The sequence below is a fragment of the Brassica napus genome, chromosome A4 (genome assembly GCF_020379485.1).
Source record: "Brassica napus cultivar Da-Ae chromosome A4, Da-Ae, whole genome shotgun sequence".
NCBI classification, from domain to species: domain Eukaryota; kingdom Viridiplantae; phylum Streptophyta; class Magnoliopsida; order Brassicales; family Brassicaceae; genus Brassica; species Brassica napus.
The window spans coordinates 16,146,165-16,270,680 of NC_063437.1; the positions used below are offsets into that span (position 1 = coordinate 16,146,165).

General features: G+C 34.0%; 19 protein-coding genes, 4 long non-coding RNA genes, 2 other non-coding genes and 1 pseudogene across 39 annotated transcripts; 7 read left to right on the plus strand and 19 right to left on the minus strand.

Annotated features, from left to right (window-relative positions):
• Positions 1–1,240: 1,240 nt before the first annotated feature.
• On the plus strand, positions 1,241–3,533 carry LOC106352045 (GDSL esterase/lipase At2g30310). Its single transcript, XM_048777866.1, has 3 exons — positions 1,241–2,892; positions 2,987–3,245; positions 3,340–3,533. Exons 1-3 carry the CDS (start codon positions 2,266–2,268, stop codon positions 3,531–3,533), a joined length of 1,080 nt encoding a protein of 359 aa, XP_048633823.1. The 5' UTR covers positions 1,241–2,265.
• A 6,464-nt stretch (positions 3,534–9,997) lies between these two features.
• On the minus strand, positions 9,998–19,632 carry LOC106348407 (LOB domain-containing protein 13-like). Of its 2 annotated transcripts, none has more exons than XM_048777867.1 (3): positions 18,953–19,632; positions 18,574–18,856; positions 9,998–10,985 (listed from the first exon to the last, which is right to left on the minus strand). In XM_048777867.1, the coding sequence occupies exons 1-3, from the start codon at positions 18,964–18,966 to the stop codon at positions 10,482–10,484; spliced, it is 801 nt and encodes a 266-aa protein (XP_048633824.1). In that variant the 5' UTR covers positions 18,967–19,632; the 3' UTR covers positions 9,998–10,481. The 2 variants fall into 2 exon arrangements, with proteins under 2 accessions (XP_048633824.1, XP_048633825.1); XM_048777868.1 differs by having other exon boundaries at positions 18,574–18,853; positions 18,953–19,631.
• An 833-nt stretch (positions 19,633–20,465) lies between these two features.
• On the minus strand, positions 20,466–22,193 carry LOC106348406. Its single transcript, XM_013788143.3, has 4 exons — positions 22,010–22,193; positions 21,567–21,705; positions 21,313–21,446; positions 20,466–21,213 (listed from the first exon to the last, which is right to left on the minus strand). Exons 1-4 carry the CDS (start codon positions 22,159–22,161, stop codon positions 20,583–20,585), a joined length of 1,056 nt encoding a protein of 351 aa, XP_013643597.2. The 5' UTR covers positions 22,162–22,193; the 3' UTR covers positions 20,466–20,582.
• A 1,107-nt stretch (positions 22,194–23,300) lies between these two features.
• LOC111215078 (CBL-interacting serine/threonine-protein kinase 11-like) lies at positions 23,301–25,094 on the minus strand. The gene has a single exon (XM_022718247.2). The coding sequence runs from the start codon at positions 24,880–24,882 to the stop codon at positions 23,566–23,568; it is 1,317 nt and encodes a 438-aa protein (XP_022573968.2). The 5' UTR covers positions 24,883–25,094; the 3' UTR covers positions 23,301–23,565.
• Positions 25,095–36,552: 11,458 nt separating this feature from the next.
• On the minus strand, positions 36,553–39,845 carry LOC106352041 (EPIDERMAL PATTERNING FACTOR-like protein 6). 2 transcript variants are annotated; one of them, XM_013791729.3, is made up of 4 exons: positions 39,727–39,845; positions 38,084–38,249; positions 37,876–37,922; positions 36,553–36,959 (listed from the first exon to the last, which is right to left on the minus strand). In XM_013791729.3, the coding sequence occupies exons 2-4, from the start codon at positions 38,220–38,222 to the stop codon at positions 36,714–36,716; spliced, it is 432 nt and encodes a 143-aa protein (XP_013647183.2). In that variant the 5' UTR covers positions 38,223–38,249; positions 39,727–39,845; the 3' UTR covers positions 36,553–36,713. The 2 variants fall into 2 exon arrangements, with proteins under 2 accessions (XP_013647183.2, XP_022543331.2); XM_022687610.2 differs by having other exon boundaries at positions 38,084–38,471; positions 39,727–39,803.
• Positions 39,846–48,496: 8,651 nt separating this feature from the next.
• LOC106366028 lies at positions 48,497–50,540 on the minus strand. Of its 6 annotated transcripts, none has more exons than XR_001273578.3 (9): positions 50,462–50,540; positions 50,273–50,375; positions 50,095–50,200; positions 49,854–49,987; positions 49,549–49,786; positions 49,393–49,424; positions 49,174–49,288; positions 48,907–49,087; positions 48,497–48,826 (listed from the first exon to the last, which is right to left on the minus strand). It is a non-coding gene; the product is annotated as an uncharacterized LOC106366028 (long non-coding RNA). The 6 variants fall into 6 exon arrangements; XR_001273584.3 differs by having other exon boundaries at positions 49,393–49,455; XR_007339118.1 differs by having other exon boundaries at positions 49,393–49,471.
• A 97-nt stretch (positions 50,541–50,637) lies between these two features.
• On the minus strand, positions 50,638–51,429 carry LOC125608064. The gene is made up of 2 exons (XR_007339120.1): positions 51,019–51,429; positions 50,638–50,922 (listed from the first exon to the last, which is right to left on the minus strand). It is a non-coding gene; the product is annotated as an uncharacterized LOC125608064 (long non-coding RNA).
• A 1,779-nt stretch (positions 51,430–53,208) lies between these two features.
• Positions 53,209–54,209, minus strand: LOC106352040 (transcription repressor OFP17-like). Its single transcript, XM_022688260.2, has 2 exons — positions 53,643–54,209; positions 53,209–53,549 (listed from the first exon to the last, which is right to left on the minus strand). Exons 1-2 carry the CDS (start codon positions 54,040–54,042, stop codon positions 53,209–53,211), a joined length of 741 nt encoding a protein of 246 aa, XP_022543981.2. The 5' UTR covers positions 54,043–54,209.
• A 1,279-nt stretch (positions 54,210–55,488) lies between these two features.
• On the minus strand, positions 55,489–56,663 carry LOC106437664. 2 transcript variants are annotated; one of them, XR_007339122.1, is made up of 4 exons: positions 56,157–56,663; positions 55,930–56,048; positions 55,790–55,841; positions 55,489–55,703 (listed from the first exon to the last, which is right to left on the minus strand). It is a non-coding gene; the product is annotated as an uncharacterized LOC106437664 (long non-coding RNA). The 2 variants fall into 2 exon arrangements; XR_007339121.1 differs by having other exon boundaries at positions 55,796–55,841; positions 56,157–56,660.
• An 867-nt stretch (positions 56,664–57,530) lies between these two features.
• On the plus strand, positions 57,531–58,808 carry LOC106352039 (transcription repressor OFP2). The gene has a single exon (XM_013791726.3). The coding sequence runs from the start codon at positions 57,722–57,724 to the stop codon at positions 58,676–58,678; it is 957 nt and encodes a 318-aa protein (XP_013647180.2). The 5' UTR covers positions 57,531–57,721; the 3' UTR covers positions 58,679–58,808.
• A 1,687-nt stretch (positions 58,809–60,495) lies between these two features.
• Positions 60,496–62,887, plus strand: LOC106348401 (thylakoidal processing peptidase 1, chloroplastic). Its single transcript, XM_048777869.1, has 6 exons — positions 60,496–61,277; positions 61,685–61,753; positions 61,830–61,898; positions 62,072–62,158; positions 62,241–62,308; positions 62,382–62,887. Exons 1-6 carry the CDS (start codon positions 60,744–60,746, stop codon positions 62,503–62,505), a joined length of 951 nt encoding a protein of 316 aa, XP_048633826.1. The 5' UTR covers positions 60,496–60,743; the 3' UTR covers positions 62,506–62,887.
• Positions 62,888–62,956: 69 nt separating this feature from the next.
• Positions 62,957–63,043, minus strand: LOC125608457. The gene has a single exon (XR_007339351.1). It is a non-coding gene; the product is annotated as a small nucleolar RNA snoR114 (small nucleolar RNA).
• Positions 63,044–63,055: 12 nt separating this feature from the next.
• Positions 63,056–63,126, minus strand: TRNAG-GCC. Its single transcript has one exon. It is a non-coding gene; the product is annotated as a tRNA-Gly (tRNA).
• A 646-nt stretch (positions 63,127–63,772) lies between these two features.
• Positions 63,773–67,915, minus strand: LOC106348400 (B3 domain-containing transcription repressor VAL1). The gene is made up of 12 exons (XM_013788139.3): positions 67,416–67,915; positions 67,111–67,192; positions 66,920–67,021; positions 66,290–66,834; positions 66,110–66,206; positions 65,857–66,031; positions 65,703–65,779; positions 65,259–65,621; positions 65,128–65,177; positions 64,936–65,049; positions 64,785–64,849; positions 63,773–64,546 (listed from the first exon to the last, which is right to left on the minus strand). Exons 1-12 carry the CDS (start codon positions 67,541–67,543, stop codon positions 63,990–63,992), a joined length of 2,355 nt encoding a protein of 784 aa, XP_013643593.2. The 5' UTR covers positions 67,544–67,915; the 3' UTR covers positions 63,773–63,989.
• Positions 67,916–72,610: 4,695 nt separating this feature from the next.
• On the minus strand, positions 72,611–75,197 carry LOC125608065 (trans-cinnamate 4-monooxygenase-like). Its single transcript, XM_048777870.1, has 3 exons — positions 74,319–75,197; positions 74,101–74,237; positions 72,611–73,385 (listed from the first exon to the last, which is right to left on the minus strand). The coding sequence occupies exons 1-3, from the start codon at positions 75,101–75,103 to the stop codon at positions 72,787–72,789; spliced, it is 1,521 nt and encodes a 506-aa protein (XP_048633827.1). The 5' UTR covers positions 75,104–75,197; the 3' UTR covers positions 72,611–72,786.
• A 1,028-nt stretch (positions 75,198–76,225) lies between these two features.
• Positions 76,226–78,244, minus strand: LOC106348398 (trans-cinnamate 4-monooxygenase-like; the record flags this gene model as incomplete). Its single annotated transcript, NM_001315950.1, is given in 3 exon segments — positions 76,226–76,929; positions 77,250–77,383; positions 77,456–78,244. Coding segments are annotated over 3 exon segments (1,518 nt in total). The 3' UTR covers positions 76,226–76,330.
• Positions 78,245–81,436: 3,192 nt separating this feature from the next.
• LOC106348397 (protein NETWORKED 4B) lies at positions 81,437–86,322 on the minus strand. Of its 4 annotated transcripts, none has more exons than XM_048777872.1 (4): positions 86,164–86,322; positions 83,227–83,273; positions 83,025–83,136; positions 81,437–82,928 (listed from the first exon to the last, which is right to left on the minus strand). In XM_048777872.1, the coding sequence occupies exons 2-4, from the start codon at positions 83,239–83,241 to the stop codon at positions 81,619–81,621; spliced, it is 1,437 nt and encodes a 478-aa protein (XP_048633829.1). In that variant the 5' UTR covers positions 83,242–83,273; positions 86,164–86,322; the 3' UTR covers positions 81,437–81,618. The 4 variants fall into 4 exon arrangements, with proteins under 4 accessions (XP_048633829.1, XP_048633831.1, XP_048633830.1 ...); XM_048777874.1 differs by lacking the exon at positions 86,164–86,322 and adding an exon at positions 85,984–86,152; XM_048777873.1 differs by lacking the exon at positions 86,164–86,322 and adding an exon at positions 85,989–86,016.
• Positions 83,311–85,347, plus strand: LOC106372886 (uncharacterized protein At4g04775-like). Of its 3 annotated transcripts, XM_048777876.1 has the most exons (4): positions 83,321–83,635; positions 84,153–84,643; positions 84,736–84,792; positions 84,986–85,347. In XM_048777876.1, the coding sequence occupies exons 2-3, from the start codon at positions 84,163–84,165 to the stop codon at positions 84,786–84,788; spliced, it is 534 nt and encodes a 177-aa protein (XP_048633833.1). In that variant the 5' UTR covers positions 83,321–83,635; positions 84,153–84,162; the 3' UTR covers positions 84,789–84,792; positions 84,986–85,347. The 3 variants fall into 3 exon arrangements, 2 of the variants coding, with proteins under 2 accessions (XP_048633832.1, XP_048633833.1); XM_048777875.1 differs by lacking the exon at positions 84,986–85,347 and having other exon boundaries at positions 83,311–83,635; positions 84,153–84,967; XR_007339123.1 differs by lacking the exon at positions 83,321–83,635 and having other exon boundaries at positions 83,904–84,792.
• A 1,990-nt stretch (positions 86,323–88,312) lies between the features above and the next one.
• On the minus strand, positions 88,313–89,536 carry LOC106352038. Its single transcript, XM_013791725.3, has one exon. It carries the CDS (start codon positions 89,441–89,443, stop codon positions 88,478–88,480), a length of 966 nt encoding a protein of 321 aa, XP_013647179.2. The 5' UTR covers positions 89,444–89,536; the 3' UTR covers positions 88,313–88,477.
• An 870-nt stretch (positions 89,537–90,406) lies between these two features.
• Positions 90,407–96,473, plus strand: LOC125608220 (annotated as a pseudogene).
• A 3,201-nt stretch (positions 96,474–99,674) lies between these two features.
• Positions 99,675–100,352, minus strand: LOC106352037 (monothiol glutaredoxin-S9). The gene has a single exon (XM_013791724.3). It carries the CDS (start codon positions 100,126–100,128, stop codon positions 99,820–99,822), a length of 309 nt encoding a protein of 102 aa, XP_013647178.1. The 5' UTR covers positions 100,129–100,352; the 3' UTR covers positions 99,675–99,819.
• A 4,140-nt stretch (positions 100,353–104,492) lies between these two features.
• Positions 104,493–105,149, minus strand: LOC125608067. Of its 2 annotated transcripts, none has more exons than XR_007339125.1 (2): positions 105,018–105,149; positions 104,493–104,877 (listed from the first exon to the last, which is right to left on the minus strand). It is a non-coding gene; the product is annotated as an uncharacterized LOC125608067 (long non-coding RNA). The 2 variants fall into 2 exon arrangements; XR_007339124.1 differs by having other exon boundaries at positions 104,493–104,865; positions 105,018–105,148.
• LOC106348395 (phospholipase A1-Igamma2, chloroplastic) lies at positions 104,937–107,964 on the plus strand. Its single transcript, XM_048777877.1, has 2 exons — positions 104,937–106,424; positions 107,548–107,964. The coding sequence occupies exons 1-2, from the start codon at positions 105,097–105,099 to the stop codon at positions 107,789–107,791; spliced, it is 1,572 nt and encodes a 523-aa protein (XP_048633834.1). The 5' UTR covers positions 104,937–105,096; the 3' UTR covers positions 107,792–107,964.
• A 220-nt stretch (positions 107,965–108,184) lies between these two features.
• LOC125608066 (glycine-rich protein DOT1-like) lies at positions 108,185–108,816 on the plus strand. Its single transcript, XM_048777879.1, has one exon. The coding sequence runs from the start codon at positions 108,450–108,452 to the stop codon at positions 108,714–108,716; it is 267 nt and encodes an 88-aa protein (XP_048633836.1). The 5' UTR covers positions 108,185–108,449; the 3' UTR covers positions 108,717–108,816.
• A 1,924-nt stretch (positions 108,817–110,740) lies between these two features.
• Positions 110,741–112,312, minus strand: LOC106348392 (nucleolin 1). Its single transcript, XM_013788129.3, has 6 exons — positions 112,217–112,312; positions 112,066–112,121; positions 111,850–111,981; positions 111,587–111,769; positions 111,208–111,500; positions 110,741–111,122 (listed from the first exon to the last, which is right to left on the minus strand). The coding sequence occupies exons 1-6, from the start codon at positions 112,250–112,252 to the stop codon at positions 110,995–110,997; spliced, it is 828 nt and encodes a 275-aa protein (XP_013643583.2). The 5' UTR covers positions 112,253–112,312; the 3' UTR covers positions 110,741–110,994.
• An 868-nt stretch (positions 112,313–113,180) lies between these two features.
• LOC106391356 (nucleolin 1-like) lies at positions 113,181–114,697 on the minus strand. The gene is made up of 6 exons (XM_013831979.3): positions 114,631–114,697; positions 114,496–114,545; positions 114,274–114,408; positions 114,008–114,190; positions 113,632–113,924; positions 113,181–113,550 (listed from the first exon to the last, which is right to left on the minus strand). Exons 1-6 carry the CDS (start codon positions 114,667–114,669, stop codon positions 113,330–113,332), a joined length of 921 nt encoding a protein of 306 aa, XP_013687433.2. The 5' UTR covers positions 114,670–114,697; the 3' UTR covers positions 113,181–113,329.
• Between the last annotated feature and the right edge of the window lie 9,819 nt (positions 114,698–124,516).

A 124,516-nucleotide genomic window follows, 5' to 3' on the forward strand; every position in this document is an offset into this window, starting at 1 on the left:
ACCACATCCCGGAGCGACTCATCCAGAGCGACTGCACAAGGTCGCTCGCGTTTTCACGTCTGGAGACACACATTTACACCTCGGAGCGACCTTCCAGAGCGACGTGCTGAAGTCGCTCCCGAAGCTCAGAGCGACCATACCAGAGCGACAGGGAGAAGTCGCTCGCGTTTTCATCACCCGGAGACGCGAGAACGAGCCCGGAGCGACCTCTCGCAGCGACACAGCGAGGTCGCTCCCGAAGCCTGGAGCGACTTGTCGGAGCGACGGGCTGAGGTCGCTCCGTGTTTTGTTTCTGCTCGAACTTGTGATTTCTCAAGGGCATTTTGGTCATTTCATTATGCACGTTTTTATTTTCTAAACCTATGTTTTATTACTCTGTAAGCCACCAGGAGGCAGATCATCTTTGTTCTTAGAAAAACCACCAAAAACCTTTGGAAAGGGATCTTTTTGAATGAATTGATCAGTTTATTATTGAGAATTCTGTGTTCTTATCTATTTCCTGTGTTTCTCTACATGATTAATCTGAAATCCAATATGGGTTTAAGAGGAATCATGGAGATTAGTGAGTAATCACCTTTTGAATTCATGGGTTAGGGAGATTAAGGGTGATTAGGTTAGAGCTAGGATGTTTTAGTGTAGATCATTCATATTTCTTTGCTAGTAGAGTAATCATAATGCATCTTCTGAGTTGGCCACTCAGTTGTTGATCCTTAGGCATTTCTCACCCGAAAGGTGTTCGATGAAATGCCCGAGACAACTCTCCTAGGCTTTTAGTATACTTTGCCAAAGACATTTGTTGTTAAAGGTACTAAGATAGCTAATAGACTTGTTAGTAATGATTGCTTTCATATTATTCAACCAAAGACATTTGATGTTTGAGATATGTTAGCAAATGAGCATTCATCTAGACATAGAGCTTGCTTAGAATTGTGTCTAGGCTTAAGGTTGATAGTTTGATTGATCATTTGCCATCCTTAGTTCGATACTTGATCACCCAAGGTCTAATCCCTATGCCCATGAGTTCTCTTTTCCCTTAGTCAAGAAAGTTTCATTCTGTTATTGCTTTCTAGTTTAGTAGTAGTTTAAAACCCATCTAAATCATTGATTGCACTTAGATTAAGTGAGTACTTGCATTCTCAGTGCTTTGATATCCCTCAGAACTGGTTCGACAATCTTCTATACTACAACATTTGTCTTAGGAGCCTTGAAAACTCCTAACATCAACGCCCGGAAAGCCGAAGCCGATGAGAAGGGAAGATGACGGAGATGAAAAGTTGATTGCAGTGAGAGGCGAGCCGTAGGAGCAGAGAAGCGGCAGGGTCGTTTGGAATTTCAGAGAGAACCAACGAAGAAAGCGAGAAGAAGAAGATGTGTGGAATAAGAGAATACACGATTTACTTTGGACAATAAAAGTTATAATTTTTTTTTAATTGTAGCAGGTTAGCCGGTGAAAGAGAAAGGATAAGATAGTATTATTATGTATTATTGACGCTGTCTATACATTTGTTAGGTAAAAGTGCTATAAGGTGAATTACTTTTTTTTTCATGTCTATATCTCCTAATTTCCCATATCTCATTCTCTTGATTTTGTTTTCATGATCGATGGTTAATTACCTTCACGCTACAACTTGCAAAAATGATACTATACGTTGTTACTGAAGAGGCCCGGCCAATTTTAGACTTTATACAATTGTGAACAATATCTAATGTATTTTAATTACAATGTTGGTCAATTGTAGTCTAAAATTGAGAGAAGATTCTAAGAATGAATCAATTGTCATACATATGGTCTTTAACATACTTACATGGACCATTGTAGTAGGTATTATATAAACATTTTACGTCATCACTCATCCTTACAAGAACATATTTTATCGAACCAAATTATTAATTGTTATATCATGGACTCGATAATGTTGGTAAGTGTATTTCCCTTTGAAATTTTCACTCAACCAACAAATTTCTTTTATTTATATTTTAACATTTTAGTTCCGTTCTTCTGCTTTTGACCATACTAGTTCTATCTTTAATTAGACTCCAATATTCAAATATCATGTTTCCTTTCTATCTATTTGTTTTCAGTTTCAAGAAAACAAACTTAACTCCTTTCTCACACACAAAAATCGAAAAACAAACTTACAAATAAGAGAGGGAACAAACCGCACATGTCCTACAGAAAAGTCAAAGGTCCCTTATAAATAAGTAACCAAATAAATTTCAAATTTTACATAAGTGAAGACAGCAAATCAAATAACGTATTTCACAATGTGCATGTCTAAAACCATAGTTCTAGCTCTCTTTGTTGCAACGCTCAGAGCGTCTTGCAACGCGGTCACAAACGCCAGACCACAGCCACCTTTCCCGGCAATTCTAATCTTTGGGGACTCAACCGCAGACACAGGCAACAACAACTACCATTCACAGGCTGTCTTCAAGGCTAAGCATCTCCCTTACGGCGTTGATCTCCCCGGTCATGAAGCTAACGGAAGGTTCTCTAATGGAAAGCTAATCTCTGATGTTATAGCCTCCAAACTTAACATCAAAGAGTTTGTTCCTCCGTTTCTACAACCTAACATCTCCGACCAAGACATTGTTACTGGAGTCTGTTTCGCATCTGCTGGTGCGGGTTATGATGATCGTACCTCGCTCTCGAGCAAGGCGATTCCAGTCTCAAAACAACCAAGCATGTTCAAGGATTACATTGCTCGTCTCAAAGGTATCGTAGGAGACAAGAAAGCGATGGAAATAATTAATAATGCTTTAGTGGTCATAAGCGCAGGATCTAACGATTTCATCTGGAACTTTTACGATATTCCCACTAGGCGTCTTGAGTATCCTGATATCTATGGTTACCAAGAGTTTGTTCTCAAGAGGCTTGACGGTTTTGTAAGGGTACTGTTTTCTATAAATCATTAATATTTATTCAAACTATTTTTTATATTTATCACGTTGATTTTCTCAATTTTTTTCCTCTTATTTTGTGCAGGAACTTTATAGTTTAGGTTGCCGGAATATAGTTGTCGGAGGGTTGCCGCCAATGGGATGTTTACCGGTCCAAATGACCACGAAAATGAGAAATGTTATGAGATTTTGTGTGGAACAAGAGAACACGGACTCAGTTTTGTACAATCAAAAACTTGTGAAGAAACTGCCTGAGATTGAAGCGTCTCTACCAGGAAGCAAGTTCCTTTACGCCAACGTATATGACCCTGTGATGGATATGATCCAAAAACCTAGCAAATATGGTATGTATCATTTCTTCTTTGTCTCGCAAGTCATTAAAATATTCTCTTATTAAGTTATATGCAATTCATTTCATGGTTGTAAAAATGAAAACAGGGTTCAAGGTGACGAAAAAAGGATGTTGTGGGACAGGGTACTTAGAAACGGGCTTCATGTGTAATGTCATTTCAAAGACATGTTCGAACCATTCGGATCACTTGTTTTGGGACTCAATTCATCCCTCGGAAGCTGCTTACAAATACCTAGGAAACTTTGTTGATGCTCAGATTCGAGGGTGGCTTAAGACTTAAGTCACTACAATTTTCAAAATGTATTTTAGTCTTGGATATGACCAAGGCACACATATATGCCCCTATGGAGGAGATATACGTATCGAATGGGTGATGTATTTCGAATTATGATGATGTATTTCGAATTATGATTGGAGTTTCTTATATATAATTGATACCCTCGTAAATAAATTACATACCGTAAAAAAATATTCTCACGTTGCTTTTTTGCATAGGTTACAAAGATTTTAATACGTAATCATGAAGTGAACTAGGTTGACTTTGTAAATCACCGGATTACTTGGATCGTATTGGCTCGACCATATCATATCTATACTATTATTTACAAAAAATAAAAATTTGCATTTGAACTCTCACGTTAAAAGTTAAAGCGATTAAAATTAATGATATCTTTAATAAATTTTTACATATAATTCATTTTATAGTGAAAATGAATTTTATATTAACTATTTTAGATTTATATGTTATGTTTGATAATTGATAAAAAATAGATTTTTAAAATCAGATAATTCTTATATATTGTGCTGTTATCTATAAATAATATATTGTATTATAAAAGTTAAAAATTAACCTATAAATCATTTATAATTAAATATTAATCAAATAAAAACATTTGTATAGATATATTTTCTAAAATATTTTTAATGTGTGAGTTTTTAAAATTTAAACACAAGAATAAACATATATATATATATATATATAATTGATGAAAAACTTTGTCATATAAAAATAATTTGATGTTTGATTTAAAATTTTCAGAGATACAAATAATAACTTATCAAGCTGATTTTTGACATAATAAAACATAAAAAAAATAATAAATATTCATAAAAAGATTAATATGCCCACATATGCGGGCAAACCATCTAGTCTTTATAAAATAATATGAGATTTTATATGGGATATCGACAAATCACTTGTTAACTGAACTAAGCTAAAAATTCATGACACTCAACATGCTATCCAAGTCCCAACCTCCCGTATAGATATGTTACCAAACAGAAAAAGAAATTGAAGAGCTATTTTTTAATTACATGAAGAGTTCTCAATTATTTATGAGTGAACAGTTTTGTAAAGGATTATCTGGTGCATAAAAAAAGAAGTAAAGGATTAATCTATGATGAATAGTTCATCTCAGAACAGATTAACCCACGACCACTAATTTTATCTACACTACATCTATGATAAACATCTTTACTACTCCACTGTTCATCTTTCAAAAAAATGGAACAGTATTCGATATTAGTGTTGATATATATATCTATAAGATAACATTTTAACAATTTGAAACGGGGAGAGAATTATTCAAAGCTATTGTGTGTGTTACACTGTTACTAGGCAAAACATGAGCTTTAAGCCTTTAGGTAATGCCCGAAATTAAGAAGACATTAATGTATAACTATTACTACATTCTCCGTTTCATTTTAATATTCATTTTAGATTTGGACACACCGATTAAAATATATTTATTTTTTATATTTATTAAATAAAAACATCATTACCAATACATATAACCATATTTCAAACAATAACAAAATAGATTATAATATAAAATTAATAAATTTTACATTAAAATTATAAAAGAAATATTTATTTTGCAACGAAATTTAACTGTACAACGAAAATTTAACTCTATAAACGAAAGTTTGTGGGGCTCTACGTAATCAAACATCAGATAGTAGTAGTACTATAGTACTAGTAGTTTATGTAACTGCGTCATGTGATGACTCTGGAACTCTGTTAGAGATATAAATAGATTCTCCTACGGCTGTCATTAATTTAATTGATCAATTAATTCCTTTAACTAATAGACTAAACCACATTAAAGTTGTTGATTAATTTAAAATTTTGAATCAGTACCTGGGAAAGCTCGTTGCTTAATTTATATATTAGTCAACGCCTTCATTTAATGTTAATCTAACAAAATAGTACTTTTTTAATATTGCATATTCTATATTTTTCATACATTTTAATAAAACACATTAAATTTAAATAATTTTTTATGTTTATCTTTGTTCTATAATTTTAAGCCAATAAAAATTTAGTAAAAACAATTAAGTTTTTTGAAATTTGCAATTAGTTAATAAAACATATCTTGAAAATGTAAAAAATAGATATTTTTAAAACAATTTTTTTTTCTAAAATATGTAATATTAAGGAACAGAAGGAGTAGTATAAGTGATTTAATAAGCTCATAACTTATTTAGTCGAATCTCATATAAATTAATACTTCAATTTACCAAGACTTTATCTCTGGTTCTTTATTCCCTGTAAATTGTGTCTGGGTTGATGTGGATTTATATTAATTTAAAGGATGTAGATTTATTATTTGTTCTCTTCTCGATCTATGTTTTGAAACTAGTTAAGCATGGGATAAAAAAAAAGGAATCCACGAAGCAAACCTTACATTTAACGCGAAAGCAAATGTCACCTCCTACCAAAAATGTAATCTAATAGACAACTTTATAATTCTATTTTTAATACAAAAATTCATATTTGATTGTATCATTTTGAACCGTTCTGTGAAAATTCACATATAAACGATTTTTTTACCATGTTAAAAATCTCTTATAGATTTCATATCAACTAATTTGCATAGTTGTTGACAAATCGATTCTATTGTAACTAGAAGTTCGAAATTTTTGGTTTAAAAAAAATTAATAAACATTAAATTAGACAACTTGAACAAGGTTTAATAAATACCTATTAAATCTATTTGAAATTTTAAGTCACATGTATAAATATGTTTAAAATTTAATAAAGTCACACACACTACAAGAAAACAAAGAGATTCTGATGGCCAAAATCGTCGGAAGTTCGTCGGAAAAGGCCTATTCCGACGCATTTCTGACGAAGGCGTTCGTCGGTATCATTTCGTCGGAAAAAAAGAATTCGTCGGAATTTCGTCAGAATTTCCGACGACTTTCTGACGAATACCGAGAAATAACATTCTGACGAAGTTCCGACAATATTCCGATGCGGACACACGAGACTAGAGTTCATCGGAAAAACTATATACCGACGGAGACGGATCCTCCGAAGATTCCGACGAACTAAGTTCTCGGTAAATACCGACGGAGTCTGATTCGTCGGTAAATACCGACGGAATATGACTCGTCGGTAAATACCGACGGATTACGATTCGTCGGTAAATTCCGACGACTCACCATTCGTCGGTATGTTCCGACGAATCATAGTCCGTCGGTATTTACCGACGAGTCATACTCCGTCGGTATTTACCGAGAACTTAGTTCGTCGGAAAATGTCAATTTTAATAATACGAATTAATTTTGCATTTTTATATATATTTTTTATATGAAAAATTAATTAATAAATAAATAAAATCTGAAATTTAAAACTAATAATATTATAGAATTTAAATTCATACAAACCGAAATAGAAAAAAAACATTCAGAAAATTTAAAATTCATGCAAAACGAAAGAAAAAAACATTCAGACAGTTTTAAAAAGCTGAAAAAAACTAAGAACTCGAAGACATCAAACGATCTAGCTTCTGCATTATCTCGGCGTTGAACTTCTTCTGGGATGCCAGCTCAGCAAGGATAGTGGCATTCTCCGAACGGATAGTGGCATTCTCCGAAAGGATAGTGGTGTTCTGCTCCTCCAATGCCCCAATCCGTTCATCTTTGTCATGTAGCTCCTCGAGAATCATGGGATCGGCATACGGAGCTTGCGAAGAAGACGCCGGATACGAAGAAGCACGGCGGGCCAACCCAACTAAACGGCCTCCTTTCCTTTTAGGAACCGCCTACAAAAATATTTAAAGTTAGTAAATATAGACAAATTAGTAATCGACATTATAAAAAAATATATTAATAAAAAAAATTACCTTTTCAACCATCTCATTTATTTGCAATAGGGACAAGTTGGTTGAAGCTCCCGTAGAATCGCCGTCATCAGAGAGAGGCTGAGATTGAGTTGCTATTTCAGCTTCCACCAAATCAACGACACCTTTGATCACGGGATCCTGAATTTGACCTGTCTTCTTGTTAGTGTGAGCCACCTTAATGAGTTGGAGACGATCAACGGGATTACCGTCATTTTCTTCGATCTAAAAAACCGCCATTATTAGCCAAGGAATATATAAAATATTTATTTAAAAAATATAAAGATAAATAATTAAAAAAAACTTACAAGTTCATCTTCCTTAGTAGACATAGAGCAAGCGCCGAGGTTGTGCACATACATACCTTTCCCGCCACGATCGCTCTTCCGGTTCTTGGAGTTCCTAGAAGACGTCTCTGCAGTTTCTTCCTTCTCCCAATGAGCTATCAACTGCTCCCACACCGTCCCGTTGATGAACCGTGGCCTCTTGTTCTTCTGCCAAACTGTCTTCCACGCGTTTATCTGCTTCGTATAAGAGTCCATGGCTTTTTCGTTGAATTTCTTACGGACTGTTTCCGTGAGATCGGAGTGCCAGTTGAACTCTTGCTACAAAACAAACATAATTTAATAAGTAAATATATTTTAAAAAATGTAAATACTTTAAAAAAATGAAGAGTTTACCGCAAACTGACGAAACCACAACTCTCGTTCTTCGAAAGGAATCACACTCCACTTTGAATATCCAAAACGAAGCATGGAGTACATCATCTGGTTGATGCTCCTGCTAATGCCATTTTTCGACTTGGTGAACCTTTAAAAAAAATACAAGTTAGTTAACAAGTTAATTAATGGAAAAAAACATAATACTACAAATTAAAAAAAATACTAACCAAGTGCTATGTCCTCGTCGTGGGTTGGGATGGAGAACCGGGAATACTGTCTTCCATGCTTTCCAAACGGGCTGAAACCATCAGTAGATAATCCAAGATAAACATTTCTTCTCTCTTCCGCAAATTCTGGATATGTTGACTGGAAATGTTTCCAAGCCTTCGCATCTGAAGGATGTCTAATCTCACCATTTGTGGAATGCTCTGCATGCCATCTCATTGCTTTTGCTGTGCGCTCACACTGATACAACCTCTTCAATCTTTCCGTCAAAGGCAAATACCACATTCTTTTGAACGGGATCGGAACTCTTCCCCTCGTCTCCTGATAACGAGGTTTCCCACAAAATTTGCATACATTTCGTGTCTCATCCGCTCTCCAGTAGATCATGCAGTTGTCAATACATACATCTATCACTTCGTACGGTAGTTGAAGACCGGCTACAAGTTTCTGAACCTCGTAGTATGAACCCGGTGCAAGGTTATCCTCAGGTAGAATACCTTTGACAAAATCAGTAATCGCATCCATGCATTCTTCAGCCAAATTATAGTCTGTCTTAATACCCATTAATCTAGTTGCAGATGATAAGACTGAATGACCATCTCTACAATTTTGATACAAAGGTTGTTTTCCTGCATCTAACATATCAAAAAATCTCCTAGATTCGGGATTTGGTTCTTCCCCTCTATAATGATCATGTACCATCTGCTCAGTACCTACACCATAATCTATATCCGTTCTAGGTTCTTCTAACCTAATATCAGGCTGAAGTTCACTAACAGGCTGAGGTTCGCTAGTACTACCATATTCATAACCAGTTTCCCCATGAAGGTACCAAACTTTATAATTACGTGAAAACCCTTTCATATACAAATGAGTCCAAACATCAAATTCTTTTATAACCTTATTATTATTGCAAGTAGAGCAGGGACATCTTAACATACCACTTTTTGCATCCGGTTGCTGTTGAACAAGCCTCATGAATTCTCCAATTCCTTGAACGTATTCTTCCGTAAGCAAATTAGTGTTGGGATCCAAATGAGGTTTATCCATCCACGAACGATAATAAGCTCCTGAAGACATGATTTTCACGGAATTGTTATGACTAAAGAGAAAGAAGAGAGAATGAGGTGTGAATGAGATGAATGAGGAGGGGTTGCATTTATAGGAAATTGCTTACGGATATCCGACGACTTTCCGACGGAATACCGACAGATATTAAGCATTCCGTCGGAATTCCGTCAGTATTTTCCAATCTCGAACGGCTATAAAACGGTCATATTTATTTGTCGGCAACGGTCACTTGGTTCGTCGGAAATTCGTCGGAAAATACCGACGGAATACCGACGACCGTAACGGTTATATCTTTTCATCGGCATATCGTCGGAAATTTGACGGAATATTCCGACGACTTTTCGACGACTACAACGGTTATATTGTTTATCGGAATATCGTCGAAAAGTCGTCGGAATATTCCGACGACCCATGTTTTCTCGGAAATTCGTCGGAATTAGCCGACGGAATTCCGACGACTTCAGATTTTTTGTTTTCGTCGGAAATCGGTCAGAATTCCGTCCAAAGTGTCCGACGACTGTGTCGTCCGTCGGAATCTCCGTCGGAATTCGGCGTGTTTTCTTGTAGTGACATAATGTAGTTACCGTATGCATGAGGGTTGAATTTTTCTCGTGGATGAATATTGTTTATGAAAAGACTATTATAATAACATCAATAATTGAGCTCCATATGCCACCCTTGGATTCCATACAACCTATGACAGTAAGAAATGTGAAGTTATGCTTCAAAATGCATATATATTTCATTGTAAGTTTTTACAGATGAACTTAGAGTACAAAGTCTTGTACGTACGTGTCTTGCTTGCATCACACTCATTTATGGTAACGTTTCAAAGAATTTGCAAATTGATGTATCGATTGTATATCTAACGGTGCAAAATCGGGCTATGAGTAATTTGTAGAAAATAAAACCGTGAGATATTGACAGAAACAAAATGACTGAGCACGAAATAAATAAAGATATTATTTAATCGTCTGATAAGTTAATAAATTACGGGCCGTCAAAGCAAATGTGAATGTACGAGTAATGCAACTTTTAATCTACATGAAATAAAAACAAAACACTCAAGCCGTATTCTCAATATGGAACAACATTCAAACTTTTACTTTAAAAGGACCGGGGTAAGTAAGAACATAATTCTGATTAATCGAAGTAATGAACATTGTTGTCACTGGACAGAGAATTACTGCATCCAGCGGCCGAAGACGGAGGAGGATTATACATAGAATTGCCAGCAGATGAATTAGAAGACGAAGAAGACGGTACCACCATCGAAGGAGAGGGCAAGGAAACAGGTGGAGCAGGCTGAGACGACAACAACCTTGGTGGTCGTGGCGGATGAGGCGGTGGCAGTGGTGGTGGGAGCAAAATGGTCGCAGCTAGAGCAGCATGATCGGACACTGATGTGGTTGTAGTATTGTTGAAGTTGTTGTTGTTGTTTTGAAGGGAAGTGATTGTGGCGGCCTCTCGGTATTTGTGGCGAAGGATGTCTGTGCGGACAGCCGTGAGTTCGGACTGGAGAGATTGGATGTGGTGTTGAAGAGCGGAGATTGCTCCCATGCAACCGTAGATAGGATCTCTCAGTCTCAAGTTTGCTTCGTAGACTAAACTGTTTGCGGCGTCCCCTCTCTGACTTTCACCCACTTCCTGAAACATTTTAGTCAATATTTTATGGGTGTGTTTTTCAAAACCAACCCATATTTTCAAGTCAAATCCAAAACCAACCCTTCATCAATAAAATTTCCATACTATCCTTATGTTTTTGAATTATTCACAAAATTGCCATTTTTATTTATTTTTTTATTAATTTCGAAATTAACAAAAAATCAAATACACCCTAACCATTTCTTCTTATTTACAAAAATGCCATCATCATCAATTTTTCCAACCACCATGAACCACCATTTTTGAGCTCTAAAGCTCTAGAATTCAATTTTCAACCACTTTTTTTCTCATTATAACCCAAAAAACTTCATTTTCTCTCATCTCCTCTACATTTCCATCTAAAAAACTCTCATAACTATCATTTTCATAATCACAAACTTCATATTTTCGAGTTTCTTCATTAGTGAATCGTTAAAGATGCTTCTTTTTGCTCATATTTGGAGTTTGGACGGTTGAAAAGGTTGGAAACAAGCTTTACACATGAAAAATGTAACTATTTACATGGTTTTCGTTCTTTTTCAGATCTGTGTCGCGACGGTAGACTGTTTTGTATGTCTACGCCTCCGTGGAGACTTACGATGCAGTCTATTTGTCAACGCACGGGTTAGTTTTGCAATTGAGCAGACAAATTTTTTTTCTAACGCAGACTTCCCCAGTAGTCTCCGTCTTTACCTTTGACAACAAAAATAAAACTTTCGGTAGACTTACTAAGACGTCTACCTAAAAGAGGTTAGTTTTTCATTTGACCGAACTTTTGACTTTTCAAAATAGACTTCAACGGAAGTCTACAAAATGTAGACTGCCAACAAAGTCTATAAAAGGTCAGTTTTGCATTTGACCAAAACTTTGACTTCGTGGAATAGGTTAGTTTTGTGTTTGACCAAAAAGTTTAAAAAGCAATCAAAAATTTATTAAATTGTAGACTTCATATGCAGTCTTCTTATCTTAAAAAAAAAATGTAGACTGCGTATAAAGTCTACTTTTTTATTTTGGTCAAATGCAAAACCAACCCGTCGGATTTGAGAGTAGACTTCACAAGAAGTCTACACACCCGTAGACGTTCATTTTAATCTACTGATTTGAAGTCAAACTTGGTCAATTGCAAAACTAACCTCTTTCAAAAAAATTCAAACATGTAGACTGCATATGAAGTCTAGTTCTGAAAGTCAAATCTTGGATGAATTCTGGTCAATTGCAAAAAGTAACCTTTTTAAATTGTAGACTGAAATGAAAGTCTACATGTACAAAATTACAACTTTTATTCAACTATAGAAAGCAACCCGTAAAATGGTCAATTGCAAAAACCAACCCAAAGAGTAGACCTATTTGACAGTCTACGTCTGTAAACTGAAAAGAACGTCAACATCTTCAGAGACTAAATATTAAGTCTTCATAGAAAAATCTATAAAAATGTGAATTTGTGTATTATTCATTAAATTTTTTCTAGTTTTTTTGTTTGACAGTGTGTGTTAGTTAATCCTAATGGGTTTGAGTGATTTTGAAAATAATTTTTTTTTTATAATTATGAAGGTATAATTCATTTGATTTGACAATGTTGTTAGCTAATAATTGTAGACGTATTTCTAAGTCTTCGTTTATAGTTTTGCTAGTAAGGCTGAGCTTGTTTCAAAGCTGAAGTCGGTGACTGTGGAATATAATTTTACATTTTCAGCATATAAGACAACAAAAACTCTGTATGTGGCTAAGTGTCGTGTTCAAGGATGTGGTTGGAAACTTAGAGCGAGTGTGAAGTATGGGCCAAAGACATTTTGGGTGACAAAATATTCGAAAAAGATGAAGAATCGGAAAGGTTGAAGAATGTTCCTTGTGCATGATGGCTGTACACATGGTAAACTTCTTGAAATGACACAAGAAGATTATGATCTGGACAACAAAATTGAGAAGATGGTGCTAACCTATTCCTTACCAAACATCATTTAAAACAAATGACTCCGAATAGGAATATACTCCTCTTATGCCTGTCACGAATAATCGACAAGTACGGAACTTGATCGAGTTATCTAAGACACACTTTGTACGCCTTTGTGTATCAAGCCTGCGCCAATACACTAAAAAAATTTGGATTGACTATATGTTAAATAATAAGTGTAGACGTTTTTGTAAATCTACAAATGTAGACTGCAGTTGAAGTCTACGTCGTAAATTCTATTAAAAGTGTATTTGTGTATTATTCATCATATTTTTTCATGATTTAATTATTTTACAGTGTATGTTAGTAAAATTTTAATGGTCTTGGATGAATTTCACAATTTAATGTGTTATAATTATACACTTGATACTTATTGCAAATTGTTTTGATTAGTATTATTCTTGAAAATTTTTGGGAAAATTTTGTATAGATTTTCTTCTTCTCACATGTGTGTTAGTTATTATTTTAGCTTATGGTGGTTTTACTTGTTTGGTTGGTTAGATCTTGTGAAAAAATTGATATCTAACAAAAAATTAATAATATCATACAAGTGAAAACAACTAAAAATGAATACAATGTTTATAGATTATGCATTAAAAAATTATTTAAAAATTAATATTTTATTATGAAAGTTATTACAGAGCAATATATTAAAAAGTATTCTTGAGTATGTTTGATTTTTCATAATCTTGATGCTTCAAATAAAGTCTTGGAAAAAGTACCTGCCAAATAAGATAGAGTTATGAGAAAAACATAAGATAAAAAATAAAATCATATTTTAGTAGACTTTTTATTAAGTCTACGTAAAGTTATTGTTTAGTAGACTTTAGTTGAAGTCTACACTAATGGAAAATTTTCATATTTAAAAGTGTGCATTTAGAAAATTTGAAAATACTTTGTTCTGGAAAATATTTCAAAAATGGTTTTTTGTCATCCTTGTAACAAAGCAAAAAGATAATGTATGAATCTATAAATTTAGTTCATTATAAACACAAAATATCTTATAATGAATATATGGAAAGCTTACATTTTTGGGAAGATGATTTGAAAATATTGGAAGAGAATACCTGCAAAATAAAATAAAATTTTAAAAAATAAGATAAAAATTAAAATCATATTTGAGTAAACTTCTAATGAAATTTGCTTAAAATTCAAGGCTAGTAGACTTCATTTGAAGTCTACCAGCCGTAAGTTTTAAGTAGATTTCAAATGAAGTCTACTCTATCAAAAAAAATAGATCTGAAAAATAATACATTAAAAATATGAAATAAGTTTAAATCTAAAAAACTTTTAAAAATATGATTTAATAGACAAAATAGTTATAAATTAAAGACATATTAATATGAATTTTAATATGTAACTTTATTTGAATATAAATACTAGAACACATATTTTAAATCTATAGATGTAAACCTTACATTTCTAGGAGGAGAAGAGAACAACTATGGAAGAAAATACCTGCAAAATAAGATAAAATTATTAAAAAACATAGAAAAAAAATTAAAGTCATATTTTTGTAGACTTCCAATGAAGTCTGCTTAAACTTTATGGTTTAGTAAACTTCATATGAAGTCTGCAAGCTTTAGTAAACTTCTTTAGAAGTCTACACTGTCTGATAATTTTCAGATCTGAAAAAATCTATATATTTTGAAATGTGAAAATAATTTTAAATCTGAAAATACTTTACATAATATAATTTATAAGGTAAACTAGTAGCAAATTAATGTAGAGAGCTTGATCTATAAATTTATTTGAATATAAACATGTAAATACATATTTAAAATCTATTAATCTAAAACTTACATTTTTAGAGGAGATGATGAAATCCATGAGTGATAATACCTACCAAAAAAAGATAATATTGTGAGAAATAAACATAAAATACACATTTAAAATCTATAGATCTAAAACTTACATTTTTTAAAGGAGAAGATGAAAACCATGAATCATAATATCTAAAATGACAAGAAATATTGTGAGAAAGACTTGAGAAAATTTTAGAGAGAAAGAAGATAATGAGAGAGATTTAGAAACAATTGAGAGAATTTTAGAGAGAAGAGAGAAAGTTTTAGAGAGAAGGGAGAGAGTTTTAAGAACTTGTGCAGCCACTTTAGAGAGAGATTGAATAAATTTTGTTTATATAGGGAGACAAAAATGTAACTAGGTTAAAATTTACGATACTGTAGACTTCGTTTGAAGTCTACTAAAATTAAAATTTTGGAGTAGATCTTACTATAACATAGTAGACCTTTTTGGAAGTCTACTATAATAATTTAATTATTGTTGTTTATTCTTTATTATTTTAATAATTTTAATATATGATTTATTAAATTTATTTCTTTATTTTTTAATAGTTATAGTATATGATTTCACTTTTTTATTCTTAAGGAACTTAACTTAGTTTAAATATAATGATTTTTTGTAAAACAAATTGAAAAATATAGACTGAAAAAGACGTCTTCAGATAAATAGACTTTATTGTAGGTCTACGAAACCCTAAACCACAAATATCAAACCCTAAATGTTTTGCTTGATAATCAAAAAGTCTCATTTATACAAAATATAAACTACTAAACATTAATATGCAGATTTAAGTTAATAAAACAAAAAAAAAAACAAAATCTAAAATCTAACCCTATGAAATCAACTACTAAAAGACATAACATGTTAGAACCTTTTGTTTCTAAACTATGAACATAGTCTAGCACATGATAACCAAATTAGTATATATTCTTCAAAATTGTTCGATTATATGAAATTTTAATTTATTTACTTCATATTATCCATTATATTGATGATTAATTAAAAATATCACAATAATTATTTTTATACATTTTCAAAATTAAATTAGTAGACCAAATTAGAGTGTAGACTACAAAACAAGTCTATAAAGTAGACTTCGTAGGAAGTCTATATATATGTAGACTTCTTTTATTACGTGTAGACTTCCAAAGGATAGAAACGTAAAATACATTTATGTTTTTTGTTTGGTCATAAGGGTGAAATAGTACTTTCACTACTCCTTTAGGTTGGTTTTGCATTTGACTGAAAGTGGGGTACACTTTTACATTTGACTTGAATATTTGGGTTGGTTTTAGCAAATGTCCCATATTTTATACCCACATTCACAATATAACCAGTAAATTTTATTTTTACGCAAAACGGCAATTTTTCGTGTGTTAGATGTTTATTTCATTAGTTAGTATATACATAACACAATAGTTAGCTTCCTATACTACAAATGTTTGACTTGCTATATTTACAAATTGCAACGGTTGCAACCACCTATCCCTTATATATTAAAAGAGAAGCATTGTAATAAATGCATTCACACTATAATAGACACGTGGCAGCCTCACAACGATTTGATAATAAATATGCTAACGCGTTCACACTATATTCATAAATGTGTTCACACAATGTATTTTGCGTTTTTAATATAAAACTCACATACATGGTTCCAATAAAACTCTGGCTTTTTCGGTTCGAATAAAAATAGATAACAAATCAAAAGCCAAACTATATATATATATATATTACTTTTATTATTTACGGATAAAGTTGAGCAAAATATTCATAAATTTTGATTCTATTCATTATCCATTTTGATTTGAACCAAATAATTTGGATATCCGCAACTCTACGAAACAAATCAAATACTAAAATACAATGTCCAAACAAAAAGCAAATCATAAATACCAATAATTTTAGGAACATATATCTAATTTGATATGCTATATGAATATATATACATATATGTAAAGAATTATATATATATATATATGTTATGAATTAAATTTAATATATTAGGTACTAAAATTTAGAAAGTTAAATAATGTTTTATTTTTGTAATAAAATGTTATTATTAAAATTTTCAATTATTTTAAAATTTTATTTTATTTACGGATCAAATCGGATATTCTTTAAAATTCTAAAACATTTCGGATATCCGAGTCACCAAATATCTAGGTGGCTAAAGATCGAATCGACACGAATGCTTCCAAGTACTCATATATTCGATCTGGCCCCATCCCTATTTACGGATACAACTTTATTTTCTTTATATGAAAAATGACTAATGTCAAAGCCTCTTTTATTTCAAATTAATTTAAATTTTATCTTTCATGTATTATTTTGAACAAAAATGTCATTTCATATTAATTAACAATATCTTTATATATATTTGTCAACTATTTTTATATACTTTTTACATACTCATACAACAACTGAAATATCTATTTTTTTTTAAGTTGAAATATTTTTTCGTATTGCTTCTTTCACTACCGACCAAATTGTAGTAAAATGATTTGTCTATAATAATTTTCTTTTCTTTTTCTTTAAATATTATATGTTTGAAACTATAATATTAACTTTTGGTTCGACATGACAACTATCTAAAATTCATAACATGAAAATAAACAAATAATATTAATTTTTGGTTTTTACCGGAAAAAAACCAAAAAATCAAACATTTTAACCGAATAAACTAAAATGAATACTCCCTCCGTTTCTGAATAAGTGTCGTTGGAGAGAAATTTTTTCGTTACAAAATAAGTGTCGTTTTCGATTTTCAGTTCAAAATTTATTAGTTTTATTGAGTAATTTATTTTTCTATTGGTTGAAATATGGTTAGATATAGTGGTAATTATGTTTTTATATAGGAAATATACAAAATTAATTGTTTCTTTAATCCGTGTGTATAGACCCAAAACGACACTTAGTATGAAAAGGAGGGAGTATAAATTTAAAATAATAGTTATATTTTAGAAGATTAAAAATCAAAAAAAAAAACTTAAAACCGACTAATATCCAGATTAAACAGATTTAGTGTCTATTTATTAAAAATAACGAAATTAATAATCACATCCCGCGCAAGGCGCGGGTTATTACCTAGTTGATATTAGAAAACCAAATAAATGCTCACTAGATTCGGTAGAGAGGAACTTGACTAATAATAAATTTCGTTTAACTATTCAAAATGGCAAGTTGATTCGAAAAAATAGAGTTTGTTAGTGAAGTTGCGATAATATTCTAAGGAAAAATACAAAATATGTAATTGATACTGGTTTATACTTTATACTAATGTTGTTGCTATACCATAATCCAGTTTTAACATGTAGTGATATGCACTGGCGGAGCTAGGTGAGGAGTGGGTGGGGCAGCTGCCCCCCATGATTATTATTTTTTTCCTAATTTTGTATTTAATTTTTACTAATGTCCCTGATGAAAATTTAAATTTCTAACTATATTACTAATGTTTTAAAGTTTTACCCCATGTGAAAACTATTCCTAGATCCGCCACTGGTGATATGCATGCATGAGTTGTAGGAAAAAGAGATACTAACAAATACCTAATTCTCATTTTATCTAAATATGTTCATATAATGATAGAGTTTCTACTTCAGTTAATTAGATAAACCACCTGGGGATTAAGAAAATTATCTGAATGGGAAATATTATTTCGATGCAATAGATTTGCAAAGTCAAACAATAAAATGGTAGATCCCTTCAACTATATCCCCAATAATCATCTATAATACGTTTTTGTTTAAATGATATGAATCCAAAGAATAATTGTAGAAAGAAAATATTAAGAAGATATTAAATCATTAGTGTAGACATATACGGTAGGTAGAGTACCAGAAGCATCTTGGAGACGTTACTGGCACCGAAGACTTTATGAACGGCGGCGAACTTGTGGGGTTCGTGAGGCGAGAAGTAGGGCGAGAAAGGGCACTCCTCCGCGCAACGACGACGGAGTAGCTTACAAGCGGCGCACGGAGTCACGGTGTTCAACGTTGTCCCCGGAGGCACCGCCACGTGTCTCCTGATTCCCATCACGGCATGATCCATAGTCTTTTCGAAGGTTGGATCTTTCTTTACCTTCTTCACGATCTTGTAGTAATCTCCAAATCCTTCCCTGCTGTTTACAATCAATTCAAGATCATCAAGAGATTAATAACTTTACCAAGATATATAAAAATTAAAAATCGATATGATACATGGTGATTAAATTTACCTGTCTCTGGACATGCAAGCATGCTAATTATGAGTGTGTTCTTGAGAGCGTCAATGGAGGAGGAGGAGAAACGAAGAAGAAGAGGAGAAATGGAGGAAATAGACCTTCTTAATAAAAGAAGTCATTAGGGTGAATTTAATGGTCATTCTTTAACTAATTCAAATTTATTATAATAAAAACACTATAGAATTATAGACTTATATCATCTCGGTGATTAAAAAACTCTTATTAGTGTCTTACTCTTGTACGATAAGATATTGATTATCAAATTCTGAGTATGCTCGAGATTTGCAAGAGGCTATTATTATTTACCTAACATATGTATAAGGAATGAACACATATTTCCGAAGACCATAATCATTACAGTAAATTAATTTTTGGGTTTAAAATTTACTAAATATGTTCACTAAGTTTTTTTCAAATCTGACCATAAGATATTAACCACATTTCAATTCCAATAAGATCGACCCAACGATCAATACAATTCATAGATATTAAAGTTTGTGGTTTGTTAATAATAACTTGAAAAGAAAGTTGGTTTGCATCGATCGTTGTACACGGGGTGCAACTCAATATTGAGCCGTACTGATTCGATTAGATTCAAACCAACCGAACATAAGGGGTATCAAGCAACTCTTTAACCCGTTTAAAAGCATTTCCACCCACACTCTATTTTCACCTAAAATAAAATAAAAAATGGTTTATTCTTTAAATAAAGTAATTATTTTATTTTTATTCATCACTATATTTTTCATTATAAAATAGAATATCATTAGAGTATTACTAAACTCTATTATAAAATGGCGCTTATACGTGTTCATATAGAGCGTGGGTTACACACTAGAAACTAGATCCAGCAATCATTTTGGACTTCTTCATTGGATATAACCATTTAAGCCAGTGATTAACTTTTAACCCTCAGTAATTAATATTTCGATTGACTTCTTTTTTTTTACAAAATAAGTTAGACATAGGTATACAAGTACCCGCTCGGATACTTATCGGTTTTTTGGATATTTTATTTTTGGGTTTAAATTAAACTTTGTTTGTATATTATAAATAGGTCTGTAGGAATCTAAAAGTATATATAAATAACTTATGTGTTTAGAAATATCATTAAATAATATATAAAAAAAAGTAAAAATTAAGACTATGTATGTTTGTGCGGATCAAACTCTAGTTTTGTGTGTTATAATAGGAGAAACCAAACTTTTTCATACATATTTTCTCTGGTCAAAGGTCTTCACGTGTTATTTGCTACTTTATGTGCAAAATGTCAAACTGTAGAAAGAAAATCTACTACGTAAGGGTTACAAAAGAAGAAAGAGTTGCTGAATGTATATTGAACATGTGGCTGCACGTGAGTGATGTTTCCGCTTAATCAAGAACTCAAATTAAATGCCTTAACCAGTTCACAATTTTACACGTTGACCGGAACTACAAAACATTTGTTCGTGTGTTTCGTTTTTTTCTAGTCTCCCCACGTCTTAACATGCATGACTGCACACAAATCTAAGTCAAGATCGAGAACATGTGGGCACGCACGCACACCAGATCTCATCAATTTCACACTTGAAAATTACAACAAAGTTTATTTCGTTTTACACACAACTCGTGTATTATTATTACTTTACAACTCTATGAAATTAGGAGACCTTGTCAGATCTATAAACTCAGAAACTCTTGGCCTCTTCATAGACGATCCAACTCTGCATGTCGGTGATGGAGTCATCAGATCTATCACTTCAACTTCAGTGGTCGATGTGACAAAGTTGCTTCTTCTCCAACAGTCTTTCTCCATAGTACTACAATGTGATACTTTATCTTCAGCTATCTTTCCTAAGCCAAAACCAGTGAAGTTTGCTAGCCTGTCATTAAAAACAGTCTCCGGTTCTTTCTCCATAGCGTCAATGGATACTTCATCTTCATCACTCTCATCTAATAACCCAAAGCCAGTGAAGTTTGCTAATCTGTCATCAAGTACAGTTCCAGGTCCTTTTGGTTTCTCACAATGTCGGTCAAGCAAGTAGCTTGAAGTTGGATTCCCAGGCTGGCTTTGGTTGCCACTATCATCATCATCCTCTTCTTCATTACTATCAGGACTATCTTCATCTTCTTGTTGAGAATTGTTGTCTTCTTTAGTGAAACAGGGAAGATCATCCATAGGACAAACACGGACCTCCATGTGCGGAGGCAAACTTGGAGAAAGACCGCCATGGTGAGCATACTTTGATGAGAAATAGTTGACAGTCAGGTTTAAACTAATCACCAAGACACAAAAGAGAGATATACAAGTTATGGTCTCGGTAAGAAGAATGAGAAGTACATAAGAAACAGCAATGAAGCTTTTTTTGCATTACCTGTTCCAAGCAGGAAGAGATAGCATAGTGTAAGCAAGCTTGATATTGCTAGCAAGTCCAGAGATGGATTTGAAAGCAGCAGCAGCTTCTCTCACTGCAAGTGATTCCCTTGGATGCTGCCAAGCCCACTCAAACTGCAACAAGGTTCCAAACACATAAGCATGACTTTACCCATTTCAAAGAGGTAACAGAAGGAGAGGCCACACCACTTTGATAACCTAAAGGGTGAAGCTTTGGAGGAAAGTAAAGGGGACCTGAAGGGCAGAGACTTTAGTGGGGAAACCATAGATACAGAGGACCATTTCCCAAGGACGTTTCTTCTTTGTTCTATATGCACCACTTGTGATCTCTCCATTGTGCTGCCTTATCCTGCGCCTTGGGTTCACCGTGAACCTGCAACACCAGATTATGCAATCCCTTCACTGAACTAACTTTCAACAGTTTATTTGAATTTAATAAAAACCAATCAAGAACACATTTTTATCTACAAAGAATACAAATTGAATCGAACCCAAAGAATTGGATGCACTTTCACAATAGTTTGATCAAGAAAAGCATAATCCTCTGTTTCGAGGGCATAGATGATCAAATCAACAGAAAAAATTCGAATCGAATTGGAGAAATGAAACGAACCCAGAAGAAGAAAAGGAACCTAAAGATTAGGGAGAGATCGGTGGAAGAGAGAGAGTGGGAGTACCCGATATAAGTGTGACCCTTGTGACGAGGGCTGAGGGAGGTCAGTATGTAGCACGCGAAGAACCCTTTTCCATCTTTTCCGGTGACGGCACCATCCTCGCCGACGGGATCTAGGGTTTTCGGATTTTCCCTTCTTCCCCCTTTCTCTCTCATCTCTCTCTCTCTCTCCTCTCAGCGTCGATTCGACCGTTGGAGGAGACGATACAGTCTAAAAATCCGTTTTTCGCAAGGACGTTAATGGGCCGATCGGTAGGCCACTTTAACTAAGGCCCAGTTTGGAAAGTGTAGAGTCTCTTCATCAGACTTGGTTCGTTATCTGTAATTTATATGTTTGTGACACTCCGAGTTCACATAGTAATTTATATTTCCTTCCATCTCTTCCTTAAAATTACATATTCTAGAAAAAAAAATTATTTCAAAAAAATTCATCTTTTATATTTTCAATGTATATTTTATTAATTAATTTCAAAATTCAAAAAAATTAATTACAATAGTTAAATTTTTATTTATTTAAAATTATGGAAAAAAGATAAACACAAAAAACTATGCAAATTTAATGTTTTTTATAAAAATGTGTGAAAATCTAGAATATATAACTTTAAAGAACGGAAGAAGTAATAGCTTTTAAAAATTCTGAGAGCTAGTATGGATTTTGATCGATCTAATTGTTTGATATAAGAAGATAACTTCACCAACCACATTACCGCATTCATCCCCTTTCCTAATTTTATACATTTTCTCCCTTTGCTTATTAAAACCAAAAGGTGGGCAGGAACTGTACTTTAAGATTGAGACATGATCATATATGAATTTAAATAAGATAGATGAGATGAATGAGAAAAGACTGGTGCTTATGATGATGCTTTAATAATGACATTGGTTCCTTAACCTCCACTCCTTTTGAGTTGTAAACTGTTTATCAAGTGGACACTAATAGCTTTTTCTCAATAATAAGCTGCATTGTTTTATTTTTTTAAACCCTTTAATCCTTTTGCATCACTGGATGTGGAACTCCCATTCAATCATTTCTTATGTTCATTAATAGAAAAATATAATATTAAATTGCAGAAGCTAAATAAGAAAAAGCTCAAAATCCAAGATCAACAGGTCAAAAGTTGAATAAACCAATTATGGGTAAGTATCTGAGTAAAATTGGAATGAATCCAAACTATAATTAGAAGAACATTTTCTATATTCACAAAATAGTAAAGTGTCTACAAATGCAATTAAGACTTGTTGAATAAACCAATTATGGTTAAGTATCTGAGTACAATTGTTATGAATCCAAACTATAATTAGAAGAAAATTTTATATATTATACAAAAGAGTAAAGTATCTACAAGTCAATATAGACTTGTTATACATAGTGAGTAATACATTTGAATTTACCAAGATGCAAAATAGATACCTACAATTTAGTATAGAATTATAAATATATATGTTAATTTTTTTTATTATTTTTTCTTTTTTTGGGTAATAAATCTAAGATACGTAGCAGAACGCAAATCAATCAATCCCATCCAACCGCAGCGATTTGGCGTTTGACTTGAAATCACATCATGAAAAATCCACAGTTGCGGCTGGCGTTTGATCGCAAACGCGTTCAAGTTGAACCCTGAGTTTGTTACTCCACATCTCCTTGTAACAATCTCCCTCGCCACCTCTCCTCCTCGCCTCCACCACCACGAGCAAATCATTCAGCCGCGAAATATATATCCCAATAGCAAATTTACCATTTTGCCCCTCCATTTCAAACCCATACTCTTCCACCTTCTTCACCCTCAGCTTCTCCTCCTCCGCGAACGCCTCCACCTCCTCCGCCAACTTCTCCGGCGACTTCTCCAAAACAAACCTCTCCGTCTCGCCAATCGAACTCCCCCCACCGGCGAACAAACCGGAGAGATCCAACCCGGAGGAAAACGAAATCAAATCAAACGCGTTTAGACTCTTCACCACCGGTTCACCTTTCTCCTTCACCTTATCAAAATCTTGATCGTGATGAAACTTAATCTGCTTAACACCTCCCTTAACGAACCAAGGATCTTTCAGAATCTCATCAATGGTGATCCTCGTCTCCGGATTGATATCAAGAAGACGAGAAACAAACCGTTTCAGATCCGGAGACATCCACCTAGGGCAACGATACTCTCCTCTATAAATCTTCCTATACATATTCATCACGTTCGGATCGTTAAACGGTAAAAAACCAGCTGCGAGGACGAACAAGATGATGCCACATGACCACACGTCCACCTTCGCGCCTTCGTACCCCTTCTTGGAGAGAATCTCTGGCGCCACGTAAGCAGGCGTGCCGCACAAGGTATGCAACAACCCGTCGGGTCGGATCTGATCCGTCAACGCGCTTAAACCGAAGTCGGTTACCTTCAAATTCCCGTTCTCGTCGACCAAGAGATTCTCCGGTTTGAGATCGCGATGGTACACCCCGTGCGCGTGGCAGTAACCGACGGCTGAGATTAACTGCTGGAAATAACGGCGGGCTAGATCTTCGCTTAAACGACCGTGTTTTGAGATTTTGTTGAAGAGCTCTCCTCCTTTAACGAACTCCATCGTGAAGAAGATTTTTCCCTTTGTGGCCATCACCTCGTGGAGCCTGACGATGTAAGGGTGAGACAGACGCCGCATGATCGAGATCTCGCGCTTGACGTTGTTGACGAGGGTCGGGTTCGCGAGGAGTTTCTTCTTGTTGAGGATTTTGACGGCTACGCTTTGGCCCGTGCGGCGGTCACGCGCGTGGTAGACTTTGGCGAATGCGCCGCATCCGAGGAGCTTCCCGAGCTCGTATTTCCCGAACAAGGCGTTGCTGTTGTTGTTGTTGTTGCCGAGGTTGTCGGCGACAACCTCGATCTCCGACATGGTTTTAGAAGGCGGAGACTGGTTGAGAGATGAGTTATGTATAGAAGAGGGAGGAAGACGAGTTTTCGTCGGTGGATTTGGAACCTTGCGCGTAATTTTCAAATGGGAACAAGCGTATGAACACGTATGCTAATTCGATGTTGTCTTTTTTTTTGTTAGGGACGTTTCTTTGTTGTTGTGTGTGTTTACTTTTTATGGATTTAGGAATAAGAATTTTAGACGGGAGTGGTTGGGTATTTAAGGAGTGGAGGTTTACGCGATGACTATTTGTTATTTGATTTTTAAGTATTTTTAAGAAGTTTAGTTCTATAGAATAATAAAGGGGAAAAGGATCTAGATGGTGATAACTGAAACAAGAGTTTAGAGCTTAAGCTAATATTAATCGTATTTGTTTTTAATCTTGATGCACAGAAAATTGGGGGATCTGACCGTGCAAAAAGGCTAATTAAGTTTAAAAATAGTAGTATAAATATGAAAAGTTTGGTAATGTACTTTACCATAAAACACATATCTCATCAAATTTATGTTCAGTGGAAAAATGAAAACTTGAATTTTAGTGAAATTATAGATCTAATTATCAAAACGTAAGTACATTACCAATTATTATTTTCTCTATTTCAATATATGAGATGTTTTATGAGATTTTTGATATTCAAAATATAAAATGGTTTTTCATATCTAAATAATTTAATTTTTTTCAGAAATGTGTATTTAAGTATTTATATTATTTTATTGATAATTAAATTAATTTTTTTTAAATTATAATTTTAGTGATAGATGACAAAAAAACTAGTGATATATTTTCTAAAAAGTAAAATTTTCATATATGCACATTAAGACAAAATAGTTTTTAGTTTGTTATTTTAATATTATTATATGCTAAAATAGTAAATATTTATTTTAAAACAAATATTTTAGTGTGATTTATTTTATATAATATAATTACATAATAATTTATTGCATATATTAAGTGATAATAAATTTTTAACAATAATATTAAAATAAAACAATACAATTTTGTTATGAGATCTGATGTTGTGGTTGAAAAATAAAGAAAATGTAATGTTGAAACTATATTAAATGGTGTAGATTTCACACTGAAATGATGTTATGGATTGTAAGGTTATCTCTTAGAGACATCAAAACACTAATTTTAGTTTAGTTTCACACTGAAATGATGTTATGGATTGTAAGGTTATTTGAAAAGTGATTTACCACATGTATTTTTATGATCATTTTCACTAAAAAGGTAACTTGTCTACTAAAATTGAATACGTGACTTATACATACCTAAATATGACATAGACAATTACATTTAATGTTGATATATATTTTTGGGAAACTTTTTATAATACAGTAATAACTCATATATTATATTTAATGTTGATTTTATATTTTTGGTCAACTTTTTAGAATATGGATAATAACTCATACTTCATCATTAAAATAAATATATATTCAAATATGACATTACAAAATTTGAAATCATATTTAATTCTATTTTTATAATTATACAATTTTTCAAAATTAAGACAATTATAAAATTTTAATCGTAACATCATTAGCTTTTTTTATATATTTACAAATTTTATAAATACTATTTAGTTTTCATTTTGAGAATTATAAATGCTTATATCAAAATTGTTTTATTAATTTTATGGGAGTTCATATAATATATTTAACCAAAATAAATATATAAAATAATCTATCTAAGATGATAATTTTAAATATATACATATATTCATAAATATAATTAAGATAAACAGAATTAATTATATCTTAATTTTATGTTTTATTAAATCAATTTATATTATAATATTGATTAAAATAAGAAAATATACAATATTAATAAAATTTTAGTTTTAATCTAATTTAAATTTAAAATTTATTACTGCACATGGTGCAGGAAAACACCTAGTAAAACATTAAAAATAATATAATTTTACTGAATCTGGTATTATAATATTCATAACAACAAATATTTCAAATATATTTTTATTATATTTCATTTAATAATATAGCTAAATTTATCCTAATAATAAATTTAAATTATATTAAAAAACTTAATTATTTTATATTTAGAATTTTATTTTCACAAAACTAAAAGTTTAATATATATTTTCCGGCTAGTAATATCATCAAATGAACATTGCCATTTATATCATATCGTAACAAAGTAATGATATCCTTCATATTTTATATTTTTGTTTTAATATAAATTTTATTGTAGCTAATATTTTTATAAAACATAAAATGACAAAACTTAAATTTAATAAAATAATTAGTTTGTCAAAAAATGTAATAAAATAATTATTTATTAATTAAAATATTAAATATACAGAATTAAATATGTGTAATATTATCTTTTGTGTGTAATATTATGTTAAGGTTGAAAACAAAATGATACCGAAGTATTAAGGCTTTGATTGCTAACATGTATTACACTTGATTTAGATTGAATTAAGTATATAAATAAACAATGTTACCAATCATGAATTAGTTTTAAAATTTTGAAGTTGTGTTTGAGTTATAATTGATTATTGTTGAGTTATAATTTTGAGTTATAGCCTTTATAAAAATGGTAACTCAAATCAACCTCAACAAAAATCTCCTGTATTAGGATTTGAGTTCAGAAAAATTGGGTTTGACTATTAACTATCCCACGTCTACTTTTTGCATTTTAACAAATTTAAAAAAAAATTACAATACATAATCATGTAGTTATGTACGTTTATTTTGTATTAATTAATACAATATATTTAAAAATTTAATATGGCTATTTACTTGTTAGCCAAAGTTTTTCTGAAAATAATGCAAAAAGCTTTTCTAAAAAAAAAATTTCCATTTAATTAGTTAAAATATTCTGTAATTTTAATTTTAAATTTTCTTTGGTGATTAAAATTTATGTTAATAAATTATTTGTATAAGTTCCACTTAAATAGTCAATTATTTTAATATTGTTTGCTAATTAAAAATTTCCTTAAAAATATATATGTACATAAATTATTCATTTATTTGTACATATATGGGAGTTTTATATATCAATATCCTTAATTAATTTTAATTTATGTATTTTAGTTTTAAAATTTTTAATTAAATTTATATTAAATATTATTTGTATTCTTGTAAAATAATATGTACCTATTATTCATATTCTTTTAAAATAATATGTACCGCAACCTATACATCAAAAATGTTATCAATCAATAATATTAATAAAATTCATTTTTTTACAGCAAACTCACGATAGAAATTTACAGCTTTTACCATATAATTTTTTACTGCAAGTTACATCAAATCGTAATTTTTATTGTAACTCAACTCTAATACTATGTTCAGAGTCGCCGTTACTCCCAACACTCCTTAATTACGTTCATTCGTTTGATTAAGAAACAGTCTATGTCGACAACATTCCAAAGTAGAAATGAGCATATCAAACGTAAACGTCATCATGACTTTTTGGGTGACAGGACAAATCGAGGGAACTCGTTAGTATTAATAAATAGTTTCTGAAAATTCATCTAAAAGTGTATAAATCAAGCGTTTAAAAATAAATCAACTACAATTAAAATAAGTAGGCTGTATGAATAAGTCTAACATGAGAAAATAAAATCATCCAATGAACAAAGAAGTCAATGATTTCTCATTTAATAAAACTGGGAGACAATGAAATCTCAAGTTAAATACTCAATAAGCGGATATACGGTCGTGCCGTGTTACGGTAGTATCCATAGTGTGAACAATATTAAATAATGGGAAGATGATTATGACTGTGGTTCCGTCTTCCACAATGTTCCTCGTCCCACGTTATATTCCACAATTTGATATAACAAAACGCATTAAAACAATTCGAAAACATGAAATCTGTGGGAATTCTGACATGCTAAATAGTGCCATACGAGGCCAGGATGATGTGCTCGCCAAGAAACATTTCACATCACTCATATACCAAAACTTTAATGTATAACTTGAAACCCGAATGTAGAATATGTCTCATCTAATATGGTACTCCATCTGAGGATACGAGTTCCCATTGGGACATGATTTTTGTAACGTCGATGTACATATTTAATTGTACAAATATGTTATATATATGTTTTTAACATTATATATAATTATCTTAAGATTAATGACTTTATTTCTATTATTTTTGTATTCTCGAATAATCGATATACACTTTCAATAACTAGACCAATTTTTCACAAATCATTACATAATCACTCAATTATTATGTTGTTGATGGTTTCTACTGCTTTTCATTGGCGCGAACGAGTGACCTTGGACCTACGACCTACCCCATAACTTCTCCAGTAATTTTTTTATTTCTAGAACTATTCAGAAGCTTGTATATGTACATATTGTAAAAACATTATTCCAATAAGATAGGTCTTTTTTTGTCAAAAAAATAAAAAAAATAAGATAGGTCTTTCGTATAATATTAGTGTCTCCTCTCATGTAGTTTTAATTTTTTTAGGTGGTAAAGATAGCGACTTGGTTAGTAAATTAATTTTTAAACATTAGCATGCCCCATGGAGTGGTGTCAGATGACTGTTACGTTAGGACATGGTGGCACGTGGCAATATCCCAACGGTGGAGCAAGTCGACGCCGGCTTCCAACTGGACGGTTAAGGATGTGGGCCGGCTGGTTCCACCTATTTCGTTAATTATGAAAAGTGTTGATGAGATACGCTATTATCTAAATCTAATTAGAGACATGATTTTCCTACTATTTAATCATAGGCCTAGTACTTATTATCCGAGATCCGGATTCAATCCGAGATCCGATTCGGATCCGCTCCGAAAATCCAGATATCCGGAGAAGCCGAATCCTGAATCGGATAGTAATATGTTGGATCCGTCAAGACCAAATCCGGATATCTTGATTTTTTAATTCGCATATCCGGATCCGTAATTTTTATTAATAATTATTTTAAAAATATTATATTTATAATATAAAAACTAATTTTATTCATTAGATTTTTATTTTTATAATAGTATATATAGATTTAATATAAATTTTGTAATATGAGACATAGAAATAATTAAAAAATTATATTCATTTTTTTATTTTTAAATCATTGTTAATATTTTATATATATTAATATTATTTTTTATTTATTTTAAAAATCCAAATGCAGATCTGAATATCCGCCGGATATTACAATTTTTAGAAGAATATCTGACACCTGGATTTCTGAGAACCCCAAATCCGGATAAGGATAATAAAATCATGGATCCGCCGGATAAAGATCCGGATCCGGATATCTTAAAATACCCTGGATATCTGATCCGTCCCATGCCTATTATGACTAAAGACTAATTATTGTATTTTATTTGTCACCGAAAGACTAATTATTTACCATATATGTATAATTAATATAATTTGTATTACATATATCTATTATTTATCTATGTCATCTTACATTATACGGTTCTAAATATTTACAAAATCAAAATTAATACAAAAACTTTAGTCAACCATATATAAAAAGAAAAATTATATTTTACATTAAATTTTTTTTATAAAAGTATTTAAAAGAAAATATGTTATTTAGTATAAGCTTAAAAACTACTCCCTCCGTTTCAATATAGATGATGTTTTAGAAGGTTTGTTTTGTTTCAATTTACATGAAGTTTTGAGATTTTAAGGAAGTTTTGAAATTTTAAGGTTAACTTTAACTTTATTGGAAACTGTTCAACCAATTGGATTTTACAGTCTTTTTTATAATTGGTTAACTGAATTTAAAATTATATCTTTAAAATATTTTTCTAGGGAAATGTAATTTTCTTAATCTTTGTGCACTATTACAAAACATCAAGTATTATGAAACAGAGGGAGTATTAAAACACTTTACAAATCTATACTATTAAATCAGCCTAAATCTACCAAGTAAATCTTAAATCTCACGAGCTCAACAAATGTAACCCTTATAAAATGCAAATAAAATATAATGTGAGAGAGTAGGTCTGGGCATCAGATCTTCTGTCGGGTACAAATAGGTTCTTTTTCAGATCTATATTTTTTGGATCCTAAACATTTGGACACAACTAGGTATTTATAATTTTCTCGTTCGGATTCAGGTCGATCCCTTTAGAATTCGGATCCATAATTCAAATACCTATAAAAGATCAATAATTTTGGGTACATAACGGGTCTGAATTAGTTTGAGATTTGTAGGAGTCGAAAAAATTAGAAGTATCCGAAAACCCAAAAATAGTGAAACACAAAAATACCCGAAATCACAACAAATACTTGTAAAATATTTAAAAATTCCCAAAACACCCCAAATTTTTTACCATAAACCTGACCTACGGAACAACAAAATACCTACAAAACATTTCCTAGTACCCAAAATATTTTTTTTAAAATTAAAATTTTACCTGAAACTCGAAACTATAATCGAAAACCTGGATCTGAAACTTGAAAAAGTATTCGAAATACCAAATACATATCTGAAATATCCAAATAGACCTAATATACACAAAACATTTCAGGTAATTTGGATACCTGATTAGGTCTCTTGCAGGACCTGAAATCGAACAGAGACCCTGGGTCGAAGAAATAATCAAATATGTACTTTACCCCAGACCCAAACCCAAACTACAACTATATCTCAGGTCGATTTTGGTTTGGGTTTTCAAAATGTCCTGACCTAAAAAGAGTTATATAAGAGTGTACATACAAAATCTTATATAAGCTAATTCATAAATTATATAATTTTAAACAAGTGCCCTTCTTTGATATAATGACTTTGTAACATAATAATGTACACCAATTCCAAAACTAATTCACAAACTTTGTTTACAATCCAAAGAAAAACTCGCGCTTTCGAAGCGCGGATCAAAATCTAGTAAAACACTTAAACTTGTTGGTCAAAATGGTTTAGCTGATGATTTAATGGGGTCTGGTCATAAAATATTCCTGGTTTCCATTTATTTAACGTTTTTGGGTTTCAATTTGGTTAATTATCGGTTAAAAATAGATTATGGTATGCTTTAAAATAGTAAACCAATTTAAATCATGTTTTATGGAATTTTTGTTTTCGAACTTTATATACGTGGGGATATGTCTGTAACTTTAATATTGTAGGGAGTTAGGACTGAAATTTTATATTCGAGGATAAATAGAACAATGTCATAGTTTAGGAGACATCTGGTGCTATACGATAGTTTTTCGTAGAAAATAGCTCGTCTACCCTATATTATGAGCATATGCGCAATTAAGAAATCCATACGTTGAAAAAACAATATTTTCTGCAAATGCTATTGAAGGCATACCATACTTCAACTCTGTTTTGAAAAGTGTTACAAAGTATTATACATTTGGAATATTTCTTTACTTTAAGCAAAATTCCGATTATAGGGACAGCTCTTTCAATATATACATTGGCTAACATTTAAGAGCATAAAGATCTCAGTTTCTCTTCATGTCATTGCTAAAAGCTTGAATTTGAAAATCTTTGTGGTACATGTCACCATGAAACTTCGGTAAACTTCTTTTTTTTCCTACTTCCTAAAATTAATTCATATAACAGGTTCCAACTTTTTTGGTAATCTGATGGATGTTGGAGTGTGTTTTGTCTGTGGAGAAGAAAGTTTTGGAACTAGTTAGTTTCTATTTTCACATTCACACATTTATTGATAACTTAAAAACCATATTTACGGTTCTGAAAAAAAGATCTTTCACATGCGATTATATCCGTGAGAAAGATGGAATATGCATAGTTTTTGTGTGGATGTCCTTATTGCTCACAAGAGTAAGGAAAATACTGACTAAACTGGTGACAGTTGAATACATTGCCCACCAACACTGGGTTACCTATGGCCTTCACTATCACACCCTTTATAAACCAGAAACAGCTACAAATCAAGGAAAAACATCAAAAAACAGAAACAGACGCAAATGCAAATGCAGCATCACAAGCATGAACATAACATATGCAACATCAGCAAAACGTTGTCACTGATAATCAGAAAAAGCATCAGAATTAGCAACATAACCATCAGATACAACATCCTCAAAATGTTGTTGCTTCCTCAAATGATTTCCATCGGTAACATAGTAAAAGCAGAGCAACAATCTGCGTTCGAATCAAAATAGCTCTGAAACGCTCCTATCAGTCTGATGTCAATATGTGGCATTAGGGTTTCATCAAGGATACACTTGTACTTAAGTATAATTAGGAAATTCCTTGTAACCCAAAAAATTAAGGAAATTGCATCTTATCGATATGAGAAAATCATATCACTCAACTTCACACTTTATCGTTAAGATCTCAAAACACTTTCAACAATGAGGTAAAAATGCTAAGTTTAGTGATTATTATTATTATTATTATTATTATTATTATTATTATTTTATTTTTATTATTATTATTATTATTATTTTTATTATTATTATGCCTCTTAATATTTTATCTCCAAAAGATTGTAGATGCATGTAAAAGCTTAGGAACTGAGGGAGCATTTGGTGAAATTGCATTCTTCTATTCCTAAAGTCCGTAAGTACACATTTCCACTTCGCTCAAATCCCTTTACTCATCAGTACTTACAACGTTTGAGTCTAACATAGACCGCAACTCAAAAGCCTAAGAAACACTTTGCAGGATGTTTCTAAAAAACAAAGCAAAAAGAAGGCAACAAATATCATGTTAACCATGATTCTCCCACATGTCTAAGCTCTTTTATCTTAGATATGTTTATATCTGAAATACAAGCAAGATCCAAAATAATCAAAACTATCTACAATATGCAAATCTTTAAAGGTAAAAAAACTTATATCATCATACCTTGTATCCAAACAGTGTTAATGCCTCTTAATAGACTCTGATCAGTATCACTTCTTTCTTGCCAAGAAATTACTTCTTCTTGGTCTTTCAAATGTTGTTTCTTCATGCACATGTTCAATTTCCCAAATGTTTGTAGTTGCATCTTGTATGTTTGTTCCCAATTAAACTAAAGTTTTTCTAAAACACCACATTTCACGATAAACATATTCTAGTCACACACCTCTCTCAGCTGATTTTTGACAATTCTAAACTTCATCACTTTCATACCCACATGCTAGTTGGATCATTTTTTTCTCCCTCAATCCTTCTTTGGCACATCAAACCACGAGAGTGAGCATTTGAGAAATAGTCAAACTTCAGAGTATGATCAGATGAAGCACTGTTGCTAAATGGTTTTCTCAAAATTTTGGATAATTCTTCAACAGATAAAGCTCCACTACCGATCTTGCTCAGTCGCTCTCCCATAGAAGGAATTAAGAGCAAACTAATGTTGAACAAATCTGGAATGCTTCTAGGAGCCCTTCTGATCTCTACTGTTAATCCATCCTCTGTCATTACAAAGACAAGAGAATCTCCAGCGGACAACTTCTTGTTGTTCACAAATGCTTGCTACCCATTTGTAAGGGTGTGAGACTCAATAATGTGGTTGTAGTTATCCATATGTATGGTATCAGGAAGGTATTCAATTGACACAACAAATAAAGTTTGTTACTGTCCACAAATTGTTGTTATCCATTTGTAAGGCTGAGACTCTCGAAGATTTGGTTGTATGTTGGAATGACCATAAATGTTTGTGTATGTTTTTGACTAGAGTATGATATAAAAACAATATGCTACATAAATTATATGCTCTCGTTAATGTATTTATTATAAGAGTAATTAGCCAAATAATAAATAATTTATAAATAAAATAACTTTTAATATACCCTACTATAAAATTCATATAAAAGCATAGAATAAATAAAATTTTGAAAACATTTGCAACTTCTAAATGTTTTTCTATACGCTTTAGTAAAATTTATAATGCTAGTTGCATTTATTGTGCATTCATGACTAATGAAAACATAATGCTAGTTGGAGTTATTGTACATTCATGACTAATAAGATTGTTGTTATTGACATCTTTGATGAATCTAAGTGGGAGTTGGTCTTGGAGAAGTAGAAGCTGGAGAGTTTGATGTGTTTGGAGTTACTGGTTTACGAGCATTAGAATCTTGAGAGTGATACGTTTAGATTTGTTGGTTTATGAACAACATAAGCCGAAATGTTTGATTCAAGATATTCAACTATTAAAACATGGCAGTGAACTCATATCAATTTGGGGTTCATAAATAGTGGACATACGACCAAGAGCAGCCACTTTGAGACACTTACACATGTAAAGGAATCACCATACCTGAGTACACACAATACTTGGTGATTTTGCTAATCAGATTTCTTGGGTAATCGCTTGGCCTAAAGCATGTTTGTCATGATCTTTGTTGTAAAGCATGTGGTGAATGTACTTGATTTTGATCCTCCCCTGAAACATCAAACCGGTGAGCTACATTTTCTAAAGTAATACCCATTGAAAGAGGGCTTTTCTAAAAGAGTGCTAAAAATTGTTTGATATAACTGTTATTTTCAGTTTGAGTGTGGTATTGATATTGCGATTTTCAGAATGTTTGCTATGGATTTTTGACTTTTTTCATTTTAGTCTCTTTTTTTTTTGTCTTGTTCCTCGCTAGTCTTCTACAATCTTGTTGTGATATGCTTTATTCAAGATTCCATGTTCGTCTGATTTCTCGTTCTTGTTCCTCGCTAGTCTTCTACACTCATTTCATATTGGTTCATTCAAGAATCCATGTTAGCTCCTTGTTTGCTATACAATCTCCATTCATTTCTATAGGTATAAAATTCATGTTTGTTTGTGCTCTTTGGCAAACATGTATGTATAAAATTTCTTCTTCTTTTTTGACTAAATGTATGTGTAAAACTTAGCTCAAATATTTCGTAATGCCACTTCCTTTCGTATAACGAAGTTTCCCCTGATGAAGATGATAAGCTCTGTTCTTTTTTTTTTTGAACACATAGAAGCTTTGTTCTTATCAACATGGTATTGGTGTAACCCATTGCATCCAGGTTTTCAGTTACGAATCAACATTAACTAATTCTGTGACCATTTGCTTTGATAGTTCTTGCAATTTGAGTAGTATCTTCGTTTTTTTTTTCCACATTTGATCTCCTAAATAAATCTCATCTCCTCAACCTGTTTTGTCTCCCCATTTCCTTATTCTGCTTTCTAGCCTCTAGCACTGAAGCCTGAACACATTTATGACAATCTTTAGTCCCAGATCCTTATAAGACTACCGATAAACAATAAATGGTTCTCACCTCTCTCTCCCAGTTGATTAATCTTATAGATTACCAAGAGCAGAACAGAGGTTTGCACAACCGTTCCAGTTAGCATTCATGTCCATATCCCCTGTAATCTTGCGTATTCATCATAAGTGCTCAAAACTTATTGTGTTTCTGTCGGGGTAAAAAATTCAAGATTATGCTTATTTTTAGTCCAAGTTCCACCTTGTAACCTAGGACGAGACCGATAGGTATGCCACATAGATAGTAACACCCAACGTTCACATATGCTATCGGTCATATGTGTGCCAAAGGATATATTATGTTATTGGGCTTATCATGAGCCTAAACCTATATGCCATTAGGAAGGCCGTACGTTGAAGAAAGCATGTTTATTTTTGGTCATCTGATGAAGACAATAATTCATAGCAACCATACTCATGAACTTCTGACCATATAAGTTATATCATACATGTATGTACTAATGTACATATTATAACACGAGTTATGCTAACAAAATATAGTATATATACGAGCTCCATCATCATCAATCAGTCATCAAAGATTTTACGCAGGGATTTGTCCTAGAAGCATGTTTAATATGTAATAAGTGTTTGAGCAGAGACATAAGGCAGACCATGAGCCTTCATATGAATCATATATATAACGTATATATGTGAGTATATATATATTATATATAAAACATCATGGCATGTACAACTTGTTGCCGCACTTGCACCTCCAAGCTTCAGGGTAGTATTCGGCGGTGACAGGGGTGCCCGGAGGTACCGGGACGTGCACAGGCTTGCACGGCGTGCATCTTCCACACTTGGACAAGCACCGTGGCGGAGATGACCCCAGTCCCCTCAAAATCCTTCGCTCCCCCGCTGCGTTGCTCCGGTCACCAATCTTCATCTTCTTTATCATCACCAGTGTCCTCTTGCCCTCCTCCTGAATGATACGGTTGTTTAATCAATAATAAATTTTTTTTTTTTTCTGCCAACTAAACTTTTAAGTTGATATATCTTTAAAACAATTCATCATGCTGCAATCATTATAAGACAGCGAGTGAATGGTGTCTTTAATTGCATTGTGTAACTTTAGTAACAACAAAAAGACCTAGTGAACTGTGTTAGTCAAGTATGAATTTTAGCAAAAAAATATGAACGATTGTGCTAAAATGCGCACTTTAGGTAAGAGAGTTTTTAAGACAGGGCTAGGGGGTGTGAGACAAGAACCGGAAATACCGCTCCGCAGAAAGCGCTACGCACATTACCAAAAAGGGCAGAGCGATTGGGAAGTTCCAAGAGGCTTGTCATACGTTAACGTGCGCCGTGGGGCGAGAAAACTGATAATATTACCAGTTTACCACTGGATTGAGATCGAAACACAGAAAAAGCCAAGGCATGGACCCACAAGTGGCGAACGGACCAAAGTCGAGTACTGTCCTTGTCTTCGTGTGCTGAAGCGAATCGGACGGCCCAGTCAGTCTCGACATGCCGTCACAGTCCCCGACTGTTCATGCGTATTTTAGCCACATCCCCTTTTGTTTGTGTTTGTGTAGTCCTTTTAGAGATCCCACAGTATAAGCTTATTTACAATGTTTTAATGATGAATCAACATCAATCTTGTCCTCCAAAGATACTTGAATCAGGAGAATTGATGGGCACTACTAAGCTTTTTTGGGCTTTGTGTGGTTATGCTTATTAGGTATATAAAACACTGGGTAGTCCAGCCTAATTCCTAGTTAATTATTGACTCAAAAATAAAAGTTAGTTTTTACTTACAAAAAGAAAATATGATAGATTTTACTGCTTAGAATATGGACCACGCTAGGTAAGAAGAAGAGGATAAAAAGATTACGAACCTGAGCATAGAATTGCCCTAGTTTTCCAGATTTTGAGTTCCTAATATCTGCATTTTTACAACAATTTAACTTTTATAAATGGTACGGTAATGATTTATTCTGACGTACAAACCAAATATTGAAAGATATTTATGTTTGAGAAAGATAATAACGAAAGATTTTGTAAAAATAAAGTGATCAGTGTTAACGGAAAAGGGAGAGGGCTTACATGGAGAGGAAAGTGAAGAGGGAGTAATGAATGTAGTAAGCGCACAGAGGACAACGCAGAGTAGGAATATATAAAAGACACTGAACTTGGCTCTCGAATTTTCTGATGATGGTAATGATGACGGTCTCTCTAATCCCATGATTACGAAAATTTATGAAAACCCCACCTGAGAAGCAGATATATTACTTATGACTCTTCCAGGATAGTTTCATGCAAAAACTTGGTGAGTTTATAAAATGGAAATCAATAAACGATTATACAAAAAGATCTATTAATGTATTTTGGTTTCTTGTGATTTGAGTTTTCTGAAAAACGAGAGGGAGTAGTGGAGTGGTTGAGAAGGAGAAGAACAAAATGAGTCGATTATGAGCGAACAAGGAGGGTTTTACTTCTTTTTTTTTTTTCCGTCTGAAAATATTCATTCAACGAAGAGATACACGATTGATACACAAACTGGCGGAAAACAAAGATATCCCCAGAAACATAAGCCCAAAGAAAGGCACCTAAAACCCACACCGGGAGTGACTTACAAAAACAAGAACACAAACACATACACTCCGACAAAAGGAAATTACATAACCCACCATGATAATAGTACACTAAGCTTGCACCAGTCTCTGAACGAGATATATCGTTGTCCGGCTGACCAAACGATAACTTCAACCTCTACCAACACCTACCAACACCGAGAGCACTCCTCTCCACCTCAAAGAAACCAGACTTTATAACCCGGTAAGATAGAACCATACTTAGAACATACTTTCTTCCGGATACGGCTGCGACACAACTTCATTGCATCCAAGCAACACCTCCATAAAAGTCCTATAAAGAACACTCCAATCTCAACAGATCTGGAGATAAACGAGGTCAGACCCGGTAACGACCACACCGAAGCAGTAGTTACAAACAGGAAAGCGTTCACACCTTCATTACACACTCGAAAACACTACAAGCTTAGGACCAAAAATCAAAAGAGAGCATAATAATTTCCTAATATAGAGGTCAAGAACCACATGATATCCAGACTTCACTAAAAACACATAAATAAAAAACCCCCGATTCACTTGCAGGAAACAAAGCCAGAACAGAGCCCACAACCAACAGAGACAAGAGCCATAAGATTCTCTTAACCACCGCAACAAAAACGGACCGATTCGGTCCGAGAACCAAGAACGGCCGTCTTCACGCGCTTCACTCGCCTACACAATGGATGAAAGGCGGATAGATCTGAGCCATCAGAGAAGGAAGCCACTGGATGGATAAAAAGAGTCACTTCTGCATCATCATATCTTCAGATCTGGGCCACACACGCCTAAATCGAACCGTAGCTCAACCGGCGAACCGTTGCTTCATCTCACAAACAAGGAGACCGAGGACCATACAAAGAAACAAAACACTAGAACAGGCTCAACGCCGTGGCTCGAGAGCCAACAGACGCTGGCCGAGCCAGAAATCCGGTGAAGTCTTCTTCTTCTTCGAAAGGATAAGAGAGAGTGTTTCAGTTTTTTTGTCTCGTCCAGCCAGGAGGGTTTTACTTCAAAATGTGCAATTAAATTTGGAAAATTAAATATAATAGGATAGTAAAATAATAGAGAAAAAGAAGAGAAAGAGTGTAGAAAGAGAGAAGTAATTAAGAAAGGTACCTAAGCATTGCTAAGTTTGGGAGTTAGATTCTCCTGCACCCTATTTTTTCTGTCATTGTACCCTTTCCTTTCTCCAGAATTTGCTTTTAGCAATCTTCCAAGCTATTTGTTTATCTATTATACATATATATATATATATATATGTATATATTATGTTTTTAAAGTTCTTTATATTATATTCATGTGTCTGTAGACATTTGTGCTGTGTGTCACATCACATTAATAAGATATGATTTCACGTGACCAGTGGTAATACTATATAATCTTTCATTATATTGTTCTGAGGGTTTAATAGAACATTAGAGATACGATCTGGGTTAGGGTTTTAGATAGTTTGTTGTAAAGTTATAGTAAAATGATTGTTTATTAGTAATCGTTGATCATAAGTTCATAATTGAGGCAGAGAGAGGAAACTGATCTGAAGAGGAGAAGGAAAAGGCAGGGCCGCAGAATGAAAGATGAGAGAGATTCGAAAGGCAAGGAGGTATGGACAAAACATCCCAGCAAATGTGTAAGAAGGGTTCCATGTTCATTCCTCATTTACAGATTTATATCTATAGTTTTATCAATATTATTTACTCTTATCAATTCACACAAAAAATATGTACTAAGGATTCTTAAAATATATAGCAGAAACGGAAAAATAATATTCACCTAAACGGCAAACCAAATTGTAGTATATAGAACTTTAAGATTGAAGATTAGACATATACGCTACAGTTCAAATTCTAATGCTACTCCATTCGTATACAAATGATGTTTTAGATTTTTTAACTTGTATACAAAAAACTGATGTTCTAGTTTTAATTAATGCATTTTATTAATATGAATAGTAGAATTTTATTGGGAAACAAATATATAAAACTAACAAAACTTATAAATTAAAAAATATATATTTAATTTTTATTAGTGTAAATCCTAAAACATCAATGTTTTAAATCTAGAGAGTATTAAAATTGTGCACTAACGGGTTAGCGATAAGAACTATTTTTCTTAGTGAGATAATTAATATTAGTTGACAAAAGATATAGTAATCAAAAAGATGAATATTTAACAATGAACATGAGTGAAACAACTTTCTAAAAATTTAATAGGTTTGAATCAAATATATTTATGACTTGTCTTTTGACTTTTATGGTATAATACGCTTGACGATACTTGTTACCTGCAATATAGTGAATACATTCATGCAATCATCGCAATACAAAAAAAAAAACAAAATCCCTTTATCAAAAAAAAAAAAACAAAGCATAAATATTCATGGAGAGCTTAGAACGGTATATATATAACCTCTTGTGTCAGAAAAAGAACGGTATGACCTCTACGATGTTTTTTATTTATTTTTTGTTACCTAACTAATGAGAATAAAGGAGCATTAGTATGATCCCATGATACAATCTCACCGACAACTCCTAGTTTCCTACCATGCATTGACAACCTATAGTTGTATCCTTTAACGTACTGTAGTTCATGCAGTTTTGTAACTCAACACCAACTTTTATGAAGGTCAATCGTTAAATTTAATTGGTAATATTAATTTTAGGATTAGTCAAAAATAATAATATTAATTTTAGGGTTTGTAGAATAATCCTCAGTACAAGCGAATGGCCGTTAGAAGTTTCCAATATATAAAACCACAATCACGGAGTACTGTGAAATGATTTATCTGCCTTTTGTTTCTATATTTTATATTATTTAACTCTTGTTTGTTTGTTTGTTTTTTGAGAAATATTTGTTTGTTAAAATTGTTAATTTAAAAGATGAATTACTGAGACAGCTACTGCGAGAGATAAAATTCACAATATCTGCACATGGATGTGATAATTTATCACACAGAAAGACATATATATTTCTAGCGTGAGTCAAACGCTTTATATGAAATAATTTTATATTTTGTGATGTGAACAAAAATTTTAAACACAGAATATAATTGTAATCAAAAGAGAGAACCTGAAGATCATCAATACTTTTCATTGCAGACCTCAATGCAGTTGTAGGAGACGTCCCATACGAAAGGATGGTAACTCGTACGATGCATGTTCAAGGCTAAGAGATATTGTAAAATAAAGATCACAGTTTATGAAGTTAATCAAAAATTCCATTTTGGGGCATTATAATCAGCCCTTAATAAAATTTTAGGAACAAAGACGTATAATTTAGTATTCAATTTTTGATAACCATTTAGTATGTTGTATGTGAAACATTTCGATGCGACTGCATATTTTGACAATTGATCCATGCATATTTTGTAAGGCTACATTACGATATTATGGATTCAAATATAATAAAGTATTGGAACACAATTTTCAAAAGATCCCGTTGAATTTCCTGTAATTACATGTTTGATTATGGTGTACAGTTTGAAGATGAAGTATAGCTGACTTTTTTTTACTAAATAAATATAGCTAAATAATGAAGAATTGAATGTTCTTGCTAGCGCAAATTCCCTCGCTAGAATCTGCTATTTGAGCTGTCTAAACGTTAAACTCCGTTTTTGAAAATGGAATTGGTATCAAAAGTTATTATCTGATAATAAATTATCCGTTGACAAAAAAATAGAATACAAAATTATCCGTAGTCTCGAGAAAATATTGAAACGAGATCAAATGTTGTTCTGCTTGTGGCATAGTTTTTTGTTTATAGAGAAAACTTATATATAATTAATTTAGTTTGAATGATTTTATATTCAAAGAATTGGTTGAATAGTTTGAATATGAATAACTTTTTTGACATATAATATGAATCACTTTACTTGCTATAATAGTAAATTTATCATTTTGTAAACTAATTTAGGTCATCTTTCAATATTATAACTCCACTAATTTTTAGATTATGATTATATCTAAATTATATTCTAAGATGTATATTAGTACTGTCCCGCATGCCGTGTGACAAATTTGAGTTTAAATACGAAAAATATATATTTTCAAGCCAATATTTTTTTCCAAATGGAAACTCATAAATCCTCACACAGAAACAGAAAAAAGAACATCTAAAAACTAAATTCCTGTTCAAAAATTTTCAAAAAAGGAAACAAAAGAGAATGGACGAAAATTTGCCACCCGTATTTCGAACATCAGAAAACAACACATGGAAAGCCAGTTTACAAAAAAAAAAACAACACATGAGCTGATACTGTGGCGAGAGACTATTGCTTACCATCATTTTTATGGCTCCGAATGGTGACTGCGATTTGAGCGGTGCGTGATAAGCGATTCAACTGCGGAGCGGTTTTAATAATTATAAAAATATATAAATATATAGTATATGTATAGATTTTTGTTACTGCTAACTGAAGGGCGAGACGGGACGATGGTCACCATTACTTACCATCATATCTATTATGGTTGAATTTTCCTAACAATCAATCGACCGCAACAGTCGACGAGGAGAGAATACAAAAATATATTCGTGTATAGGAAAATATCGATATGGTCACATGCCAAGGTAATCTCTATCCCTGAGACCCTGACACACCACTTATCAGTTATTTTTATAATGAGGGTTAATACAAACATGATCTGACACACTATACTTTTCTCAATTTACCATGTTATTGTTATTGAAATTTCATTTGGTTTCTTGATTGAGACAGATGGGACTTGCATTGTTTCCTATCTATTATGCATGACTCAAAGATGTCAAGAATCATGCATAAAATTTAACTATTTTCTTAGGATCTCCATTCACTCCAATCAAATGATGTACGCGTCAGCATTCGTTCAATAACATATGAAAATTTTGTACATTGGTAAATGGTAGGTGGTGTCTTCGATCTCAAATCGTAGGCATTTGCAAGGTTGCATGCATAGCATACATTAAGAACACCATCAATGCAGACGCTTGATAGAGTTCTTCTTGGTGGAACCCACCATAAAAGAAGAAAACGGAGTGTTTAAAACTCCTGATTAGGCGTCGCTATTTGAGTTGTTTCGCGGACCCTACTGACATGTATCGGTCCACGATTGATTTGTTTTTTTCTAAACAGGAAAATACTAAAAAGAAAAAGAAAATTAAGTATTTTACTTGGAGTGCTAGGATTAATGGTGGTCTAACAACTTTATTTCCCCGATCTTCTTCACAAAATACGATAAAATTTTGTCATAGTAAATGAGGTTATATCATCGTCAACCTTTTTTTTGTCCCCATGTTCTCTTAATAATTGATGTTCAATGTAATATTATATCATCGTATAATAAATTTACTTTAATAGAATCTAATTTTAGGATGAATTATACTCCCATATAAGTTTTTATTTATTTATTTTGCCATATATTCTTTTATTTATCCAAAGTAAACCAAAAATTCTCCAAAAATAACGATCCTTTACCAAGCATAATAAAATAAATTTGCTAGATTTCACCATAACTCTATTTATATTTCAGCACCAACACAATTAATGTAAGTTATGAACATCTTGATAGTAGATAACCTTTTTGCTAAAGTATATCGTAGGAATCCTTGAGAAGATCTCGTATGAGAGCTCTCTTCTCACGCCATACATATATAATTACAAAAATGTAAAAAAGAAAGAAAGAGTACTGGTACAACAGGTCCGAGGAGAGAAAAAGTGAAGATGGAGTATGGCAGATGGAGGAAAGCCAAAAGTTGAAAAGAGAAAGAGACAAGAGATGCACGAGTGTGTTGAATTCATGCCTTGTGTGTTTTCAGATTTGGACCACCTAGCTCATCTTTTTTTTAAGCTCCTCTGCTTCTTCTTCGTTATCAAGATACAATTCAAAGTAAATACTAACTACTATCAGATAAGTAGAGTCTAGTATTGACACATACAAAAAAAGAAGAAGCATATATAAAGAGCTAGTACGATTTACAAATCTCCTTTACTTGAATGTACTCCCTTTGTTTCAAATTATAATTAATTTTGGCTACAAACACAATTTTTAAAGTAACCATTCTTTAATATTTAATTAAAAAGAGAATGACCAATAATAAATTATACTTAAGAGCTTTTACGTTTTTAGTTAAATACTGCTTAGCCTGTTAACTTTTTGCATTGAAATTTGGAACAATTTACATTGTGAAACAAGAAAAAAACTCTAAAACTATTTATATATACTAGATTCTTTCTCCGCGCTACGCGCGGAAAATATATTTAAATTTGTTACATTTATCATTTTTATTTGTATTTTAAATTTGATTTTCTTAATATTTTTATTTTGAAGTAAGTATTTCTATTATATATTTATATTATATGTAACACAATTAACTAATAAAATATGAAAAATCAAGTCCGAGATTTTAGAGTTATGTAAAAAATATATAATTATGTATAGAACATAAATTATCTTAGTTTAAAAGATCGGAATCTCATCTCGAATAAATTCACGAAAATAAAAAGTACTCCAATAACCTACTTAAAATATAAAACCCCCTTTTTAAAAAAGCGTACTTAATAAAAATATTTCGTGTAATAGTTGAAAACTAATAATTGAATATCAATCTAGAATATTATTTTAATATATCTAATGCTAAAATATTAATTGTAATAAACAAATTTTGAATTTTGTAATATTACATGAATTAGATGTCTTTAACATCTAAAATCTATTTTATTAACTTAATATATTTTTATTCATTTTTTATTTTAACGTTACAAAATATTGCTTTAGTTTTCTTTGTAAATTAATTTTTTAATAATTTAGTTTCTTTTTAAGTAATTTTAAAATTATCAAGAATATAATATATTTAAAATTATTTATTTAAATATATCCAAATATGATATTTCTTTTTTTATGTGTGTTTGCGTTGAACATATTTAATTTGTAGTTTGTTATTTAATAACACCTTGTTGCGTGCCGTTCTATAGTTTTAATGAATGTGTTGTCATTTCATTTTTATTACTACTAACATGATTTTTTAGTGATCAGTAATAATGTATTTTTAACGTTATGTATTATATTTTATCATATATTTTCTAACTCTTCATGCTGATACTTTTTTAGAATCATTTTAATTAGATAATAGGTTTAAAGATGTAAATAAAACTGTGTATGTTGTAAATTTAGACTTTTTAATGTAACTGAGCACTATCAAATATGGAATTATATTATGATTTTGTTTTACTAAATCTTTCTTTCTCGGAATATTTTTTGTTTTATTTTGTATTTTAACAATTTTATTGCCTTATTCTTTAATTGCAGAGAATTGCTATTTCTAATTTTTGTTTCATATACTTTAAAAGTCTTCGGTTGATTTTTGTTTGTTTTCTTTCTCCAATTACAATGTACAGTTCGACCGTCTTTTTTTTGGGATCAAAGTACTAATATCATCAGATAGAAAAGCTTAAACTCTAAGAATTGACTGAGTATTTGTGCTAGAGAAAACTGATTTAGCTATTAATATAGTGAGATGTTATAATATTAGAAGGTACAAAAACTCTTCTCTGTTGTCCTACGCTGGACATAATTAAGTTGTTGCAAATTGATTGTATATTTGTGATAACTGGAAATACATTTTTATGTCTTCCTTACATCATCCTTGATTGGTTTACGGTTCGACCATTTCTAATATTGTGAGAGTAACATAATATTAGATGTTGATTATCTCATTCCACAGAATGAGAGCAATTCAAGGTGATACCACTTTACAATTGTATCCTCATATCTATATAGAGTTGGATTACTCTATCTATTGCAATCTCAAAATGTAATCAGTTTTAATTAAAATATGTAATATTTAAAAGTTATTACTTTAGAAACTGCTATTTAATATATAAATTTAATCAGTTAAACAGTAATTTACATAATTTAATTGGCCACACAATATCCAATAAATACAAATTTACATTAAAATATAAAAACAATTTATATAGTGAAACAAAAAAATGCTTTTAAACCATTTTATTATAAAATAAAGGAAATATTCAAATTATATTGAAACATTAGAATAGTAAAAATCAGAAAACCTCAAATCTCAATGTCGATCATTTACGTCGGCCATGCCTTAGACCATCTCTAATTTATTCCTTTATTTTTTCTCTAGAATAAAAGAATTTCATAATAGAGATGGATTTTTCTCCGATGTATTTTTCTATTTTCTCTCCTAAAAAAGAATATTCTTGATATATTCTTTTCAAAGTTTACAAATAATATTTCTTATTTGTGAAAGTTGAAAACCAGCCCAATTTATTTTAGTATTTTATAAAATAATTATGTTATTTACACTAAATATTTCTTTACAAACTATTATGTAAATAAAAAAAATATAATTATATTTATGTAAATAATATATTTCACAAAAAATATTTTTGGTTATAATTGTTTAAGTAAAAAGTTACAGGATCATTTTGTAAAAATAAATAGAGCAAGTGACAAGGCAAAAATATAGTTTTTCTGGCCGATTATTTTTGCCTACGTGGACACTCTATCTGAGGCTTATATCCTCTAGTTTTAATTAAAATCTGTAATATTTAAAAGTTATTACTTTATAAAACTATCATTAATATATAAATTTAATCAATTACACAATAATTTCCATAATTTAATTGGCCACACAATATCCAATAAGTATAAAGTTATATTGAAATATAAAAACAATTTATATAGTGAAACAAAATATACATTTAAACAATTATAGTATCTCAACGTCGATCATTTACGTCGGCCATATACATCCAATGTATTTCTCTATTTTTTTTCTATAAAATAGAAGAATTTCATAATAGAGATGGATTTGTCTCTGATGTATTTTTCTATTTTCTCTCCTGAAAATAATATTCTTGATATATTCTTTTCTAAGTTTACAAATAATACTTTTTATTTGTGAAAGTTGAAAACCAACCCAATTTAGTTTAGTATTTTATAAAATTATGAGAATTATGATATTATTTACACTAAATTTTTCTTTACAAACTATTATGTAAATAAAAAATATAATTATATTTATATAAATAATGTATTTCACTAAAAAAATATTTTCGGTCATAATTGTTTAAGTAAAAAGTTAAAGAATCATTTTTTAAAAATAAATAGAGGAGGTGACATGGAAAAAATATAGTTTTTCATTGGTCGATTATTTTTGCCTACGTGGACACTCTGTCTAAGGCTTATCAACTTAGGACACTCTATGTGGACCCCAATAATTATACAGATTTATTTTTTTAATGTTTAATTTACTTTTAACTAAAAATAGGATCATCACTCTTAATTATTTTACAATAATTTTAACTATTTATTTTTATATTCATTTTAAAAATTATATTACTTTTCCAATTATAATAAAATATTATATAGTTACTTACTTTCTCTCGATGTTTTTTTAGTTTGCTATATCAATAAGTCACAATTTTTTAAAAAAAAATTACATACGGTAGGTAAAATTAAATTACTTTCTCTCTTAGTTATATGTTTGTTTCACGAATTAAATTGGTTTTTCATTATAAATTTTCTTTTAAAAATAATGATTTACACGATGTGAAAAATAAATTATTCATAATAACTAAAAATATTTGAAGACAAATAAGTAGACAATATGAAACTTACTATTTACACATATACATGTTTGTTAGAAGCTTAAATGTATTATTATATATGAAACCGAAGTTAACCATGTTACCAAAATAATTGATTTAAATTTGTGAAATGACTATTACTAACTAACTTACAAATTATAACCATTACAGTACTAAAATTGAAGTAAAGCTTGGCAAATAAGAAGCCACGGAAAACGAAAAAGTGTCAGCCTGCAATGGTCGGGGTGTTGGTAATCGTTAACGAAATTAGTTTGTTGTAATGTAAAAATGCAAGAATAATACGCAAATAGAATAGTTCACCGACTTGTAGACAAAGATAATGAATTTCCAAACATGATTGGGTTTATAGTCAGTTGTAAACTGTTTACGCCAGATGATGTAATAAAAGCAACATGCCAACAACTATGCACAAGTATTATTCTAGGAGCCGACGCCGTGGCTGACGACTATCCTCTTCAATCTATGTAAGGCGTGCCTTCTTAGTTGCTTTAAACTCGTCGGGATCAGCAAGTTCGTGACCGATGCACCACCTGCAGTTGTTTCACCAGCTGGTTCATTCTCATTATCAGGAGGACCGGCACAGACATTGATGGTAAGTGAGCTCACTCCCTGGGTTCAGAGGCATAATACTGTTAGCTCCATAGGTGGTTGAAAAAAAAAAGTCTATGTCCATGTGGGCATCAGCTTACATCAACAACGAAATCTGGGACTGGTGGACAGTTACGCTTATTAAAAATGGATGAAATCGTGAAGGTCTGATGATTAGAAGTCAAACTGAAATGTGTCAGCCTAGCTGAAAACTGTATGTTTCTCCCATCAAGTTATGGACAGAGGGAGCTGGCTGTCTTTACGATTCTCAACACTTGCGGCCTAGCAAACCAAACGGAAAATGTCAAGCCATAACATGTAAATAAGCAAACTGTTAATTTAGATGGGTCCTGAGGTTTTAGACTCACGTGAAGGTGCCCAGCTTTAGCGGCTCTAATATTAGTTAGTTTTGTTATCTCCCCACCAGAACCGACGTAAACAGCTTCATCACTCTTATCTGCAACAGCAAGCTCCACACCGTATCTGCAAGACATACATACGGATCCATAAAAGATGTTGGTGGACAGGGGGTAGGAAGAAATTTGTTGATGTATAATAATATGAACAAATTCGAAAATATCGTGTACCTAAGGACACTGACGGCTGGTATCCAACACAACTGATAAGAATTAACATATTAAAACCTCAAACTGATATGAGATTCAACTAAATAAGAATTAACATATTAAAACCTCAAAGGTTACAGTGGTGTGTATGTGAGAAACAGAAAATAAATGAATCACCTGGAAGCCACTGCATCTCGATCTAGTGTAAGGAGGATCACATAAAAAATAAGCACCTACGTCCCTCAGTCTGCTTCCATAGCCATTCTGAGACAGCGGAATCATAAGCAGCAATGTGCTGAAAGGCCTTCCACGCAGATTTCCTGCGGAATTTTTGGTCGTTCTGAGCTCCTTTGAGATACTCCAAAACAGCTTGATAATCCTCTGAATCGACAACGATGAGGACATCTTTGTGGTTCTGTCCAACAACATTTGTCATCAAGATATGAATATAAGGAATAAGTTTCATATGCACATATATATACCTTAGCAACTGCTTTAATCATAGCAGCACCACCAATGTCGATGTTCTCAATCCCATCCTCAAAACTGATCCCACCTGGAGCAGTAACTTTGTCGTAGAACGGATACAAATTGATAACCACCACATCAAATGTACCTGTCATTCAATACAAAACAGAATGATGCTATTTAACACGAAGGAATACTACAGATAACTTGTCTCAGCCTTATAAAATAAAAGGCTAATCAAATGTTCAAACTCACCAACGCCATGCTCATTAAAAGCTTCCATATGATGCTCCACATCTCTTCTAGCGAGGATACCACCGTGTATGTTTGGGTGCAAAGTCTTCGCACGGTCATTAAGCTTCTTTTCGAGAAGAAAAAAAAAACAAAATGAGAGCTAAGCTTAATATACCAAACTCAACTTCTAAATCATTACCACCAGCTAAAGAATGAGGGAAGAGAAAGTCTCCACTTTGGTGACAGAGACTCCAGCATTCTCCAAGGTAGAGGCAGTTCCTCGAGTACAAACGATAGTGTATCTAGAAATAAAAAAATGAATCATTTTTCAATCCATAAACACTTATTAGGACAGAAACATAACTAAAAATTATGAAATAAGATATACCCTAACTCTTGAAGACCGTTGCCAAGAGTAGCTTAATCCTACTTGTCAGATAAAGATATCAAAGCTTGCTTCTTTCTTGATGTACACATGCCCATGTTACATTAAAAACCTTATTGTAAACATAATATAATTGAAATCAATCTCTGAATATGAACTTGCAGGTTAACAAAAAAAAACCAGAGGAGGCCGAGGACTGTGGCTGATTCTTTAGAGCTGTCTGAGACTCTGACATGGTTTGGACCGTAATGAAACTCGGACGCAGCAACTTAGAATAGACCTGCTGCTTCTAGACAAAATCAACAATAGCAGATATGAGAAACAGAGACACCAAGAAGAGGAACACGTTAACACAGGAAGAGGAGAGAACTCAAAGGCTGAGCAAAACGGAAAGGCGCGATTTCCTACGCAAATAGCTCCAGAGCGACCACTCACGGAGGTGGCGGTAGATAAATAACCGTTCCCTGTAGATAAATTCAACTCATCGGTTAACATAAATACTATCTCAATCGAGCAATATTAAATCAAGAGGAAAAAGTTAGAAAAATCAGTAGACAAACCTCTTCGTCGATAAGGAGAATCTCTTGTCCAATAAGGATCTTCGACTTTGGATTTCGAGCCTCCCCGATGTGAATCAGACGAAACTTCAACTTGGCTTCGCGTGGACGGAGTGAAGCATCTCTGAAGAACATCACTTGGTCGCCATGCGCAGAGGTGAGATGGAATGTCGAAGAGATTCGTCGGCTGGCCGTTTTAGGGTTATCCAAGAGCGAAGTGATGAGATGTCGTCATTCTCCGTTCTCTTTGATCTGGACTCTTGATCCATATGTTTCTTATATTTTGACAGATTGAAAAATATCAGCCCAATACCAGCCCAAGCAATGTCCGACGTGGAGAAAAGAACATGTCTTATTGGACGATTATTTTATCTGACGTGGAGGGTCTCAGCGATGAGATTATTTGCCTTTTAGTATTGTATTGATATATTAAAACAGATGGAGTATTATAGATAGTCGTATTCAACCATATGGATGAGTTACTGCTTGTGTTCCAATGAATTCGTAGAAAAGGTATAAATGCGTTTTTTATTATAACGAAAATGGTATAAATGCGTTTAACACAAGTATCATCCTATATATATGGTTTAAGATGTTATAAATGCTTTGTATCATAAAGAAGAGATATAGTTAGATGTTACACCGTAGAATTTTGTTCATAAAAATGTTCAAATGATTTGGTTAATTTCGGCTCCTACATGATTTTGGAAACAAACGTGGAGATTATTACACGACAAGTGAAGTCATGATGGTAAAGCAGGAACTCTCGCTTTGCTTTGACAAGGATAGTTCGATATGTCGCTCCCTCAGACCGAACCAACCATTTATGTCACGTGGCGTATCATTTTTTAGCTTCTAAAGGGCCGAATATGGCCCAAAATAATATAAGTGGGCCTTAAAACGAGATTCGTTAAGTTGTATTTACACGTTCGAAGAAAGGAACAAAGAAGAGAGGGAAGATTCCTGAGGGGGGTGGGGGGGGTGGGGGGGGGGGGGGGGGGGGGGGGGTTTCTCTTGGATTCCTAGGACTTTTTCAAAAGATTAAAGTTTCTTAGTTCTAAACACGAAGAGAACAGAAGGCCAACTATAATCACAATGCTACTGTTTAAGATCGGAGATTCAATGGGTAACAAAAACATTTCTGGAGATTCAGTTATTTAAAAAGTTTTGTAGCCTTGTAGGTATAGTATTTTAATAAATGATAATATGCTTTGTAACTCGTTTCACATTCAAGATTAAGCCTATAGTTAATACAATCTTGATAGTCTTCACACATTTTAGTTCCACTTTGCATTTAGAATCCCTTAAACGATGCGTTCAATGCAGGGCCGGCCCGGAGGGCAAGCCACCCAAGCCGTGGATTAGGGCATCCAAAATAATAGGGCATATTTTTTAAAAAAATATTCGTATTATTACATATAAACAAATAATTTTTTTTCAAATTTTTTTGTTAAAATATTATTTATAAGACATTTTTATATAAAATTTGTTGAACTTTTCAACAATATTTATAAATTTGTTATATATTAAATATATTAGTAAATTTCTATTTTAGAAGATAATTCAAACTCTAATTAAAATTAACAACAAAACATATTTTCTTTTGGTTTCAATTTATTCTTTTGCATCATTTTACATAATTTTATTTTATTCTAATTTTTCTGTTTGTCTTCTCTCTTAACTCTTAATATATAGTTTAGTTTTAATGTTTCAGTTTTTTCAACTAATCTTTTACGTAGTAAGAAGATATGTTTGTTAGTTCATAGTTTTATGTGATAAAAGCTTGATAGCTTTACTTTATTACGATAATATTTTTGGATTGTGTTTACTGATTTTTATGATAGACATATAATGAATAGTTGAAAAAATGACTGTAGAAATCTAGTGGATAATTTTGCATAAAAAATGAAAAACAAAATTCATTTTACCAATAAATATTTTTATCACAGTTTTATTTCCTAAACAAACTATAGACTTCCATTTCTATTTAATAAAAATTAAAGTTTTTTTATACTGTTTTATGATTTTGATAAAATATGTACAAAGACATAATTTTAAATTTTGATTGGGGCAGTGGAAAATATTAGTCCGGCACTGGTTCAATGATTACCAAAACCGAAAATAAACGTTGTTTTCTTTTGGTTGAGAAATAAGGATAAAAGGCTTTTGGCTTTGATCATTATTGGATTATGTTCATTCACCTGAAAACAAGTCTCTGCAGAGCTCTCCATAGAATCTGGAGACAAGTTCAATGAAGACAGGGCTCTTAAGATTATTCCAACAGAAGAGAAGCTCCTCTATGTCCATTAAGTCATCCATTTTCCCTTCTTCAGTCAGATGAGTAAGATAGTTTTCAAAGCTTCTGCAAGCATCTTCCACAGCATTGTCTTCGAATGTATCTCTTGAGTTCAGTGATTTCTTGGTCCATGACGCAGAAACAGGTGTCGTGATGGGTGAAGTGAACAGCTTCTTGGCTGCTGCTGGCGTAAGAGGCGAATGTGTAAACTTCGAAAAATCATCATCCTTCACCCTAACTGCAATTCCAATTGGAGAATAAACAAAAACAGATAAATTAAAAAAGCTTGTAAGACATTTTTGTTTCGAACATTGTAGAGAAGTTTTCTTACAAGGTTTGGTCTGGCTTATCTTCTGGTCTTTGTTTTTGCTGAGAAAAAAGAGACAAGACAGCAAAGAGGAAGGACGGATTGGCTTCTTGGGATGATGTTGATGTCTAGGTTTGACATTGCCATGACGAGCACGACGAAGAGGTCTAATGAAGATAGGTCTCTTAACTCTGAAGCGGAAGAGAGAGACGAATCTGTTGCATGATTCTGAAAGCTTTGATTTGAAATTAACCAAAGTTGCTTTTGCTCTCATTGTGTTGAAGCTTTTCGTTGTTGTTTTGGTGTGGTGATCCTCTTTGGACTTTCTGTTTTGTTTTGGTGTGTATAAGGTTAGTGAGAGGAAGGCTTGTGTTGCATGGGGTTCACGTCTTTGGGTGTCAAAGTCATGATGGTGGAGTCCCATGAAGTTTAAAACGGTGGAGAATAAATGTTTTTTATATTGCAAGTGTTTGGTGGCTCTTGCTTATGACTAAAATCCAAGATGATGAAATTGGTTTTGGGCCTTTTGGCTTTGTATAATTGATAAGGTCCTTGGTTGATTGGTGGGTCAATGCAACCGGATATATTGAACATAAACCGGTCTCATCATATCTAGTGATAATGAATTTGATGTAAAGATTACTTGCCTTTTAGATGTTTCTTTTTTTTAGGTCTGTTCACTTCTTATGTAAGCTTATTTCCAAATTTTTAACTTGAAAGTCATTGCTTCTGATGTAAATAATCTTTTTTTTTTTGTTGATCTATACATGTGATATTTTGACAAAGAAAGCAAAGAGAATTGCTATTAAAGATAGATATAAAACTCCTAAATCTTTCTTAGTAGCATACATGATACATCTTAATTCTATAAGTATAAAAAATAAGGACTTCAAATAAAATGCAAAACGGTTATGTAAGTTTGCCAGATTTATCAATGAGTCTATAAAACTGATATTTTAGGTGCCAAAAGATATTTATATATTTAGAGGACATCAATTTCAGTAAACTAAAGATGATGTAGTGGTAAATACTATTACATCTGATTTAGAGATCCAGAGTTTGAACTTGAAAATAGCTTAATTTTTTCTTCTTTTGGAACAATTCATAGATCTTGGTTTGTTAACAACAATCACCACCATGATATCAAGGCTGATTTAGTTCCCGTTTCATATCAATAGCTCTCACTGGTCACATGTGCATGTTAAAAGTAAGGACTAAGGATTATGGATACTGTTTTGATTTGGATAATCATCTTTCTTTGTTGAAGAAATACTTAACAAAAAATTGTTGATTTGGAAAGGGAATGTAAGGAGAAAACGGGTGTAAGAGCATGATTATCCCATGATCCTTAAGTAGGTTTCTTAATGATTATTTAATATTTTAAATGTACTTAAGTGGAATTAAGAACTCTAGTTAAGAAACTCTTATTTTGAGCGGTCCAATGGGAGTTTCTTAATTACAGGTTCTTAAAAAAAAAATTATTTTTAATAAAAAAATTATTTATTAAATAAAACATATAAAAAGATAACATTTAAAACATTGATTTTAAAAATACATAATAACAAAGATTAGTATAATAATCGAAAATAATTCGAAAAAAAAAATCTGAGCTTGAATGGAAAAATTCTCAAAGGTAAATGAATGGAAAAATTCTCAAAGGTTTGATCAAAATGTTAATCAAAATTTTCATTAAGTGATCACTCAAAATTGTTTTGAGAAAAAAAAACCATGAGATAATTTTTTTTTATAAAACTTGTTTACAAGTCGAAGGAAACTTGTTTATGAAACTTGTTTTCAAAAAAGAACTTGAGAAGGAACTTGAGAGAAGATGTGTGATGAATGAAGAAGAGTGTTGTGTTGTGAATAAAAGTTTGGTATACAAAGTTTATATAGACAAGACTACAAGAGTTCACATGACTACAAGAGTTCACAAGTTTATATAGACACAAAGCTTTACAAGTCCTGACTGATGACTACAAGAGTTTGCAAGAATACAAGATTACAAGAGTTGGTACGTAAGCATTGCACAAGTGATTACTACACAAGTCCGTGACTGATGACTGATGACTTTACACTCTTCTTGACCTGAAAAAAATGAGAACATGACACCCTCTTCTCTCTCTCAAAGTGACAAGCCATGTGACCACAAAGAGCTTTAGAAGAAGTGAAACCTTTACCACATTCTCTGCGAACTTCCTCTCTTTGAACTGCTCCATCTTCTACCTTAAAGACAAAAGATCAAACCACTATATAAGCACAGATCAGAAGAAGAAGAATGGGAAACTAGTGAGAACCCACTTATTTAAATTACCTCAAATCTTGGAAGAACACAATGAACTAGAGAATCATCAAGCTCAAAGCTTGATACTTTCTGACAGAGATCAGTTTTTGGGGAATGTAACAGTCCTCTCTTGTTAACAGGCAACAGAACTAGACCACATTCAAGGACGTATCAGTGTGTCAAAGATAATGAATCAGATTTCCAACTAAACAATCATAACCCACGATGACAAATACAAATTGCACAATTGAAATTACCTCTCCTATTATTGCAGGTCCTGGTAGCTTAATCCGATAAATGACCTGCAGGAACAAAAATATAAACTCAATTCTCCAAAACTAAGAGCAATACAAGAGCTTGTGGTGGGTTTCGGTCCTTCTCTAACGGGTTTGAGAAGAGATGATGGAGGAGACGCGAACAGGACCGAGACACTCGTCTGACGGAGGAGACAAGAGAAGACGGAGAAGTCGCCGTTAGGACCGACGGAGGAGACGCAAATCGTGGATTTCGATCCTTCTTCGGACGATCGCGACGAGAGAAGACGCGGTGAGGAACGAGAGAGTCTTCGTCTGTGGTGTTTTCTTCGATTCACTCGTGACGGAGAGGACGAGAGAACACGACGGTGAGGATCGAGACGGACCTATGTAGTCGCATCTGTCGTCTCTTTGGATCGTTCTCCTCTGACGGAGAAAACAAAAATATACGAAACTGTGAGAAAACGAAAGAAAGAAAGAAAAGAAAAAGGAAAAAAAAATAGAAAAAATGTGGGCCGGACACGTGGTCTAAAAACCACCATAATAATCGGTCACAAAAACTACCTATTAAGGATCGACTTTCCCCCTTTAATTTTGTTTTCATTTAAATAAATCACCAAATTAGCTTAAGGATCCCATTAAGGATCACCGTTAAAGATGGTCTAAAAGTGTTTGGTGTTAGTGGACACTTTGGACCAATATTTTCTTAGTTTTCATCATTATGATTCAAAAGCTGTCCCATTTACTTATTTACAAATTTTAAATAAAATGCAAATTATTGATTAACACTGGTATCATCATTTTGCATATCTGTATCAGCTTAATATATTTATACAAAGTTTAATAAATAAATACTAAATTAAGAAAAGAAACAAATATCATCTTTTAGGATCTGGAAGATATTGTTGCCGATGAAGAATATCTCCAAAGAGAAGGAGACCATATAATGGTGAACCCAAAAACCAAATGATTAAAAATTCCCGATTTTGCTAGCTTTCTACCCCTTTGTTGCCGATGAAGAATATCTTCAGAGAGAAGGAAACCATTTATACATTGTTAATCAATAAATATATAAAATTATCATAAAGTTATCAGACTTCATTTGAACTACATCAAAATCCATTAATTGTTTTTTTTTATTTGAGCAAAAAAAAAAAACAACCGCTTGATGAACGTTTCTCATTCTATTATATAATAAAAGTTTCATTTTTTTAATAAAAACATAAGTTTCCATTTTTCAGTAAAAATTATAGTCATCCAATTTAAAAAATCCTCCCAGAATCAAATTTTCGCATTAGTTTATTGAAAATTTTAAATAATCCTAAATGAACTAAAGCGTGTGTAAATGTGACGACTAAAAAAAAAAGTAATGTCTCAAGTAGTTCATGCTGATGGTGATAATGATGATACAAACAAAAGTCATTCTTTAAGCTTTTTCTGAAATGGGGTCCTAATTTTCCAGTCTTATCTACCTATTATCTGTCACATAGAGCTGCTTCTTCTGCTTCTCTTCATAGTTTCTCTATATAAGAGTACATCAGAAAATCTGGTGAATAGTGAGAAATAAGATGGGAAAATACAAGTTCAAAATTTCAGATATGATCTCAAATCCATGGTTTCACAAGCTCAAAGACATGACTAAGCAGTCTAAACCCAAAAGCAAACCTATTTCTTCTCCATCTTCCTCACACACTCATAACAAGAAGAGCCCCTCTTATGCTCCTCCTCAGCAGTCTTCAACCTCTCATTTTTCCATCAGCTTAGTAGCTAAAAGTCCCCACCATAACTCACCAAGAAACTCTCTTCACAGAAAAAGGATGAGTGAAAGAAAGACACTTTACAAGCCATCTCTTAAACCAATCACTCCTTTAGGTTTTAACAATAGCAAGATCAACGGTCAAGATTCATCTCACTGTGCGTTTCCAGCTCTTGAAAAGTCCCCAGAGTCTTTTGAGTATAGTTTCTACAAAGAGGAGGATGATGGATTCGTTGATCCTTCCAACTTCAAGGTGGACACAAAGAACAAAGCTTTCACCAAGTACAAGACCAAAGAGTCTAGCTCCATGGAGAAAGCTTGTCCTGCAAGTAACCTAACCAAGACACCACTAAAAAGCCATCTTTCTGTGAAGATTAATAAAGGGAAACAAGAAGAAGATGATGAAGCATGCAGAGCAGAGAAGAAATACAAAAAGCAAGTTTCTAGTGGAAGAAACTCTTCTGCAGGGATAAACCTAAGAAGAGTAAACTCACCCAGGATTCAACTCTCAGGCACGCGTAGAAGCACGTCGAGATCAGAGAGCAGACAACTTGTTCTTGAAAGTTATGCGGTGATGAAGCGTTCCGTTGATCCAAAGAAAGATTTCAGAGAATCAATGGTGGAGATGATAGAAGAGAACAACATCAGAGCTTCAAAAGACTTGGAGGATCTTCTTGCTTGTTATCTTTCCTTGAATGCAAAGGAGTATCATGATCTTATCATTCAGGTTTTCGAGCAAATATGGCGTCAACTTACAAAACACATGTGAAAAAACCCACTTAATGTAATGTTAACATTAGTATTAGTACCATTCTGTCTTGTGAACCAGTTTTATGTTTTTGTTTTCTTTATTTGTTTTTAATTAAAGTAGATATCATATTGTCGTTTCAATTCGAAAATGATCCCTAAGTGAGTGGAAGCACTGATAAGACTTAAAAAAAATTGATTACTAAGCATATTCTTGTTTTTGCTGTGATTACTTGACATATAAACAAGGTTAAACTAGTCAAGAAAATTACTTCAAGATTTGTTATAGTGTTATTACTTAGAATATGGAGATGGATTGCGCCATGAACCTTTGAATATTTTGAAATTACAAAGTTGAAAATGGCGGTGAAACAGCTTCAACAAAAGCCAGTGCAGAAGCAGGAATAATTTGAAACTTAACAAGTACGGAATAAACATATGAAGTGCTGGAGATTGAGAGGACCACTGACAGATAAACTGAGATTGAACAAAAGAAGAAAGAAACAGAGATGTGATTTAAATCTTTTAAGGTTCATTCTCTGTCAAGAAGAAGGAATAAGAAAAAGAGGACCACTGTACAGATTCCATCTCCTACCTCTGCTTTGCTTATGAAAGTTCAGCAAAAGACATGTGAACACGTTAGGGTTTCTGAGTGAATTTTCTTGATTGGTGAGCATCAAGTATTCAAATGTATTTATTTTTTTGGACAAAGGGCTTTCAAGCATTCAAATGTTATCATCTTCACATTTTCACATTTTTGTATATGAAATCGACCAGTGTTAAGAATCTCGTATATGATGTAAGATTGAGAACTGAAATAATATATAAGATATTATATGTAATAATTTATTTATTTCCAATTGGTTCTAATTAAATTACAATCTTTTACAAAGAAAAATATGGAACTCGTCGCAATGTTCCTCTTCTTACTTTGTCATTGTGTGAGTTTAAATTTCATAGACTATCAATTCTTTATTAAGGAGACAAAAATATCTTTCTCAAAGCATGTTTTTTTAAGAATTTGTGTGTTTATAAAAAAAGACAAAGGTTATTTTAAGTTACTTTATTAAATAATTTATAATCTTTACAAATAATTCAAAAACTTTTATTAGTTTTTATGCAGAGTTAGGATTTTGATTTTCTATGTTTTTGTGATGGCAGCGTGGTTGACATGTTGACTTGCATGTTGTTAGTCACGTTAGTGAGTCTTTGGCTCTGGCGTGACCCCGTCTCTTCAGTTCTGGTGGTATGGTGCTTGACGTTTGTATACTCTAATCCAGAATAATAATTGTGTCTTTAGTCAAAGGGTGAAGAGGCCAAATCTGATTTTTGGTACTCGTTTCGCTGGGAAAAAAATGGCTCCAAGCTGGTCCGGTTTTTTTACGTTGCAATCCCATTTTTATATGTTGGGCAATATTTTTCTCTTGTCATTGGTGTCGATTGCCCGGAAGATTATTCTTTGTAACTTATATTAATTTTTTATCAAAAAAAATATCTAATTCTAAATTATTTATTAATATTAGTTTTATAGAATAACAAATAATTATTTTATGATTTTATTAAAATATTAAAAACATAAAACACTACCAAACACATAAAACAAAGATTTATTTTATCAACTACCTAACTATTATTCAGTCTGAAATGTATTATAGCTAACTGATTTCTTATAGAAACTATAACAGTTAACAGATTTTTAATACAAACGACAGCACATCAGCACTAACGACGACATCGTGTGGCTCACAAAGCCCCGCAGCCGAAGTTGACTCAACAACTTCTCTTTTCTAACAGTTTGACTTTTCCACTTGAATATTAAAATTAAAATATAAATAGTTTTTTTCAGATATTAGTTTCCATTTCATCTTCCTCTCTTTCTGAGAAGCAACAAAGAAACTTCTCTGATCACAACCACCTCAAGATCTCCCCTTCAGGGATTCCCAGATCTTCCTCCTCGCTCTCCCCTCCGGCGCAAACCATCTCCTCCTCCTCCTCCTCCTCGTGCTAACACCTTCTCTCAATCTTGGCATCTCTTCGACGCCTCGATTTACCCTCACCTCTACAAGCTCTTCTTCAAACTCGTACTCATGGCGATTCGAATCACCTTCACCTACTCCTCCTATGTCGCTCGCAACCTCTCCTCCTCCTCCGCCGGAGCCATCCGTCTCGGCTCCGGCGGGTTCCCCCGCCCCAGATTCTTCGACAAGACCCGACCCGGGTCGATGTGCACCAGCATCGCCAGGGAAGGGAGGCAGAGCCCGCTCGTGATGGGCCTTATCTCGGTTCTCAAGTCAACGTCCTCGGGTCCTGAGTCAACGCTCCTCTTGAAGTCTTCTTCCTCTTTGATTCCGTTTAAATGGATGAACCGGGTGGAGATTGATGACGTGGACAGGGGAGGAACGGCGTTTGATGAGGATGATGATGGGAAGGAGGAGTCTAGTGGTGGAAGAAGCGGATGGGTTAATAGGCTTTTGAGTATGTGCTCGGAGGATGCTAAGGCTGCTTTCACGGCGGTTACGGTGTCTCTCCTTTTCAGGTCTGCTCTTGCTGAGCCCAAGTCTATACCTTCCGCGTCTATGTACCCTACACTCGACGTCGGTGACCGTGTTATGGCCGAGAAGGTACCGATAGTTAGTTAGTGAATGAGTACACTAGCCCTGTTCGTTTGGTTGCCGCAGGTTTCGGCGTCGGCGGCAGCGTCTGCGGCAGCGTCTGCGGCAGCGTCTGCATTGGCGGCAGCGTCAATGAGGACAGTTACAGTTGTTGTTCGTTTCGCAGACGCTGACGCTGGCGCAGATTATTGTTCGAAGACGCAGGAAGTTGAGGTCGATTCCGACGTTGCCGTAGGAAGCAGATTTTTGTAAATAATGAATTAGGTTAAGGGTAAAATAGTAAATTACGTTATTGGACGCTGCCGCCGGTACCTGGGGCAACCAAACGAATAGCCCTTTAGCTAAGCTTGATGGCATTGTGTTGAATGAGACTCTCAAGCTTGTTTCTTTGTTGTGTTTGTCTTGGTTTTGGTCAGGTGTCGTACATTTTCAGGAAGCCGGAGGTTTCGGATATAGTAATCTTCAAGACTCCTCCGATCTTGGTGGTATGTCAAAAGATGGAAACTCTTGCTTTACTTCTATTGTGAGTAAGTATTGATGATGTCCTTTTGAATTTTGCAGGAACATGGTTACAATTCCAATGATGTTTACATTAAGAGGATAGTGGCAAGTGAAGGTGACTGGGTTGAAGTAAGCCCTTTAACCCAATCCACTTGTTGATTGATCCCTTGTTCACATCGGTCGGTATTACTCTCATAGATGGCTTTTTATCGGACAACAAGTTTTCTCAGAAATGGACTCGGCCTTTTATTTTATTTTTTTGTCAAATTGTTGTTTTAACCTATGGGTGATGTATTATGCAGGTTCGTGGTGGGAAGCTCCTTGTGAATGACAATGTCCAGGAAGAAGATTTTGTCCTGGAGCCAATGTCCTATGAAATGAAAACAATGGTGAGCAATTTTTACTTACCATTTTTTCTTCATCCTTGTCTAAGTACCAGAGGTGTTGATAAGGTTTTCTTGTCGTTTGCAGTTTGTTCCCAAAGGTTATGTCTTTGTCCTGGGAGACAACCGCAACAAAAGCTTTGATTCTCATAACTGGTAACTCTCAGTTTGGAATCAGTCTTTAATCGTGATGATACATGGTTTAATGTTTACCGATTGTAAATGGCAGGGGTCCACTCCCGATAGAGAACATTGTTGGAAGATCTGTGTTCAGGTACTGGCCACCGAGCAAAGTATCAGACACCATATACCACGACCAGGCTGTGGCAAAGGGATCTGTTGCTGTTTCATGACAAAATAAAAGCTGGATGTTGTCTTAAGATAAAAGCACATGATTGTGCAAACCAGTCTGGTCAGGAATTGAAAACTCAAAAACATTATGATACCTACGGCTACATAATGTTCGGTATGGATCGTATCATCTGGTTCCCGCCTTGGAAGCTAGAGGATTTGTGTAGAAAAAGGAATGGAAGATGCAAACTGTAGAATGAAATTTTCCTAATAATTGATGTGTGTTTTAAAGTTTTAATATTGAGGCAATTTATTGTCACAAGTAAGGTTTTGTTGTTGTATGTATAACAATCCTGTAGACCTGTGTTGTTGTCAAAAGTAAGGTTTTGTTGTTGTTGTCTTTCTGTGTGTTAAGGAATAAAACCCAATTTGGCTTTAATTTAATGTTTAAAATGTCCTCTTCTTTCGAACTTATATATAATCACAAAAAGCTTTTAAACAAAAAAGAATAAAGAGCTCAGCAATTTGGCATTGACATCCGAGTTATCAGAAGAATGCGATGGACCCAACCATCGTTTAAGCCAATAATCATCACAGCTCTTCAACAACTAATGCACCAGCCGGGAATCGAACCCGGGTCTGTACCGTGGCAGGGTACTATTCTACCACTAGACCACTGGTGCTTTGATGATCAAACAATTAACCATATATTATTTATCTATAAACAACTAAATTTCAACAAGTAAGGCCTTAGATAGTAGAAACCACATTTCAACAACAAAGGAGTCTTAAAAAAGTTCACATATTTTTGGTTTCTTAATGTTGGCCATAGAAAAAGGCATTTGAATATAAATTTCCCAGAACGTTTGAATACAAAAACGTGACCAGAAGATGATGCTAAGCTTGTCAGAGTGGTTGCTGTGAGTACAAATAAATCAAAGAGATCAAATGCAGAAGTGTTGTCATGAGTGATTACTGGAGTCTCCCATGGAAATGAAGAAGTAATGTAAAAGGTCCATCAAAAGGTTTCCTCACTCATTAACGAGAAGTGTCACTCAAAGCCACATGTGAAGCCAAGGGTACAGGTCTTGTTACAGACGACACAACGGCCAAAACTCAAAGCGTGGGCTGTTCCCAACTAAGTTGATGAAGCTATTTTTGCTGAACATTCATGGATTCTGATCTTCAAAAAAGGATCTTAATTGAACATAATGCCTATGAGGTTTAAAACTCCAACACAAACAAAAATATTCCACAACTGTTTGATCACCAAACACGGAAGCACCATTTCTGCCTTCTGCAATATTAACGGAGACAACACTAAAACCCTAAACCCCAAACTCACCAGACCATTAAAAAGGTAAAAAAATGCAAAAGCAGAAGATGGTCATTGTTGTTCTTCTGAACCAGAAGCTTATGTTTGCTTAAAACTATGAAAAAACCAAACACAAAACTGTACCTCTCACTCTTCTTCTCTTGGTTTCTTAAAGTACATATATATTTATATAAAATAGCTATGACTTTAGCTTCTTTGTCTTCTTCTATATCAGCTTGAACCTTTCGACTCTTCACCAACTTTCTCACCCTCTCCTTCTAACTCCGTTACTCCTACAACATCATCATCCGCTTGTGCCACCCCCAAACACTCCCCTGCTTCTCTTTTTTCACTCTCAACTTTCTCCTCCACACCCACAGCTTCAACGTTTCCTTTGTTATAAGGATCACTGTTCAGATCGATCCTCCCTGTTTTCTCATCCTCCTTGTTCTCCTGATCCACCACCGCCGCCGCTGCTGCTTCTATTTCCTCCCGCTCTAACTGCTTCTTCTTCCTCCTCATCATCAGCGTCTTGAACCTCCTCTTCACAGTGCTGCACACCGTGCACAGGCAGCTCGAGTTGTGCCTGCCTTTCCCACTCGGCGGCTGAATGCACACAATGCAAGAGCATCCAACCCTGTGCCTTGGATGTCTGGTCGTTGTCGCAGGCTCCTCTTCTTCCCCTAAAGTGTCTCCTAAGGCTGCTGCACTCGCTAGTGCATCCAGACCCGTCAGTTCTTCCTCAGTTCTTACTGTCTGGCTCGCCCCAGTTCTTCTCTTCTTGTACTCTATATAGAAACACAAGACAGTTAGTGTCCTGAGACTTGAAATCTCAAAAAAACTGAGTATAAGTATGGGCACATTTATCCAGAACCGAATCGAAATAACGAAAACCAAACCGAATTTCATAAATAACCGGATGGTTCTTATATTTCTACAACCGAACCAGAACTGAATGGGTACCCGAATTTTTAAAATAGAGATTATATACCTAAAAAATATCAATTAGTATAACATAATCCATACCTTTGCTAATTCTAAGAACATTCTCAAGCTCCTTCAGACTCTCCTCAGGTGCAGAACACGAACACCTATCAAATGGTTTTATCAAATTACAGCAAACATATCTTCGATTCAAGTGACCACAAGGATAAAAAAATCTTTTGAACAGTCTTACCTGCTCTCGTCCCATACATTGTCTGAGCATGTCCACTTTGCAGGGAGAAGAGCCTCTACAGGTAACCTTCTCCATTTAGAGCAGTCGTCACAAGATCCCCATCGTTCTTGTTCACTAAGATCACAAACATATTCATCAGTAAATTTCTTGAAAGCAAACTAAGAGGAGAAGATATGTTGCTCTTTAACTTACCCTGAAGGTCTTGAAGTAACTATCGTCCTCTTTCCAAACACAGGAGGTTCCTGTTCATACGATAAACAACAAACTTAACCACATGACACTCAATTGTTCGTATAAAAGCATCAACAAGTTCCACCACTTACGTTAAACTCTTCAAACTCATGCTCCTCAATGACTACAACGGTAGGCTTTTCACCAGGAGAAGGACGAATCAAGTCCTGAGTTTCTTCCCATGTGATTCTCACCTCCATAGCTTCTTCACTACGCCAAAGCATTCTCTTATGTTTTGCTCCCACAGTTCGAGTCCTCTTCTTGTCTTTAACTCCATTCACCTCACTCTTCTTCAAGCTGCTACCACCATGATTTGAGTTTAAATGCTCAGGCAAACCTTTCAGTTCTTCAGGGGTTTGTGCGGGACATGAGGAAGCGTTTATGGAGGTTGGAGTCTCTGTAACACCAGACGATGATGTGTCCTCGTTTGAAGTACCATTGGTGAGACCACACCCCTGTTTATAAAGATTGGATCAAGATAAGAATGAAGCTAAGCAGAAAAAAAAGGAAAAAAACAGTTCATAAGAGACAAGAACCTGTATGACTCCAGTATGAGCTGCCTTCCTGAAACCCATGATTAGTTTGCCACCAGGATCAACCCTACTGAAAGTTACTGTTACAAAAAATAAAACATCAGTATATTCAGAGAATCTGTGTTTAAGACAAAAAAAAAACATGAACAAAGGGTACCTGTATCACCAGCCTGTAGCATCATGGACTGTATGCAGGGAGTGACACCTTCTAAGACATACATTCTACTGTTGTTATTAGGCCAGAATCTGAACTGGAACGTCCACTCTTTACCCCTCACGTCTTGGATCTTCAATGGAATGCCTTCTGATTGGCTAATGGGAGGAAAGTATGCCTACACAAAAGAGTCTTAGCTCACTAAAGAGATCTCAAGAACAAGGGGGTAAAAAGTACAATAGAGATGAGAACTTACCTCTGCACATGCTTTTGGAAGAACTAGACGACCAATGCGGCCGGCATCACTTGCACTCAGAGTTTTCTCAAATAGAGGCACAATGTTTAAATTTAAACTAAAAAACAAACTGTTAAAGAAAAACATGAAGTCTCTAAAAATAAAATGTTAGGCAAAGAAAATAAACAATAAAAAGGATACTTTCCGGAGATTTGCTGAAGCTCTTTATCAGTATACTTTGGCCAATACCGAGGAAGTAGATGGCTTCTCCCACGCCCTTCATTAGGAGGCCTACCGATCCGGGCCTGAGCAGATTTGCTAGTCCCAGGACCAGGAGGAGTTCCAAGAACTGATTTTGAAGGTGTTTGCAGTATACCAGAGGCAGATGATTGGACAGTGTGGGATTGAGAAGCAGCATCCATGAGTTTCTTTGTTGCAGTTGCAAAATTAAGGCTATAAGGAAGTGCTGCCATAGGCATATTCAAAGACGGTGGCTGTGAAGGTGTCGATGATGATTCATGCGTTCCGTTAGCGTCGTGCCTATACCCAGTGGTGGTGGCATTATCTGGTTTCATGAGATTACTAAACCCACGGTGAGGCATGAACTCTTCTCTTTTGTCATCTCCCTGGACTAGTGGCTGAGAAAAGAGATCAGCTTTGCCAACATTCATTCCACTTTCTCCATTAGTATGTTGCCTGTTCATTGGCAATCTGCTAAACAGACCTGGATTCTCACCTCTATTATTCTGCAAAGTAAAAAAGAAACGTTAAGACAGCCCAACACAGACTCACTAGAACAACATCAAACAAAAAAAACAGAGTCAAGCTCACCAAGTTGGGTTGATGGCAGTTAGTACAGGTAGTACAACCAACACCACCGAAGTCCATAAACTCGACAACGAGCTTAGAGGCAATGCATCCACAGTGAAGTCTCTGTCATTACAGAAAATCTCAATCAAACCAAAGAAAACAAAAACAAAAACAAAAACTAGAAAGAGAATGAGTTTTTTCAAAAACCAAACCTTGTTGCATAAATAGCATTCCCTCCAACCAGATTGGTCTAAATGGAATGTCTCACAGAAAAGAGAAGTCTCATAAGCCGATCTATAAAAGACAACAAAATCAAACATTAATCATCATCGTATCCCCTTTTTCTCCAATTAAATTTATTTATTAAATTCCGTGCTATTTATAGATCAAAATATAGTCAAAAGGATTGGTGAACGAATCAATAAACCATCTACGTAGTCAAACACAAACACACCATAACGAAGACAAGAACGAAAAGATTGAGACTTTGAGGCTAATGAGAGAGATTAAGACATACCCGCAACGAAAGCAGAGGTCAGCGAGAGCACCGGATCGAAGAGGCCAACCTTTCTTCCATTCAACAGTAGAAGTCGAGCCGCACGATGCGTTCATGCACATCTTTGACCCCGTTTTGACTTGGAACATCGTAAAGTCTGAACCTTTCCACGAACCCACCACCAGATTTTCTCCAAATCCCAATCGAAAATCTTAGAACCCTAAGGGAAGAGATGGAGAGACAAATCTGAGATGAAATCGACGTGAATTGGAGAAGGGACTAGGCATGAGCATGCATCGACGTGGGTCAAATCAAAGTCGCGTTAGAGATCAGAGGAGGTTCAATCAATGAGAGTCGCGGCGGAGAGTATAAGAGGGGGGGGACTGTAACGGCGAGGAGAAGGAGGCTAAGAGGTTTATTGGGTGATTTTTTTTTTAATGTTTGGATGTAAAATTAAAATTATGGGTAAGATAAATAGAGAGGAGAGGATAAAGAGAAGGAGCATGCAAGGGGGGGGGGGGGGGGGGGATAGAGAGGAAAGAAACGCATGAAATGCATGCACGACACTTGAGTCCATACAAACACACACGCCGCTTAAGACCAAACTAAACAGAGAGATTAGAAGATACACAAAGTGAACGACTTTTGTTTTTTTCTTCCCTTTTTGACTTTTTTTTTTTTTTTTTTTTAGTTTGGGGTTTTTTTTTTGCATTTATTTTATAGGCATGGATTAGGATTGGTAGGAATCATATTTTGGGGGAAATATATGTGTTTTTCCCTATTATATATTCAAAATTAATGGGTATGGTGACGTGAATTTTGATATTTGATTATATGTATTCAATTCTAATATGTTCGGTATTTTTTGGTGTAAAATTAGAATATTTATTTAGAATGCATGCATGACACTTGAAGAATACATACATCAGAAACAGAAGGCTTTGAGCTTTTTCTTGGTTATTTGTATTCAACTCTACTGGAATATTAATCTCTTTGGAAAATATTATTCTTATGCTTTATAAGTTTTTTTTGGCTAATCATAAATGTAGAATGCATGCTTGACACTCAAGAATAATACACACATACATCACAAACGGAATGCTCAGTGCTTTTTTTTTTCATTTTCCTATTGACCTTCTTGTATAGGCGTATACAATAAAAATCAAGAATTTTAGTTATGAACGATTATGTATTTTAACATATTCATTGACTCATGATATTTTGAGTCACGCACTAAGTCGAATATTTCTTGTCTTTCACAAAAAAATGTCATTCTACCATTATTTTTTGTTTCAAAAATGTCATTTTTTTGTCACTGCAAGAAAAAATATCAATAGATTTTATTTAAATCTTTTTCATTTAAATAATTATTCATTTTTAAATGTACATTAAATATTTTATCATTTTCTTAATCCGTAACGTTCTTTGCGAAGCGGAAAGAGTATACAAATTATGACTAAACCGATATTTCTTCTTTTCTTTATTGTATAATTAAATTGTTTTCGTCCACAATTAATTGATGAACCTGGATAGTCAAAACTCCAAAATGTACATTTGGCAGCTAACTCATCAGAAATTAAACATGTAATATTTGACTAAGCAGGAATTAAACATGTAATATTGATTCAGCAGATATTATATGATATTTGACTCTTAATTTCAGCTTAAATTTAATAATTCAAATATGTTATTTGAAAGAAATATTTTTTTTTAGGATAAAATAGGCACAATAACAAAATTCGTATAAGAAAAAGCAGGACGGAAATTGTTGAAGTTGGGACTAGCTTTGTTTTCCTTCAATGAGGATTTTCCATGTTCACAGTAAATATTTCAAATGCCTTCGGAAACACATGGATAAGAAGGTTATCATGATCAAAATATGGCTTTGGAAAAGCTACAAATGGATAAGCATGTAATTTGTTCTATCATGATCTAGCCATGCTCTGTCTAACGATCTGATGCTTGTTAAATGGTGCATTTATATATAAGCAACTGAATTTACTTATGTGATGTGTGTTTCATCTTTTGTTTTAGAACTTGATTTTAGGTGCTTTACATGAACACCTAAATGGTGCATTTATATATAAGCAACTGAATTTACTTATGTGATGTGTGTTTCATCTTTTGTTTTAGAACTTGATTTTAGGTGCTTTACATGAACACCTTGCTGATTCGCCAAATGGTCATGGGCAGCTTAGTGTCAATAACATCTTACATAGTGAAACATTCAAACAACAACCTAAAGATTACATTTCTGGATGGTCTTGGGAATTTACTTGGACTGATAATTGCAATGATGTTGAACAACATTGTAACTCACAATTTCATTGTAAGTACTTTTGTGTATAACAATTATTGTTCCGAAACGTAATAGAAACATTAAATTTGATATGAAATTTTTTGCTTTATAATAACAACTAAATTATTTTTCCAAGATGAAATGCGATTATTGTTCCAAAATAAAGTAAACATTAAATTAGAAAGAAAAAAGAAGTGAGGTTTCTCTCTCTTATCTTTCCATGTATCTTTTCGAGAGAAGACCTCCGCTGCTCCTTTCTGGCGATGTCAGCCCTTGGCTGGGCCCCCTCTCTGGCATCGGTGGCTCCCTTAGCACTGCATGGCCAGTTTTTGGCTCTGGTGTCCCATCTTTCTCTCTGGTAGGACACCGACTCTCGGCTTCGTCGTCTTCACATTTTTCTCCGGCAAAGACGGTGGCTTTCTCTCCGGATTTATGTGGATTGTCCTCTTCTCTACTTTGGTTAGCCTATGTTTCAGCTGAGCTTCGACGTAAGTCTTATGGTTCTCTCCTCCCCCCTTGGTTACGGTTTTTGCATCTTCATTATCATCTCTTTTAAGATGTACTAGATCTCGACCCGCGCAACCGCGCGGGTTTTTATTTTTATTTATTTTTATATAAACATTTTGTTTTCAATTTTACATTGGTATATATTAATATAATTTTATCGTATATTTTTAAAACATAATAATTTTATCGTATATTTTTTTATTGAATTGGTTGTTTCCAAATAGGGGTGTTCAATCCGGATATCGGTTCGGTTTCGGTTCGGTTTTTTTCGGTTTTCGGTATTTCGGTTAGTAAAATATGACTACCATTCTAAATCCATATTTACTTCGGTTCGGTTCGGTATATATACCGTCGGTTTTCGGTTTATTCGGTTTTATACCAAAAAACATAATTATTTTGTTTGAAATCATATTATATGAATTTTAGAGTCATAGTCTCAACACAATCATTTATTAAAAATATATTACATGTTCAAATAAATGAACAAAAAAAGTAAAAATGCTTCTACCATCAAATAAAATAATCAAATCTATAACTAAAATCAAAATTTGAAATTTTGAAAATAAAAATATGAAACAAAACAGAAACATGTAAGAAAAGTTTTTTCACTCTTCTATATTTAGTGTTCATTAAATTCATGCTTTTTCAATTGAAAATTTTCCATTATTTATTGTCCCTCAAATTTATAATCTTCGTATTAATTTAGTAAACACTAAAATAAAACAAAAATATCAAAAAAAAGACTTAGAAAATAACATGTCTGAATTGTAATGTATTGTTATTTAGTTATATTTCAAGTATTTTACAAATTAAGGTTTTTTATTACTATAAAATTATAATAGTTATTAACACAAATTTAACTTATGTAACAAATAGATTTTAATGTATTGTTATAAAATAGATACATATTTACATGTTTCTACTTTTAATCGGTTTTGTTCGGTTTATTCGGTTTAATCGGTTATATACCAAACCATATCCAAATCCTACGGTTTTTATAAAATTATATCCATTCGGTTTATATGGTATATACCAAAACCAAACCATATTGTCTATTTCGGTTCGGTTCGGTTCGGTACGGTTCGGTTTTACCATATTGGACAGCCCTATTTCCAAATCACTTTTTTTTTAAAAAAAAGATTGATAATTATTTAATTCCTATAATATAGCAGACATATTATTTAGTTCCTATAATTTAGAAAGTGAGTTATTTAGATCAATAATAATGATAATATTAGAAATTAAATGTAATATGACTTTCTAGTAATAGGTCCATTAAATCTATTTTTAAAAAAATCACACATGAGTCAAAGTTGTGACTTCTCTTTTAATATATAAGATGAGGTGATCTCTAGGAGAATCAGTTCTTTCTAGTCGCTTTCTTTCAGTTGAAGCTTTGATTATAAGGGGAGATCTTTTGGCTTGAGCTTAGGCATTTTCATGGCTCTGATGGAAGGATCTTCTTTTGACTTTAGTCGATTTGATGTTCTCCGGATTTTGGTGCTCCACCGTTTTGGCTTCGACATCTTGCTCGTTGTATTGCTAAAGTCGTTCAACGGTCTCTTTTTCTTCGACGACTTGTTTCCGTTGTGTCCGGTGGATCGTCGAGAAGTCGGTCCGGTGACGATTTTTTCTGTGAAGACGGTGACCGATCTGAACACACGTGTTCCTCCTTTGCTGAGTGTCTTCACAAGTGTCCTTAACGTGTATTTGTTGGCAGTTGTCTTCTTTTGTGCTATTTTGGTATGGGTTCTTTTTCGGCCTCTTTGTTTTTAGTTTGTTCTAATTTTTAGCTGGGCCGGTCAGACTTCATCTTTGTAATTTTGGACTTTGTACATAATAAAGATGGCAAATGTATAAAAACTCAATAGGCCTTAAAAAAACCCATTAGAAATTCTAAATTAGACTAATCTTGTGTAACCCATCCGATCTATGATGCTATTGGAGTACCAACCATACTTCCATGACCTTCCTAAGAAAGGATGAAATGCTACAAACTGCTCGATATTAGAGATATATTGGGAAGCAAGATATGTATTTTACGGATCAACTATTAAAGGACGTTAAAACCCAGTCCAGTTATGGTGAAGCCTGTGAAGTCTATAAATCACAAACAGAAGAATATTATGAAAATCCTATTGTGATAAGGATTCACTAATTTAGATATATATCATAAGATTCAGATAACCTATACTCGTCGTTGGATACAAATCTCTCGCAAGTCATTAAAACACAACACAATAATATATTGTCATATATTTACTTTACACGAACCACTGATTTTTTATAATGTTAATGTTTTTTTATTTAGTTTTAACACAAGTTCTGTATCGAGGATTAGAAGGTTCAGAAAGGATTCCGTTAACGTTGTCTGGAAGAGACATCTCCTACTAACTATGGTTCAACAATCTTAAGAATTTAAAATGATATAACAACAATGTTTATTCAAAACAATGTACACCACTTATTCTTGCAACCATGGAACGAACCCTTCAACATTTTACACAATATTCAACAGGTTATACAAAAAACATAGTTATAATGCCATTCACATAACAAGAAGTCATTTGGCAGAAATTACTTTTCTCAGAAGGCCCTTGGTTTCATTACTATTGTGGATTGGTTAAGGATCTGCAAGCTGAACTGTCCACTTTTCTCAGAGGTATCGATTTTAGACTGTCCGGGAGGAGGAAGGAGCTCGAAGTTCTGAACCAACCTACCAATGGTGATTCCTAAAATGGGCAAGGCCAATATAATCCCAGGACAGCTTCTACGTCCAACACCAAACGGTACATACCTGAAGTCATTACCGTTTGCTTCCACATGCGCCTCTTCTTCGAGGAACCTCTCGGGTCTAAACTCTTCAGGCGAATTCCAGCTGTCAGGGTTGTTTGCTAGCCACCAGGCATTGATCAAGATTCTGCTTTCTGCTGGAATGTCGTAGCCAGCGAGTTTAGCGTCTTTGAGGTTCATGTGAGGCACGAGGAGAGGAACAGCCATTCTTCTACGGATGGTCTCTTTTATCACAGCTTGGAGGTACGGAAGCTTGTGAAGCGCAGGCTCCGTGACATGCACGCCTGGTCCAAGAACCGTGTCGATTTCGTTCCTTAGCTTGCTCTGGATTTCAGGATGGTTCACTAGCTCTGCTATTCCCCACTCCATAGACGTTAGTGTTGTCTCAATCGCTGTTTCAGCACAAATGACGTAAGAAATAACTATCACATAAACTGGATATGTATCCATTACAATTCAGCCTTTATCAGAGAGACAAATGGCTAAGTTGGCCTAGTTTGCTGTTTCATCCAAAATAGTAGTGTTCAATTTCGTATGCAAGCAAAAAAGCCTAGAGGTTTTGATTACGTATCCTACATGGAAGAAATCGGCAAAGAAAAAAAGGATGAAAAAGAATGATGCTATGCTTTGGCGTTTGGTGGGTACCCATTCGAATACGGACTAGTTTATAATATTATGGGATCAGATATTCTTAGATACAATATAAAAATAAGTATGATTTTTGGTATTTGAAAAATTTATTTAGGGTTGAAGATACTACTTTGGATCTCTGGGTATGGTTTTCCAGGTTATTTGGATTTTAGTTTTGAATTATCTGTTATGGTTCAGCTATTAATAACACTTCAGGTATAACTGTATTTTATATGGTATAAATTATACCACTCTAGAAAATCTATTCATTATTTTTTATAGCTCAGATAAGATATGGATTCAGTTTTTTCTTTTTGTTTGAGTTCGGTTTGGATATCTCGGGTTTCACATTTTTTTTTGCCTAGGCCTAGATGATGCAATGCAAACTAATCGGTTTGTTCAAGAAAACCGAATCTCAAATATAATAAACTGGATACTGAACCAGAGAACCAAATATAATAAGGCTAAGGAAGTTACCAGCGACATTGATGTTCTCAACGATGTAAAGAACGTTATCATCGTTGATTTCTCCCTTGTTTTGAGCTTCAAGGATGTGATCAATGGCGCATTTCAATCCTCCAGTACTTCCTGTAGGCTTAGCGCTCGGAACTTGCCTGTTTGCTTTCTCAAATATCAGTTTCAAAAATCCATAAATAAAAAAAAAACAAAAGTTAACACAAAGAAACCAAACTCACTTCCTGTCGTCAACAAAGTACTTCTTGAAGAGCGCAAATCTTCGATCCTTCACATCCTGGCAGATCTTCAAATACCCTCTCAAGAACGGTCTGAGGATAGGGATGAAATCGCCATAGTTGTACTCAAAGCTCTGAGTCAACCTGCCTCTCTCTCCGTTCAAGAACTTGAGCCTAAGGAAGAGAGGATCATCTTCACTCTCAAACCTCTTACCGAACATGATACCGAACATGTTGTTATACACCATCAACTGCAAACGCTTCCTCACCACGATCCCTTTCGTAGCTGCGTCAGGATTCTTCTTCACATCCTCCACAACGCTCGCGGCTTCGAACTCCCACCCTTCATGATTCTGCTGAACCACTTTGTTGGTGAAGAAGGGAACCGTCATGATACGTCGCATCTTCCTCCAGTGCTCACCATACACGGTGAACACCATGTCTTGTCCCTTCCCGGTGAAGATATCGTACACCATGTTTCTGTGTCGGGAACCAAACTCTACGCCTTGTGTGTGGAGTACTTCCTTGGTTAGATCGGGGGAAGAGACGACCACTATGTTTCGCTGACCCATCTTGAAAAGGAAGAGGTCTCCGAACTTTTTAGCGTAGTCCACGAGTTTACGGTGGTTGAGATCATCTCCGACCTGGAGCCAGTTTCCGAAGATAGGAATAGGTATAGGACCAGGAGGTAGCTTCAGTTTCTTGCCGCGGAGCTTGGAAACCACTGTGGCTAGAACCACCGCCACGAAGACGGCGATGAGAGACTTCTCCACTAAGAGAAGGTCCATTACAACATCACTCGAGGTTATTAATTTGTTTATTAGAATCACAGTGATTATTTACTTTCCTGGCAAAAAGAGATATGGATGTGTGAGGTGAAAGCAGGATGGTGTTTATATTTAAAACATAATTTTCCTCGATGTCACCTTTTACACGTTTGTCGTACTTTTCAAACTCAAATTCGCTTTGTCCTCCTATTTTAAAAGAAACAACTAATATAATAATTTCTTATCCATTTTCTCACTTTTAGACTTTTAGGTCGATGTAATCCAGCCCTTTTCTATGATTTTGGTCGACATCAAAATATCGAGCTTCATATGTTGTTATATATTTCACATGAGCTTTGATCATCTTAAGTGGTGAAACTAGGCATGTCTATTCAAGAATTGTAGGCTGGGCCGGCCCTAGGTTAAATCTCATTGGTGTTTAGACATCAAAATATATCAAATATTTAGAAGGCATAAGAAATTAGTGATTGTGTTCTATTATTTAAGTCTTATTACATGCGCTATTTTCAAACCTGGATTAAGACATTATCAATTATTCTTGCGACTGGGTTCGAAATTTCCTACCTAAATTTTCTTCCTAAACTTTGAATAATTTTAGCAGGAGTTATCTTCAAAATATATATGTATATATATATATGCCTTCTGGTCATTTCAAGAAAGCTCAGGAAATTATATGTTATTGCAGATAATTTTTACATAATATAACCCATTCGTGTACCCTTACTGTACATGTTTGAATGATATAAACAGGTCTAAACGGATATTTATTTGGACACGATCAAGAATGGGACAAAATTTTCAGACATACATGGTCAGGATGGGAAATCCAACGAAATGGACAGGGCTAGTTACAAGGAAGGAAATGACTCCACACGGACCACACCTATTTCTGAATTTTTGTTTTAAAAGAATTTGTGTAATGAGGTTTAGTAGGTAATGAAAGCGATCTCACGAACGTTAGTTAAAGTTAGAAGAAAGCACCAAATTGATAACACTATGGTACAACAATCATACAACACTAAGGATCCTGAAAATTTATAACAAATGACGTACATTCAAAACAATGGGAACCACTAGTTATTGCAATCATGGAAACAACCCTTTACCGACACTCACAACCCCTTCCGAAGAAACAACACATTGAATATTCAACATATCTCACAACCATCCATTACAAAAGTCATTTTTGCAGAATTTATATTTTCTTGTCTTTATTATTTAGAAAATTCAAATGGTCCTTGGCTTCATTACGATTGTTGAGTGGTTTAGGATGTGCAAGCTGAACTGTCCACCTTTCTCAGAAGTATCCACTTTAGACTGTCCGGGAGGAGGAAGTAGCTCGAAGTTTTGAACCAACCTACCAATAGTGATTCCCAAAATGGGCAACGCCAATATAATCCCAGGACAGCTTCTACGTCCAACACCAAACGGCACATACCTAAAGTCATTACCGTTGGCTTCCACGTGCGCCTCTTCTTCAAAGAACCTCTCTGGTCTAAACTCTTCAGGCTTCTTCCAGCTGTTAGGGTTGTTTGCTAGCCACCAGGCATTGACAAGGATCTTGCTTTCCGCTGGGATATCGTAGCCGGCGAGCTTAGCGTCGTTGAGGTTCATGTGAGGGACTAGGAGAGGAATAGCCATTCTTAGTCGAAGGGTCTCCTTGATCACGGCTTGGAGGTATGGAAGCTTGTGAAGCTCAGGCTCCGTGACTTGCACGCCTGGTCCAAGAACCGTGTCGATTTCGTTCCTTAGCTTGGTTTGGATCTCCAGATGGTTCACTAGCTCCGCAACTCCCCATTCGATGGACCACAATGTTGTCTCAATCGCTGTTTTAGAACAAAATGACGATATAAGCATCAGACAAAAAACATAAAAGACATTAGTATTAGCCACACTCGGACATTGGAAGAGATCTTAATTAATATATAAAGAAAATGCGTTAGATCCATTTATCACTATTAACTTGTAAGTTGGAAGTTCATCTAACTTAATAATCACCACCTCCTTTTAAGCGAGACACATAACTATCTCAAAACTTTCAGACCGGGATTCACCCAAAAGAGCAGTGTCCATTTCTTACGCAAGCAAGCAAGAGACGTCTAAAGGATGGTTACGTATCCTACAAGTAACCGAAAATGATGCTTACCAGCGACATTAATGTTCTCAACAATGTAAAGAACGTTGTCCTCATTGATCTCCCCCTTCTGTTGAGCATCAAGGATATGATCAATGGCGCATTTCAACCCTTCGCTACCCGTAGCCTTAGAGCTCGCAATCTGCCTGCAGTGATCTCACAATGTCAGTTTAACAAAAACCCTAAAATCAAGAACAAAGATGACATAAACTACTCACTTCCTCTCCTCAACGAAGTACTTCTTGAAAAGCGACAGCCTCCGATCCTTCACATCTTGACAGATCTTCAAGTAGCCTCTCAAGAACGGCCTAAGGATAGGGATGAAGTCACCATAGTTGTACTCAAAGCTCTGAGCCAACCTACTTCTCTCTCCGTTCAAGGCTTTGAGCCTGAGGAACAGAGGATCATCCTCACTCTCGAACCTTCTATCGAACATGATACGGAACATGTTGTTGTACATCATCAACTGCAAGCGTTTCCTCAACACAATCCCTTTCGTGGCCGAATCAAGATTCTTCTTCACGTCCTCCACAACGCTCGCGGCTTCGAACTCCCACCCTTCCCTGTTCCGTTGCACAACCTTGTTGGTGAAAAACGGAACCGTCATGATCCGACGCATCTTACGCCAGTGTTCGCCGTACACTGTGAACACCATGTCCTGTCCTTTGCCTGTGAAGATGTCGAAGACGACGTTTCTTGTCCGAGATCCGAACTCTACGCCTTGCGTGTGGAGCACTTCTTTGGTTAGGTTTGGTGAAGAGACGACGACTAGGTTTCGTTGGCCCATACGGAGGAGGAAGAGGTCTCCGAACTTCTTGGCGTAGTCGACGAGGTTACGGTGGTTGAGATCATCTCCGACTTGGAGCCAGTTTCCGAAGATGGGAATGGGGATAGGACCAGGAGGTAGGTTTAGTTTCTTGCCGCGGAGCTTGGAGATCACGGTGGCGAGAACCACCGCCGCGAAGACGGCGATGAGAGACTTTTCCAACAAGAGAAGATCCATTGCTGCTTAGGAAGAAATGGTGGTTAGGGAAAGATGATTTTATATAAGAGGGAAGTGGATGTTGGTTTGGTTTTGAGAAGTGAGGCTAACGGCAGAAAGAGGACGGCGTTAGGTGCGTGGGGGTTGGTGAACCTTTCAAATATCGAACGGCGTTAGATTTAACGGGATGGATGTGTGTGGGTGGTGGGCTTGGTGTTGTTGATGGGGGTAGGTAAGAGAACCGTAAAGTGAGAAGGGTTGGTGAAAGAAGATCAACTTTATATTCATACTGTCCTTCTAGTATTTGACTGCAATTAAGAAACCACTAGTAATCTTTTTGACAAAAGTTTTTATGGAAGTCTGATAAAAAAAAATCTAGATAGAAATAAATTTAATGGTTTCAAACATCCTACCATACAATTAGGAGTCACTTGGGTGACTTTTGTTTACATGTCAATCATATGTGAATTTTAAGAAAAAATATTAAAAGTTGATTGGTTGATAATTTTTAACTTTTATTTATTTTAGACAAGTATAAAAAGGCAATGCAAGAGTTAATCCTACTATATGTTAAATTAGAAGTCATTTAAGTAAATAATTTACTTAAGTATCAATCATAGGTGAATTTTAATAAGATTTATTAGAATTTGATTTGTTGATGATTTTTAATTTTTATTTTAATCAAGTCTGAAAAAAATCAATTCTAAGTTGCATAGAATGTATTTGTTTATAATAGAATGATGTGGAATGATTGATTTCATTAATTCCACATATTCTTTATCATTCATTATAAATAGAATGAAATATTCATCCCATCAATTCCATAAATAAGTAGATAAAATACAAAAAGAATTATTACATAACAAATTTGTTCATAAATGAATGGAATGAATCTATTCCATTTTTGTTGTATTATATTACTATCATTTCATTTATTTAATGGAATTTTTGTTGTATTATATTACTATCATTTCATTTATTTTTATTCTATTAATTCCATATTAATTTACCAGTTACATCCCTAGAGTTATTCTTACTGTATATAAAATAAGAATTCATTTAAGAATTTTTTTATAACTTAATTGGTTGATGATTTTTAATTATTATTTATTTTAGTCAAGTATAAAAATGCAATCTTAGAGCCAATCCTACATATATATTAAACAAGAAGTCATTTAAATAATAAATGTTTTGGTGTCAATCATAGGAAAATTGTTATAATTTGACTGGTTGATGATTATTAATTTTTATTTATTTTAGTTAAATCTTAAAAAAGGCAAACCTAGAGCTAGTTCTACTATATATTAAATGAGAAGTCATTCAAATTAGATTTTTCTTAAGTGTCATTCATATGTAAAGTTTAAAAAATTATTATAATTTGACCGGTCGATAATTTTAAAATTTTATTATTTTCGTCAAGTATAAATAGATCGTAGAATCAATCCAACTATATTTCCTATTATATGTTAAATGAGAAGTGATTTGATTAACTTTTTCTTAAGTGTCAATTATTTGTAAAATCTAATTAAAAATTATTATTTGATTCTTTAATGATTTTAAAAAAAAAATTATTTGTTTTAGCCAAATCTAAAAATGCAATCCAAAATTATTTGTTTTAGCCAAATCTAATTTACGTCAGTTTTAATGTAATTTGTTTGTGGAGTATTTAGGTTTAGGATAACGAAATACTATATTATAATTTTAAGATATAATAAAATGATAATAGAGGGTGGTACACACATACCACTACCACGAAAGACAGCGACATGGAGAAATGGTGTCACCTATCTCTCTCCAAATCCACCACTGCCCAAAATTTTCACCATACTTCTCCTCAAGTCGAGTTGACCAAATTATTCCACATCAGCCTATCTCGTTTGCAACCACAATCTCACATGGGCATTTTTATTTGGTCCCATCGACACATTGCAGACCGGGCCTATATCATCCATAACCAAAAAAAATCATTGTATCCTTCTATCGCTCGTTATGAAAAATGTTATATTGTCATGTACATAAATAAACCTTTATTTGAACAAAAAAAAATTGAACAAAAAAAAATAAACCTTTGTTATAATATTAATTAATGAAACATGTTCATCATATCACATACATTTATCATATGAAATAACACTTGATAAGGAAATCATATTATTTGCCATGTTAATCAAATAGAATTTCGGTGAAACACAACACCTTGTTTACTGTATCAATGAAAACAATATCTCTGACATCAAGATGAAAATTATTGTCAGCATCAGAATTCATATTTGTGTCGTATTAATTGTGTCACAGCGTGGCCATAATTTTAGAAACTAGCTCATAGTAGGTATAGCGGTCCTGACTATTTCAAGACCACAAGCTAACTAAAAAAAAGGCTGAGATTGGCATATACAAGGTTCAAACTCAGGCTGCTAAGTGTAAAGATAGATGATTTACACCACTAGACTAAGAAGACTTTTGGAAAAAATGGCCGCATTTTGTTTATATTATTTGAGGGCCGGAAGCCCATGCTTCCTTAGCTTTCCCTCAGGGCCGGGCCTGTGTGATTCTGAACCAGACTAAAACCGAACTAAAAATTTTGGTTTTCAGTTCATGTTTAATTATGGATTCCAATAACTATTTATATTATCGCTGTTACCTAGTTGGCTAGTTTGGTTTTCTAATTTTCTAATTCTTAAAGCAAATCAGTTTATACAAATATTTTGACTTGAACTATTTTTTTTCAAAAATAACTAAAATCGAAATATTTATCAGTTTATGAGTCACCCAAATAAAAACCTACACAACTTGAATAAATCAGACTAACCGAGTCTGTATGCTAGCATGTAGAGAAAAAGCAACCACCATGAAGGTTTCTTAGCTTAATTTACTATGAATGTCTCAAAAATAATAGAATTTTACATCACTTTGCGATTTTGAGATACAATATAATTTATAATGTTCTGAGAAGTCTCCACACTAGAGATGTTTTAACTAATCTAAATCACTTTGTAAAAATATGATTGTTGTTTTCCTAAGTTTGAAGTCAACATTGTTAGAAACTCAACTAACTGATCAATCAATCATTCACGTTAGACTCAGTTAAATAAAAAAATGATTGATGGAGATACATCTACATAATTATAACTGTACGATCACAACGCAACTGTTGAACAATAGACACGATAAAACATGTATGATTTGTAGATAAATAAAGTTTTTGTGATCAATCTCATGACTTTTAAAATGTGAGATAATATTACCATTGATATATACTGATATAGTGATATCAACATACATTATTCATTTTCATCCTTATTTCAACAAGTACCTTAAAACAACACTTAGGTTCAAAAGAACACACGACAGTCACTGGATCAAAGACAAAAACACATAATCATTGTCCTTGCACTACTCTTAATTAGCTAAGACCACTCTTCTCTTAGGTCCTGCAACAACCTTCCAAAGCCTCTCATACCCATCTTTGTAATAGTCAAGAGACACACACAATTGCCTTATAGCTTCTCTTTTCTGCTCAGCCACTTCTGATGCAGCCACTCTTGTCCTCTCCACTTCTTCTGAAAGCTCACTCGATCGTTTTCTCAGCCTCACATGCTCCATGTGAAGCTCCTTCATATGTTTTTCCATTTCCTTTATCTTCTCCCCTCTCTTCCCAATATCTTCTCTTAGCACATTACTCTCATCTCTCATCACACTTATCTTCTCGGACTCTCCTCTAAGCATCTCCTCCATTTCAGCTTTCTCTTCTGTGATCAGTCTAAGTTGCTCTTCAAGTTGGCTTCGTTCTTCAAGTAGCTTTGACATTTCTTCCTTCATATGTTCTTTCTCTGTACTAACCTTCTCTTCAGCGTCAGAGACTGCAGCTTTCAGTTCCCTTATCTCTTTATCTTTGTGCTGTAAACTGGATTCCACCATTATCATCCTCTCTTGCAACCTCAACACTTCTTTCTTCTCAGCATCAGCATCATTTTGAGTCAACTTGAGCTCATGCTGTAAGCTCTGAAGCTTCTCCTCTGCAGCTTTACTGATCTCAAGCTCGCTTTTCAGACAAGCAATCTCTTTCTCAAAGTGCTTAAGCTTCTCTTTCGCCATACTCAGCTCTTCCTCCAGGTCCTGCACTTTTGTAGCTGCTGATGCATCTTCAGTTCCAGAGGACATGCAGCTCTGAAGCTCAATCTTCAGATTAGAGATCTCTTCTTCATGCATGCGAATCTTTTCATTAGCTTCTCTGAGCTCTCCTTCATATACAGTAATCTTGTGAAGGAAATCAGCGTTGTTGTTGACATTTTCTTGCTGGAGAAGGAGCTTCTGTTTAGTTTCTTGAAGCTCAAGCTCTAGATCAGCCATCCTGCGGATCAATGCCTCATCGCCATCTTCATCATCAGGAACAGACTTAGAATCAGAATCAGAGCCAGAATCATCAGTCAAAGATGATGAGTCTTCCTCTTCCTTTGACTTCTCTTGGGAGGAAGGAGATGATTGCTCAAGAAGAGCGCCCTGTGACTGGATCCCAGAGGAAACGTTTTTCTGAAGTTCACCACTAGCTTGATCATAACGCTCAGCCAGTGCACGGTACATGCGGTAAAATTCTTCAACAAGGTGGATCAACTCGGGACGTTTCTGGTAATACATCTGAGCTTTCTTGGCAAAAGAGTCTGCGTCTTCTTCAATTAGTTTTAACATGTGATTCACGCGGTCATCCATCTCTGACAAAGACAAGAACAAGAACAAGTTCATGTTTTAATTCTTTTGTAATTTACATCAAGTGTAGATAGATCTTAATGGTAAGTAAGGCAACATACTCTCTAGATTCTCTGCAAGCCACTTTGAGTTCTTGGGACAATTGTGACTGTCCCACCACCATGAGTGTGATTTCTTGGTCATTGATCTCTTAAACTGCTTCTTGCTAAGAGCCTAAAAATGATGACAAAGTGCGTAAAATCTTAAGTGTTAGGACCAAGAGACCAAACACAAGGATCTCATATTCATGACGGTTATTCTTACCGCGGACGAGGCCATGACTTTGATGGTGCAGAGAAACTCAGAAACCCCTACAAGAATGTTCAAAAGATGGTAAAGGAGGATGGATTGGTTCATACACTAAAAACTCATGGAACTAAGACCATGTCCAACGGTGGATTTCACCCGGTCCATAAGAGAAATCCTTAAGCATAATTGTAATTAAATACTATTATTAGCGTTAAATCGACGAAGGATTGGTCCGTCGCAGCGGACTTAAGGATTCAATCCTTAGCCACGCGTCACGTGGTGAGTGGATCGAATTTGTGTTTGGTTTGTGTAGGGTCGAAAAAAAAAATCATTCTCGAGCCAAACCGAAAAAAAAAAACTCCTCTTCGACATAAGGCGATTTCGAGACGATTCTGCTCGATCTCTCATCCTCGGCTCGTGTAAGGTAAATCAAAGCTTTAACTCGTAGATTTATCGATTATAGATCACTCTCCATCTTGTTTGTTCTGTATTAAGGGTTTGGTTCTCGGATTCCGACAGATTTGAGAAAATTTTCAAATTAGGGTTTCATAAATATTTGGGGCAAAATCGATTTACGGATTCTTTGGGGGTTTAGATAGGGTTTCCAAACGTTTATGGTTTGTATCGGTCTCGGATCTCCTCTCTTGTTGATTACAGAGAGCTGCTCTTTAACGATTTTGGGGACCGTGTTGCTCAGCTCTTTACATGTCAAATCTATTGTTCCTTTTCCGCTTAATGAGAATCAAGATTTTTAGCAAGAGGTCCTTATTGTCAACACTCATCTCTTGTTCCCACATGATTCTCGTTCATGTGCTTTTGATTATTTAACATTGATTGCTGTTGTTCTTTAACATACGTAATTGATTAACGTTGTTCTTACTCGTTATTTGCTGTTGATTTTATTGGTCCTTAACATAAGTGTTTACTTGTTTTGGTTGCAGATAAACGATAATGGGACGATACAGTTACAGCCAGCCTTCTTCCTCCTCACACTCTCCAGACTTAACCTCCCTCCTTGAAGCCGAATGTGAGATGTACGCGGCTGAAGCTGAGATTACTCGGTGGAATGCAGAAGCCAGTGACTGGGAACCATCAGCAGAGGGTGATGATGGCATCCCAAGGACATGCTACTGTGGTTCAGAGCCAGTTCACGGATACTCCCAAACGCCAAAAGATCCATACCGACGTTACATAACGTGCTCCAATGCCGATGATAGAGACTGCCACGTCTGGAAATGGTGGGACGTGGCGGTGGAGGAGGAGCTGAGAGAGTTTCAGAGGGAGCTTAATGCGGTTAAGGGTGAAGCGAATCAACGTGAGCAGAAGTTACTCCGTCTTGAGAAGCAAGTTTCCGAGTTCACAAAGAAGAAATCAGGAGCTAAGCTAATGGTCTTCAGCTTAGTGTTAGGGTTGGTGTTGCTTATTGTGCTAGGTGAGTTACTTCCTTTTATTTTTTCATCTCTCATATGTATTATAAATATTGAAAGTGTGTGAAAGTTGATTGTTTACTCATTTATTTTTCAGGAATACTTGGAAAGGATTCAGAGGATTGGGGCGTACGTGCTTTGTTTCTTTAACGAGGTAATTATATTATTAGTAGTTGTAGTAATTTAGTTTCGAAACCGGAAGGAAAATTAAATGTGCTTTTAGGTTTTGATTTGCTTGGAAAGAAAGTAGTTGTAGTTATTTAGATTCGAAACCGGAAGGAAAGAAAGTGGTTGTAGTAATTTAGGTTTGATTTGATGTGCTTTTAATTAGTCGAGTAGTTTGACAGGTTCGCATGTGGGAAGGAGTCACGGGTCTTTATCTGATGGAGTAGGAATCACGGGTGATGGAGTAGGATTCACGGGTGATGGAGTAGGAATCACGGGTGTAGTTGTATGAGTCACGGGTCACTCTCTCTAGCATATGTATTATAAGTAGTAGTTGTAGTCTTTGCAGTGTAGTCTCATTGTTTTCCTCTTGAGAGTCAAGTTCATGTTTTCAGAGAGTTTCTAAAGTACTCTCATTGTTTTCCTCGGATCATATGTAACATTTCACGGATCATATGTAAGCTTCACTTTGTATCAAAACTTATGTAACATTATATTCTTCTTTGTATCAAAACTTATGTAACATTATCTTCTTCTTTGCTTACATAATCTTGTTTACATAATCTTCTCTTTGTATCAAAACCGCTGCACATAATCTTGTTTACATAATCTTGTTTACATAATCGGCTGATAGAATATAACTGTTAATAATCATGCTAACATAATTTTGTAAACAATCTTGTTAGTAATCTTGTTATTAATCTTGTTTACATATCTCTTTGATCCATCTTTGTTAATAATCTTGTTATTAATCTTGTTTTAGATATGCACATTTGATTCCTAAGGACTCATTTTTCAGGATCACCATTGGACGAGTATTTTAGATCCGAATCCTTAACTAATGAAAAAAAAAAAAAAAAAAATTTATGCTTAAAATATTGTTAAGGACTCAAGTGGGAGTATCACCATTGGATATGGTCTAACTGATTGGGCACAAGTAACGAAACAAACAAGATGAGATAAGAGGAAGAAGAGAGGATTCCGCATGTGGAAAAGGAGACACGTGAAGCTCTAACAACCCATTTGGCATTTACCACAAATATCAAGATAATCCAAAGATAAAGTTTCAGCTTATACTATTTTTATGTATAGCAGAGAAATCGATGAAACTAGATAATATAATCATATATTATTACAGAAAGAAGAAGAGACAAAAAGAGTAGGAGAGAACAAGGCTTACTTTACCCAGATGCAGAAAGAACAAAGAGCTTACTATAAAAAATGGTCTTCTCCAGCCTTTATTATATCTTCTCTGCTTTGAAGATTATTAGGTGACTAATCTAATAAAAAAAATCATTTTTGTTTCACGTTGTCTAAAGAAAAAATATTTTGAAAAATAATCAAGAGTTTAGTTTCTCACATGAATCTTGAAAATTGGAAACACGGCACTGGAAATGTGAATACGCTTTCTTTACACGTCTTTACTCGTTACTCCACAACTACTCATCACGACTCACCTGCTTATTTTAATGTTCCTCAAGTCTTTCTTTTTCCAGAGAAAAAAATACTATTCAATAATTGTGAGTCATTGTGTTATGATATGGGAGAGCATTAATGGCGGATCTGCAACCCAAAGATTTTGCATGTGGCTTCATCGTGATTGGAGTTTTAAATCCATCTCTCTAGAGTCTAGAGATAGAATACCCATTTTTTCTGGCATAAAACCAAACCTTCAACAAACTTAGAAACACAATCATTAACTTACAAACTAAATAACTAAACAGTGGTAATGACTGGTTTGGGGTAAAGCTTATACTTGTCAATTTTGAATTTTATTCGCGTTAAAAGTAACTTGAAGTTTAAACGGACGAAAATAAAATATGTTCGAAATTCGTTAGAAAACTTAATTAGGTAACATGCATGTTTTTAGCATGGGGCATATAACCATTTCCTTGTAACTAATGTTTAGTTTAGGTGTCTTTAAATAAAGGGCTAAATTTAGCACTAATTATAATGGGAAAAACATAAATCATTGTGGGGCATATGTCACACCCTGACTTGCCCTCTGCCCCTGGTAACACTAGTTGTTGTTACAATGTTACTGGTCCTGGACCTTTTACCCACATCCAAAATTTCAAACCGAAACCGACCAAAAAATCGGTTCAGATCAGTACAGATATAACCTTTTACCTTATTGGATAATACATGAAAATCTGGTAACCTGTTACTTAACCAATTATATTCAGTATGATTTTATTGTAGTCGTTTATTAACTAGATGAGCTTGTTTTCCCTTTTTAATTTAGGTTATTTTCAATGATTTTAGGTACAAATATGCAATTTTGGATATAAATTTAACAGTTTGGAGTATGAAATGTAATGGAAATCAAAAACCGAATGGCAACTGAAAAATTCCAGCTCTTAAAAGGTATTAAACTTAAAGAACTAAATCGATCCAAAATCAGGAGTCGAACCAAAATTTTATATGTATATCTATATGGGTCTAAATTTACTATAAGACTATCTACAATGGACCAGTTGGAATCTTATTTCAACTGTTGAACCGGTTTAATGAGGGTGTTGAAATTTTTTACAAAAGAACGTGGCTTAACATTCTATTGAATAAATTCAACTGAAAGAAGAAAAAAATGAGAGTCCACGCATGAGATGTGTTGCAAGATAAACCAATTAGATAAATATGTTGCTTTTCACCCGATGGAAAAATGAGAAAAGTTGGGCTATTAACTTCTTAAAAAAGAAAAAAAAAAGATGATTGGTACAAATGTCAGTATCTAATTGTTTGGTAGAATTGTTAAGATTTTGTTTTGATCCAAATTATTTCAAACCAGTCATCTTATACGTAATTAAAATTTTCAAAAAATAAATTATACCAAAATTCATAATCTATAAATAGAATCTTAGTTCATTTGATTTGGACTCGTGAAAAATAACATTTTCCACAATTTATTATTTTTTCTAAAAATACTTATTTAATCTTTTTACCATCTTTTTTTTAATTTTCTATTTGACTATTTAAAATCTAACAATTATCAGTTTAAAAAACAAACTTTAGTATTATGTGTTTATATTTTGTGTATTTCAAATTTGATAAGTTTATTTGTTTTAATAATATTAATTTCAGTATATTTTTTAGTAAGTATATAAAAAATTATTAAAAAGTATCTCATTTTATTTAGTTACATTAAAAATTATTATTATTATATTATATAAAATAAAAATATATATTAAAATGTTGGAGTAGAATGTTGAATTTTATTAAACAAAACTATTGTACATGTTCAAATTGAAATGAATGTTAAAAATGGTATAGAGAGTGTTGAATTAAATGGTATAGAGGGTGTTGAATTTGTAGAACCATTGCGGATGGTCTAACATAAGAGAATCTAAAACAAAAAGAACCAACCGTCCACTCCACTTGAGCAGTTGGACTTCAACCCAAACACATTAATTAACAAAAAAAAATTTGCAAGCTAATCGATAGTAAAATAAACACTCATAATCTAGAGAATAAAATATTCATAAACTACTAAGGTGTTGCAAAGTTAAAAGAAAATAATAACTTTGTGGATTCTTGATGTTAAATTTTATAGAAACAAAAGTTAATCACTTCTCTTTTTTCTATATTATTCCATCTACAACAAGAAAAAAGAAGAAAAAAACACAAATTTGAGAAAACAAAACAAAGATGAAATGGTCTTTGTGTATTAGTCGGTTTCATTGGGAGAAGATTCGAACATCACACATAGGCTTGAGTCCATTTATCACATCACTCTGCTTCACATCTTCGCACGCAATAACAACAGGTAAACGAACCCTAAATCCCAACCAATCAAACCCCAGTTTCCCACTCACCAACACTTTAACCACAGCTTCATGATTCTTCTCTTTGTTCCTCAGCAACGTAACATCAACATCATACACCTTTGATTTTCTGATTCTTGTGGCAATATTCAAGTATGTAACGTTTCCAGGGCTTTGCGTGAATCCAAGAAGCTTCTTCTGTCCGAGGTTTATGTTCTCGGAAGAGACAGAAGCCTTCATGGGGCTGTAATATAGCGTTGGTTGGTCGTTCTTGTTAGACAGCTCAAGAACCGTCTTCACGTTCGCATTCAACAGAAGATCCGTCGTCGTATTGGCTAAATCCAACCTCGAGAACTTGAGGTTTGTGACATAAACCTGAGGCAGTTTTGAATGGAGTGAAGAGTTCACAGACAAACCCGTCAACAAGACGATTATAAGTACGATGGAAAGGAACATGCACGTGCATGCACAACATTTTCTGAAACAGCCAGACCAATCTCTCTTCTCATCCTCTTCACCAATACGTTCCACAAAGGAACCTGAGTTTAAACTGCGGTCTGTCTCTTGTTCATGTCTGAAACCAGACGACGACGAGGCCCTCAAACCTGAAGGAGGCCGCTTGAAGGATGGAGCCTTTGTAGGGGTATCAACGTAATCATAATCGTTTCGAGAGACGGAAGGGCTTGAGAATCTAGAGCTTAGGTCGAAAGAACCTTTCCCGTAGCTGCTGTCTTCCCCCTCTCCTTCTTCCTCTTGAACTTTCTCGAGCACGCATTTTGCTGCAAACTCGGGGAAGGCTAATGCGGGATCAGCGAATCCTGAAGAAGAAGAAGCCCTCTTCGGTGGGGGAGGAGGAGGAGGAGGAAGAAGCTCCGACATTGGAGCTTTGTTTTGGATTTCATCTAAATTAGATTATGGTCTCTCTACTCAAATCCAAGGATGGCTTGCTTGGAAGATAACTTCAAGGGTTGTAAATCTCTTAACGGTAGATCAAGGCTGGCTCTGCCCAACAAATCTGTTGTTGGCTTATTATTAGAAAAAGAAAACTAAACCAATGACCTAAAATTAGAAATCCACTGTTGCATGCATGAAAAATGAAAACTAAAACTAAATGGTTTTAGTTTTCTTTTTCGTAGTTCGAATTTCCAAAAGTCATTATTAAACAATAATAAAGTTATAATATTAAACATCAGGAAGTTACATAAAAAGGACACTACTAAGTACTAACTTTTTGACCCATGTCTAAACAGATTCAGCTTCCCAAGCTTCTTTGAAACAGATGAGAAGAAGTTCTTTTTGTTGCTCTTTTTAGTGTTCACCAAGGTGACAAATTCGAAGATATATAGTCAGTCGCATGTAAACTGTTTTTAATGGCCAGCCATATGTATTAATTAGCAGCATCCATCATCAGGGATTTTGTGTTGGCGATATAGTTTGATCAAAAGACTGTCATGGGCATAGACAATGTCTCCCCAAGTTTTAAGAAATTATTTAATAAATATAGGATCTCAATTTTGTAATATATATATATATATATATTTATACATTTATTAAATTGTATATAATCTCCAAAAATTTCCTTTGAGTTTGATTCAACTCATTAAAGTGTTGATTATTCATGGCAGAAATATAGTTTATATATATGGACTTGTAAAAAAATTGCAAACTGTATATATTATATAATCAAATTACACTTGGCATGGAAAAGAAATCACTAAACTGAATGAATAGATGAACATTTCGTTCAATTTGTACTGATCTATTTCAGTTAGTGTAGTTCTCAGAAAAAAGCTTTAGTTTGTGCATCTGAGGAGATTTTGATCTATTGGGTTATAAGATTATATGTGCAACAATATCAGTGGAACACTGACCTTGCCTTCATCAGGTAACTACTATAAGTACATTTCTTAGCTTTCTCTTATTCACGTTTCTTTGGTTTTTGATTTTGGAGCATTTAGACAAAGAATGTCAACAAGTTTTGGAGGACCACAACGTTCCTTCTTCAGGAACTAAGGTTTGAAGTCCAAGTTTCGTCTCTGCAGTTTGCATTTTAAAGTTTGAGATTCATTTTTCATGTTTTCAGGAAGCTGGTCATACCGGTTGGAGGAAAACAGAGAACCCTTCGTTACAGAGAAGCTTAGATGCCATCACTTCTTCCCTAAACTACATTGGCACTGCTGTTGAGGTTAGTTGCATACATTCTTGTGTGTTTTAGTTTTAGTCTAAACGAGAGATTGTTTATGTGTCTGTGAATTTGCATAGGAGGGCATTACAAGTGTGGAGAATCGTACTGCTGGCATCATTCAAGAAACACGTAAAAAGATTAAGAAAAAGCCTAGTCTTCAGTGTTGAGTTAAGCTTAAAGAAAAAGGAAACTTAGGAAACAAGCAATTAACCTAATCCTATCATGTTGAGGAATTGGAAGTTAACATATATGTTAACTTATAGGATTAGGAAAATATAAGCTCTCTATATATTTATGTTGATGTCGATTATTAGAATTTGCGAGTTGTGAAAGCTAGAGAGCTTGATTGAATTGTTGTTAAGCTTTGCTTGATTGATTGAATAAGAGAAGGACTTCTTATTATTGTCTTGAGTTTCTTTTAAGCTTTGTGATTCTATATTTGGTATCAGAGCATCAGGGAAATCTCATACAACAATGGCGGAAGTTAAGGAAGAACCTACGGGAAACAAAGAGGCTGGACGAACCTCAATAAAGTTTCCAATGTTAACTACATCAAATTATACTGTTTGGTGTATGAGGATGAAGATAGCACTCAAGGTTAGCGAGGTCTGGGAAACGATCGACCCTGGAGTAAAGGATGAGAAGAAAAATAACATGGCGATCGCATTCTTGTTTCAATCTATACCTGAAGCATTGATTCTCCAAGTTGGCGACTTGGACACGGCGAAAGGCGTGTGGGATGCAATAAAAGCACGAAATCTTGGAGCAGAAAGAGTTAGAGAAGCTAGACTGCAAACGTTAATGGCGGAGTTTGATAGACTCAAGATGAAAGATGGAGATATGATTGATACTTTTGTAGGAAAACTATCTGAGATCTCTTCTAAAGCCACAGCTTTGGGAGAAGTTATAGAAGAGTCTAAGATAGTTAAGAAGTTTCTCAAAAGCTTGCCTAGGAAGAAATACATTCAGATTGTTGCTTCGATCGAACAACTTCTTGACCTAAATACTACAAGCTTTGAGGACATTGTTGGAAGGCTGAAAGCCTATGAAGAAAGGATCGCTGAAGACGAGGAAGAAGAACATGAGGATCAAAACAAACTTATGTACACAGATTCTGGACAAGAAAGTATTGGAGGCTATGGAAGAGGTCGAGGAAGGAGCGGTCGCGGTGCCTGGAGAGGAAGAGGCCGAGGACGTCAAGGAACGTTTGCAAGCCAGAAAGAGGCTTATAAGCGACGTCTGGCCGGAGATATCTCACATATCACCTGCTTCTGCTGCGATAAACTTGGCCACTACGCTTCGGACTGTCCTGACAAGCAACTCAAACTCCAAGAAGCAGTTGAGAAGAAGGAGGAAGACACTCATGAAGCAGATGAACTAATGATGAACGAGGTCGTCTATCTCAATGAAAACAAAGTGAATCCAAATGTATTCGAAGCTGACTTGGATACAATGAACGTATGGTATCTCGACAATGGCGCGAGTAACCACATGAGTGGAAACCGGTTATTCTTCTATGAACTTGATGAAACCATCTTAGGAAAGGTGAGATTTGGAGATGACTCCCGAATTGATATAAAGGGCAAAGGTTCTGTTCGTTTTATCTTCAATAATGGCGAGAAGAAGGTGTTGAAGAATGTATACTACATTCCTGGACTGAGAAGCAATATAGTTAGTCTAGGGCAAGCCACCGAGGTTGGCTGTGAAGTACGAATGAAGGATGAGACATTAACATTGCTTGATCGTAATGGTAGAGTTATGGTGAAGACTACACGATCGAATAATAGACTATACAAAGTAGTCTTACAAGCTGATCAATTGCATTGTCTGCAAATAGCATCAACTAATGAAGCATCGATATGGCATGCCCGGTTAGGCCACATAAACGGCGAGAAGTTAAAATTAATGATAAACATGGAGCTTGTTGTTGGCGTACCAAAGCTCACCAACGACGAGGAAACTTGCTTCTCCTGCTTACTTGGAAAGCAAACAAGGAAGCCGTTTCCAAAAGAAACACGATTTAGAGCTTCAAAACCGTTGGAACTAATACACGGAGACCTTTGCGGACCAATCTCACCTCCAACTCCTGCACAAAAGCGATATGTTTTTGTGATTATCGATGATCATACGAGGTATATGTGGACCATCTTAATGAAAGAAAAAGGGGAAGCCTTTGACAAATTCAAGAAATTCAAGAAACTTGTGGAACAAGAAACACAACACAAAGTAAAAACTTTTCGGTCAGACAGAGGAGGAGAATTCTTGTCTCTTGAATTTCAAGACTATTGTGAAAAGAATGGTATTATGCGACACCTAACGGCACCCTATTCTCCTCAGCAAAACGGAGTAGTCGAAAGACGTAACCGAACCCTTTTGGAGATGACGAGGAGTATTCTAAAGCACATGCATGTGCCAAATATGTATTGGGGAGAGGCAGTAAGACACTCTACTTACCTTATCAACCGTGTTGCGACAAGGGCTCTGGACGGGAAGACACCATACGAGGCCCTACGTTCTTATAAACCAAACCTTACTCATCTGCGGGTGTTTGGATGTGTGTGTTATGCACGAACAGAGAGAGCTGGTAGAAAGAAACTTGATGATAGGTCAAGGGTACTTGTGCACTTGGGAACGGAACCAGGATCAAAGGCTTATCGCCTTTATGATCCATCGAGCAAGAGAATCATCGTGAGTAGGGATGTTATCTTCGATGAAAGAAAGGAGTGGAGCTGGAACAAAACAGAGAAAACAGAACATAATGGAGAAGGAGAATTTATTGTTCCAATAAAGAAGATAAGTAATAAAGGGGACATCACGGCTGATGAAGAAAACGAAGTTGTTGAGGTTATTGATGAAGAAGAAGAAGAAGAAGAGCTCGAGGATGAAGAGGATGAAGTGCAACCTAGACGATCTCAAAGATTGACTACGAAGCCTTCTTATCTCGATGATTACGTCTTGTTGGCTCAAGTAGACGGAGAACGTTTGTTGATGATAATAAATGATGAGCCATGGGACTTTAAGGAAGCAAAAGAGATAAAAGTATGGATTGATGCGTGTAAAGACGAGATTTTCTCTATAGAAAAGAATAACACATGGGACCTTGTTGAGCTACCGGTTGGAGTAAAGCCAATTGGGCTTAAATGGGTGTTCAAGATCAAACGCAATGCCAATGGAAGCATTAGCAAGTACAAAGCTCGGTTGGTGGCAAAAGGATATGTACAAAAACATGGAATTGATTATGACGAGGTGTTTGCACCAGTGGCTCGTGTCGAGACTATACGCTTGATCATTGCTCTCGCGGCTTCAAATGGATGGGAGGTTCATCACCTAGACGTAAAAACCGCATTTCTCCATGGAGAACTAAAGGAAGATGTGTATGTTGTGCAACCAGAAGGGTTTATTGTCAAAGGAGAAGAGACTAAGGTTTATAAACTAAGAAAGGCTCTATACGGACTACGCCAAGCACCTAGGGCTTGGAACATCAAACTGAATCAAATACTGCGTGGGCTTAACTTCAAAAGATGCTCAAAGGAGCCTTCACTTTACCGGAAAGAAGAAAGTGGAAATCTTCTCGTGGTGGTCGTGTATGTTGATGACCTACTTGTCACCGGCTCTTCCCTCGATATGATATTAATGTTTAAAAGTGGAATGGCAAGGCAATTTGAGATGAGTGATCTTGGTAAGCTAACCTATTACTTAGGAATCGAAGTTCATCAAAGAGAGGATGGCATTATCTTAGTACAAGAGAGATATGCAAAGAAGATCCTTGAAGAAACCGAGATGAACACGTGTAACCTTACACATACACCGTTGGAAATGAATGCAAAGATGTCTAAAGCGAGTAATGAGAAGAGGATCGATGAGTCGAGATACCGTCGGAGCATTGGCTGTCTTCGTTACCTGTTACATACTCGACCAGACTTGTCTTTCTCTGTTGGATTGCTCAGTAGATATATGCAAGAGCCTAAAGAACCGCATGGTGCTGCATTAAAACAAGTCTTAAGATACTTGCGAGGCACGTGTTCCCTTGGATTGTTCTTTGCGCGTGGTAAAAGTCTAAAACTTGAAGGTTATAGCGATGCCTCACATAATGTGGATGATGATGATGGAAAGAGTACAACGGGTCATGTGTTTTACCTTGGTGATAGCCCTATATCTTGGTGTTCAACTAAACAAGAAATAGTGGCTTTGTCAAGCTGTGAGGCAGAGTTTATGGCCGCGACCGAGGCTGCAAAACAAGCAATTTGGTTGCAAGAACTATTAAGTGAAGTTCTTGGCAAGGCATGTGAACGTGTGGTCATACGAGTTGACAATAAATCTGCGATCGCGCTCACTAGAAATCCTGTGTTTCATGGCCGTAGTAAACATATACATCGAAGGTTCCATTTTATTAGAGAATGTGTTGAAAACGAGCAAGTAGAGGTTGAGCACGTTCCGGGGAATGAACAGAAAGCGGACATCCTTACAAAGTCACTTGGAAGAATTAAATTCAAGGAAATGAGAAGTTTGATTGGAGTACAAGATGTGTGCGATGAGGAGTTCAAGCTTAAGGGGGAGAATGTTGAGTTAAGCTTAAAGAAAAAGGAAACTTAGGAAACAAGCAATTAACCTAATCCTATCATGTTGAGGAATTGGAAGTTAACATATATGTTAACTTATAGGATTAGGAAAATATAAGCTCTCTATATATTTATGTTGATGTCGATTATTAGAATTTGCGAGTTGTGAAAGCTAGAGAGCTTGATTGAATTGTTGTTAAGCTTTGCTTGATTGATTGAATAAGAGAAGGACTTCTTATTATTGTCTTGAGTTTCTTTTAAGCTTTGTGATTCTATATTCAGAACCCTGAGATTCAAGCTGATTTGGAGATTCAGCTAAAGGCTTCTCGCGACGTAAGGTGCCTGCTCTGTATCATTTGTATTGGTTGCAGATTTTATTATACTCAACAATTTACCACAACAGGTTGCAATGGCAATGGCTGCAAAGGCAAAGCTTCTTCTTAGGGAGCTGAAGATGGTGAAATCCGATCTAGCCTTCGCAAAGCAACGATGCGCTCAGCCTTGAAAAAGAAAACAAGGTTCTGAGAGAGAATCATAACGGCGACAACACCCAAACGGATAACGATGATCTGGTATCATCAGTTTCTTTTACTCTTTTACAAACCCTTCAAAAATTCTACATTTCTGAATCTTTACTTGTATCTTTTTTTTTTGTCTCTCAATCTATAGGTGCGACTTCAACTTGAGACGCTATTAGCTGAGAAGGCTCGGTTAGCTCACGAGAACTCGATATACACACGCGAAAATTTCTGTCTGAGAGGAGTAGTCGAATACCACCAGTTAACGATGCAAGATGTAGTCCATTTTGATGAGAAGACTGAAGAAGTAACTGAGGTTTATCCTGTTAATGTCACTTCAGTGTCTTCTTCTTCTTCATCAAACCCACAAGTCTTGGAGTTCAAGTGAGACACTATTTACTCTGTTCTTGTACTGAATCAGACAACAATTTGTATTCTCTTCTTGTTAAGAATTATTTAACTATGAATGTTATTTATACCCTTAATTATTAAAAAGATAAAAATAATAAAAGAATGTTCTATAATTCAGATATGCAAGATTACTTATTGTAGAAATTAGTCAATTGTTATAGGATCCATCTTATGAAATTACAATAACAATAATATTTATAAAAAAAACTACATTACAAAGAAAAAAAATAACTTGTAGAAATCTAATCTATTAAAACAGGAGTACAAAATTAAACTTATCCTTACACTTGCACAATATTTACTATAACATGCCACTGAAATATTAAATAACCATAAATTTAAGCTATTAATGTGTTTTCCTAATTTAATTACTCTTTACCTAAATAATTATTTTATTTATTAAAAACATCCCTCCACATATCTCTCTTATTAAAAGCAACGATTCTATTGTTACAAAAAATATTCCTGTTTATTGAAAATCATAAACGTGTAATTTGAAGAAACAAACAAAATTATAAACAAATTTGAATTAACCCTAAAATGATATCAATTGGTCAAATAAAATCTAAACTTAACCAATTAATGGAATATTCATTCCCTAAACTACTATCACAAAAAAAACGAAACTAAGGAAAACTTTTAGTTAGTTCCAATTTCCATCAACAACAATATTCCAAATATTAGTTTATTAGGAACTAAGAGCTTGATTGGTTTCCCCGCTACCACCCGCAAACGCAGCTTTTGCGATTGGTAGCGGTTGACAGCGTTTCGAAACAATCATACAAACCGCTACAAATCGTTTCAAACCGCTCCGAACCTCTTAAATTCAAAAGCTGGTTCCAGCTAGCGTTTGCGGTTGCGGACGGTTGCGGGAGGATATTTTTTTTTTCTTTTTTTTAAAAAAAACCATATAAATACAAAAATAAAAATGTTCAATAAATTTTTTAAAATGGAATTATAAAAATACTAAAATATATCTATTATATTTTAATTAATATTATAAAAAATTTAAAATAAAAATATTTTCTATAATTTTAAAAATTTAAAACTATAACTTTGAAAATATAATTTACATATTTATTATAATATTATGATTTTTGATATTTTTATAATTATATAAAATATAAATATTGTTAATTTATTATTTAACCGCTGCTGTATTTGGTAGTTAACCAGTCATAAGTATCCCGCAAACGCACCAATTTCTAACCGCAGAACCAGTCGTACAAATCTCTTAAAACCGCTAGAAACCGCAACCACCCGCATCCGCAAACGCCCGCAGCCGCAACCGCAACCGCTGCGTTTGAACCAGTCAGGCCCTAAGTCGTATATGGAAATAAAAATATATGAATATTATATAGTTTAAACGATTGTAAACTATTGTGACAAAACGTAAATATCTAAGTTTAACTATGGGTCTAACCGGTGATCATTAAAAGAATATTAGAAATGAGTAGGGAAAAAATGAAGAGGAATAAAATTATAGGAATGAAAATGAAAATTTTTCCTCATCAATTTTGGGGAGGAACAAATTTGTTCTATATTACTCTAGAATAAAATGAAAAACTATTCTTTATAAATGGTAAAATAAAAAAGGAATAACAAGGAATGCATTATTCATTTTCATTCTTTGGTCACCAGTTAGACCATATGTACAATATGATATACTTTCGAAACAATGTGTTTTGTCCGCTAATGCCGGCATAATCATTTTATTCTTATTTATAAACACATGCATTACAAATTCAAAGATAATTATGATAAAAATTGTTTATATTTTCAAAATTTTAAACTCAATATAAAATTATTAAATAACAAACTATTTATCAAAAATATATGTTTGTTATTACAAATACTTATTAGTTTATGTCTTATTAATACAAAAAATATCAGTATGATATGTTATTATTTATTCTCTTTAAAATTTCAAATTAAACATGAAATTATTTATATATAAAAAAGGTTTTTTATCTATAAAACAATATGCTTATTATTGTGTTGAAATTTTAAAAACACTTATATATTAGAGATATTATAGAAAATTCATAAATCATTCAAAACACGTTTTTATATTAGTATATTCTTATTCCAAAGTCTTGAAAACATGTTTTTGATATTATTATGTTTAAATTTTTATAGCCTTGGCACAAGCTAACAATATATATTTATTATATTAAAACTGAAGTAATAACCAATACTTGCCTACTTTAAAGTGTTTTTTTACCTTTCCTTCATTCTTTTTAACTAATTTAAACTCTTTATTTTATTGTATTTACCAAATAATCCAACTTCATTTATTACCCTATTACATTCCTTTTTTACTCTTCCTAATTACTTCATTAATTATATTTATGATAATAATTCGACAACATTTATTTTAGACTTATTCTTGGGTTCACTCCCTAGGGTGAACCTGTAGGTTCACCAATCAATAGGATTATGTTATTTCAAATTTGATATCTTTTATAAAAGGAAACAAAATATTGTCAAGTTATATTATGTTTTTAAAATAAAAAGATAAAAATTAAAAAAAAAATTGTAGTAATTACAAAAAATATTTTTAACGTCGTCATGAAAAAACTAAACCCTAAATCTTAATTCCTAAACCCTAAATTCGAAACCCTAAACCCTTGGATAAACCCTAAACCCTTGGATAAATCATAAACACTAAATCAAAAATACTAAACACTAAAACATTCAAGGGTTTAGGATTTTTGTGTTCAGTGTTTTTGATTTAGAGTTTATGATTTATCCAAGGGTTTAGGATTTACCCAAGGGTTTAGGATTTATCCAAGAGTTTAGGGTTTCAGATTTAGGGTTTAGAGATTAGGATTTAGGGTTTAGAGATTAAGATTTAGGGTTTAGTGTTTTGCTGACGACGTTAACAATATTTTTTTAAAAAAACTTTTTTTTTGTAACTATTATTTTTTTACCTTTTTATTTTAAAAACATAATATAATTTGACAATATTTTGTTTCATTTTTTAGAAGATATCGAATTTGAAATAATGAAATCCTATTGGTTGATGAACCTAGAGGTTCACCTTAGGGGGTGAACCCAAGAATTACTCTTTATTTTATATGTTAACCAAAATAATTTCACAAGTTTGAATGAAATTAATTCATTCATAACAAGAATTCAAAATGTTAATAATTTTTTTTAATTTGTTTATAAAATCAGTTAGATATTGGCAACCAAGTACCCGTTAGGGTACGGACCAGTTTTCTGGATATCGGATTTTTGGATTTAAAACTAAACTTTGTTCGGATATTACAAATTTTCGGACGAGATTAGTACTTGGATCTTTTTGGATCCGGATAGGTTTGTATGAAGCTAAAAATATCCAAACAACTTATGTGTTTAAAAATATCATTAAATAATTTATAAAAAAAGTAAAAATTAACATCCGCACGGGGTGCGGGTCAAGCTCTAGTTAATTAGTTATTACAGGATGACTTTTATAAAATTACAGAAACAATATTTATAAAAGCTACATTACAGAGGTTGCATAGGCTATATATGCGATTGTGTGTTTTCTTATTGAAATACATTTTGATAGTTTAGAAAGTTAGAAACCTTGTTTTAACATAGGTTAGCCTGAAATGGCTTAACCAGTGGAACCAGCGAGCCACTTAGGTGCATCGACATGACTTCATTGGTCGAACCCACGAGCTTTCCACCCACAAAGATGGCTGGGACCGGTGTGGAACACCCGAGCCTCATTATGGCTTTCTCAATCTCACGACAATCAGGGTCCTTATCGATCTCATGGACGGTTGGGTGAACCCCGAGGTCTTGGAAGAGGACTTGGACTGCATAGGACATGCAACACGAGCTCTTGCTGAATATAACCACTCCTTTCTCCGAAGACATCCTCACAACTTTGTCCATGGTTTCGTGAAGGAAGTGTTATCAATTTAGGGCTTGTTTCTTGATGGTGAAGAAACAAAATCTTCTTTTGTTTCTTTCTAGTAGATTGAAAGATAATTAAAACTGAAAGCCCATGGATTAAACCTCTCCTTTGGGTGAAGAAAATAGTTTTTTGTTGGTGTGTGTACTGTAATTAAGCTTAATGTTGTATGAGACTTGAGTTTCTTGAATCATAGGCTATTTATAACAGAACAGAGGAAGAAGAAAAGAATATTGAGACCAAAGAAGAAATAGAGATCAATCTTTTGAAAGGTTCCTCAAGTTCATCAAAGTAACTTTATTTTGAACCAAATTAATATTTTCTTATTTAACTATTAAGGAAGGACCAACAAAAGTTGCATAGTGTTAATTCACCTACCCTTTTATCCTCCAAGATACCAAGATGAGCATTTTTTATTGAACAGGATCATATGCTTCTTTGTTGCAGATATGCTAAAGAATATAGCACATGTGTAATATTTATTTTACAAGTTCTGTATATGCCTGAGAATTAGAATTATGTATTTTATGTGGACCAAGCTTCCAAATGTTTTTAATCTAAGAATATTATTTTGTTTAAAGAATCATGCTCAGATATATGAAGGGTGTGTGATAGCCCAAAGTGGTAGCGAATAGGCGAAAGACATATGCTTTTCTTGTCTGGATTGACGGTATTTTTCGCATACACGAAAGTAGATCAGTCCGGTCTTGACTCTTGATGGATCTGATCGTGTGTGTCAACCCAATTCTTGAAACATGTCACTGTACAGTAAGATATGATTTGTCTCTTTGTGAGATTCTCTCAATCTCACTTCAGTAGTGGTATAATGAAGGAATAAAAATCCCCTAAGGGTTTCTCTTGCGCGACACTTCTTGTTGAGCAAGTTGCCAAGATTCTTTCCCTCTTGAGTGATTTAACTAGACGTGGATTAATGAGGAATTTGTTAAAATTTCTAAAAGAGATAAGAGCTACAGTTATATAAAAGACATGGACCAATATGTGCTTAATTGCTATTTGCTTTTGAGTTGAAAACCAGTGAAATTTGGTCCAAGAAGAGTAGAGATTGTATACCTAGAGTGGAATTAACCTTGAGTTAGAATCTCATGTAATTCAACAAACAATATTTTTTACTTTCTCTCTTGATTTCTAATATGGTCATCTGAATATCTCAAGTTCTCCATTAACCCTCTCACCATCAAGTGAACGGTATATTTTGTCATTATTAGTAACTTTGATACTATTGCATCGATGAGTCTCTCAACCAAATGTAACTCCACCCAACCAAAAATCTAAAAAAATTCGTCTCATGGCATCATTCTTCTCTAAAATCCTTAATTAAGCAACTACCAATAAACCCATATAACCAAGTGTTGCTTAACAAAATTGCTTCTCTTAGTTTTAATAATTAAAAATTAATTATGCCCCACTTAAGCAACAAATAAGGTTGCTTGCAATGCACATGCTCTGAGGAAGCTATTAATTAACCACATTACGTACGAGCCCAAACAGCTAGGTATTTTCCAGCTACAAAACGTTTGGGCTTTTTAAGTCCTTGGACATATTAATGGATCAAATAGTAATTTTGATTTTCAGCTTTTCTCAGCTATATAGGATTTTCACGCTTTTTATGTTGCGCTAAAAGGTGGGGGGTTTTGTCCGAAGACTGTATGTAAGCTTTCTGCTGCGATGTGATAAAAACAAAAGTAATCAAGAAGTAAGAAAAACATCTAGACATGGATCATTTAATAAGATATGGATCCATTAGACAAGAGCGGCAATGTATATTATTCACATACACATGTCTAGTCTATCTACCACTACTACTAGAGGTTAACTGAACGATCGGAGACTTAACCAGAAGATTTAGTTGGATTTGGTATAAGGCTTTTCTAATTTCCAATAGGCGAAATGGTTGTCAGTGTGATCACTCACACGACGAAAGTCACGCAACCATGAAGAAATGTAACCGTACATATAAATTCATGATGGTGTGAATAGTCGATTCTAAGGTAAACATTTTTTTTTTGACAATTTTTGTCTCTTTTCCATTGACTATTGATGTATGTTATCCTTTCACATATCTCTCTTATTACTGCTTACCCACCAACTATATTCTTAGTTACGTTTGTTACAACCATATTATTGATAAAATTTATAAATTGATCCTGACAAACACAAAGTCACGATATAGGAACTTTTACAGTCTGCTTTATTTATTACGTAGAATTAACGAATTCCAAAATGAATAAAAAATATGTGAGTTTGGATATCAGGATACAAAATCTTTAAAAAAACGGACACTAGCTGTATGGAATAATGTATATATACCTAGTATTATTTTCTGATTTGAGATATTTTATCAATCTTAAAATTCTAGTAGGAACCTATAGATGATCATTCTGAGCTGTATTAGTTTATAAAAATTAGTTATGATCTGAATAATGTATATGCATTCAAGATTCTTAGTATTATTTTCTGATTTGAGATCTTTTATCAATCTTAAAATTCCAGTAGGGACCTAGCTAATCATTATGATTTGTATTACTTTACAAAATTTGTAATGATCTGTAGAGGGCTGGGTTCTCAGATGAACCACCAACATAGACATGTTGAGTTGTACCTTTCCACGGATTTTTCTCTCAATAGTATTTTTTATTAGTAACTAATATATTAAATCACATGTCCAAATATTTTATGATGAAAGTAGTGAAGAAGGGTGGACACCTCATTCCGTAAATGTGATGAGATTGAGCTGTCTTTTTGTTGTAAAGATATGGTCGGGGTCAGCTATTCATATGCATTTTAGGTCATTTATTAAAGGCCATTGAAAAGTCTACAATAACTCAACAATTTTTTAGTTTTAAAACTAGAAGCATCGATATATATTAATGGATCAAATGCATATATATACACATATATATATATATATATCTGTATATGGATTCACATTTGTAGTTAGAGTATTTTTGCAGCGAAATTACGTACATTTCTATGCCAAAATGTTATGTGAATGTTAAACGACTTTGTGCTATGTTGCCATTGGTGCATGACCTTTTCTACAAACCATCATTTACTTGTAATATGAGTTGAAACCTTGTTCTTTTCTTTTGACGGCAAGTTGAGTAATTCAAATTCTTCTTGTTGGTTACCGCTGATTGATTTGTGATAAATTTAACCAAACTTATAGAATTCTGAATTAAATTGTCATCGCTACGTTGTAAGAAGTGCATTTAAAAATTGAACAATACTGTATTTTGACTATTTTCTTATAAGGAGAAGTACAACATCAGTATTAAACAAATTAATATACTGTATAAAATAATACGTCTTAGCTAATATTTTTTTTTGATCAACTGAAATATCATTAAGGAAATAAGAGTTGGATTTAGCCCCTTACAAGCCCATTGCTGGGTGAGTTCAGGCCCAATGAGAATCCTAAAGCAGAGGAGGGGTTGCGTAAAACTGCCTTACACAAACGATCGGCATCGAGATTGTTTGATCGAGAGATGAAGGAGAAAGAGATAGAGTGAAACGAAGCTGCGAGGTCTTTGATATCAGCGACAATACCGAAGATCTCTTTGTGTGCAAGCTTGCTATTTAGGGCTCTGATGAGCGTCTGGTTGTCCGAGAAGACATTGATGTCTTCAAGGTCGATAGAGATTGCGTGTCGAAGGCATGATCTGCAGGCCAAAGCCTCTGCCATTAAAGGGGAACCAACTGGGCCCTCCACCTCTGATCCCCGGCCGATCGCGATCTTGTGTCTGAAGAAAATCCAACCTAGTCCTGCCTGCAGAGATTCCTTCATCCAAGAAGCATCTATATAACAGGAGGTAGGGTTTTGTGAGTTTGATTCCATAGAGATCGTATCTCTATTGATTGTACGTCTTAGCTAATATAGAACCATAAATCAAGACTATAAAATGAAACCTATTGATTGTACTTGGATAGTTAACTTGTGAATGTTTTAAATCAAGACTATAAAATGAAGAATAAAATCATTATCTGAGAAGTTTTAACATTTTTCCTTACAAAATTATATTATGGAAATCACAATAGAGACTAATCTTTTTCAGAATATGAGTATTAATGTTTTTTACTAAATGACAATTTTGTAATATTAAGTTTGTAGGACATGTTATAATAACTAGCTATAACTTTGTTGTCTAATGTATACATCAAATAGTGGAACATGTAAGAAAAAGTGATATATACTATGGAAATTTTATATATACCATTTGACTCAGTAGAATTAAGAAGTGATAGTTTATTAAGCAAGTTGGTATATATCATTTTATGAAATTAAAATCCAACTAGCATCTGTCAGTCAATAGGAACTCTGTCTATATTACCGATGGGCGTTAACCCTAGTTTTCTCAAGTAATTCTTGGACAGTGTTCCAAATCTTAAAACAAAGCAGACTACTTAATGGTAGTACCTAGTAGATTAAGCCACGTCCCCCCCACCCACCAAGCTAACCAGCTGTGCAGTGTCCACCTACAATATTTGAAATCATTCTTCAAATCACCACTATGAACTTATTATCTCGTGTTTCACGTGAGAATACATTTTTTGTTGTTGAGACATGAAAGTTTCAAACAATAGTTTGTGAAGTAAATCTACCCTCGCAAAGTCAAAATTATTTTACAACCTGAATCCTATCGCAATGCCTGCTCATTGCTCTTTAATCATTATTATGCCACTTCATAACTCCTACGCCACTTCATAACTCCCTCCAGTAAAAATTTATTAGTATTAGAAATGTGAACTAATTATTTTAATAATGCTGATCATGACTTATAAGAAAAAACAATATCAAGTGTGTATGCACGTAATCGAGTGCAATTTCTTTATTGAATGTTAGTAGCAATACCATTGATGCGTATGGCCTCTATATAAGAAGCCTGGTGGCCCTATACCATTTGGAAACGAAGCTTTCAAGCTTCTCAACAATGGCGACCATCCCTTCTCACAACCTTCTCACGAAGAACTATCACTCTTCTCCGTCGTTCAAAACCACCAGCTCCTCTGAACCTTCGTTCATTCATCTCCCGGAGAAAAGATCCCGAGTAGCTGCAAAAGCTTCTCTCTCCAGAACCAACGAGGCTTCTTTATCCGCCGTCATCTCCAGGCTCGAGCGCGAAAGGCAAGGATTAACCGACGGTGGTGGAGAACAGTGGCGTACGGCGGAGGATTTTCGCCGGCGCGATAAGAAAACCGAGGAAGAGAGGACGCTTAGAGACACGTGGCGCAAGATCCAAGGAGAAGATGATTGGGCCGGGCTAACTGATCCAATGGACCCGGTTCTAAGATCGGAGCTGATCCGTTACGGCGAAATGGCTCAGGCCTGTTACGACGCCTTCGACTTCGATCCGTCCTCGAGGTACTGCGGCAGCTCCAGATTCTCCCGCCACGAGTTTTTCGATTCCCTTGGGATGAAGGGATCAGGGTACGAGGTGGCGCGTTACCTCTACGCGACGTCGAACATCAACCTCCCCAACTTCTTCTCGAAATCGAGGTGGTCTAAGGTGTGGAGCAAAAACGCTAACTGGATGGGATACGTCGCCGTTTCCGACGACGAAGCCGCCACGCGTCACCGTCTCGGACGACGCGATATCGCGATCGCGTGGAGAGGAACCGTTACGCGATTGGAATGGATCGCGGATCTCAAGGACTATTTAAAACCGGTATACCGTAACAACCTCCGGTGCCCCGACCCGGCCGTTAAGGTCGAATCCGGGTTTCTGGATCTTTACACGGATAAAGACACGTCATGCAAGTTCTCGAGATTCTCGGCGCGTGAGCAGGTCTTAGCGGAGGTGAAGCGTCTGGTGGAGAGATACGGCGACGATGAAGACGAGGAGCTGAGCATCACCGTGACGGGACACAGCCTCGGCGGCGCGTTGGCGATACTGAGCGCTTACGACGTGGCGGAGATGGGGTTGAATCGGAGTCGGAGCGGGAAGGTGATTCCGGTGACGGTTTTGACTTACGGTGGGCCGCGCGTGGGCAACGTGAGGTTCAAGGAGAGGTTGAAGGAGCTGGGAGTGAAGGTGATGAGAGTTGTGAACGTGCATGACGTCGTTCCGAAATCGCCGGGACTGTTTCTGAACGAGCGTGCTCCGCACGCGGTGATGAAAATAGCCGAGGGGTTGCCGTGGTGTTACTGCCACGTGGGGGAGGAGCTGGCGCTGGATCACCAGAACTCGCCGTTCCTTAAGTCCTCCGTTGATCCTTCTAATGCTCATAACCTCGAGGCTTTACTCCATCTCCTTGACGGGTGAGTTTAAAAAAAATTACACATATTAGAGAATAAATTCACAACTGAATAAAAAAAAATTCAAAACTTATTTTTTTTGGATAATTATCTCAAATAGCTTCTTTTTTTTTGTCACAGCTTAAAAAAAATGACCAAATGGTCTATTTTTATTTTAAAATTTTTAATATATTTTTTTAATTTGAAACTCTATTCCAAAACACCAGCCATTAACTATAAACTCTCTAAGGTAAAAATATATATTTTATTCTTTAATAAAAAAAATTTTGTCATTTTTTCATTGAAAACTATTTCTGTGACAAAAACATAAAAATAGCTAAAAATAGTTATCCTAGAATTATTTTTTTTGTAACGAAATTCGAAACTGATTATAAATACGTTTATTGATTACCAATTTTTATCAACTTTAAACCAGTAGTATTTTAATTAATTTTAACAGTATTAACTAACTATAATATGTATATAGGAAAAATTATTGTTGAAACAAATTTCTGAATATATTCATATCTTTTTCTTGCTCCAAAATTTGCATAAACTTAAAAGATCAAATAAAGTTGGAATCGTTTATTTTGGAAAGCAAAAAAATAATTAGAAAGTTAACTAAATGTTCCAAATTTACAGGCTTTTGTGAGAAAAATTTGAAATAAATTAAAAAGGCATTATTAGTAGCAAACTTGCAGCCAGGCAGGAGAGACCTAGACTGAAACATATGATAGTGACTGATTAGATAATATGATTTAAAGGCCAACAAAATTAAAAATTGATATGATTTAGATGGTGAGACTTTACAACACTAGTAAAATAAACTGGTGAGTTGAATAAAAGTCGTCGTATAGAAATTTTGTTTTATTATCTCCAGAAGTTAAAACGACAAAATTTAAGCCGTGGGAAATATAGAATGGACAAGATAACCAATTCTATTATTCGAAGATAAATATTTGATAATACAAAAAGTTTAGAATTGGGATCTTCTGGATTACGTCTATTTAAATAAATTTATATGCGATATGATTGACCCGAGTATCACGTGAATGTCTGATTTAGTGATATGAAACTATACACTAGTATTAATTAATAATGTTTGCTTTTGCTGTTAATTAAGATGTATCAACTCTTTTGGTGGCAGGTATCATGGAAAAGGGGAGAGATTTGTGCTGTCGAGTGGGAGAGATCCAGCGTTAGTGAACAAAGCATCGGATTTTCTGAAAGAACACTTCATGGTTCCACCGTTTTGGCGACAAGATGCTAACAAAGGAATGGTGAGGAACAGTGAAGGTCGTTGGATTCAAGCCGAGCGTCTCCGGTCTGAGGATCATCATTCTCCTGACATCCACCACCACCTCTCCCAGCTCCGTCTTCTCCCTTCGTAATTACACATTTTGATATGTTATATTATATATACGTGTTTTCCTTTGTAAATGTCACGAATAAAAATGATCACAATCACTTCCACTTTGCATGCATAAGCATATATCATATTTCCATGTTTGAATACATACATACATACATATATTTAATAAACTTTCATCACGAATTGCATACCGAATGTGCTTAATTTTATACAAATGCCAGACGAGCAAATTAGCAATATGCTTATATGCTCTTACTTACAATCAGGAGTTGTTACAAACTTACAATACATGAAAACTACTGTTATTACTATTTTCATTTTTAATTCAACAGCGATCCTCAATTCCTCATTCTTTATCATAACGCAACTATAATCATGTGCAATAACAATCTACGATGTTCTTTGTAACAAACAAACAAAAAAAACCATGCTGGATGTTCTAGTAGTTGAAGATTTATTCTCTTTATCAAAGTATGTTTTACCACCATAATGACTCGTCTGTTACGAGGCCGGGTTTGGATCAATTAACTATGCAGCAACGACTATAATCGTATTATTGGGAACGACAGATTTTGACCATCCATTTGAAAATTTTCCCTATTATAAATACCCCCATCGATCCTTTCACTTTCATTCACTCAAATCTTAAAACCTCTTTAAAATCGACTAAGTAAAGAATGGGAGGGAAAGGCGGTAGCGGTGGAGGAGGGAAGGGAGGTGGTGGTGGAGGAGGGAAAGGCGGCGGTGGTGGTGGCAGTGGAGGAGGTAGGAGCGGCATTGGTGGTGGTCATGGAGGAGGAGGAAAAAGTGGTGGTGGTGGAGGAGGTGGCTACATGGTGGCACCAGGGAGCAACGGATCTTCCTACATCTCAAGAGATAACTTTGAGAGTGACCCTAAAGGTTACTTTGATAATTTGCATGGTAGTGGACAGGGCAGCAAGTAACTTTGGTCTATGTATTTCACTATCTATGCAGTGATCAGGATTATGGTTTTTATTACCAAATAAATTATCTAATGATCAAATAAAATTCATCCTTCTTCAATCCTCGTATTAACAGAAATTAGCAACTCTATATGGATATAATCATGCAATAAGTTCATTAGGAAACTCTAAAATTCTAAATAATTTTGTGGTGTGCAATTCAGTGATTCTAATTTAAGCAAGTGGTTGTGTTTGATTAACATTAACTTTTATTGCTCCTAATCATCCTTTTGATCATGAAACATGAATGGTGTGACCAAAGAATGAAAGGGAATCATACATTCCTTATTATTCTTTTTTTTTCTTATCATTTACAAGGAATATTTTTTCCTATTCATTCCTTTTATTCTAGAGTAATATAGAACAAATTTGTTCCTTTCCAAAATTGATAATTTTTTTTTTATTCTATAATTTTATTCCTCTACATTTTTTCCTTACTCATTCATAATGTTCTTATAATGGTCACCGGTTAGACCCGGATTTTTTTGGTGTTTAATTTAAATTTCAATAAACCAGAATATCATATTGTTGATTCATGTCCTGACATGGAAACGGAAAAGAGAGACGAACACTGATGAAGGCTAAAAGAAACATCATAGTACATGTTCAGAGGGAAAGACCAGATTCTTCATCTTCCTACGGATGAGACGTTTCCTTGCTTTGGCTCCATTGAGCATCTCACTCCTCCCTTCCTCTTCTTTATTGGAGGCAAACCTGAGCAATAATAATCAAAAGTCTCAACTCTAACTCCAGTGACTTCCAAATTTAGTGAAGCAAATTAAAGTTTGTTCTAGCTCATTTTTAAATCTCAGTCACACAACAATCAGTCAGCAAAATTTTAAATACTCTTCTGATTGGTTCTGACCACAACCGAACTTTTAGATCAAAATGGTTTCTTGACTTCTTGTTTATTCTCCACCAAACTACTAAAGATATTTTACTCATCAACGAATATAAAGCAACCAAAGATCTTCGATTTGCACTTGACAAGATTGAGTTTCTAGTATGAGATAACATCAAATAAAGAATGTTTAGAAGAAGATAAAAAAGGGAAAGACTTTACCAAGAACAGGAGCAGAGACAGAGACGGTGGGCTTGATAAGGAGAGCAGGACGAGCGACAGAGACGGTGGAAGCAGGCAGTGAAGCTAGCCATTTTCTTTTGCTCCAACACAAGTACAAACTCTCTTCAATCTGAGATTTTGGTTTCTGTTAGTAACAACACAACCTTTGCTTGTGTTGGCTTTTTGAATTGAACTTAACGACTCAATCAGTGGTGGAAACAATCTCTAAAGAACCAATACAAGCCAACCTCTAAAAGTATGAAAAAACTCAAATTGGTTATTGTTTTTGCAAATAAGTAGTTAAAATGTATTTATTTTGTTTAATATTAAACATGTATTGTAAGCAATAATAGTTAATAACAAGGTAAAATGTATAAAACAAATCATTATATATTAATATATTGTTGTTACTAAGTTATTGTATGCTTGACCGTGTGACTATGGTTCCATATTAGTTCCTGCTGCTACTGTATGTTGTGTACCGAGTGCTGTTCCGTCCTTTTTCAGTGTGGGTGAGATCGAACCTAGATAACAGAGTTGACTCGGTCGGTTATGCTCAAATATAATATACAATTTTGATTAGTTATTTGCTTTCGACTCGTTAGGTCAAATTTGATAGAAGTTGTTAAAAGAATAGCTCAAAAAGGAAGAATGAATGAGCGGAAGAGAAGAAACAAATAAAGAGAATAGGATTATAGAAGTACAAACAAATTATTGAAAGTTGAATAGTATCCTCATCAGTGTCTACCTAGTTTCTTGATTATTGTGTTTTTTTTTCGTGGGCATGGAGAATTCTGAAATTATAATCTGTACTGTGCGCGTTTTTTTTTTCATAATGAATTACACAAACAAACACACAATTAATGTGTCTATTTGCGAGTCTCCAAATATACTATTGTAGGCAATGATGAGGAGATTATGCTTCTGTCTACCAAAGGCTAATAAAACTAAGATAAATAAGTTCTAAGTTTATCATCCACAACACACACACACATACACACACACACACAAAACAAACGGCTGATAAAGAAGGTTGCATATTATTATCACAGGATTGATAAACACCCGAAGAGCTTCTTAGTTTCTTGAGAGAGAAATTTATTACATCAACATCCTCTCCTTCTCAAAGGAGCCCTTCTCCTCTCCATCCTGATCATGGCCGTGGTGATCTCCTTATTATGAGGCCTTGAAAGCCTGCTCCCTCCTCGCCTTGATGACCCTCTCCCTCCTCGCCTTGACCCTCCACTCAGTCATATAATCATCGCGCTTCTTATTGATCTCGCGGGCGAACTCAAGAAAAGGAGCTGCATATATAAACAATAAAGGCGAATTAATGAGAAGATTAAGTAACCTTAGAAAATAAAGAATCAAGAAAAACATTTGATGTACCTGGGATAGAATAGCCAACCGTAGGTTCATCACCGGGGGCAAGGCGAGGGTTACTTATGGCGGTGGCTAAGAGCATAGTAGTTATTTTGAATCCGCCCACTTTACTTCCATTAAGATCCATAGCACTAGCTTCATCTTCTTTTTTGGAAAAATAGATATTAGTACACTCGTCGGGAGTACAAACGAAAACATGTGTTATCAATCCACAAGAAGAGAAATGTTCTGTCAAAATGCTCTTGACTTGATCTTCAGGAAGGGAAGTGTCATACCCCAAAACGGCAATGCCATACCAACTGCAGTAGTTTGTTGCATGTTAATAATCAACAACACAAAACAAACATTTTTCAACAAAATGAAAACAAAAAGAGTATCAACTTACAATCTTTTGTCATTGGCTAGGTCAGAATACAGAGATCTATGATAACGTAATGACACCTGGTAATCCAGGTCTTCTTCCCGGGGTGCAAACTTAACAAGGGCCTTCCAATTTCCAATGTCACTTCCATTAAGTTGCAACGCTCTCTCTTTTGCGAGATGTCCATGATAATTAACAAAAGCACGACTGTAACAAAGAACAATTATTATTATTTTTAGCTCATAAAACAAAATAATATATTATGTCACAAATATTAAGACACTAACCTTTCTAAAATAGGGTCTGTGGGAACCTCAACGCTAATGAGGTCGCCACATGATTTGAAGTGATTAATCAGTTCGCTCTTGATTTCATCCGTAGGTCGGCCATGGCTGAATCCTTCAACAGATATCCTAACCCTAATTCACAGGAGATACAAAAAGAAATAAAAATTATTAACACATACAAATATCTTCTTACAAAATAAATAAAGCATCAATTACCTGGAACTGATGTAATTGAATTTTTCCTTAGCAGCAGGCTCACTATCGAACGGTTCCTAAAATACAACATATATAATCAGATATTTTTCTTAATTTCCGAATATAACAAACCTTTAATAGAGAAAAGAGATCCGAGTAAGAAGAAGATTACCTTGGGGGCGGATCCCTTGCAAGAGTACGTGTCCATCGAGATGTTGTTATAACCCTAGGCTGCCGCTTTGCGATATCTTTTCAGATTACGGATTTAGAGAAGAAGAAGAAGGAGGAAGGTACTTATAGTCGTCTGGTTTGGGCCATAGGTCGGTCATTCCCATTTCCTTTTTTTCTAATATATCTACTGATTGGGATTCCAAATTTAGTGAAGCAAATTAAAGTTGGTTCTAGCTCATTTTTAAATCTCATTCCACACAACAATCAGTCAACAAAATTTCATATACTCGTCTGATTGGTTCTGACCACAACCGAACTCTTAGATCAAAATAGTTTCTTGACTTCTTGTTTATTCTCCACCAAACTACTAAAGATCTTTTACTCATTAACGAATATAAAGCAACCAAAGATGTTCGATTTGCACATGACAGGATTGAGTTTCTAGTACAAGATAACGGGGATGATTGGTTGGGTTGTAACCGTAGAAAATTTATTTTAGCATTTTGTCTGTAGGATTTTTGATTTATCTTTAATTGATGTAGCTTTAAAATTTTCTACAGCTAAAAAAATGGGGCTTTAGAAAATAAGATGTTTACAGTCATTTTTTGTGTGTTTTTGCTGTAACTTTAATTTTTTGGTTATAGTTTTAAAAACCAAGATAAATCATGATTGGTAGTATTTAAGGTTGTAGATGAAAACTAAAGTTAAAGTCACTTACTACAGCCCAACCAATCACCCCCAACATCAAATAAATAATGTTTAGAAGAAGATAAAAAAAGGGAGAGAACTTTACCAAGAAAAGGAGCAGATAGAGAGAAGGTGGGCTTGGTATATATGTCTAATTTGTAAAACATGTGCGCGTTTATTACTTCATTATGAATTAATTACACAGACAAACACAGTGTTAATGAGTCTATTTGCGAGTTTCGAAGGATACGATTATGCTTTCTGTCTACCAAACCAAATAGGCAAATAATAGTAAGATAAGTTTTAAGTTTATCATCCACAAAACAAACGGAAGGTTGCATAGTATTATCACATGATTGATAAACACCAAAGAGCTTCTAATTAGTCTCTTGAGAGAGAAATTCATTACATCAACATCAGCTCCTTCTCAAAAGGACTGTGACCCCTCTCCCTCCTTGGCCCTGGCCTTCTGCGTCATAAGAGCCCAGGCCTTCTGCTTCTTAAGAGCCCTGGCCTTCTGCTTCTTAAGAGCCCTGGCCCTCTGCTTCTTAAGAGCACTGAGCTTCTTTGTCATCGCATTGAGCCTCCACTCAGTCATATAAAAATCCATCTTCTCCTGGATCTCGTCGGCAAACTCAAGCATTTGAGCTACAGAAACAATAAAAGACGAATTCATGAGAAGATTAATGAACCTTGAAAGTAAAGAATCAAGAAAAACGTGTTATGCACCTGGGGCACAATAGCCACAATGAGTTTCACCGGGGGGACGGGGAGGGTTACTTCTGGCTGTTGTGGGTACGAGCATAGTATTTATTTTGAATCCGTCGACTTCACTTCCATCAAGATTCATGGCACTAGCTTCTCCTTCTTCTTCGGAAAAATAGATACTAGTCATCTTGTCGAGGAGATCAACGTCAACATGTATTATAACTCCACAAGAAGAGAAATGTGCAGTCAAAGCCTCCTCGACTTCATCTTCAAGAAGGGAGGGGTCATACCCCACAACGCAAATGCCAAACCTACTGCAGTAATTTGTTGCATGTTATCAACATGCACAACATTTTTACAGGATGCAAAAGAAAACAAAAAAAGAGTATCAACTTACAATCTTTTGTCATTTAGTAGCTCATTTATAACAAATTGTTTATATTCTGATTCCGCCTGGTATTCCTCATCTTCTTCCTCGGGTGCAAACTTAACAAGGGCATTCCAACCTCCCATGTCACTTCCATTAAGTTGCAGCGCTTTCTCTTTTGCGCCATCTCCAAAAATAGTAACAAAAGCACGACTGCAACAAAGAACAATTAATTTTCAATTAGCACACAACAGAAATATTATATTATTATGTCACAAATATTAAGAGACACAAACCTGTCCAAAAGAAGCTCTGTGGGGAAATCAACTCTACTAACATGGCCACATGATTTGAAGTGATTAACCAATTTAATCCTCATTTCATTCTCAGTGTCCTTATTAAATCTGTATCCTTCAACAGATATCCTAACCCTAATTCGCAGGAGATGCAAAGAAAAAAATATCAACACATACAAATATCTTCTCACAAAATAAATAAATAAAGCATCAATCAATTACCACGGATCGATGGCTTCATCCTTAGCAGCAGCCTCACTATCGAAAGGTGCCTAAAATACAACATACAATGTTTCTTAATTTCCGATTAACAAAAGAGATCTGAGTAAGAAGAATTCATAACGAGAAGAAGATTACCTTGGGGGAGGATCGCTTGCAAGAAGAGTACGTGTCCATCGAGATGTTGTTACAACCCCTAGGCTGCCGCTTTGCGATATATTTTCAGATTATGGATTTAGAGAAGAGGAAGGAGGAAGGTAGTTATAGTCGTCTGGTTTGGGCCATAGGTCGGTCTTTCCCATTTCCTTTTTTCTAATATATCTACTGATTGGGATTCATACGGGCCTGCCATTAAACAGAAAGACACAATCGAAACACGAAACCGTTCTACAGTTTCGATTTCCATCACTCAAAACTCTTATCTGATCGGACATGATCAATCTTTGCATGCTTTTCTATCTTTTGTTCTTCTCTCTTGTTGGATTGTCGGGTAAACTTTCTTTTTCCCAATTCGCCATTGCAATCTCCGACGTAGTAGTTTCTGTGACTATGATCGATGACGACGACAATAGTTATGTTGACAAGGTTTATTACCTCACTCCTCAGAACATGGTACGGAGATAGTATTGTGAAAGGAAAATTCTGGATCTTTGTTCTACAATGTCAAGGAAGCTGCGAGAATTGTTGGGCGTTTCCCACCAGAAGCTGGAAGAAGAAGAAGAAGCCTGCAGGAAAAGAACCTGAGGCATTGATAAAGAAGAATTGTCTCCAAGAGGGAGACATGAACAAAGAAGAAAGAAAAAAACTATGGTGGACATCAACGAAGATCAAGGAAGCTATAGGGGTTCTAATCCACCAGAGATATGGAGGGACAAACCACAACCGAACAATGAAGCCAATGAAGTCTGAATCCATGATTGAAGCTGAAGAACCAGAGACGTTTAAAGCTGAAGATGGAAGAACTTGCTTAAAAATCAAGGTGAAAGTTCAAAGAATCAAAGAGTCCAAGGCTAATGAAGCTGAGGTGATGATTTAGAGAATAAGGGTCTGGCTGGTTCAAACGCAGCGGTTGCGGTTGTGCGAGTTTGCGGTTGTGTTCCCAACGGTTTTAAGAGATTTCTACGACTGTTTCTTCGGTTAGAAATTGGTGCGTTTGCGGGATACTTATGATTGATTAACTACCAAATGCAGCAGCAGTTAAATAATAAATTAACAATATTTATATTTTATATAATTATAAAAATATCAAAAATCATAATATTATAATAAATATAAAAAATATATTTAGAAAGTTATAGTTTTAATTTTTTTTTTTAAATTATAGAAAATATGTTTATTTTAAAATTTTATAATATTAATTAAAATATAATAGATATATTTTTTTAATTTTCTTCTTTTTTTTTTCTTTTAGTGTGTAACTACAATATTGAGCTGATTGTTGACTGGGACTTGAGTTTCTTCAATCATAGACTATTTATAACAACACCGAGGAAGAAGAAAAGAATATTGAGACCAAAAAAGATTTAAAAAGATCGATCTTTTGAAAGGTTCCCCAAGTTCATCAAAGTAACTTTATTTTTAGCAAAAAACACTTTATTTTTGAACCAAATTAATATTTTTTATTATACAATTAAAGAAGGACCAAACAAAAGTTGTTTATCCTTCTAGATACCAAGATAAGCATTTTAATTAAACAAGATCGGATCATATGCTTTTTTGTTACAGATATGCCAAAGTATATAACACATGTTTATATTTATTTTACTGGTTGTTTTATGCATGAGTGAGAATTAGAATTATATATTTTATGAGGACCACGTTTCCACTTTTTATCTCTAGTTAAGAATACTAGATTTTTTAACCGCGCTACGCGCGGATAAGATATTATATGTATTTATCAATTCTAAAAAATAATGTATAATATTGTATTATATTATTTAAAGAATAGAAAATAAGACTACATAACATAAATATATTTTTTATATTTTCTTTGTGGAAATCATTATGTTGTTTGATTGTTGTACTTAATTCACATATTTGCATAGATATTTGTGATAGATGAATAACTATATTTTTATTATCAGTAAATAATATATATTTATTATATAATATAAGAAAAATAGAATTATTTACTTTTTAACAAACTTGTCTCATGTTGGGGACTCGGTTATAGACATATCATATTCGAATGAAACATTTTTACACTTATCAATCTTCTTAACAATCAAGAAACAAATCTGAATATCAAAACAATATCTCATACGATCTCTTTGTGGAATAACTGCTCTGAAAAAATTGAATTTATGCATAAAAAAGGACTGGAAATGGATGTGCATATGTGTTATCTAAGTCAGCTTTATAAAAAACTATTTATAGTTCATATATCATTTATGTCCATCCAATTTTTTTGTCCATCATTTCTTAAACATCTTGAAATAAGTAATGCTAATTAATAATAAATTTTTTGCTCACAAAATAAAAATCAAATTTGTCTAATTATCGCTTAATTTGTCTAACTGATATATGTATTTCTCAATTCTAAAAAAATAATGTATAATATTGTATTACATTATTTAAAAAATATAAAATATGACTACATAACATAAATATATGATGACAAAAAAAAACATAAATATATTTTTTAAATTTTCTTTGTGGAAATAATTATGTTGTTTGATTGTTGTACTTGATTCACATATTTGCATAGATATTTGTGATCGATGAATAACTATATTTTTATTATCAGTAAATAATATATATTGATTATATAATATAAGAAAAATAAAATTATTTACTTTTTAAACAAACTTGTCTCATGTTGGAGACTCGGTTATAGACATATCATATACAAAGGAGACATTTTTGCAGTTATCAGTCTTCTTAACATTGAAAAAACAAAACTACATATCAAAACAATATCTCATACGATTTATTTGTGGAATAACTACTCTGAAGAAATTGAATTTAGGCATCAAAAAGAACTGAAAATGGATGTGCAGATATGTTATCTAAGTCTGCTTCACAAAGTACTATTCATAGTTCATATATCATTAATGTCCATTCTACTTTTTGTCCACCATTTCTTAAACATCTTGAAATAACTGATGCTAATTAATAATAAACTTTTTGCTGAAAAAAAATCAAATTTGTCTAATTATCGCTTAAATATTTTATTAATATGGTCTAAGAAGCTTTTAAGTGATATCATAGTTTAATTTATTAGTTTTTTTGTTAATTTTTAGAGGTTTTTGTATTTAAGATTTTTTTCCATATTAAGCTTCTATTTCTTTCACGGAATTGATATATATATATATATATATATATATATATATATATATATCATAAAAATTACCATCAAATCAGTTTTACTTATTTATTATTTTGTTTTAACGAAAATACACTTTTTAAATAATTTAATTTAAAATAAAATTATATATTAATTTGCTGTATTTTAACAATTTCATTGATTTAATTAATTTGCTTTGGTGGATAACTTAAAAAGTTTTCATATGAATCAGGGAAAGCAAGCTTATGTTGTTATATTATATTTATTTTGTGTATATAGAATCTATATATAATGCTAGTGTAATAAAGAAAGAACATTATTTTTTTGTAACTTCAAAAAGATACATTATTACAATTTAAAATGAATCAAAATTGAATAAAATGGTAATTAAATATTTGTAAATCTAATTGTTTAGTTGGATTCTCATGAAAAAAAAATCGATTGGTTAAACAAATGTTTCAAAATTTGTTGTGGTATTGTTTTGTCTATAAATTATAAAATTTATTGAATTAATATATTTAATTATTGCATCCTTAAATAATATTTTATTAAGACATTAGAAAAATATGTTTTGAGTTGTTTTGTCAAATTGTACAAAAATCTATGCTTTTTCATATTTGTAACTTCAAAAAGATACATTATGACAATTTAAAATTAATCAAAATTGAATAAAATGGTAATTAAATATTTGTAAATCTAATTATTATTTTTATCTTGTTTAGTTGGATTCTCATGAAAAAAAATCGATAGGTTAAACAAATGTTTCAAAATTTGTTGTGTTATTGTTTTGTCTATAAATTACAAAATTTATTGAATTAATATATTTAATTATTGCACCCTTAAATAATATTTTATTAAGACATTAGAGAAGTATGTTATGAGTTGTTTTGTCAAAATTTTACAAAAATCTATGCTTTTTCATATTTGTCACGAAAATTTATATGTTAAACTTACTTTTACAAAATCTTAACTTTATCACGAAAACAAAAATCTATGCTTTTTCATATTTGTCAACGTTCTCACACTTTCTAAGAATATATTAGCTTAGTCACTTACTTTTTTTTTTTACAAAACAAAGTATCAGAGTCTTGAAAGTTGAATTCATATTATTGTAAATGTACATAAGAGTTTGTGATTATATACTTAGTGGTTTTTGTATATGTGTTCAAAAAAGTTTCAATGGCTTAGTGGTAACTGTCCTATATATATATCATACTATCCCGGGTTCGATTTTCACCTTCGCATTGTTTTTTTATTTTTTACGAAAAATAAATGAGATGACATGGCAATTTCGGGTTCTCTGATTGGTTGATTTTTCTATCCTATGTGGACACCCTCTCCATGGTTTATATCTCCCTTTTAGTATAGTATAGATTGTTGTGTTTAAAGAATCATGCTCAGTTGAAGGGTGTGTGATAGCCCAAAGTGGTAGCGAATAGGCGAAACAGATATGCTTATATTCTTCTCTGGATTGATCGTGTTATTTTCGCAGACACCAAAAGAGATCAGTCTCGTCTTGACCGACTCTTGATAGATCAGATCGTGTGTGTCAACCCAATTCTTGGAACATGTCACTGTACAATAAGATATGATTTGTCTCTTTGTGAGATTCTCTCAATCTCACTTCAGTAGTCATATAATGAATAAGGAATAAAAATTCCTTATGGGTTTCTCTTGCGCGCCAATTCTTTTTCAGCAAATTTGCCAAGATTCTTTCCCTCTTGAGTGATTTAATTAGACGTGGATTAATGATGAATTTGTTAAAATTTTCACATCCAAATGATAGTAAAGACAAGGGCCAATATATGCTTATGCTAATGTGATCACAAGCCACGAAACCATGATGATATGTACTCGTACATATGAACTTATGATGGTGTGAACAGTCGATTCTACGGTAAAATCTTTATTTGACTATATATATATATGTCTCTTCCATTGACTATTGATGTATGTTATCCTTTCACATTTCTCTCTTGCTACTGCTTACCCACCAACTCTATTTTGTTTTAATTACAAATTTCATTATCAACTAGATGATCATAGACATACAACAGTGACTCGATTAAAATCCATACGACTTAAAACTGCTCCGCTACACGTCTTATGGACAGACATACGAGTTACTTCGCAAATTCCGGATCCAACTCTAACGAAAGACACACAGCAAGCTGCTTATCGTAACCTTGAACCTAATATTCATTATCACCGGATGGTTTCGATTAATGGAATTTCTATCATAATGGAGTGCAAAAAACAATGTAATGTTCTAACGATTAAATGAAAGGCATTGTCTCAGTTATGATCAAACTAAAAATGAACGTGTACTTTTCTAGCTACTGATATACTAATGACTTAAATCTGTACAAAATTCATTCTAGTGACTAATACAACCATATGGTTGATAAAGATTATAAATTAATACTGATAAACACAAAGTAACGATGTTGGAACTTTTACTTATGACATATAATACTTCTTCTAATTCGAAAAAAAATGTATGAGTTTGGATATCGCGAAACATAATCTTTACAAAAACGTATACTTTTTTTTGCCAAAATGTGAATTTCATATTAATATGAGAAGAGTTTGTAATTGCTTACAAAAAGTTTTAGATAAAAGCTTGAGTCAGCCTTGGACAAAAAAATAAAACAAAGCTGAGTCAACATAAGCATTTAAAAAACTGGCATGTTATTCAAACCGTAGCCATTGCTGCATAAGTGGGATAAAGGGCTTTAGTTTCCTTTTTCCCAGGATTGTATCCCTTATGAAGCGATCAAGGATTTTGAAAATAGCTGCTGGACTTCGAGTTTCACCATCATGTAGACGTCTATTCCTCTCAGTCCAGATGCTTGATATTGTTGCTTGAGCGACGAGTCTCTTGAGCGTTCGGCTTGTGACAGCATCTCGCATAGATAACCAATCAGAGAGAGCAGTCCACGTGTGGAATGCTAGAGGATGATACCCGAGTCTCTGCATCACCAAATCCCATATTTCTTCACTGATCTCACAGCGCAGGAAGAGATGATCTCTGTTTTCCTCTTGCAAGTTGCAGAGACAGCAAAGGTGCGATACGTTCATACCCCATCTGGCCAAGCAAGACCTGGTAGGGAGGCGATCCTGATGTGCTATCCAAGAAGTGAAAGCATGCTTCGGTACATGGCCCTTGAACCAGATATTATTTGTCCATTGTTGGAATTGTCCTCTATTTCTGACCTCGTTCCATGTCTTGCTAGAGGAAAAATCTGTGAGTTCTTTACCGTCAACAACCCAAACGTATGCGTCTTCTGTTGTAGATAGCGAAGGTAGTTGCAGGGAAGTCAAGTAGATGTGAAGTTCCTCAGCTGCCTCAGAACGGGCACCTCGGATAATCCATCCTGCTCTGTTGCAAGCATCAGATACAGTTGCAGTTACTGGGATTTGGAGCTCTCTTGGACCCCGATCCCCAAATCTGTGAAAGAGTGGCCCTAATGGAGTCCAACAATCATACCAGAAGCTTATGATCCTGCCGTTTCCCAACTTCGGTCTGAGAAAACGGGAAGCAAGACCTCGTAGAGAAAGAATTGATTTCCATGTTGAGGAAGTAGTCTTGCTTTCGTCAATGGCCCAGAAGTTTTTTCCTTTCAGACGGTATTCACGGGTCCATTCTGCCCAAAGTGAATCAGCAGATGGGTATCAGCAGATGGGAGTTGGAGACCAGAGACGGGAGAAGAGCCTTTAGTCTGTTTGCAAGGAGCTTTGATCCCACTTTGTAGACTGTATTGCAACATGATATTGGCCTAAACTCTTTCAGACGATTGGCATTTGCCTTTTTTGGAACAAGAGTTAGGATAGTTGCATTCCACTGTTGAAGGAGTTCACCTGTGGTTAGAAATTCCTTTACAGCTTCAATCATATCACGCCCCACTGATTTCCAGTTACCTGTGAAGAACTCCGCTGGATACCCATCAGAGCCCGATGATTTGTTCTTTGGTAGGGATAAGAACGCCCCTTGAATTTCTTGGTCTGAGAAAGGAGCTGAGAGAGAAGCGATAGCATCTATGGAACATCTTGCTTGTATCACCGATGCAATAGCAGATGGCGAAGAAGTAGTTGGAGTAATCATGCCGCCTAGGAGTTCCTTGAAGTAATTTACAGCATGCTGTTTTATTTCCGGCAGAGAGTCAATGACGTAATCACTATCATCCAGAAGGAAAGCAATATGGTTCTGAGCTTGTCTTGTCTTTATGACTCTATGATAGAAAGCTGTGGGTGCATCTCCCTCAACATTCCACTGAATCCTGGACCGTTGCCTCAAGAATTTATCATCGACTTTTGCCAAAGAAAGCCATTTAAAGTGTGCTTTGCGCTCAGCTTCTGAGGAGACAGTAGATGGGGCTGATAAGGTTACTTGCTGGCATCTTGTAAGATCATCAAAAGCTTCTTGCACTCGAGTTTCAATGCCAGAAAAATTTTCTTTGCTGAATGAGCGAATAATACCCTTCAGTTCTTTCATCTTCTTTGAGACGCATAGCTGTCTCGACCCATGAAATGGCAGAGCATTCCAGGAAGAGGATATGAGTTTCTCGAAATCAGGGTGACTGTTTAAGTGAGCAAAGAACTTGAATGGTCTTTTCTGAGGAGGTTTGTGCTGGTCTAAGAAAACACAGCAAGAGCTATGGTCTGAAATTCCGGGATCACCAAAGACTCCAATAGACTCCGGGTATTTATCCATCCATTCTTCGTTACACAAGATCCTGTCCAATTTTTTGGATACATGAGAGTTGGACCAAGTGACAAAAACGTATACTAGCTGTATGGAATATTAATGTATATGCATTCATGATTAACCTAGAATTATTTTATTATTTGAGATCTTTTATCAATCTTAAAATTCGTGTAGGAAGCTGCAGCTAATCATTCTGAGCTGTATTAGTTTACAAAATTAGTAATTATCTGAATAATGTATATGGATTCACGATTCTTAGTATTACTATTTTCTGATTTGAGATCTTTTATCAATCTTAAAATTCCAGTAGGTTCCTAGCTAATCATTATGATTTGTATTACTTTACAAAATTAGTAATGATCTGTGTGATTAGAGGGTTGGGTTCTCAGCCACCAACATATACACGTTGAGTTGTACCTTTCCACGGAATTTTCTCTCAATATCTATACTATTAAAAGTGAAAGAGTTTTAAAAAATCTACCTATGAAAAGTTGTTGGACCTTTTCATTAGACTTAACTATTTTTTTGGTCTCACCTTATTTTTCTCTAACTATACAATATTTTTAATGAAATCATTTATTACTTCTCATTGTTTAAAAAAACTGAATATAAAATGATATTTATGAATATAAAAATAGACTCTATGAATTTGGTAATATTTTATCAAATTAACTTTCCGTAAAATTTTTTTATCGTATTCTTTAAATATGAAAATTACACAAACCAATATTGCATTCTAATATAGTACTACATAATAATAGAAATGTTATTATTGAATTCTATGCTGTTGTATAAAACATAGGTTTCTAAGAGAACCTTTATCATAACATATATATATATATATGTATAAGTTTGTAGACAAGTGTTTGAGCACGATTTATAACATCTGAAATATTCTTTTTATACAAACTTACATGAATATATAGTCATTCTTTTTTACATATAGATTCAGTAATATTCTAAAAGAATGCATTATTGATAAGTGCTAACCTATTTTACCAGCTACAAATTCATATCATGTAAACCCAATTATTATTAATGAAAATTGATGGTGAAATTTAAATAATGTATATACAATGTATATATAATATTAACTGACTTTTATACAATTTATATATAATCTTACTAGAATTGCAAAATATCCTATATTTATATCAAACCAAATATTTCATATAAAACAACTAATTATATATAAATTTTAAACATTTGAGTAAATAAAAAATCATAAATTTAAAAATATATTAGAAGTTTCATTCATCTCTTAAAATATTATTGAAGATTATTTATTTTTCTACCAGGTCAACGAAATATCGGATCACATTTGATTGCGGTTTTTTTTGAAGTTTACATGCTTTAAATTAACGAGTTTTCATTAATCTAAACCAGTTTATGTACAAGTCATCATGTATACCGGTTCGACCACGGATCCAAACTCGATATAAAAGTATTGTTTTCATCTAATTTAAAATAATTTATTTTAAAATAATAGACATTGAGTCTGATCAAACCTTATAATGTTTAAAAAAAACAAACGATTAAAAATATAATTACATTAACTAACTAAATAAAAATAATAATTTTATTTTTTGATATAATACAATTTTGTCACATAATAATGGATAACAAGACTAAAATACTAATTCATATCATATATTTTTATCAGAAAAATAACCCGGGTTTTTAAACGCAGATCAAATCTAGCATTTGTTATTAGTAACTAACTTATTAAATCATATGTCCAAATATTTTATGATGAAAGTGGTGAAAAAGGGCGAACACCTCATTCCGGAAAATGTGATGAGATTGAGCTGTCTTTTTGTTGTAGAGAAATGGTCGGGGTCAACTATTCATATGCATTTAGGTCATTTATTAAAGAAAGAATTACATGGAGAGAGTCAGTTTTAAGATTTTTATTTCATAATGGGTCAGTTTTAATTCCCAAGACACTTTTTCTAAACTAAGCCATTTTCTTTCTTTTCATTCTAACTAACTCAGTTTTAACGTAACATGGAAGAAGAAAAACATTATTT

Excerpts from the sequence above, each read along its gene's own strand:
- LOC106352045 (XM_048777866.1), top strand. The coding sequence starts at position 2,266 with ATGTGCATGTCTAAAACCATAGTTCTAGCTCTCTTTGTTGCAACGCTC. Across the intron at positions 2,893-2,986 it reads GGCTTGACGGTTTTGTAAGG|GAACTTTATAGTTTAGGTTG; the intron begins GTACTGTTTTCT and ends TATTTTGTGCAG. Across the intron at positions 3,246-3,339 it reads CCAAAAACCTAGCAAATATG|GGTTCAAGGTGACGAAAAAA; the intron begins GTATGTATCATT and ends AAATGAAAACAG.
- LOC106348407 (XM_048777867.1), bottom strand. Across the intron at positions 10,986-18,573 it reads ACGTCTCCAAGATGCTTCTG|GAAGTGGGTGAAAGTCAGAG; the intron begins GTACTCTACCTA and ends AAAATGTTTCAG.
- LOC106348406 (XM_013788143.3), bottom strand. The coding sequence starts at position 22,161 with ATGAGAGAGAAAGGGGGAAGAAGGGAAAATCCGAAAACCCTAGATCCC. Across the intron at positions 21,706-22,009 it reads AAGGGTCACACTTATATCGG|GTTCACGGTGAACCCAAGGC; the intron begins GTACTCCCACTC and ends CTGGTGTTGCAG. Across the intron at positions 21,214-21,312 it reads TCTCTTCCTGCTTGGAACAG|TTTAAACCTGACTGTCAACT; the intron begins GTAATGCAAAAA and ends CTTGGTGATTAG.
- LOC111215078 (XM_022718247.2), bottom strand. The coding sequence starts at position 24,882 with ATGTCGGAGATCGAGGTTGTCGCCGACAACCTCGGCAACAACAACAAC.
- LOC106352041 (XM_013791729.3), bottom strand. The coding sequence starts at position 38,222 with ATGGGATTAGAGAGACCGTCATCATTACCATCATCAGAAAATTCGAGA. Across the intron at positions 37,923-38,083 it reads CTCTTCACTTTCCTCTCCAT|ATATTAGGAACTCAAAATCT; the intron begins GTAAGCCCTCTC and ends GTAAAAATGCAG. Across the intron at positions 36,960-37,875 it reads TAGGGCAATTCTATGCTCAG|GAGGAGGGCAAGAGGACACT; the intron begins GTTCGTAATCTT and ends CGTATCATTCAG.
- LOC106352040 (XM_022688260.2), bottom strand. The coding sequence starts at position 54,042 with ATGGGACTCCACCATCATGACTTTGACACCCAAAGACGTGAACCCCAT. Across the intron at positions 53,550-53,642 it reads GATAAGCCAGACCAAACCTT|TTAGGGTGAAGGATGATGAT; the intron begins GTAAGAAAACTT and ends TTGGAATTGCAG.
- LOC106352039 (XM_013791726.3), top strand. The coding sequence starts at position 57,722 with ATGGGAAAATACAAGTTCAAAATTTCAGATATGATCTCAAATCCATGG.
- LOC106348401 (XM_048777869.1), top strand. The coding sequence starts at position 60,744 with ATGGCGATTCGAATCACCTTCACCTACTCCTCCTATGTCGCTCGCAAC. Across the intron at positions 61,754-61,829 it reads AGACTCCTCCGATCTTGGTG|GAACATGGTTACAATTCCAA; the intron begins GTATGTCAAAAG and ends TGAATTTTGCAG. Across the intron at positions 61,899-62,071 it reads GTGAAGGTGACTGGGTTGAA|GTTCGTGGTGGGAAGCTCCT; the intron begins GTAAGCCCTTTA and ends TGTATTATGCAG.
- LOC106348400 (XM_013788139.3), bottom strand. The coding sequence starts at position 67,543 with ATGTTCCAAGTCAAAACGGGGTCAAAGATGTGCATGAACGCATCGTGC. Across the intron at positions 64,850-64,935 it reads AATGTATGGGACGAGAGCAG|GTGTTCGTGTTCTGCACCTG; the intron begins GTAAGACTGTTC and ends ACCATTTGATAG. Across the intron at positions 64,547-64,784 it reads TGTTCTTAGAATTAGCAAAG|AGTACAAGAAGAGAAGAACT; the intron begins GTATGGATTATG and ends GTTTCTATATAG.
- LOC125608065 (XM_048777870.1), bottom strand. The coding sequence starts at position 75,103 with ATGGACCTTCTCTTAGTGGAGAAGTCTCTCATCGCCGTCTTCGTGGCG. Across the intron at positions 74,238-74,318 it reads TACTTTGTTGACGACAGGAA|GCAAGTTCCGAGCGCTAAGC; the intron begins GTGAGTTTGGTT and ends GAAAGCAAACAG. Across the intron at positions 73,386-74,100 it reads TGAGAACATCAATGTCGCTG|CGATTGAGACAACACTAACG; the intron begins GTAACTTCCTTA and ends GTGCTGAAACAG.
- LOC106372886 (XM_048777875.1), top strand. The coding sequence starts at position 84,163 with ATGGGACGATACAGTTACAGCCAGCCTTCTTCCTCCTCACACTCTCCA.
- LOC106348397 (XM_048777871.1), bottom strand. The coding sequence starts at position 85,833 with ATGCCAAATGGGTTGTTAGAGCTTCACGTGTCTCCTTTTCCACATGCG. Across the intron at positions 83,274-85,754 it reads TCTTCCTCTTATCTCATCTT|GGGTTTCTGAGTTTCTCTGC; the intron begins GTTTGTTTCGTT and ends ACATTCTTGTAG. Across the intron at positions 82,929-83,024 it reads GCTTGCAGAGAATCTAGAGA|AGATGGATGACCGCGTGAAT; the intron begins GTATGTTGCCTT and ends TGTCTTTGTCAG.
- LOC106352038 (XM_013791725.3), bottom strand. The coding sequence starts at position 89,443 with ATGTCGGAGCTTCTTCCTCCTCCTCCTCCTCCCCCACCGAAGAGGGCT.
- LOC106352037 (XM_013791724.3), bottom strand. The coding sequence starts at position 100,128 with ATGGACAAAGTTGTGAGGATGTCTTCGGAGAAAGGAGTGGTTATATTC.
- LOC106348395 (XM_048777877.1), top strand. The coding sequence starts at position 105,097 with ATGGCGACCATCCCTTCTCACAACCTTCTCACGAAGAACTATCACTCT. Across the intron at positions 106,425-107,547 it reads TTACTCCATCTCCTTGACGG|GTATCATGGAAAAGGGGAGA; the intron begins GTGAGTTTAAAA and ends TTTTGGTGGCAG.
- LOC125608066 (XM_048777879.1), top strand. The coding sequence starts at position 108,450 with ATGGGAGGGAAAGGCGGTAGCGGTGGAGGAGGGAAGGGAGGTGGTGGT.
- LOC106348392 (XM_013788129.3), bottom strand. The coding sequence starts at position 112,252 with ATGGACACGTACTCTTGCAAGGGATCCGCCCCCAAG. Across the intron at positions 111,982-112,065 it reads TTCAATTACATCAGTTCCAG|GGTTAGGATATCTGTTGAAG; the intron begins GTAATTGATGCT and ends CCTGTGAATTAG. Across the intron at positions 111,501-111,586 it reads CTAGCCAATGACAAAAGATT|TTGGTATGGCATTGCCGTTT; the intron begins GTAAGTTGATAC and ends AAACTACTGCAG.
- LOC106391356 (XM_013831979.3), bottom strand. The coding sequence starts at position 114,669 with ATGGACACGTACTCTTCTTGCAAGCGATCCTCCCCCAAG. Across the intron at positions 114,546-114,630 it reads GCAAGCGATCCTCCCCCAAG|GCACCTTTCGATAGTGAGGC; the intron begins GTAATCTTCTTC and ends GTTGTATTTTAG. Across the intron at positions 113,925-114,007 it reads CTACTAAATGACAAAAGATT|TAGGTTTGGCATTTGCGTTG; the intron begins GTAAGTTGATAC and ends AAATTACTGCAG.